The following is a 144,179-nucleotide window of genomic DNA, read 5'->3' on the forward strand; positions in this document are numbered from 1 at the left end:
TCCCAAGAATTTTTCATGAGTTTTGGTTTCGGTTTCGATTATAGCTGATGGCACTTAAGTCATCTATTATTTTTTTATCAAAGGGACTAAAGTTATATATATATATATATATATATATATATATATATATATATATATATATATATATATATATATATATATATACACTTCAGAATAGTTTTTATTTAACAATCAGTTGTTATGGAAACGTGAGATTGTAAGGTTTGCAAAATATTACTGGCAGTAATATTCTATAAGTTATCTCATCTAAACAAGAATTGCTCGATATGCAAGATAGAGCAAATAAATGGACTTCTGATAAATTTATTATTTTGACTTTGACTTTCCATGTCTCATTGAGTTTAGCAAATAGGGTGCATACCTTTATAAGTATTTGCTAATATTTTCTCTCCTCTGATGAGATGGTAGACATCGCAACCCTATAGGTTAAGGAGATTAATTTTCTAAAGCATTCTTTGTCTTGCTTAGAATAATAAAAGTTCTTTGATATGAAATTCATTTCAATGAGAGCTTTTTGAAATTCATTGAATTACAATTTAAAATATATATATTCCTAAGTTTGGGATTCAGTTTCGATTCAAGCTGATTAACCCAGGTCATATATATATATATATATATATATATATATATATATATATATATATATATGTATATTTAAATCGCAACTTTATAATATATAAAAATCAATAGAACATTAACTTTATAATAATATATACAAAATCTGCAAGAATTAAAATATCATATTTAAGCATATTTTATGACCTGGCTATGCAGGGCATCCCTGCTAGCTTGGATTTGGCCAAGATCAAAGTGTAGTATCTGTTCTTTAGATGCTGCATTTCCATTTCTTGTTCTCTTTCGGTGGAGAAGCAGTCCTTCACGCATGAGACAATTTTTATTTTTGTACCTTTTCTCTATGTTAAAAAACGACCCTGGTGTCTAACTCTGTCCCGTGGGGAAGCATTGTAAATAGGTACAATAATATCAGAGCGTCTCCATTTACGCTGAATATTTACAGAATGCCAACATCAATATATTACATATTAATTAGTCCCCTGTGGAATTTCCACAAGTATGCTAGTGATGATGATGATGATGATGATGATGATGATGATTTCGATTTCCTAGTTTAGCATCGTACAAACGAGGCAGCCTCTATTTCGAACCTCCGTTACGTTGCTTGATTAATTACCCTCCTCCTATAATCTTAAAATATGCAGCTTAACCGTAAGAGTACGAAAAAGAATGTTTTGCGAATTGCACTATTGGCCTGCTTTTTTTTAATGTTCAATTCGGCCGATATGCGCTAGAGTACCAACAAAGACTTACCTTTTAAAAGTTGATTTTTAAAGGTATTCGGTTTTGTTTCGAATAAATATCACGTTTAAAAACGTCGCCGACAAGTAGTTTTTATGATATTAAGACCATTATCATTCAATGTATTCCGTAATGTTTTCACTAGTGGCCATGTTGGTTTTCGCGCAAGCGCATTAAATTAACCGGCTAAAACGTGTTTGTCTTTGATTCATGCTATATTGTCATATACTATTATGAGTGTGAGAATTTAGTCCGAGTCACCTACGTAATATAACTTTATTTATTTTTAAACTTAAATTTCGACCGAGGTTTATAATTATAGGCCATCTTGTTTGTACGCGGCGCGTTAACTACAAAATTACAATGATACCATCTTCCCATCATGCATCTAATGCATGTGGGTACAGGTATAGTTTTCTTCCTTTGCATAATTCTTCGGTGAGTCATCGCTCATCGCAAATCATAGAATACAATATTGACTAGCAGTTGTTACTCATTTTTCTCGCTCTCCTTTTCACATACACTTTCTCCTAAACACAAAACGCGCATCCTCTCTCTCTCTCTCTCTCTCTCTCTCTCTCTCTCTCTCTCATGTCTATGTTCCATATCTTTCTACTTCACTGAATTGCGGTTTCCTCACTTCATATTTCACTATTTTTAGCGTTTTAAGAGATTCGTTAAAATAACAAAAAACAAAAAAAAAAAAACAAAAACAAAAAAAAAAAAAAAATACATACAGAAAAAAAAATGTCTACTCTCTTTGTATCGCTCTTGAATATTTACAAACACGAAAGGAAAAAATCCAAATAATTGTAGAATCAGTAATGGTAATGGTCAAATCTCAATTCTTTACTACTCTCGCCCTCCTCACTAACTTTATTTTAGTGTAAATAGGATCACATCCTATTCTACTCACAGGCCATCACTCACTGTTTTTATTTATTTATTTAAAAAAGTTTTTTTTTAACTGTTAGCCAAAAAAAATGAAAGAGCTGTCAGTATTTTTATATAGCAGTTTAGTGACAATCTTCCGGTGTTAGTACGTAAAATAATATACAAAGAAGAACAACAAAAATGTTTGGTTATTTTCCAGTATAGCTAACAAAACGAAAAAGATATGTCATTATGACATTTAATTGGTGGATTTCTACCAGTATTTTTTTTTTTTTTTGACCGATTAGCGAGACTTCAGATAACCATCTAATGTCAGCCATTTTTTTTGTTTTGTTTGAAACCTGAAGTTGAGGAAAAGGCAATTGTGGCCTGGTAGACCAACACACAATATACCTTTAAAAAATTGTTTTCTAAGAGTTTTCGAGTGTGCTTAAAACGAATATTCAAAATGAGGCCAGGCCAGGCATTTAAAATTGGGCGCGGCATTTAAAATTGAGACTTGGCAACTTGTTTTCACACTACTGAAAAGATACTTTTCCGCATGTTTCAGTAATATAACGCGGCGGCCATATTTGTTTAAAACAGAAACGACGTTATGAATTTTCAAGATAATGAAAAATTAATTTCTTTTTATATAAAAAATATATATGCGCATTTGCGCTTACAACAATATCCACCAAACATAAAATATCGCATTTAAAGTTTCCATAAATAAGTAGTTTTCTGGAATTTAAGCAATGTAATTCTTTATGTTATAAGTGGTGGCCATTGTTGAACGCGCAATCGCGAGCATATTTTTGCCGCGCGTGGCGTGGCGTGGCGCAGTGGATTCTCTACGTTGAATCTCTACGATTCCAGGTGAGCATTGTCTGAAGATAGCGGTTTCAATTCTACCCAAAGCAGGCTAGAGGGCTAGTTGGCAGGACAACGTGGTGAGAGGACGACAACTCTGGAAGGCAGTAATTATTGAGGATATAGTTAAGAGACTCAGCATTCCTATCCCGTCGCGGTTAACCAACCACCTGACGAAGGAATAGTTGACTGAAACGTTATTAAAACAACAACTATGAAGATGAGGATAACAGTCCACAAATAAATAAATATAAAAATTACTCATCTCAAAGGATTCCAATAATAAAATAATATAACCTTTTTTTTTCTTAAATTTCGTTTCATAAAATAATCTTAAAAAAAGGGGGGGAGGCTAAACTGGTTTAAAAAGGGCTAAATTCTCGAAATTTGGCTTACAAACATTCGATGTTTGTAAGCCAAGTTTCTGAAAGAAGTTCTTTCAAAGAACGTTGCATGAGAAATTAGGCACCTCTTACAAATATTTAAATATTGACTTTTTTGTTTTTTTACATTTTTTTTTTTTTTGGTAATTTGGTACACTAGTGTCCATTCGATAATAATGCAATAAAAAAATACAAAACAAATTAAAAAAAAAAAAAAGAAAAAGATTCTTCAGATCCGCCGGTCTTCATTTTTTTTTTTTTTACGTATTACGCAATATTTTACTTTACATACTAATACACTAGGATTTCTATCTATCTATCTGTCTATCTATATCTACATCTATATATATACTGGCTACGTCTTCCTTAAGTGTGTTTTACTGTTTTGTATATCTTTGTGCGTAGGTGTGAACGTGCGCACGCTCATACGTAAGTGCAAATATGTAGACGCTGTTAAAGAAAGAGTTACTGCTACCATTTAGTAGTTGTATATTGTATCAACAACAACAACAACAGTTGTCTTATACTTAGTTTTAAACAATTGAGTTTCATATCGCTAATGATTGAAAAGATCTTGTCCATGTCAGTAGGAAACTCAAGCTATTTATGGCTAGTCTCCTATCTACGTTGGTCTTCTTACCGTCTTCCTCCCTTCTGTCATGGTGGTAAGTAAATATTAAATAAAATATGTAAATGAGATTATTGCCCTTCTACTTGCCAATAACTATGGACATGGCTCTTTATAAGGGATAAAATACACGCAAAATGTACGAGAAATAAAACTCCCCTTTTTCTTCCCTTGCGATTTCTTTTACACGTAGAAAAGGTTGCGTAATTAAAATCGATAATGGCCTAGTTGTAAGGAATAGAAAAAAATTACTTATTTATATCACAATTACGCTACCGTGTGTTTGTTGGTGATGGTAAGATAGTCAACCGATCGATTTTTTTTTTTTAATATGTCGTTTTAAGACAAAATAAAATTACGTACTTATTTGTCATGTCGAAAATCGTAACATATCTAAAAATTAACGGTACTTGTGCATGCACTTATTCCGCGCTATTTTTTAAATAGTGTTTTCAAGTTTAATTAAAGTTTTACGATATCTGTTTTTATTAAATTGTAAGTGTACAGAGTATGTACAAAACACTCTCCCCTCCCCATGTTAAGAATGGCTTTCTAAATAATAACGTTATAATTTCAGCACGGAGCCATAAGTGCACTTGCACTAAATTAAGAAAAATTCATCGAGTAGAAAGTTATGTATAGGTAAAAGTAATTGTTGGGGGAAAATTGCATTTTTTCTTAGACATTATAAAGTAGACTAAAGAGGGGACATAACTCGGAACGAAGTCGGAACGAATATTTTAGATTATTTCTCTGAAAAAAAAAAAAAAAAAAAAAATATTTAAAAATAGCCCGGTGGCAAAACCGCACAAGCATCAATATTTGGCCAATTTGGCAAAACACAATTTTCGCTAATTGTCTTAGTTTTCATTAATAATCAATTTTCTACCTGATCGTTTTTCGTGATTTTTGGATATGTTCATTACAGAGATATGGACAATTCAGTAGATACCATTGATTTAATTGAAATTATAATTTTTTCGAATTTCGCTACAATACCGGAGAAGAACCCACAATTTTAAAGTCTCCAGAACACACTTACTTCGCAAGTTAAATCTGGGCATTTATTTATACTTTTCTTTTGAGATCTTGCGTTTTGTCTAAGATAAATAACAGAGAAAACAATCAGACGTATATCACACTTGTATTATGAAGGACTATTGCTAAAATAAATATATCTGTGTTTGAAAAAATGACCTTGTGCCACTTGTTGCCTTCGTTGTAAACACATTAGATTAAATTTCAACTTAGGCTTGCGTCACATTCCTGACCATCCTTTTTTTTGTTGTTCTTTCAATTCGTGATATTCTGTAGTTTAGTAAAAGGAAAATTTTGTCCCCACTCCACGCTAATGGTTGTATATAAACGTTATTTATTTTCAATCATTTTTTTTGTTTTTTTTTAATTTTGTGAATTTAAATAGAACTACCCCTGAAGTAAATGTGGTATTATGGCGATTGATGATTCTAACAAAGAAGGATCGACATTTTTTTTTTTTTTTAGTTATGGTGACAAAGGATGACCAACCACAATCATTTTCACACACTTTCGAATGGCTTTGTGCCTGATTTGTTTAAAGTTTGGCGAACGAATGGAAGCGGCACAGGCCACAGACAGCGGTACCCCTCTCACCTCTGTAATTTTTTTATTTTCGTTTTTTTTTTTTTCAGTTTTTTTTAGCAAATTATTATTATCGAACGGTCACTAATTTACCAGATTATCAAATAATATATTAAAAAAAAAAAAAAAAAAAAAAAATCAATATTTAACATTTTGGTACTTGTACAGTTTTGATTTCCGAAAAAAAAATTTCACTTAATTTGATCGAGTAGTTTTTTTTTGTTTTTTTTTTTACAGCGCAAAACACATTTTTATGACAGCGCGTTGAAGGTAGTCATTTTTGAATTTTTTGAACACGCCCCGAGGAGATAACTCTGTTTAAAGCACGACGCTCCCTCCCCATCTTTAATACTTTAATAATATAATACTTCCTAAAAGTCGAACCTTTTGCTCGGTATCATAACAAATTGTTTTTTCGCTGTAAAAAAAAAAAAAAAAAAAAAAAAAAACTACTTGATGAAATTAAGTGAAATTTTTTTTTTTCGGAGAACTTCATTCCATAATGGATACGTACAATATAACCTTTCTCCGATATTTTCATTTTTTTAATGTCTTGATTAAACTGTACAAATACCAACATTTTTAAAGGGTGCTCCGACTGCTCCGTTTCCAATCAATACCCAACGTTCGTTCTAGAAAATCTATCCCCCCATTTTGAAAGCATCGACTTATTTCGGCTAAATTTCGTGAATTTAGCCTTTTTTTTTTTTTTTTTTTAATTTTTTTTTTTTAAGCATTTATAAAGGCTTATAAAACGGCTAAATGCGCGAAATTTGGCAGAAAAAGGCGATTCTTCCAAAATGAGGGATCGATTTAATAGAACGTTAGGTATTAGAAACGAACACTATTTAAAAGATGTTAAATATAGAATTTTGTTATAATCTAACAGATTAGTGACCGTTCGATAATAATCTGCTGAGAGGAATGTAAAAAAAGATGAAAAAAAAAAATTACGGAGTGGGGTAGCCAAAGTGTTAATTAAAAAATTTTTTTTTGCAAATAAGTGATTAAAAAAGAAACTGGTTATCTTTTATACTAAAATAGCTGTAAATAATCTCAGCTGATTGAGGGGGTTCTGATGCGTTTCCTAATTGAGTAAATCAAAATAGCCATTTTTGGAGAGAACTAAGGGTGGGGGAAATCTTATAATCACGCGCCTTCCTCATCTTTCTCCTAGAACACTAGATGCATTAGTAACACAAAAGGCACTAACCCCCCTCCCCCATAACATGCAATCGGTTATCTTTCAGATGCAAGGTTCATTGTTTACTTGCGGTTTTAACGATGTAAGATTCCGTTGTACGGAAGACCAAATCGGCCAAAATGTCTATGATGTTTTTATTGGCGCTTTTCTTCGTATTTTTAATAACATTTTTTTGCACCAGTTCTTTTTACAAATAATTTTTTTAATACTGTAATAGTAAAATAAAGATACATTTATTAATTATACGGAAAAAGTATCTCGTAATGTTTTCACACGAGATTTTTTTCCTGTTGATTTCTCTTTTTTTTTTTTTTTTAATATTAAAATTGATTTAAAGTGATTTTCAAGCCTTTAACATGACGGAGTTTATAATGAAAACCAAATTACCGTTAAAATTAAAATAATCTTTATTAGAAATTTGTAACAAAATAACAAAATTATAAAACTATTAGATTAAAATTGAGAACTTTTAATTAAACAACGTGAACATTTTATAATGAGTGTTTTCATGAAATGTATTTTTAATAATAAAAAAAGTGAACTTTTTTTACTTAAACTTCATAAAGAAAACGTATCCAATATAGAATTTTACTAAAATAATTTTACTATTACAGTATTAAAAAAAATATTTGTAAAAAAAAAACTTGTAAATGGTGCAAAAAAATGTTATTAAAAAATACGAAGAAAAGCGCCAATAAAAACATCGTAGACGTATATTATCATTTAAACAGTATATCAATTTAAATATTTAAATTCAGTAAATAAATTTAAATATTTAAATTATGGCCGATTTGGTCTTCCGTACAACGGAATCTTACATCGTTACAATCGCAAGTAAACAAGGAACCTTGCATCTGAAAGATAACCCATGCAATCTAATGGAAATTTAGAAAACAAATTATTTTTTTATTTACTAAGAATTTTCATTAAAATTTATAAATTAGTTAGTTTTTGAAATCACAGTAGTCCACTTTCATAATTAACTTCAGAGTTATATGAAGAGCATATGCTCTTTTGGTGCTTATTCAAATTGGCACTTAAAAGTAGAGAAAATGCAAAAAAAAAAAAGTTTGTGAGAGGTACAGAATTAAGATGTCATATTCCAAAAATTATGTAAATCGATCAAGTATTTTTTTTTTTAACAAAGAAAATCCAAATTTACTATTTTGAGTTATTTTACTACTAAACTGTATTGAACATAATGCTGATTTTTTTTTTACTTCGACACTTCGATTTGAGTTTTCCTCCTTATTTATTTCATCGGCTTTCATCATGCCGGACGAAAAGACTATTTGATTTTCTTGAAGAAGAAGAAGAAAAAAAAACGATTAATTTGCGTAATTTTGAAATATGATGTCTTTGTTCTTTAACGAGTACGTACATTTGTATTTTCTTTATTTTCAATTGCCGCCATAAGTGTCAATTTGAATAATAAGGGTAAATTGAATTATATTGTTAAATAGTTTTCATTTCGGTGTTTCTCCATTTATCTTCTATTTTAAAGACTTAAGAACTACAGCTGGAACTCTAAAAAAGAACATACTTTCAATATTTGTAAAATACGGACCTTGCTATTTTTAGTTGGAATTTTCAAACTAAATCCAATTTTTACTGTATTGAATTGTTAAGTGAAAGTACAAAATAGTTACAGGACGCCCTCCTCCACCATGTTAAGAATGGGTTTCTAAATAATCTTATTAGTTCATCAACGTTCTGATCCCCACCTAGCATCAATTGAAATGAATGGCTCTCATCTTGAGGAGGCTCCATGTTTTGACAAGTTCCTGAGCTTGACCGTTACTCCCGATCTGAAATGAAATACTTACATCAAATCAATCACATCAAAGGACACTGGGAAAATGGTAGGATCCTTCTATCAATCCAGTACATATCTCACTCCTAATGCAATTCTCTACCTATATAAGAGCCAGGTACGTCCAAGGATGGAGTACTTTGCCACATTTGGGTAGGAGCTGCTAGAAAGACCTTCTCCTGCCTTGACAGAGTTCAAAACAGACTTCGTAGCCTAGTGGGGGAATCCCTTTTCTCTTCCTTGCAACCTCTTTCTCACAGAAGAGACGTTGCGAGCCTGTCTCTGCTTTATCGCCGAAATTAGAGACATCATTTTATTTCACGCACCTGCTGTCCAAATCCAAGGGAGAAATCAGTATTTTAAACTATATGGCCGAAGTTAGAAATAAATAACAAAAAAATTAAACTTCCGGAAAGAACTATAAAAAAAGTAAAGAAAAAGAAAGAGAACATATATCCATAAGTGTTTAATTGGAAAACGGGAATGTTTTTTATGAAATATATATTTTTTAAATTAAAAACAGAAAATGAAATGACACGAGCGCCATTTGAAAACCAAACCATTTATTGTATAAAAATTTATCAAAATATAATTGTAAAAACATTTATTGAAAAGTTTGCGTAAGAAAATATAATTTTAATAATTTTTTTTTTCCGAACAAATAAATATTTTTAAACATTATAAATAAACATTTTAAACATAAATAAAGTAATAAACGTTAATTTTAGGTTAATTTATTCTTTTCGGAAGCAATCGTTATTCGTTCTCCAGTTTCATTTTTTTGTTATTTATTTCATGCTTCGGCCATAGTTTAAAATAATGATTTCTCCCTTGCATTTAAACTGTAGAGGCATGAAATAAAATGGCGTCTCCAGTTTCAGCGATAAAGTATAGAATTACCTGTTATTTCATGGCAAGTGCTCGTGCTCGTCTGAGCTCCAATCTATGCCCCCCCTCGCTAAACTTTCACGAGAAACACTCGTCTAGCTGAAAACACTAGCAATAATTTCCCCTACTCTTTATCTGTGCCTAAACCTACTTGTAGATTCCATGAACAAAGTTTCTTTCTTAGAACTGTACATACTCTCTTCCTTTTGCCTGCTTTCCAGCTGATTATAATATGGTTGTCTTCAAGTCCAGCGTAAACAAGTTCTTGATGAGCTGTCTGTACCCCTTAAGTAATTCTTTACCAAGTTTCCACTACTAACAATTATTACGACATTGCCCCATTACGACTGTACGCTTTAACCCTTATCCTCGAATGGCTTCTGGGCTTGATAAGTGGTGACTCTTTTGTAAAAAAAAAAAAAAAAGTACGGTCCGTATTCTGCATAAATACCGATTATTTCATTTCAATACTCAAATTTCAAATGGAAATTAATAAGTTTGGTTAGTTGTGTGTGTGTGTGTGTGTATTTCTTTTTTTTTTTTTTTTTTTTTTTTTTTAGTGAATTAAGCAAATTTTGTTGTTTTTTTCCAAACACGTCAGAAATTACTAAAAAAAAAAAAAAAAAAAAAAAAAAAATCTATGAGTTTTCAAGGTGCAGTTTGCCATAAAATTCCGATCCGCAGGTGTTCTCTTCTTCAACATTAAATATTTTACACCGCACACAAGTTGATGCGAGAGGGAGTTGTTTGCATTATCAAAATAAGACTATCTCTAGCGAATGGGAAGTTGGCAACACCGGAACGATAATGATTTTATTTCTCTAAAAATTAAACCTTACAATAAATATTAAGAATAAACTTTATTTAAATATTATACGTTGATTATTATTATACATATTTATTTTTTATTGAAAAAAATAATAACATTCCATGTATTGAAGAGAAAATAAATGAATTGTTATTTTTCTTCTTTTATTTTATTTATTTATTTTTTAATTGCTTGAGTTTTGGTAGAAACCCAAGATCAACGGTTGTCAAGGGTTACCAAATTTCAACGATGAAGGAAAATATCTAAAAAAAAAAAAAAAAATGGGGGGTAAATATACTGTTACGCTACAACGGAACACCGACCAGTCTAATTTGTTTTTTAGGAGTATTCGAGGTCGCTGACAACGAATCTGATAATCAAATACGTCACAAATTTATCTTCTGCATGGTATTAACCCCTGAGCCCAGGAACTATTTTCAGCTTCCGCTTATGCTATTGCTACGCACGTGCTGTTAAATGTGCCTTTGCGTAGCAAACTGCCTTCTCACATGGCGCACAAATTTTCCGCGGTCAATTTAAAATTATATGGAAATGAAATAAAACAAGAAAAAAAGAAAAGCACTCAAGTGCTCTTATTTACTTGCCTCCCCACGAGGGCAGATTGAGTTTGTTAGTCGCTTGATCAATTCATTTCACCATCTGCTCTGAGCCACGATCTGGGTTATGGTCGGCTAACGAACTGCCTAACTACCGGTGTGTCTGCTACCGGAAGCAGTGACAACGAAAATCAGTTCCTTCACTTTTATTGTTCTTCAGTGTTTGTAAGCGATTTATTGAAATATATGGACATTACTGAAAAATATACGATAAAAATCAACAAAATTATACAGATAAAAATAACACAATTAGTCTTTAATAGCAGGTCGCTCGGCATTGCCTGGTCGTAAAATATGCTTAAATATGATATTTTGATTAATGCAGATTTCGTGTTTATTATTATATTATATTGGACTGAATATATAGTAATGATTTAAAGTTAAAAAAAAAAAAATGACTTGTGCTCGTGCGCCACCACGGTGAATCAAAACCAAAACGTTTAGCTTACGATTTACTTTTTCCTTTGACGTTAATGCCTGAGCTATGAAGATCTTTCGCAGATAAATGCAATTCCATGACCCATATGTAACAAAGTTGTATTTTCTTTTTGAATAAATAGAAAAAAGAGCTTTTTATATGAATATCAATACACCCTTCCCCCAATTTATAGGAGTATAGATTTGCACTTTTAATAACAAAATTACAAAAACAAGTTTTTATTTTATTTGAAATTTTATAAAAAATATGTTTATGAAATTATAAAAATAAATTTTCTGTTTTATTTATATAATAAATATATGTTTATCAAAGTATAAAATTAAAATTATTGTTATCAAAATAACAAATGAAATTATGGGTTTGTATTACTGTACACATAGATTTGAAAAAGTTGTCAAAAAACAAATATATAACAAATAAATCAATTCATTATCAAAGGCAAGATAAGTTACTTTTCTACGTAACTGGATATATTTTTCGTGTTTTTATTCAATGTAACATGTTTATTCAGCTCGAAAAACATGCAGTGTTTACCGATGTATTCGAAAATTCAAGATGGCGCCTCACTCCCTCTTTAACTCGGTAAGTTTGGGAAAAGGTGTTATAAATAAAAACTAGAAAAAATACTATTAAAACCCCGCCGAATATATGTCAAGCTATGTCACGGTAACATATATTGAGCGAGTTTTTAACAGTATTTTATCCAGTTATTTATTTATAACATCTTTTCCCAAACTTACCGTGTTAAAGAGGGAGTCAGACGCCATCTTGAATGTTCCAATACATCGGTAAACACTGTATGGTTTTCGAGCTGAATAAACATGTTACATTGAATAAAAACACGAAAAATATATCCAGTTTGGTAGAAAAGTAACTTATCTTGCCTTTGATAACATTTATTTGCTATATATTTGTTTTTTGACAACTTTTTCGAATCTATGTGTACAGTATTACAAACCCGAAATTATTAAAATCAAAATAACGAAATTTCAAACATCATAAAAAAACGTATCCAATGCATAATATTCTCAAAATTTAATTTTACATGGACTGCTTTCAATAATTCTTTGAAAAAAAAGTGCGAAAAGTTTTTTCAATAATTAAAAAAAAATTAATTTCAATAATTCTTAATTAAAATAAAACTGCAAAAACTTTTCAATGTTTATTAAATAAATGAAAACGAATGACCAGAAAAATGTAATAAAAGAAGACTACATGCACAGGGAAGATATAGGCGTGAGAGAAAAAAAAAAAGCAAAGGAACTGATTTGCCTTGTCACTGCTTTCGGTAGCAGACACACCGGATGTTAGGAAGTACCATAGCTGACTGTGTCCAGCTCATGACTGCCATCACGTGTCCAATTGATTTCCTAACGGTTATCAACTGGACAGTCTTCAAATAGACTGTCCTAAAAACATCATAAAACAGACTAGAATTTTCAAACCGCCCCCCCCCTGTCACAAACCTATAACCACTCCCCAACCTGCTCACATACCAGCTCTACATATATTTATATCTATTGTTTGATCGTTTTGTTACAATCATTGCCACACCTTAATCAGGACCTCACCATGGTCCTGGATATGACCTTAAACTATATCTGATGATAAGGCCCCAGCTTGTGGGCTTTGGGGAGTGTGGAGCCACCCTTTAATTACCATTGCTCCCAGGTCCACTCTGACCCGGACTGGTAGTACCTTTTAGGGTCCCAACTATGGATTAAATAGAAACCGACTTAAAAAAAAAAAAAACAAATATACTCTATTAAAAAATTTTTCTTCAAAATCACTGGATTCGGCATTAAATAACCAGAAAAGGGTTGATATGCTGTAAAACAAAAACAACCAACCAACCATAGCTCTCTTTTGTCTACATTAAGGAACAAATTCCGGTCTATTGTCTACTGATAAACCCTATTTCCTATGTCTTTTGTTATATTTCTTTCCTCTGTTTTTTTTTTTTTATACTTTCCAACACTTAGCAGCGGGAGGGGGGGATCGATGTGGATGTTATCACAATTCTATAATCTCTACTGACTGTTTTTTTTTTTCTAAATAAAATACGAGAATTTTTAAAACTGGTTTTTAATCTTCTCTTCTAAAATGAATTATTTCTAGAAATTTTTCATTTTTTTTTTTTTAAATTAAAATTAACACTAAACAGAGTAGAAACTGACAGAAACAACAAAAAACAACTGCTCTGTCACCCTAAGCTATAAGAGATATAAAGTTTTTGATGTGCATTTCTGAATGATATGACAAGCTACGAAAACGTTATCTTTCTATTTTCTACATAAATGTTTTCGAGATATACTGACTTTAACCCTAGGAAGGGCATTAATAGCAACTAGTGTTGGGACGATTAATCAGAATTGGGGACCAGAAAAATCATAATTTTTTGGGTATTAGTATCGAAATTGGAAAATTTTGTGCCTATTTTCCAATGTCAAAAACGATTCTTTTTGCCTTTTTATTAGATTTTGTCTAAAGTAAAGTCTTCTACTGTTGGTTGTAATGCTAAAATGATGAATATTTATTGATTTTAAAATAATGAATATTTATTGATTTTAAGCTATCAGTAAAACTAAAATCTATAGATCATCCCCCACAAGTGTATTTTTACATCTGCGGAAATATCTGCAAATTTAACATGTTTTTATGGTAAACATGAAAAAATAATAATTCTATAGTTAAATATATAAAGATTTATAGGAATCAGAATCTGGAATTTAGTATGGAATCAGAAATTGTATTGGAATCGGAAAAATATTGGAATTGTCCCATCACTAATAGCAGTTTCACATTGATATTTGGGTAAAACTTGCAGAGAACGCTCTGTTTTACGATTGTTTTAAAAATGGAACGGAAATTCAAATTTTGTTCAGTTTTAATCTTTTTTGTAAAAAACATTGCGCACATGCCCAATGTCCAATTCACTGTTCACATGTGACATGTCAACTTTTATAGGTTTTTGGGTATGCTGACAAGGTGTCTATTCCAAAAGCCGTTTTTAACATAGGGAGGTTGGGGGTGTCTATTTCGAAAGCCGTTCTTAACATGGAAAAGTTCCGGGTGTCTATTCCGAGAGCCAATTTAAAAAAAAAAAAGATTAAAATGGAATTTAAATTTCCATTCCATTTTTAAAACAACCGTAAAACAGCGCATTCTCTGCAAGTTTTACCGATATTTGTTTAGCAAATCAAAATAAGTGACCCCTGACCCTAGATCATGATTTCAGCTGAAATAAATTCTATAGTTGTATTAGAACTCACAACTTGTATAGCATGGCCAGAGTATGGAACGCCAGGAATGTCATAAAAAAATTGCCTGCGAGTGTTTGGGTGAATGCCAAGGAAACATTTCTGTCTTAAGTAATGGCTTTACTTTTTATGTATGAAATCCCTCTATGATGAATGACTACTATTTGCTATCTGCTACTCATCACTTGTCTTATGGCTAGACTAATAAAGTTATGAGATAATTTCATGTCTCTTTGCATGATTTTCTTACATCAACGATACTTTGAAAAGTACACATTGAATTATTTCTTATGCTATATCTTTTATTGATTGGAATAAAACAAAGAATAATGTAAAAGAAAATAAACAAAAAATCCACCAGAATGCATTTCGGTTTCTTGTGTGTTTTCTAAAATTAACTTTGTAAAAACTTACCAGAATTTTATAAATTTACGATTTTGCTGAGTAGGAGATGAATGTCGATAATACTGTAACATAGGGTCCAGTGCTGGGTGCAGAAGGACATGATTTTTCATTAATTTCTGGGCAATGCCTGGTATTTCTACTAATATATATATATATATATATATATATATCAGGTGAAAATCTTTGAGATCTTGCTGAGGATAGTCTTTTGGGTGGAAAAAAGACAAAAACAAAATGGTGATAGATACTGAAAATTCTATTAAAATTTAAAAAATTCTACAATCTTTGCTGATTAAAAAGAAGCTAATCCTTTCGTTCATCTACTAAAAGTACTCCTTTTCAACCCCCACTCTCATGTTTATCAGATTTGCAATCTCATAACAGTGACACTGATCAACATTATTGTTGTGACCCTAGGAAAAGATCATAAAGAAAAATTCGTACAACAGGTTTAGATAGAAAAGAATATATTGGACAAAGCTGGGGAGGGCAGAGCAGTAGCTCTAGATATATCTAAGGCTTTTGACAGGGTATGGCATGAGGGTCTCCTCAGGAAAATTAGATCATACGGTATCACTGGTAGAATACTAAACATAATTTAATCCTTCTTAGATTAGAGAAAAATCCAGGTTGTCCTCGACAGTTGTACATCTAAACAATATGATATAAATGCGGGAGTGCCCCAAGGGTCTATCCTTGGACCTCTGTTGTTCCTAATATTCATAAATTACCTCCCCGACAAAATTGCCTCTGAGATGGGTATATATGCTGATGACACCACACTCTATTACAGGCACGACAGGAAAACAAATAAACACATATCTAAAGAAATGGCAGAAACACTAGAGGATGACCTCCAATCTGTAGTGGAATGGGGACAAAAATGGATGGTCACGTTCAATGCTGCCAAGACTAAACTAGTTTCCTTCAATAATTACAAGAAACCCTCTCTATCACCAATAGCAATGGCCAACGACTCTTTATCTGAGAGTACATCTTTCAAACTCCTTGGCCTAATGTTCACAGGAAACATAAGTTGGAACAATTACATTGAAAGCATTGCCAGGGCCGCTGCAAAGAAGGTAGGCTCTCTCTACCATGCTAGAAAATTACTAACACCTGAAAGTATCCTGTACCTCTATAAGACCACCATTCGTCCATGTATGGAGTATTGCTGTCATATTTGGGCTGGTGCATCTGCTACTAGTCTCTCGCTCGTAGACAAAGTTCAAAAGAGAGTCACCAATCTGATAGGCCCTGAACTGGCATCTAAGCTTCAGCCTCTGTCCCATCGACGAAAGGTTGCATCCCTCTGCCTGTTCTAATGGAGAATGCTCTGACGAACTGCAAGCACTTGTGCCCCTACGATGTAAACACCCTCGACAAACCCGACAGGCAGCTAAATCTCACCCCCACACAGTAGAGATCCCTAGATGTAAAAGATATTTCTACTCCAGTAGTTTCTTCCCCAGAACCGCTAGACTTTGGAATTCCATTCCAGGTCCCTGCTTCTCCAACTGTACTGACGTGCTGAAGTTCAAGTGTAACGTGAACAGACATCTTGCTGCCCAAATCCCCACATAGTACCCCAGTAGATGTTACCCCTGATAGTAGCCCCCTACACCAAAGTGGCAATGTGCCTTGTTTGGGGTGAAAATGTAATAAAAAAAAAAGAAAAAAAAAAAAGAAAGTGAATACAAAGAAAGGTTGTTGGTATTTACCGACTGTTAGACAGCCTGTATTCTTGCGTTAGGTTGCAATATTCCCCCCCCCACAAGTGTATTAACTTTCAGGGTGTTTATAATGATTAAAAGAGTTCATTATCTATATATCCATAAAAGTGAGAATGTGTCTGTGTGTGTGTGTGTGTGTGTGTGTGTGTGTGTGTGAGGACACTTCTCAACCTATATACTCAACGAATTTTTGATTTATTGACTTGGAATTTGGTATATAGACATGTAGAAAACTTTTTAATCGATTTTCATCCAGAAAAAAGGGCTGGTAAAGATCAAAATTGAAAAATTGGTACTTGGTTGGGGGTGTTGGGAGGGGGGGGTCATCAGATTTTTATCTGTTTGTCAACTGTTTCATGAATAACATGCACGACCATGAAACATAACAGCGTCTTTGTTAAGAATAAGTAGGTTTGAAAACATTTTGTAAAGATTGTGTCAAGCTGATCTAATGGTCATCATACTTGACTGTATTTAGGTTTTGGTTTCGATCTCAGCTTAAATATTTTTCTTTTTTACTTACAAGAAGTGAACTGTTTAGAAAAAAACAAAACTTTTTCAATTTTCATCCCAAACAAGGCACAGTGCCACTTTGAAGTAGGGGGCTACTATTGGAGACATAATTTGCGGGGGCATTATGAAGGGAGATGAGTAGCAAGATGTTTGTTCACATTACATTTGAACTTCTGCATATCAGTACAGTTGGGAAAGCAGAATCCCAGAAGGGAGTTCCAAAGACTTGCAGCTCTGGGGAAGAAACTATTGGAGTAAAAGGCTTTCTTACACCTAGGGATCTCTACTGTAAAGGGGTGGGACTTAGTTGCTTGTCGGGTTTGTTGGGGGTAGTCACGTTGAGGAGGTACAAGTGTTTGCAGTTTGTCAAAGCATTCACCATTAAAGTATTTGTAGATGTACATGTCTCAGTTCTTTATTAATTAAAATATAATATTTATGCATATTTTCTGACTGGGTAACGCTAAGCGGCCTGCTAATACTTCAAAATTAGATTGAAAGATGTATCCCTATTTTCTAATCTCATTTCCGATGCAATCCTCGACTTGTAAAAGAGCCAGATACATTCTAAGTACTGTTGAGTACTAGATATGGCAACAGTACAGAGTACTGTTTCCATATCTAGGTAGGAGTTGCTTGGAGCACCCTATCTTGCCTTGATAGAATTCAAAATCGCCTTTGAAACGTAAGCGATGCCATTTTCTCTTTCCTGCAATCTCTTTCCCACAACAGATGCAAGCTTGTCCATACTATATCATTATTTTGATGATAAGTGCTCGTCTGAGCTTCAATCTATGGTCCCACTCTATTAAACCTTCACAAAAAAACACTGATCTAGCGACAACCACTACCAACAATTTCTCTTACTCCCTATCTGTGCCTAAATCTAAATGCTAATTCCATGAACAAAGTGTCTTTTCTAGAACTGTCCGCCTGTGGAACTCTGTTTTGCTGGCCTACTTTCCAATTGACTACAATATTGTCTTCAAGTTCAATTTAAACAAGTTCTTGTTAAACTGTCCCCTTAAATAATCAAATTCTACCCAATTTCCGCCACTGAGGATTACTACACTGTTGTCCCAGCAACCCTTATCCTTGAGTGGCCTTTGGGTCTTAATATGTGGTGACTTTCTTGTAAAATAATGAAAATATCTGAGTAAAGAATGTAATGCAGAAGTACATGGATTTGTAGAAATAAGACAAACTTCTATGTACTAGTTGTATGTAAAGAAAAACAAAACCTTTTTTTTATAATCACAGTGAAAGGATTTATTTAATTACCTATACTGTTCAGTATAGGTGGAAAAAAGTTGGACAAGGTCCAAGTGAAGAAAGGAAAGATAGAAAGTTCTTTAAGCTGTCGAAAATCTGCCAGCAGTTATCTTCAGGCAAAGATAGTCAATGCTTGTGTGTCCAGTGGACAGGGACATCAGATCAGAGAGAATAGGGACATCTTTACTCATTGCTTCCAGGATTCTTTTTACTGACTGTATATGATTTGCAAAGGGGCTGAAGTATTTCTTCCAATGTGCACTGCAAGCTGATTGGTCAGAGTGTAACCAAATTGTTAGTGTTGGGATGATGAAACGGATTCAGGAATGGGAAAAATCAGAACTTTTTGGGGTATCGGAATTGGAAAAATTTATGCTTATTTTCTTCTGCCGAAAACGATTCCTTTAATTATCTTTTTTTTTTATTTGAATTTGTTTAAAACAGAATCTTCCATTGTTGATAGTAATAATAAAATAATAAATTAATATCAATAATTTTTCAAATACCAGTAAAACTAAAATGTATAGCCCCACCCCTCACCCCAAGTGTGCTTTTACGTTTGAGAAAATATATGCACATTTATCATGTGTTTTTATGGTAATCATGGAAAAATAATATTAGTTAAATATTTAGAGATTTATAAAGAATCAGAATTGGTTATTTAGTATGGAATCAGTTATTGTATCGGAATTGGGAAAAATATTGGAATCGCCCAATGACTACAAATTGCCTAACAAGAACATTTCTCAGCAAGAGAAAATAAGTCTTTATGATTGCTGCAGATTCTAAATTAAGAAATTACATGTGTCTCCAAATGTAAGTTTTTAAAGAGACAAAAGAAAATGTACATATACTAATGTATATTTCAAATATGGTGACATACCATGAGAATTTATGAACCAGATTTGCTTGGGGGGGGGGGGGCGTTGCCTGTATCACTAAGAATCGTTAATCGAGAATTAAAAAATACAATAAAACAAAACCCACAAAAAATGTATAGCATAATCACATTAACACACTGGTTCTTGTTAGATCACTGAAGATAAGAGATGCAGAGCATGATCAACACCAGATGGGTGACAGGCACTGTATGTGGAAGAACAGCAATACCTTCCAACAAAATCTAGTATCAACATCTGATTTGTTGGGGATATACATGTGATTGGAAACCACTTGTGAATTTAATATTCACTAGAAACTTTCTCCTTCAGAGGAAGTGAGCTCAACGTGCTCAAGGTGAATGCCATATCAGGTCCAGATGGACAAAGTTTGTTAGGATTTAAATGCATGCTAAAAAGCAAACAATATCAATTGGATGTCTGATCAACTCGAAAGCTGATTTTAAATTCAAACAGACATTGAAAAACAGATGAAGCTGCAATTTTCTCCCAGCTATAAACAAAGTATCAACAGTTTAAAGCTCTCCCAAATGTTGAAATACCACGTTTTGTACTGCTGTTAGTTAACAACTCATACCTTGTTTTGACTTCATGATCAAGGGGCTATCTTTTGCTGTGTGTTTCTTGCCTTTTTCCACGTTTGTTCTAGGAATTGTAGAGCTGAGAACTCGGACATTTTTTTCCTTTAAACTAGCCTGGGTGCCCGGCGTTGCCCAGGTCTTTGGATGTGTGTGTTGAGCAAAAAAGAAAAAAAGGAGGAAAAAAAGGTGAAATAAAACCATGATATCTTTGCCGTTGTGATGAAGGTTTAAATTAAAGCTAGTCAATCGAAAAAAAGGGGATGACTTTTGAAAATATCTGCAAAAAAAGCAACCCCTCCTTGTAGAAAAGGGCCTAGTTGAGGGTGAAGGAATTAATGTTTTTAGCCAATTTTTCAATATCTGTTGTCCAAAGGGTCGTGCTTCAAAACGATACCAATCTTGTGAAAATCCGTCACCTCTGTCAAAAGTTTTAGGTGGACATACATGCATACATTTAAACAGACAAGTGAAATTTATATTATAGAAGGCAAACAATTTATATTATAGAAGGCAATTTATATTATAGAAGGCAAACAAAATAACTTGCAAGGATCATGTCGGTAGAACATTAGGGTTATTGAATTACACACCACCTTATTTCATTAAAACTGGTTAATGAAACTGATTAAACGCACCATTACTGGTTAGTTGGATTAGAGCCGTGATTGCAGACAGATTATTAAGCATAAAATCTTTTTAAATTACGTATTTGTTAGTGGATAACTTATGCGTCATTCTTGATCGATATATTTGACCTGTCATACAGAAATTAGTGAGTAAAATGAAGCTGTTGATGAACCCAGTTCAAGTACTTAGACCAGGGTTTCCCAACCTTTTTCGGTAAACGGCTCCATTAAAACACTCGGACACCTACTACCGCCTCCTCTCCCTACATGCATCCTTACATAATAATGTTGTTGTTGTTAGTAGTAGTAGTAGTAGTAGTAGTAGTAGTAGTGGTAATTAAAGTGAAAATAAATAATTGAATATTCATGTAACTTTGGCAAAATTACGATGAATTAATTTTTCCAATTAAAAATAAATGTGATTTTTTTTTTTTTTTTTTTTTTTTACATGGGGGTCACCACTTATCAAGGCCTGGAAGCCACTCAGGGATAAGGGTTATTGCGTGTCAATGAGATAGTATTGTAGTAATCATTAGTATTGGGGGTTTTGATAGATTGTTTTACTTAAGGGGGCGGTTTGTCAGGAGTTTGTTTATGTTGGACTTGAAGACATCCAAGTTGTAGTCAGGTAGGAAACAGGCAAGCGACAGAGAGTTCCACTGGCGTGCAGTTCTAAGAAAGAAGCTTTGCTCATGGAATCTACGTTTGGATTTAGGCACAGATAAAGAGTGGGGAAAATTATTGACAGTAGTTTCAGCCAGACAGGTGTTTCTCGTGAAAGATTGGCGAGGGGGGACGACGGGATTGGAGCTCAGATGAGCACCTGCCATGGAAATAACGATAAAACAAAGACAGGCTCGCAATGTCTCTTCTGTGGGAGAGAAGTTGTAGGGAAGAGAAAAGGGCATCCCCCACTAAACCACAAAGTCTATTTTGTACTCTGTCAAGGCAGGATAGGCTACTTTTAGCAGCTCCTGCCCAGATGTGGCAGCAGTACTCCATCCTTGGACGTACTTGGCTTTTATACAGATAGAGAATTGCATCAGTAGTGAGATATCTTCTGGAGCGGTAGAAGGATCCCACCATTTTCCCAGCGTCCCTGGCAACAGATTTGATGTACGTGTTGCATTTCAGATCAGGAGTAAAGGTCAAGCCCAGAAGCTTGTCAAACCATGGAGCCTCCCCAAGACGAGAGCCATCCATTTCAATTGATGCCAGATGGGGATCAGAGTGTTGATGATGTAAAGATAGAAGCTTGGTTTTGGATGCATTAAAAGTGACCAGCCACCTCTTCCCCCCCATTGTATCACATGCTCAAGATCAGAGGAGAGAGAATTAGAGAGAACTTTGTCATTTACGGCCTTTGATGTGTTGCCATAGATGGTCATGTCATCAGCATAGATGTCAACGAATGATTTAAGTATGTGTTTTGGGAGATCATTGATGTAGATCAGGAAGAGAGTTGGGCCCAGGATGGGCCCCTGGGGGACTCCAGCATTAATACTGTGGGCCTCTGATTTCTGCCTATCAACCACTACTCTTATGAACTTATCAGAGAGAAATGATTTAATGATTGAGAAAACATTTCCAGTAATACCGTAGCTGGAAATCTTGTGAAGTAGGCCCTTATGCCATACCTTATCGAAGGCCTTCGATATGTCAAGAGCAATTGCCCTGGAAAGGAAACCTTTGTCAAGAGATTCACTAATCCTATGTGATATAACCGTTAGCACATCTGCTGTAGATCTTGCAGAGCGGAAACCATATTGCATTTCACTAAGAAGGTTGTTTCTGTTGAGGTGGTTGACTACTTCTTTATTTAATATGGATTCCAACAACTTACTCATGACACACAGGAGACTTATTGGTCTGTACTGAGAGGGAGATGACTTTTCACCTGAATTCTTAAATACAGGGCATACTGATGAGGTTTTCCAGGGTGTTGGAAAGCACTTCTCCTTAAGGCAACACTTAAACAGTTTTGTAAGTATGGGGGCAAGTTCTGGTTAGAGCTTTTTCAGCACTATAACTGGAATGCCGTCAGGGCCAGTTGCTTTACTGGAATCAAGGTTCTTGATTAGCTTGGCAACCTCACGCACAGATATTTGTATGTTGCATAGCGTGTTGTCTGTTATAGGAGGAAATACAGGGAGTTGATGGTCATTGTCACATAGGGTAGAATTAGCTGCAAAGTTCTTGGCAAATAGTCTGGCCTTGTCTGATGCTGACGATGCAATCAATTTCCACATAAATTGTGAATCCCAAAGAAAATGGGCTGAGAAACACCTAGTAATATTACTAGAAGTCCTCAGTCTTTCACCGCCTCCTCTAAAGGATCTCAGGGACTCCCTATACAATAAATTTGGTCACTGCCCACCTGAAGTCTGGTATTACACACTAGTGGAGGATAAGGGACCCCGTTGGGAAACCTCGATTTGGTTGCTCCTTCGCCTTCAGTCATTTTCCACATGTTTTCTTTCTTTCTTTTTTTTCTGCTTTCTGTACTAGTTTATACGTTTTTACTTTTAAATGTTCCTGTTTGAGATGTTTGTTATTTCTTTTTGTAATTTCGCCGATGCAGATGGTACTTTATCTGAATATTAGTGCAAACACTGGCGGAGGATACTATTTTTCATCATTTCTGATCGCGATTGTACATTCGTATTTGAAAAGTTCAATTTTTTTCGTTTTTTTTTTTTTTAATTAACTCTTTTGCATCTCAAACAAGGCACAGTGCCACTTGGATGTAAGGGGGCTACTATTTGGGACTATATCTACAGGGGGAGTAAAGCAGCGAGATGACTGTCCACATTATATTTGAGTTTCTGCATGCCAGTCAGTCAGTCAGGGAAGAGGAATTCCCAAGTCTAACAGTTCCAGGGAAAAAATTATTAAGGTAGAAGACTTTCTGGCATATAGGGGTTCTCTACAGTGAATTAGTAGGATTTTGCTCTTTGTCGGGTTAGTTGGATTAAACTATTCGGCGCTTCTACACTATGAGAACGAAATTTCGGAAATCGTAATACTGAATTTCACATGAAAACAATGGCATCTATGTATTCTTTGTATTTTTAAGATGATTATATCGAAATTTGATAAGGCAGAAAATTATTTATTAAAGAAAACAGAAAATAGAATTTCAAGAAAACGATCATATTTGCTTATGTAAGATGCAGGGAAGCTCAAAAGGGGGCGTAATTTTCCGTTTCAATTTATTTTATAAAAACAAGATGGCTGCAATTTTTCACCTGTTAACATGATTAAAGTTTTTTTTTTTTTTTAACTCAGTGATACTCAATTTTGGCTGTATAATTTGGAAGCTAACATTGTAATTTATTAGAATTGATTAAAAAAAAATCAGTAGAAACCATTTGTTTTTATCTGAAAACTCCAATTTTCGACTACAGCATTTCGTTCTAATTGTGTAGGAGCGCCAACTATTCTATTCCATTTAAAAAAAAGTTTATTCAAATTGACTTTATTTTGTAGATGAATTTATTAAAGCTCTTAATTTAAGGATAGTTTTATACATGTTTATACAACCATAAAAACTTAGGAATTCTATTTGGTCTTAGAGGGTCATCCTTTTAGGTATTACCTCCTCTTTAGCATCAACACAGTAAATTTTGCACCCATCTAGAGTGCCTCCTTTTTAGGGAGCTGGTAGCTCCATTATAAATTGTCCTTGTGTCAAACTTTTCTGCACTGCAAAGAAAAATATTTTTGAAATGTATTTTCAAAAAAAGAAAAGATCCCCCCCCCAACTTTTCGTACTATTTTCCCACTAAAATCAAATCACATATTTACAATCTGACAGTACTATGATTGGTAGAAAAATTCATATTTCAATATTGCGAAAAAATCCAAACAAAAGCATATGTTCTCTTAAATAAATTCAAAGCATCATATTGATTGTCTTTTTGGGGGTCGGGGAGTAAAAAGTTAAAATGGATTAAAAATAAACAAATATTTTTCTTCAAACTTAAGGGACAGTTTCATTTTTGTTTGTTTGACTGGGATCTTTTTTTACTATAAAGCAATTTCGGCTCACAATTTCTTATAATTTTAATAGCTGCATATTGTGAGAAAAACACAAAAAAGGTTTAAAAAAAACTTTAAAAAGAATTAGCTCATTAGCTGAGGTGCTCTTACCAAGGAGTGCCGACGGGGGCAGCCTGGGCACTATTGTAGATAGTGGTTTCTCTTTTGACACATATTTTCTTTTTTAAAAATATTTTCCCACCAAAATCAAATCAAAGCCTTGAAAAGTAAACAAGTTTTTTTGTATTTAAAAAAAAAAAACTTATCTAAAAAAAATTGTTTATTTTTTACAAAAGTTTTTAACTAATTTAAAATAAACTAAATTAAATAAATAAATGAACATCATGCCAGTTCTTCTAAATTAAAATTGATGGATTTTTATGTCAAAATAAGAAGTAAAGAAAACTGATTCTAATTTTATATTAATCAGACTTATTATTATATTTATTGAATTAATTTTTTTTACTTAAAATAAGTCGAGTTTATTTTAAAGATTTTGGTAAATATCAATTAATTAAAAAAGAATAGGTATTTACTTGCCTCCCCACGAGGGCAGAGTTAAACACAAGGTCGGTTTTAAATGTGGGGAAAATCCAATTCTCATAAAAATGACCCACTGGAGTGTAAAAAAAAAAAAAATGTCTGACCTGAAGGAGCTTGACCTCCTCTCTATTTTTTCGTCTTTTTTTTTCAAATTTTTTCAGCAGATTGTTATCGAATGGACATGAGTCTACGATATTATCAAAAATAAAATTTTTTTTTTAAGTCAATATTTAAATATTTGTAGGAGTGCTCAGTTTCTAATGCAACATTCTAGTAAATCGATCACCCATTTTAGAACCACTCGATGTTTTAAGGCCGAATTTCTCGAATTTAGCCTTTTTTAGCAGTTTAGACTTTTTGAATTTAGCTATTTTTCCCAAATAATCTATAAAAAAAGGCTAATTTCGCGAAATTTGGCCTAAAAACGTCAAGTGATTCTAAAATTGGTGATCGATTTACTAAAACGTTGTATTAGAAACTAAACACCCCCTACAAATATTTAAATATTGATTTTTTTTTTCATTATGTATTTATTTATTTTTTTGATAATCTGGTAGACTATTGTCCATTCGTCGAATTTTATGTCAGCGGATTATTATCGAATGGCATCCAATAATAATCTGCTGAAATAAATTGAAAATAAGACGAAAATTTAGAAAAAAAGAATAAAAAAATAAGCCTGCCAAAATTTCCATAGTCTTTAAGGATTTCATAAATAAATACTTGTGATTTTATTTACTTTGTTTACTTGCAGGCTTATTTGCCAAATAAAAACTATCAACTGAAAGTTGTGATTCAATTCGTTAATAAGCAATAATAACGAATTTACTCATAACTTTAGGCGAGAGGTAATATCGCAAAATATTTTTACGATATTTTGCGATGATGGAGCCAGGAGATCGGTGAAGTCGAAGTTGTTTGAAAAGCGATTCTTCATCATCAAAAACAATTAGTTGTGACTAATTTAGTCGCACATAAATAGTAAAACCGATTTGATTTACTTATTTTTTAACCTAAACAGGAAGTCTGTAATACCAGGAACCAAATCTGACCATACACCGTTTACGACGGACTTTGAATCAGGTGTTCTTCTGGCTTGCCATTTCAATATTAAAAATTTTAGCTTTCATTACTTAACAGTAGTTAATTGCACAGTTCTGTTTTTTTTTCTCGGTACTCATGCAGTCATTGATCCGTGTTGAAATAATAACGTTATTATTTAAAAAGCCATTCTTAACATAGGGAGGGGAGGGTGTATTGTACTTATTCTGTACTTTAACCTTACAATTGAATATAAAAAAAATATAATAAAACTTTAATTAAACTTGGAAATACGATTTAAAAAATAGCGCAGATCAGTAAGTGCATTATCACTTTTTTTCTGACAAAATATTTAAAAAAAAAAAAAAAAAAATGGTGCTAATGCACTGCAGAGAGTGATTCCATTCCGATCCGCGCTATTTTTTAAATCGTATTTCCACGTTTAATTAAAGTTTTATGATACGTTTTTTTTATTCAATTGTAAGGTTAAAGTACAGAATAGGTACAAAACACCCTCCCCTCCCATGTTAAGAATGTTTTTTTTTTTTTTTTTTTTAATAATAACGTTATTATTTCAGCACGGATCACTCTGCATGAGTACCAAAAATTATCTCAATTTTCAATAAGACGCAGATGTTAATACCTCCTCCAACCCTCACTCTTTAACGATAAAGGAAAATTCCGCCCTCACTAAAAGCGGAATTTACATTTAAAAAAAAATCAAATGTTTAAGATTTAATTGCTACAGATCATTTATTTTCTTAAAAAAGCAACAAAAAACTCTCTAGAAGAGACAATGTTAGTTGCAGTAGTCTAAGTAGAATTACAGTTTCCATTGGAAGGGGGCTCTTTTATCTTGATCTTCTTTCTTTTAAGATGCGTGGGAGGAGGGTCTGAACATCTTCCTTTTGACGAAGTGGACTTTAATGTCGGCATTACTTCGAATAGATAAATAAAATAATAATAATATAAATTTATTTTATTTTGTTACCCCGAAAGAAGGCAAATTAAGGTTTACTTAGACTTTAAGGCACCCTCTTCCAAAGGATACTGCTTATTGCCAAAACACCAACGTCACCCAGAAGCCTTGAAAAGTAAATTCTGTATTCTGAATATACTACAAAAGTAAAACAAACAAAAACAAAATGCAAACTAATAATGAAAGAGGTTCACAATCACGTGTTCAGACTGTTCAGTTCGTTGCCAAGGACGGGACATCGGACATAACCATTTATAGAGTTATTCAATTGCGTTGTTGAATTTTATTTTTCAATTTTATAAATTAAAAAAAAAATAGATTAATTTTGCGAAAATGCTAATAGAATAAAAATAAATAAGCGTAAATAATTGTTATATTTCTGTAAAAAAAAAAAAAAAAAAAAAATAGTCGTGGTCTAAAGACCACGTGACTTTACTTCTCGTCCTTATTGCGTCAATAATATCCAAATTACAAGAAGAAATGTTATTCTCATTCAATGCTTACTAGCTAGTTGCCTGCACTTTGCTAGCATTAAAAGTACACGATGCGGTCTTTATAACACGTGTTTAGACAACACGCAAAAAAAAAAAAAATAATAAATAAATAAAAATAACTCGCACGAAAAACACACTAAAAGAATTGGGATGGTAACTGTGGCCGCAAGGTTTTTGTTTTGAATGTTTTGATAATAATTCATAAACAATAGGAACCTATTTTACAGGGGGGAAAAAACAGCAATAAACGAAAAAAAAAAAAAAAAAAAAGAACAATTAACTTAATTGGATAGGTTTTTAGCTGCTAAGTAATTAAGTAAATTATGAAACACAGGATATTACATTTTTATTAAAAAAAAAAAAAAGAAAGATATAACTTTGCAAGACTTGCATTACTGTTTGCTTCACATATATTATAAACATAAACCTTGTAGAATAAAAACAAAACAATAACCTTACTGGGAGTTTATTGCTAGTAATGTGCCAATGTTAGTAGCAGCAGTCGTTACAATTGACAAGCTGCAACTGCTAAATGTAGCTACTGTCCCAGCATAAAATCAATGGAAAATTAAACAGCGCGCGTTATTGTCAGAAAAAAAGTAGGTCAGGCACAATAGCCTGTAGAAAATACGCTATAATTTTAACCATCATAACCAACAATTTTATGAATATTTATTTTAAGTCTATGAGAATAACATTTATATTTGATTTTAACTAAAAATGTACTTTCCTTTGACATTGTTTTTTTTTTTTTTTTAATATAAAGTTGTTTTTTTTTTAAATAATTGGATGAAACCTGGAAAAGAGAAATACGACTCACTTTTTTATTTGAATTATAATTGTTTTTAGGTAATATTTTTTTCTGGGAGAAAGAAATTGGAATTACCAACTTTTTTGTTTATTTGCAAATAACTTTTATCTACAAATTAGACATATGAGCTCATAAAAAGTATGGGGGATGTAGGTTTTTTGTTTGTTTCTTTTTACCGTTCTTTTTACTGAACATTGAACAATTATACCCTTTCGTGTGAATGTTTCGACTTTTTATTTTTTTTTATATATAGAACTTAGCTTCAACTGCGTTTTCTCATATATTTTTTTCTCTAATTTTACAAGTTTGAATTGATGGAAATGACATTTAAAAATATATGTACATAAACGGGGTGAGGGCCACCTGTAAATCAACCAATTAAAAGCGAACCGTGCGCAACTCGTGATTTCATTGGTTGACTGTAAGCAAAAAGTAAAAATGGTGGCGAGGTGCACTTATAATACAACCTTGGTTGAAGGGGGGGCACATTGGTTAAGCTGTTGAATATACTGCAAGGGAGGGGGATGTAATATTAAATAGCAAAAAAAAAAAAAAAAAAGAAGGAAAATAAATAAGAGTGTGTCAAAATTAATGCACTTGGAGAAATAAATAAATAAAATATAGAGAGAAAGAAAGTAATAATTATTTATCATCATCATCATCATCATCATCAATAAGTAAAGAAAACAACGCGTTTTCTCAACGGAAATAATCACCGTTTTCGTGTGTCAACATTTTAACGATGATACGAATATACCGAAAGGATTTCGATGATAGCTAATTTGAAATATTTACACCGTTCGTTAAGAAAATACTCTTCTGTGTTAAAAAATCAAACCAAGGGCTTTAATATTATTTTCTGCGGCAGATGCCATGAAGTGTTCCTGGTTTCCATCCGTATTATTCCCATCTCTCGCGTTATTCCCCCTTTTTACCTCACCATCCTCGTAGTCCCCGCCATAATGATGGCGCCAACAAACGATCCCGGTTCTCGGATTAAATCTCTCCAGTTAAACTGACTTTCATTTTTCATATTTTTATGGCAATTTTAAAAATTAACATGCCACGATAAGAAAGAGGACATCGTTTAATGTACACTATATTGAGACATTCTTTCATTATATATTTTTAACAGACAATCGGTAAGTTAAACTTTATCCTTTTTAAACATGCCTTTAATTAGCCTTGACCATAATCATTTCAGTTTCTTTACGTTTAATTTTTCAGTTTTTCGGTTTTATTTAAAATGGGTGGATTCATCATATATTTATATAGGAAATAATCAATAAATAATATTTAAACATTTCTTTTTTCTTTAACATTTTTTCTTTTATCGTTCATGTCCGTTCCTTGCGTGTGTGTGTGTGTTTTTTAATTATCGTTTACTTGTTTTCAAAGTGGACCCATGAATGATTAAATGCTAACAATAATTTAAATATCCTTCTACTTGTCTTTCCTATGTATATTTACATTTTATGTTGAAATTTTCATTTAATAATTTAGGTTTTCAATGTTTGTTTATTTGTTTTATAGTAAATCGGCTGCGTGTTCAAATTAAACCCGACTTTGTGTCCACGCGTTGAAGCCGCCGAGAATATTAGTTTTGCTTAATTTTTAATTTTTATACGTTTTTTAAATTGGATATTTCATTCATCTAATCGATATTGATAATTATGTTGCCTATTTATGTTGCTGTGTTGATCTTTTGAATGTGCTTTTTGCACATTTTTCATTTGGAGGGAAATCGGAAATTTATGGCGCGATTCCCCCCCCCCCCAAGAAACAAACAAGATAAACTTTATTCGTGGCCGCACGCACGTGTGCAATCATATCAACTTTTATTTATAACCACTTTATTGAATTAGATATTGCATAATTCGTGGTTCAATCGTGGTATATGGACATTTGGAATATCTCACCGATTTAGCTTACTTTTCATCGAAATTTTAGAAAAATTAAGAAATGGTTCTTTCTTAGATTGTGCATCTTGTCCTGAAATAACATTCTAGTTGACTTTCTTGTAATAATAAAGTTTACTTTCTTTATAATAAATTTAAACTTTTATTCTAAACTACTACTAATTATTATTATTATTATCATCATCATCATGATCGACTTGCATGTTTTTAACCCCTTCGTTGTTTTTAAATTCCGTTGAAACTTATCTATATATTGTTTTTGTCCAGAAGTTTTTGTTTATAATATCAATATTAAACGTGAACACATTTTTGGTGTAAAGTAAAATATATATACTCTGGCCGCCAACGATTATAACGGTGGATACTTACGCAGAATACGGACGGTGCTAAAATAGGGAACATTTTGTAACTATTCTGTACTTTCACCTAACAATTTAATTAAAAATGAAAAAAAAAAAACAAAAAAAAAAACTGAATTTACTTGAAAATCATATCTTAAAAAAAAATAGTTCGGTTCATATTCTGCATAAAAATACATAACTGAATTAAATTGACATTGGTATTTATCTACACTTTAAAAAAATAAATTAAAATTTATTCTATAACCAGAATTGCAATTTAGATAAATTTCTTTCTTGGTCTTCGGGCCAAGATCAAAGTGTAGTATCTGTTCTGATGCTGCTGCAGTGCTGCTGCACTGCACTATTTTTTGTCTCGGTTAATGGAGAAATCCTCCATGACTGATGATACATGTTTTATTTTCGTTACTAACCAGAGTGCCCCTTTATTGGGGAGCTGGTTTCCTCCCACATTAAAAACCGACCTTGTGTCTAACTCTGCCCTCGTGGGGAGGTTAGTAAACAAACAAAAATTACTTGGGTTTGTATTACTATACACAAAGGCGAAAAAGTTGTCCAAAAACAAATATATAACAAATGTTAAAATAAATGGCATAATAAGTTACTTTTCTTTTATCTAACTTGATAATTTTTGTTTCGTGTTTTTATTTAATGTAACGTGTTTATTTGGCTCGAAAAACATACAATAATGTTGAATACGTAACTTAGGGAAAATGAGTTAAAACTAAAAGACTAGACAGAATACTGTTAGAAACCCACCGACTATATAGTCAACCCATGTTTGTTACACTAACATACATTGAGTGGTTTTCAAACAGTATTTTCTAACAGTATTTTAGTTAACTCATTTTTCCAAACTTACGTATTCAACACAGAGTCCGCAGCCATTTGCATTTTTCAAATACATCGGTAAACACTTGTTTTTCGAGCCGAATAAACATGTTACATTAAATAAAAACACTAAAAAAATTACCCAGTTAGGTGGAAAAGTAACTTATCTTGCCCTTGAATCATAAAATTTATTTGGGTTTGTATTACTATACAAACAGATTCGAAAAAGTTGTCAAAAAACAAATATTTGTTTTTTGACAACTTTTTCGAATCTGTTTGTATAGTAATACAAACCCAAATAATTTTATTCAAAAGTTGGGGAGGGGGAACAAATTAAATGGGCGAGATATTACATTGTAGGGGTTTGTATTACTGTACACATAGATTCGAAAAAGTTGTCAAAATACAAATATATAACAAATAAATATATCAAAGGCAAGATAAGTTAATTTTCTACCAAACTGGATACATTTTTTTTGTTTTTATTCAGTGTAACATGTTTATTCAGCTCGAAAAACATGCAGTGTTTACCGATGTATTGAAAAATTCAAAATGGCGCCCGACACTCTCTTTAACATGGTAAGTTTGAGAAAAGGTTTTATAAATAATAAACTAGACAAAATACTATTAAAAACACCGAATATATGTCAACTTATGTCACGGTAACATATAATGAGCTAATTTCTAACAGTATTTTGTCTAGTTTATTATTTATAACATCTTTTCCTGAACTTACCGTATTAAAGAGAGTGTCGGGCGCTATTTTGAATTTTCCAATACATCGGTAAACACTGTATGCTTTTCGAGCTGAATAAACATTGTTACATTGAATAAAAACACGAAAAATATATCCAGTTAGGTAGAAAAGTAACTTATCTTGCCTTTGATAACATTTATTTGTTATATATTTGTTTTTTGACAGCTTTTTCGAATCTGTGTACGTACAGTAATACAAACCCCGAAGCGGATATGTCTAACTCTGTCCTGTGGGGATGCATTGTAAATAGGAACTCTGAATCGGCTGCAATATTAATTATGAAAACCATTTAAATTCTTCACTAGCCAGTTTTCTATTTAATTAGTTCGTTACGTTTAAAGGGGACGAATCTTGAATATTATTGTTAATTTTTTTTTTTTTTTTTTTTTTTTCCTTTTCGTTTTCACTTTCGGTTTGTATTTACTTTTTCAATTTTCCATTCTGAACTCCCAAAAAATGACGGCTTTGTTTTACAATCCACAGAGGTACGAAATACTTGTCAAAAATAATAAATAAATGTTATCAAAGGCAAGATAAGTTACCTTTTTACCTAAGTTTTTAGTGTTTTTATTTAATGTAAAATGTTTAATCTGTTCGAAAAGCAAATAGTGCGAGCAAGAAAAAAATGGTCGCGATATCTCTTTACGTCTTTTGAAGTTTTGACAATCACATAAAAAAATAAAGCAAAACGGTGCTAGAAACCTGTCTAGTAAATGTAACCGTGGACATTTATTGGGTGGGTTTCTACCACCATTTTGCTTTATTTTTACGTCATTGTCGAAACTGCAAAGATGTAAAGAGACATCGCGGCCGTTTTTCTTATTCTCACATAGCGCTCCTCCTCCTCCTCCGCTCCGCGCTTCTCCGCTCAACACGGTTTAATATTTTACATTACATGAAAGCACTAAAAACTTATTCAATTAGGTAGAAAAGTAACTTATCTTGCCTTTAATAACATTTATTTGTTATATATATATATATATATATATATATATATATATATGTTTTTTTTATTTTTTTTACACCTTTTTCGTACCTCTGTGGATTATAAAACAAACCTCAAAAGACATACGATCAATCTTTTTCGACTAATATTTTAAGAGTAGCGAAAATATTGTTACAAAAATGTATACATCTACAGAATTTAAAGTTAATTTTTTTTTTAACCAAACCCAATTAAGTTCGGTTTGGCAAAAGTCGGTTTAGTTCATTTCAAATTCTATGGAAGCACCTGAAAATTTGATTAATATTACATGTTTGTTCTTTTGTACGTGTGTGTGTTGATAGTAAGAAAGTTTATCTGCCAAAATAGTCCACATTTATTTCCTTTTCCACGAAGGCAGTTCAACAAAAGATCGATTTTTAATGTAGGGGAAATCCAGCTTTCCCAAAAAGGGTACCACAGATTTGCAAAAATAAAAGTTGCTTCAGTGCAAGCAAAGTAGGATGATCACTGACCGAGATCAATTAAAAATAAAAATAAATAATTTCTTGTTGGCAATAAAAAAAAAAAAAAAAAAAAAAAAAGTTGACCTGTACGAGGATGACCCCCTATTTTTCCGATGATTATCATTGATTGCAGACTTAAATATCATATTAGCAGAAAAAAAAAATAAATAAATAAAATAATGACTTTTAAGAAGGGAGTTGATTTTCTCATAACGTTCTAATCACGTGACACATCGGTAAAGAAATGGACAGTAACAATGTAGTAGAACGTTATAACGAAAAGGTGAACCTCCTTCAATTTTTTCTCTTATGATACTTAATTAAGTCTGGAATCTATGATAATAATCGAAAAAAGAAAAAAAAGTGGAATAAAATACACATTTTAGGGGTGGGCACTCTCGTACAGCCCTCCCCCAAAATATATAAAATCGTGAACTCCGTTCACGATTTTATATATTTTTTTCTTTTTTTTTCTTTTTTCTTTTCTTTTTCTTTCTTTCTTTCTTTTTCTTTCTTTCTTTTTTTTTCTTTTTTTTTCTTTTTCTTTTTTCTTTTTTTTTCTTTCTTTTTTCTTTTTTCTTTTTCTTTTTCTTTTTCTTTTTCTTTTTCTTTTTTTCTTTTTTTCTTTTTTCTTTTTTTCTTTTTTCTTTTTTTCTTTTTTTCTTTTTTTCTTTTTTTCTTTTTTCTTTTTTTCTTTTTTTCTTTTTTTCTTTTTTTCTTTTTTTTCTTTTTTTTCTTTTTTTTCTTTTTTTCTTTTTTTCTTTTTTTCTTTTTTTCTTTTTTTTCTTTTTTTCTTTTTTTCTTTTTTTCTTTTTTTCTTTTTTTCTTTTTTTCTTTTTTTCTTTTTTTCTTTTTTTTCTTTTTTTTCTTTTTTTTCTTTTTTTCTTTTTTCTTTTTTTCTTTTTTCTTTTTTTCTTTTTTCTCCAAAATTTTTTTTTTGGTTTCTAAATCTTCAGATCTTACCCACTGAATTATTTAAAAATTGAATTATTTAAAAAATATATCATTGAAGATTTTAATTCGTTAACATTTCTAAACTCAACTTCAACTATTTGATTATTTAATAATGACTAGATTTTTATTTTTCATTTTTAGTTTAGGATGACTCGTACAATATAATTTTTGTTTTTAGAGGCGACTAACTTTAAAATAAATCACAGAAAAATATGTGGCTTGTTCCAAAGATTAATTTTTGGCATAAATATAATTCCGGGCATATGGGTCCCCCGACTTGCGCGTATATGGTCAAATTTTCACAAACTCTACGAATTAAATTAGACTATTTCGGCAATAACGTAGCGAATATTGTCTTAAGTGTCTATTGTGTCTAGTTTTATCAGTGTAAACTGGACACACAAACGAGGTGACCAGTTGACAGGTGCATTTCATTAAATGTAAATAAAATAAATTTGTACAATTTGCAAACGCTGCTCGCATGTCGTCTCTTCATGGTAAATTGCCAAACCAAGCTGAACTCAAAATGACCAATAGTTGCCAAAGTTGCAGTTCATGAAAATAGTTGTCGATTTGAAGATCGCAACCCCTAAAAAAAAACAAACAAATAAACAAAAACCACTATCACTAGTTTTGTTAATGTTCTTAAATAGCCTTCACCTTGTAGTGTACCAAATTATTCAATCGAAGTAGAAATTACTCACAAAAATAAACCACGAATCATACAATGTCATTGTTACTTTTATTGATTAAAAACGTCACAAGTTATTAAACAACTATTGAACCAACAATAATTTATCTTTTGTTTTGCTCCAAATAGGAATGTTAATCATTTGGTTGACATTGATTGCCAAAAGGGAGAAGTGAGATGTAGTCATAGCAGCCAGCTACTACATTTGACTAAACTTCAAGTGTCAGATGTTTTGTGTTGCAAATAATTCCACGCATAGTTTGAATGAATGAAATTCTTTTAAAAGTAACCGTCATGCATTGTTAGTTATTTTTGGCAATGTTCAATTTCTTTTTAGTTATTTAATTGATTGGCTTACAGATCAACTTTTAATTAGTTGTGAAAGTCGAGAAGTCATCTTCATTGCCGACAAATAACCAGCAGATGTAAAAAGAAAAAAAATGTTGACATATTTCTTCGTTGGAAAATCATTTGTTTTCCTTCCGTATGACTTGTAATAATAAAAAAGATGAGTAATTAAAAAAAAAAAATGTCGATAAAAGCTATATATCGTAGGCAGGTTGTTGTTATTATTATTATTATTATTATTATTTATTTTCTGATTAATTTTTAAACATTTGAAAAAAATAATAATCAAGTTCTCATTACCATTTGCGATGAATTTTAATTTTAAAGTCTTATAAAACTAATTAAAAGAAAGTATTTCTACAGAATTTGAACCGAATCAAACACTTTTCCCGACACCTCTCCCAATCTCTAAAACTATCAAGCAAGATATCGGTGTATATCTGTGCTTCTAGTTTATATTGTAACTTTTGGTAAATAATAAATACACATAGAATTATCTTTATTTACTATTTAATCGAATATGAATTGTAATCAATTGAGAGGGAAAAACAAATAAAAACTAAATTGTAAGCATAGTTATATTTTAAATTATTTTCTCTTTAGACCTATCAATGATAGGTCCTATCATTCTTCAGAAACGTTAGTGGTTAAAAAATAAACAAAAAACCAACTATCTCTGAAATCATTTTATTAACGATTATTAATCGTTAATAAAATTATATCGTCGATTAGAATTCGTTTTTAAATCCGCATTTTTATACAAAACGTTCACAAGACTTGGAGAACGTAACAACTAATTTTTTGCTTATTTGCTTCACCGACCGGTAAAATTATTTGTTAAAATGTGGTTTATTTATAACTTCAGCGGAAACAATAATAGTTCGTTTACATGTTAAACAAAAAAGGTTTAAGCTTGAAATATTAATAGTATCCCCCCCCCAAAAAAAAAACTAAACTAATTTGCTTTAAATAACGTTTATATTTTGAATTATTTTTCTCGACGGTAAATACATTTAACGGGTTGTACTTCAAGCTTAAACCCTTTTTTTTTTGACATGTAAACGAACTATTATTGTTTCCGCTGAAGTTATAAATAAACCCATTTACATATGTTTACAGAGAGGGAGAGAAAGTAGATAAATACGTTTGGTTTTCGTCTCATGACCCACCCTCATTTGAATAACGTAACCTCCATGAATGTTTTTATAACTGACCAATGTTTAACGCCATTTGACGCGTGGTCACGGTGACCTGCTTACAAGTGGGAGCAGCAACTATGTAGATTTCTTTAGAAGACATTATTATAACTAAGGTTAGTATTTCTTGTGTGAAGAGTTGAATTATTCAAATTCTTTTTAATGTTTTACTATTACAGCTATATAGCTGACCCTATTTTTATGGGAACACGTTGCTGTTCATACAAACTTATTACGATTGCATTAATATTTTACTGAAAGTATTTATTCAACCCGTATGTGGTTGTAAATATTGTTTTAATAAAATCAAAACCGTTTGTTCCATATTTAGCAATTCTATTAAAACTTGAGTCAATATAAATCATTTTTTAATTAAATATTTAAAATGTTGGAAAGTGATGATACGTTTGTGTAATTTTATGTTTGTTTTCCTGCATGATAAAAAATAAGGAAACTGCATAAAGTGTTTATCATTTGGTGTAAATATGTTTGAATTAACACTATAGCAACATGAAACGTGGGAAAATATCTTCAAAATATTAGTTTAAAAATAGGATTAAAAAAAAATTAAATTGTTATATATTGCATAAATGGGTATTGACACTTGTGTATTTACTGTTAGTTTTTTTATTTTGGATGTTTTCATTTTTTGAAGAATTTTTTTGGACGCAACTTTTAGTTAAAAGTAAAATAAATACACTAAATTAATGCACTAAAATTAAGAAAATTTTCATAACACAAAAATATTATCTGAATATTTATTGAATCAAAATAAAATAAGGAAAAAGAATCCTCAAAAAGAAAAAAACAATAACAAAAAGTCACATTCTAATAAGAATTTATAAATTTAAAAGTTGTACATTTTTATTTAATTTTATTTTAATTCAATAAATGTTCAGATAATTAATGTTTTTATATTGTATTATTTTTATGTATTTGTTTTATTTTTGACTTAAGTTACACAAAATTTCACGTAGGGTCTTGAATTGTCTCCACCTCAAATACATTCTTCAAAAATAAAAACATAACTTGTCCAAAATACAGTAACGTGCAAGTGCTGCTTGAAAAATATAAATCCGAATTTGAGGAAGAATTTTCACCAATATATACATATTTAATTTCCTAACCATGTACTCTCCTGTTCTTTTTTTTCCCCTTTTTTTCCGTAATATAGTTCTGGTAAATGAGGGGGGAGGGCGGTCAAACTTCAGCATGGAATGAGTCCAGTGTTTATGGCTGAACAAATTTTTTTTTTTTCTGTGAATCCTTCAATGCCAACATGATATGACCCATGTAATCCTTTAATCATCCTAAATATTTAACTGTCAGAGCCATTGAGAGTAGTTACCAGGATGTTTTTCGGTAGTTATGTCACAGACATTGTACATTTGAACAGAAAGGAACAACACATTTTCAAAAAAAAAAAAAAAAAAAAAAAAATACACCTCCACAAGGATTAGTTTAATGGGGTATGTTGAGTTAGTCATATTAGATCCATTGTGATAATTTATAGAAAAGATAGGAGTCTGCAATTTCCTTCTAAAGCAACTTATCTTCAATAAATCGTTTCCAACATTATAGTGTTTCTATACTAATTAACCCTATAAAAATTTATGCTGTAAAAGTCACTCTCAAGGATTGGTTATCAAGATGCATAATCTTATGCTAGTCAGTGTCCACCCAAATCTTGTGTATACTTTAGAAAATCTCTGTTATTACTTTCAACGTGGACCCAGTCGTAAAATATGCTTAAATATATTTTAATTCATGCATATTTCATATTTACTATTACACAGCTAATTCTCTATTTAATGTTATCTTGTACCTAATATATAGTATTGATTTCACATTTGGAAAAAAAAAAAAAAAAAAATTGGGTGCCATCAGCTAGAATCGAAAAACAAAACATTTAGTGCTCCAGCCAAGTTCCCTACCTATTACTACCTAATGTTGACAGATAGTTAAGACAGATTTAAAATTAAACTACTTCAAGCTATGAATGAATTTGCACATGCATAAATGTAAGAGAAATGTCGGTAAGTGGAAATGAACATTTTGCATTTCAACTTGCCGACATTTTGGTATGCGTTATTCCTCCATCCAAACAAAGATTTTGCCTGCAATGAATCATCCTTGGTATTTGATTACTATTTCCTGTTAATTTCATTGTTATATGATCAGTAGTTTTAGAATTTCTTGGTTAAGTATTTTTGCACACATACACACATCTACTGTTTTATTTATATAGATTACATGATATCAACAACAACGCTAGATTTCATTTCATATATAGGAGGGGGGGGGTTCAGTGTCTGGCACAAATAATGAAGTTGCAGAACCACCGTCCAAACAATTATGTTCAATTTCAAGCTACGGCTCTTCCCCCCCCCCCCACATTCTTTTAAATTATGAGTTAAATAGCATTACTAACATAACATGGGGAAAAGTGGATGTCATGAAGTAGAATTATTAACTGCATGTGGTATGTTAGGACTTCTACATATATACATATATACATATTAAAATAATTATACCCAATATTTAAACCAGAAAGAAAAACAATAAAAAAGAAACAAGAGTAACTCATTAGTACATAAGAGAAAAAAATGAAATAAAACACCTGCTCAGTAGCTAGGTCAAAATCCGGTCAGAAGAGAGGGAGGAAAGATCAAAGAGCTAGATTAAACAAACACACACATACAAGGAGAGAGAGAGAGAGAAATAAGAAAATGTGAACAGTAAAATAATTTCATGGTATCATAAATTTTATGTAGCTATTGTAGCAAATCAATAAAAGACATGGTTAAGTATCTATACTGTTGACAACTCTGTTCCCATGTCCCTATAACTTGGTCAATACTTTCACTAATTAATAAAAAGAATAGAAACATAAATTTCAGTCATGTCAGTAGTAAAATGAACATCCATATTTGTCCTGGATTGGATCAGGATTATTCCGATCATTTTTTATGCTTCCTCAGCTTGCTCTCTGATCCTCACGATTCCGGCGAATCAACCATCTCCAAATTACATTCTGTACAGTCTTGTCTAATCACTTGCTTCTACGTTGTTCTTGGTTGGCTAACCTTCCTGCAATTGAAGATCTCCATACTTCTGTGATGATTCATCCTAGAAGGTGAACCCCCACACATGACCATAACTGATTTGTATGCTGGACAAGAGTAGTGTTTTCAAAAAAAAAATCCTCCCACCTCATCTGTAGGTTTAGATTACATTTCACATTGCGGATCAGTTGAATCCTGGATCTGTCATTGTACTGTAGGCAAACGAGAGAGGACAGAGTGAAGCCCCATCATTCACTGCTATATAACATAATACTTCTGACACGGCTGTTATACAACTTTAGATTGTGATGCTATCAGAGGCAACAACTTTCAAAATGTCGTGTGATATTATGTTCAAATCCACCACTTGTGCTCAACATATCTCTTAGCAGAAAGCATCTATACTGCGACCGGCATGCACGAAAGTGCTCAAGAATGGTGCGTAGATACATACTTTCACTGAGCACCCTTTAAAGTACAAGAATGCACTCGTCCAGGAGTAATATAAGGACGACACTTGAGTCGTTCATCAGTGACTTAATCTGTGTTTACATAATTGTTTGAATTTGTATTGACACTACTGGTCGAGTCCCTGTCAAAATTATTAAGTCTGTATCAGCATTACTGGTTGAGTCTGTGTCAGTGATCATTCAATGTTGAGTTCTTCTCCATTTTTTTTTTTTTTTTGACATCTATTCTCAGACATATCTAGTACCATCTCTGTGAGAACTACTGTCAATAGGGCATACCTGTCATAAAAGAAAAACTGGTTCTAACTAATAAGTAATTATTGTAATAGTTGTGTGTTAAGAAAAATCACGCTTATCTTTTCTTTTTTTTTCCCCAAATAAAGAATAGTTTTGAACAATCTTATTTTAGTTATTATTATTATTATTATTATTAATACGTTTTGTCCACTGACAAATCTTGTGAATTTTAAATTGGGTAATGAAACAAGGATGGTCTGTCCCTGCAGACTTTGATTAGGGTTTACAGTGTCAGCTTGTTTACTGCTTTCAGTGTCAACAATGTTAGAATATTTTTTTCTATTTAAATTTTGCCTATTTGCTCGAGTTAATGCAGTTGTAAATAGGCTTCCCTTCTCCCGCCTCCTTCTTAGTGTAGAACGACCTATTCTGGTTCTCAAGTCTTAAATAGTTTTTTACCAAGCCTGAATGCAACAGATTTTGGTAGGACTGATTTTTAGTTGGTGAAGGCCACTTTTATTTTCACTACGCACTTGAAAACAAATCATGGCTGCTGAAACATTGAAAATGAGGTTACATGTCAGACTATAAATTTTAAACTCAGCAGGAGTAAATAAATCAATGCTATCAAACAGATCAATTGCATATATATATAAAGAAAATCGAAAATTGTTCATTAAATTGATATTTCATTTTCTTCATTTTCCATTAGGTTGTATTATTTCCATAATTATCACACACACACACACACACATTATTTTAATCTACAGACACTAGTGTATCATGCTTATGCAATTATTAGTGCCAGAGATGATCAATATTGGTCGAAGGATTTAAACCCGACCATGAAGCCACCTTTTTGATTCCTTTAGCGAGGGACACAGCAACGAAATTAAGGGAAATTTTAACCTTAATGAAGCTTAATGTTTAATACAGACGATCTTTGAGTGATCAAATATCAGGAAGTCACAATCATATATATAAGAAATTTATTACTGTGAGTCCAGAATGAGTTTACATATTGTTTCAACTAGAGGAAGATCCTCAAAGAGAGGAAATATCCAACTAGCATCGTCAGAATTCATAGTCCATCTATGAATTCTGACGATGCTAGTTGGATATTTCCTCTCTTTGAGGCTCTTCCTCTAGTTGAAACAATATGTAAACTCATTCTGGACTCACAGTAATAAATTTCTTATATACTGCTCTGGCTACACATTGAGCACTCTAGTCCGTTTTTTTTCACCACTCCCGGTATTGCCTAGTCGTAAGATACATTAAAAATATATTTTAATTCATGTAGATTACATATTTATTATTATATAGACAATTCTCTATTGATTATTATATTAAACCTCATGTATAGTAGTGAGATCAAAACTAAAAATAATATATATTAGATTGACAAGGACGTTCTTGCAGAATTTTTAATTTTAATTTCAAATGATGCATTTTCAAAAAAGTTTTCATTACAATACCTTTACTTTATATATCATTTTAAAGAACGTTTTCCGCTCTATTTAATTATTTAAATTACAATCGTTTTAAAACAATTGTCTTTTTGGAACATTGAATACAAGATTGGAAAACAAAAAAAGGCAAATTCACACAATTTTCTCATTTCAATTCAAGCTAGGCCAAAAAGCTGCTGAAACGGCTCGCAATAGCAACAAAACGTTTGTCCTAAGAATCACTACTGAACACAGAGCACAGGTGGTTTAAGAAATTTTGTGGTGGTGACGAAAGCCGTGAAGATGATGAGCATAATGGTTGGCCATTGGATGTTGACAACAATCAAGAGCCTTAATCGAAGCCAATCCACACACAACTGTTTGAGAATTTCTAAATTAGACGTATACAATTTCCAGCCACTTGAGAGATTGGAAAGACCAAAAAACTTGATAAATTGGTGACGCATGAATTGAACAACAAACAAAAGAAATGCCATTCTGAAGTGTCATTTCTTTTATGCAACAAGAATGATTCGTTTCTCAATTAGGTTGTGACTTGTAACGAAAAGTGGGTTCTTTACGACAACTGGCGACACTCGGCTCACTGGTTAGACGTTGACAAAGCTCCACAACACTTTCCGAAGCTGCACTAAAAGAAGGTTACGCTGACTAGTGATCTGCAATCGGTCTCATTCATTAGTTTTTTTTAAATGCAAGCGAAACCATTACAGTGCAAAAAGTACTGCCAACAAATGGATGAAATCCATTACAAACTTCAACGACATTACGCATTGGTCAACAGAAAAAAGCCCAATTCTCCACAATGATGCCCGGTCACACGTTGCTAAACTGACCCTGCAGAAATTGAACGAATTGGACTATGAAACTCTGCCTCATACATTCCAAACCTCTATCACTTCTTTCAATGCTTCGACTACCGACTTTTTCAAGCATCCTGACAATTTTCTGCATAAGAAATGCTTCAGAAACCTAAGCAATATAAAAAAAAAAAACGCCTTCAGCAACTTCATCGTCACGAGAATGCAAGATTTTTACGTTACTGGCATAAACACACTTGTTTTGTGTTGGCAAAACAAGTGTGTTTATTCTGATGGTACTTATTTTGATCGATAAACTTTTGTTTGAGCCAAGTTATGTTTATCTGAATTTAAAAGTTAAAAACCACAAGAACTTTCTTGTCAACCTGATATATGACTTGGGTGCCATCAGCTAGAATCGAAACCAAAACATATAGCTCTCCACCCTCATTCCTTAACCTCTGAGCCATGCCCATATATATATATATATATATATATATATATAAAATTCACTTGTTCCTTTTTTAAAAGATGGAATTGCCTGATCATCGAAGGAAAGAAGGTCCAGAGAGTTATATATAAAATGATTGTATTGCTGTGGTTTCCTAGATGTTAATCCAATGAAACTTCAATGTATATAAGTAAAGCAGTATTCTGGTATAAATTTCTTTATTTCAAAATCCAACATCCTTAGGTCATAATTTTGACTAAACTCAGAATAAAGCTGTTGGATTCTGAAAGAAATCACAATTGAAACATGTATTCACATACGTAGCCAATAATGTTTATATAAATAAATTTAAACTAGTATGTGTATATGTCCTTTTTTCAGTCAGTGGATACTTTCTCTAAGTCTATAGTGAGGCAAGTGCTGCACAATCACTATTGCACATCTGAATCCAGGAGAAGTTCTGCTCTACTGGAAAGAATGCTTTGATAAGCAAAAAAAGACTGATATTATTTCAGTTTTTCTTTCTGTTATCCCTTAATTACACGATTATGGCTTCAGTCTAATTAATCGTCGCCACTATTTAATCCATAGCTGAAGGATGGATATGGATTCATACCTTTTCCAAGGGTAATAAAGAAAGTGGTGCAAAACTTGGACCAGGTATACCGATCTCACAGTCCTTGCCTGTAACCATTATAACCCCCCCCCCACACACACACAACTAAATTATTTGCAAACATAAATAAAAAAAAATCTGTTTTTAGGAGATTTAGGAAAGTTCATCTCCATTTAATAATTATAATAATTTAAAACTGGAATGTAATCTGGAATCAAATCTAATAGGTTATCAGCCAAGCTCCAACCTCTGTCCCATCGCCACAGTGTTGCATTCCTGGGCCTGTTTTACAAGTAATTTAATGGAATGTGCTCTGTTGAATTCATGACACTCATAGATAGCCACTCTCGACTAGCACCAAAATCCCACCCCTTCACTAGTCCCTAGATACTGGAAAGCTTTCTACTCTAATAATTTCTTCCCTTGGACTGCTAGCTTTTGGAATTCTCTTTGTTTCCTATTTCCTTGATTGTACTAACCTGCAGAAGTTTAAATGTAATGTAAACAGACATCTTGCTGCTCAACTTCTCACAGTCCCCTGTTGGACATTATCCTAAATAGTATTCCCTTATGGTCCAAGTGACAATATACCTTGTTTGGGATGAAAAAGAGTTTTAAAAAAAAAAAAAATGCATTTTAACATTAAACATAAAAAAAATTCCATCAATCAATTTCAATCTTAAAAACTTTACCCAATTTATCAAGTATTAATGTTTTTCGGTTATATTTTGAAAAACTTCCAAACTCAGAAGTTTTTTTTTTTTTTTACAGGATTTAAATAAATTCTACTACAAAATTCATGTTTTCTTGCTGCAACTTTCTAAAAACGTGGGAATCTGATTTTTTAAAGAAGTTAGTTGGTTGAAAAAGAATATGACCGTTGCAAGCCATGCCTAAAAGACCTGTTTCAAATGTTTAATTATCAAATTTCTACAATTACAGTTTTAATTTTGCAGTTGAATGTTTATAAACTAATTTCTACAATGCAGTACTTCCTTTGAGAGAGGCAGGTTTATTGTCTGACATGATTGGCTGAGAATACAGACAAAATATTTTATAGACTGTATTCGTGGATCCCCAACCTTGTCACAACCAACTTTTCGTGGGGAAGTAGTTTCACAAGTCTCTATTTACTTGCTTGAGGACAAAATTAAACACAAGGCTTTTTTCTATATGGGGCACTTTAACAGCACAAAAATAAAAATTGCCCTGATCAAGAACACCACTCCTTCCCTGACGGAGGACAACAGATGTTTTTTGATCATAGGCTGAAAATTCTAAAATGATTTTTGACCAGGTGTTAATGTTTATAAGAAACACTGAAGAATTTAGCAATTTGATGACGAAACAAAAACAATATTTTCAAATTCTAGTGTATAATGAATAACAAGTTTACAATTGAAAAAAAAAAAATTAAAGGTCAACAGTTATAAATTTGAATAAGCTGTTATCAATGAAGTAATCCAATGAACGTTAAGGATAAAGACAGTTGATGTATGATTTAGATTGATTTATGGATCAAACTGAAGAGTGATAACTCTTACCAGGACGTTTTAACAATTTTTGAAAAGTGAAGTGTTTTATTTAATTTTGCATGAGCATATTCAGACTTGGTAAATAGCAAACAATATAGTTTGCTTTTTCATTCTTTTCTTTCATTAAACTTGAGCTCATAATGTAATAATAAAAAAAAAAAACTAGGGATTCTTATGCTCATCAAAAATGCAATATTTATTTATACATGTAAAAATAAAGTGTGTAAAAAAAAAAAAAAAAAAAAACACAGACTGAATTATAGTGGTGACTTATTTTTGAACATAGTATTCTGAATGGAGATATAAGCCAGTAAAAATCAATGAATATTAGAACTGACATTTTTGCAGTAGAAAATTAAGTGGGTTAAAATTTTACAAAATTTAAGTAATTTTTATGATTCAAATCCATTTTCTTTCATGTTTATTGCTGCTTAATTAGTGTGTGTGTGTGAATTTAATATCAATATAAAAAAAAAAACCTAAAACAGTCTAGAACTTTCCTGATACTTCTGTAGGTTTTTGGTATTAAAGCTGTGTTTTAGGAAATCCACCTTCAACAAGTAGAGATTCTAACTGGAGACCTGAAGGCATAATAAAGGATAGGTGCAATGGAGAATACTGCTGAATTTGTTTGACTTTATGCACTATTGTGCAAAACGGAAAGGGGCATATACCCTTCAAGATATTGCATTCTTAACACATAAAAATTAGAAAGGACACAAACTTCCTGTTTACCAGGAATATACTTCAATTTTCAAATGAAAAATAATTATACATTAGTTTCCTTGTTAAATTTTATGTTAAAAAAAAAAAAAAGCAAATGGACATTACTTTTCAAAATAAGGAAATTTCTAATTTTTAATGATGGACTGCATTCATTATTAATTAGAATTTATTTTCTTCCTATCCTATTATCAAGCTAGTTTATTACTTGCACACAGTATTCTGAACGAATATTAAACCGGTTTGAATAAAGATAAGCCAGTAAAAATCATAGTGGTTGTTGAACCTTGACATTTTTGCAGTAGAAAATTCAGTGAGTTAAATTTGCAAAAATGTTGGCAAATTGGATGATTTTTATTTTAAATTTACATCAAATTATAATGATTAAAAAATTTAAACCCTCATGTTCAATTTTAACAGACTGGTACAAGAATTATCAGAAACAAGAGTTTTATATATATCTAAATAAATGCAAGAATTTTTTTTTTTTACCTATCCTAACTATATTAACATCCAAACAAGTCATGCTTATTTAATTCTATGGTGCAATATAAAACTTTGAAACGCATTGAAACCCACAGACACTTTTTAGGTCTTCATAATTTGCATATTCATTTTATAAACAACTTATAATAAATATCTCTTTACATCTTTGAGATACTTTATCTGTCTGTTGGTGCTTAGTGATGAAATAGCATTTTGATCTAAAGGTGTAGATTGGATGGGTACAACACCATCCACTATGACCATGCACTTTCTACAGCTACATAACATACCTAGAAAATGGAGCTGAAAACCTGACATGGTGATATCGGACGAGGAGAACAAAGAAGCAACCTTAGTAATTAGTGTCCCCCAATGATGCTGAGTACAACAGAGCCGAGGGGGGGGGATAATAAAATATCAAGGTCTTATGTATGACATAATAAGAAACTGAAATCTTTGAAAGATCTTCATCATTCCAGTAATTATAGGAGCAACTGAGTTCATGGAAAAGAATTTCAAAAACTACCTGACAAGTATACCCGGTATAAATGAATTTCTCTATAATAAATGGCAACAAACATGGAACAACACCTGTGTAATGATTTAGAACACAGAAGTTGAATGATAACCAGTTAATAAGGTCTTTTTCATCTAGAATCACAGGTATGCATGTTGAAATAGAAGAATGAAAAATTGCCAAGATTTTACAGAAACTAACAATGCTAATATGACATTCACTCTGAATGGAAAACTTTCAGGGAGGGTTTATGAAATGATATACAAAGGTTCAAGTTCAAGCATCTCTGTTTTTTAGATGATAGGTATGGAAACATTGTTGTCTAAGGATGAGTTCTGATAGGTTTTTATTGAGCGCTGTATCAGCCTGTGAGGTTTCATGAGGTTCTTTGCATACACCTGATTTAAATGAGGCATCTGGTTGTAGAGATGGAGTCGCCGATGAGATAACAAGAGTCATTAGTATTAGGTGCTACATTTTGTAGTTTTGGGGCAAGTTGACGCAGCAATAATGTTTCCTCCCTTCCAGTTGGAAGTCTAACATGGGCATATTGAAGGTTGTATTCTAGCAATTTAACTTTGTCCACAAAAAGGTTCATACTTGGTTGACCCTACATTACGTTTCATCAGGACTGGACCTGGCTTCAAAGCCAACTGAGAAGATATGTTGATTTCCGATTATACTGGAATATTCACTTGTGAGGTGTAGTGTTAGTTGCAGTACACAATAACAAACGAATGCAATGCATCGCGCAAAACTGATTCCCAATGAGAAATCCGCAGTCTTTGTGACTCCAATGCTAGCGATATTGTTTTCTGTAACGTGGTATTTAGTTGTTCTACCTGGCCATTTCTCTGAGGGTTATAGGGAGTTGTACAGCTTGTTGCTATTCTCTTTCTATATAAAAAAAATCTGTTCTATTGAAAAGAATGATAGGCTTCTGTCAGTGAATAAAGGGAGGCATGCCAAACAGTGAAAATAGTTAACGGAAACAATTTATGACTGTTTTTGAGGACATATCTTGACAATGAAAGGTAAAGGGAGATGTATATTCATCGATAATTGTTAATAGATATTTGTTTTGACTATTAGATAGCAGAAGACCTTTAAAATCAACACTTAGGCGTTCAAATGGTTGTGTCACTTTGACAAACTTCAAATTAGTGGAATAAAAACAAAATGGTGATTTTAATTCTGCACAAATGAAACAGTTCCCAATAGTTCGTCGAACATCCTTAGAGTAAAGGGAGATTACGCAGACATACAAAATGAGACCTTTGTGTGATGCCTGGATGATACAATAAAACGTGTAGGTCTCATAGGCTAGTTAAATTAGTTGAGGAACAAATCACTTGATAAAGTATGTTTGCGGCTGCATTATATTTCCCTGGACAGTATATTATATCAAATATAAGGGTTGATAGTTTAATTCTCCAGCGTTCTACCATCTCATTCTTTATTTTGCTTGAGTGTTTCAGGTCATACATGAAAGCTACGGAGTGTTGGGCTGTAATGAGTTTAAAGGCGAAACCGATAAGGTAGTGACATCTTTTACGCACTGCTCCGATGATGGCATGTGTTTCTTTTTCAACTGAAGAGTAATGTTACTCGCGGACTGAAAGAGATCAAGAAAAGAAAGCAACTGGGCAACCGTTCTGATTGGGAATGGAAGCCTGGCCGACGTACAAAGCATTTGTTTCTATGGTAAGGGGTATATCTGGATCAATTGTCGTAAGGGTTCTCGAGTTCTTCTTTGAGGTTGGTGGAATCCAAGCAGGATTCAGGTAGAAGGAAGATTTGGTTCTGTTCTAGCCGTCAAATTTTATCTGAGAAACGAGGAATTCATTGAGCATAATATGAAAATATTCTGACAACCCGCAGTTGTGATTTGGCATCTTGTGGTGGGGGTAGATATCTCAAAGCATGGAAGCGTTCAGGATCTGGTTTTACAACTCCAAATGACACTTCATACCCTAAAAGGGTGACGCTCTCATTTTGCATAATGCTCTTGTTCTCACTGAAACTTATGCCATACTTCCTGACAACATCTAAGAAACAATTAAATTTTCATCATATTCCATCATGGCCGCATATAGTGATGTTATCAACATATGCGAAAGTATTGGCAACCTTCTCACGTTTTATTAGATTGTCTGTCGATCGTTTGAAACATGATACACTATTTGTTACGCCAAACCGAATATGGCAGAATTGATATAGATTTTCACAAACTTTGAAAGTTGTGAATTTCTTCTTGTATTGGTATTTGATGATACACATTCTGCAAGTCCAGGATAGTAAAAACGGAAGAGCGAGCAATTTTTTTTTTTCTTGTCTTCTTTTTTTTTTTTTTTTTTTTAAATCAATTCTTGGTAAAGGATAAGCATCAAGGTACATGAACCGATTGATGGTCTGACTATAGTCGATGACAAGACTGTTCTTGTGTCCATCATTAGTAATTACTAGAACCTGTGCTCGTCTTTTAGAAGATCATGAATTTTGGATTGTATAAACAGCTGATGAATCAATGAGTGTCTTCTGAATTTTGTAGCAATAGGCTTGCAACCAGGCAATAAATGTTCGAAAGATACTATTATGGTGCATACAGAGAAGAGATCTTTGTAGTTCCCAAAGGGTATCTCTACCTTTTAGCAGTGACCTAATGTACTGCTTGATAAGTAGATGAGTAGCACACCTTTCCCTAGTCGACGAGGAATGGGCGAAGAGACTGACGATCTTGATGTAGTCTGAGTGCGTCCTCCAAGTTCCACTAAAGAATACTGAGCATTCTTTTTCACAACATGAGCATGGACAATCAAAATTCTGATGTTGAACTTAATTCAGCCGCTGACAGTTTCTTCCATTTATATCACAATGTGCGCTGTTAAGACTATTCTCAACTGCGCAAAAACTGAAAGGTCCCATTTCAAAAAGTATTTGCTCATAAACAACTGCAATTTAAACCTGCTCGACATGCATTCCTCTCCCTCACAAGTTCACAAGGAATTTCGGGTGAGTGACGTGAAAAAGAATGCTGTTCACTCTACACTCTGAAACAATAGAGAAGAGGGTTGGTTAGCTTATGTCCTAGGTGATGAGAGGAGATATTTACATTAGCTATCTCCCCCACCCACGGTGAGTTTTTTGCGGGCACGACAAAAAAATCCTGTACAAAAGTTCTCTGAAGCTATATACACTGTGATAGAATCACTAGTCTTGGTTTCGTCGGGGCCGCAACCTACTCGTTGGTGCAGTCTCTGAAGCACCAGGAGCGTTGTGTGGCATCAGTCGGCCCAAGGCCCTGGGGGCCTTCTTGACAATTGTATGCATGTTCTTGGGGGTGGTGTCGTTTCCAGTTCCAGCGTTCTTGGGAGTGGCAGAATCTCTAGCTGGGTTAGAAGCATGAGGGGTAGTTGGAAGGATCTCAGAAGGGCTCAATGGCACGTCATAAAAATCTTTATTGCTGGACTTATGTATGGGACTATCCGTTGGATTACTAGCATGGACTTCTGGCAGGGTGGCAGGAGAGTCCTCTGACGCCCCTGGTATGGTGCTGACAGAGGTGTCTTCCGGCAGCCTGGTGACTGGTAGGAAGGACTCTATCATGTCCTCATTAGTTGTGGTTCTGAAAGGCTTGAATTTCCGAAGGTGTTGTCGGTTTCTGAGCATGTCTCCCAGAGCCATCTATCTTGACGACATATTGGTGAAATTGTCTCACCTCCACAACGGTGCCAGTTCGTTCCCAGCGTTTAGGGTGATTTCCAGTTAGGTTTTGAATATACACGTGATCCCCCACGCTTAGAGGGGGCAAAGATCTTGTATGCTCGCTCCACTTTTCATGCTCAAGGGAATGACGTTTTGCTAGTGCCTTCTCCCTGTTTACAAGCGTTTCAGACCATGTGGGGTGGGGGCAGTACCGACCCATTGGAATCGGGATTGGATCTCTAATGGGTTGTCCGAAAACTATAAGAGCAGGAGATGCTTTCGTCTCTGGGTCGATGGAGTTGTGGTATATTAGCATCGCCCGTTGAAACTTGTCCACATTGATGGACCCTCCTGCTGAGGTGTTATCCATCAGCATTCGTTTGACAGTTTTGACTGCAATTTCTGCTCTGCAGTTGGCATGAGGGTTGGCAACAGAGGTAAGGCCGTGGTAGACTCCCCATGATAGGAGGAAATCCTGAGTCTTCCCAGCAGTGAATTGGGGTCCCCCGTCAGTTGTCAGCTCCTCAGGCACTCCGAAAGTCACAAAGACTTCTCTTAGGCGCTTGATGAGGCCATCTGCGCCGTTCTCCGCTTGGAATATCATTGGCCAGTTAGAGTACCGGTCGACCACCACAACATAATCATGGTTGTTGTGTGTGAAGTAGTCGCTGGCGATCTTGTGAAACGCGTTAAAAGGTGGCTGCATAGCATTAGACATTGCAATCCGATGGCAGTAGGTGCAATTGTCCCTGACACGTTGGATGTCGATGCTGATATTGGGCCAGTAAACCAAGTCAGCCGCGCGGGCACACATGAAGCTGATTCCCTGGTGGGCCGCATGCAGGGCTTCTAATATCTCTTGGCGTAATGTTGCCAGCACAATGATGCGGTTGCCGGCAAGGATCACGCCATCAACGGTGCAAAGGCTGCTGGAGATGCGGTGGTACGGCTGGAGTGCGGTCCTTAGCTGTCGGCAGTCCAAAGGAAATCTGTCATGAATCAGTCGGTGTAATTCCATTAGGTCTGCGTCCGAAGATGTAGCTTCCCGCACCATGTCCCAGGAAACCACATTAGTGACTGCATAAAGAGTGTTAGACATGGATGCGTGTATCCCATCATCCTCTCCAATATCTGCAGTGTCATCTGTGTTAGAAGCATCATCTGCGTGGCCGGCGGCGGCAGGTGGGTACCTGGAGGCAGCGTCAGGTCCCAGGTTCTTCTTTCCAGAGATGTGGATGACTTCAAAGTTGTAGGAGAGAGTCTTTTCCTTTAGATTCAACAGATGGCGATTGTCTATCTCCGTCAAGGAGCGGTCATTGAGTATCCCAATCAGCGGCTTGTGGTCGGTAGCCACAGTCAAGTTAGCATCCGAGGATGTAATACCGTGTTTGGTGCAAGGCGTAGACAACAGCGAGGGCTTCTCCTTCAATCGGTGCATACCTAGATTCTGCCGCGTGCGTGAAGCGGCTACCCACCAGGCAGAGCTTCCAGCCCTCCTTGCAGCACACAGGCGTCCTGGTGGCGCAGTCACAGTACTTCTGCATCATGAAGTATCCGATGCCAGTGACCGACCAATTGGTTAACAGACAGGTTGGGCGGGATGGCTGGAACAACCTCACTCCTTCCTTTATTTCCTCTATGATCTTGTGCTTGGATTCAGTGAATATCTCATTCAATTCCTCCGTCCACTTAAATTTGGTGGATGGTTTCAGGAGATGCCGGAAAGGCTGCATGCACTTGGCCATGGAGAATGCATATGCTCCTTGATTGACCAATCCAAACCAAGCCCGTGCGCCAGTGATGTCCTTCGGGGTAGGGAAATTCCGAATTGATTCCAAGAACTTGTCAGACGGGGTGACGTTAGTGGGCGTGATCTGGAGGCCCGCAAAAACAAAAGTCTCTTCGGCGAACTGGAACTTTTTTGGGTTGAGGGTAATCCCATTTCTGGCGCAGAGGTCCAACCACACGCACGCCTGAAAGAATGATGCCTCAACTAAGTCAGCCCACATGCACGTGTCATCCACACACTTAACCTTGTTTTTGAAGTTGGCGATAATAGCATCAAATCGCTGGTTGTAGGCGTCGCCACTGGCGAGGAAGCCCTGTGGTGCCACCTTGTAACGATAGCGACCCCATGGTGTTATGAAGGTTGTAATGTGGCGATCTTCCACTCGGATGGGAACAGAATGGTAACCATTCCAAGCGTCCGTGACAGTCTTCCGCGTGTGTTGGGGGACACGATCTGCCAGATGGAATGGACTCTCCACATGGTGAGTCTGCCTCACGGACCATCGATTCTGTGGCTGCAGATCCACTGTTCTTCTAGGGGAGCCGTCAGCATTTGCGGTCCCCACTATGTGGGAACACCAGGTGGTCGGCATGTTGGGGCTGACCTTCTCTAGGACGCCGATAGTGACGTCTCTCAAGGTCATTATAGACCTTATCCTGCCAGTGTAGGGGGACCAATGCAGGCTTATGAATGGCGACTGGCTTTGCGTTGGGGTCGATATGGAGATCCAGCGGTTCACACTTCATCATGGGAAGTGGCTGGTGCTCGCATGTATTAAACGTTGTTGATGAATAGAAGTCAAGCAGCCATTTCTTCAGAATTGGCACATTTTCATCGGTGGGCGCAATACCTGTTGGAAGCTTTGTTCGTATAGGTGATGGTAAATCTGTGCGTTTTGGGCACGAACACTGCTTATATTCATCTTCCACTGTAGTCAGGGAGTCTTGAGGCCAACTTACTGGCACAGTTGGGAAACTGGCAGGTATGGCCCCTAATGCCACTAGTGCTTCACGACAAAGGAAAGCTTTGCCGATTTTCCTAGACACATATAACAACTGCTTTGTTGTTTTTGGTGTGCCAGATACATCAGCTGTGGATACCTCCATGAAGATACCTCCTTCAACCCCTAGGTCCTCCTCGATAGCTCCTCACATGGACAATTTGACAGGGAATATGTCAGTCTTGGTGATGCTCATCGCAAGTGCTGATCTGATGGGTATGATGGAACTCTGACAACCAGAATCCGCCACCATAGGTATTTCGATTGATGTGAGGCTGGAGGATTTTAGTGGGCAGCCAAGCTTCTTGTGGTCATCTGGTAACGGGGTGAGCTTCACCGTCATCATTGGGTGGGGCTTAGAAGGTCTAGCGACCCATTTGCCTCGTATACATGATGTTCGATTGGCTTGCAGCTGCTAGTTAAGGGTTGATGAGTCTGGATGGTACAAAACTGGTCAAATAGTGTGCCAGCTTCGTCATCCCCCATGTGCAAGGTGTCATTACTGTACTTGGGCTTAGCCTTACGGCGAGGGTTCTGAGGGCACCACCTGGAAGATCTGTCTCGGTGGCCCCATAACCCGCAGTTTGAGCACTTACTGCAATTGGTCGCAAAATGGCCTTTTACAGAGCACTTGCTGCATGTTACAGACCAAGCACTGCAGGACTTGGCTCTGGAATTCCGGTCGTTTGACTTACCATGCTGTAGTTCTCCGCAGGCCCAGCACTTGCTCTGTTTGTTGCTGCAAGATGGTTGTGACTGGTGGGGTTTGTCGTTGCCATGGCTCATGGCCGCGGTAGTTTCTCCAACAGCTGCCCTGGTGGATTTACTCTGTTCCTTCTGGGCTATATAGGCTACAGTTTCCTCCAGGGTTCGGTCTGTTTTGGAATCACCCAACAGATCAGAAAGAATCTCTGGATCAGCAATACCACGAATGAGATTATCCCTAATAATCTCACTGCTATAATAAGTGTGGCCACAGCCCGGTTCCTTACACTTTGCTGTGTACTGGCATAAAGCGGACTGACCCCTGAGAGCGGCAAGGAAGGTTCTGATAGGGGTACCAGGGGCCTGTGTCATCCTACTGAGTCTGATGCGGTGGACCAGAGTGCTCTCCTCCCTGACTGCCAGGCGCCTTATAGCAGCAAAGAGGTCTGCCTCGGTCATTGATGACACATCTTCCTGCAAGTCTCTCAAGAGGTCATTCATGAGGTCCTCATCACAGCAGTGAAAGAGAGCCGTGGCATACATAGCATCAGTGATAGCCATGCCGGTCTTATACATAGACCATTGTCGCTTGAAGGATGACCATTGATCGGGGGTGCTTTCAGCACCAATAGATGGGGACTTGAGCTTAAGCCTGGGAGCTGCTGGTTGTTGGGGGTTGGCCATCAGGGCTGGATGGGCAGTTTGGGCATGAAGGTTCATGGAGGTAATGAGCACGTTACTGAGGGATTCAGGGAGTTTCTGGGATTTCCGGCCACATCCAGTAACTGGGCAGGTGACTTCAATTTTGTCGCTCATTATATATTCAGGTGTAATGAGTTGCTTTCAGAAGCAGTGAGATCCGGACGATGTGTAGTCGTAGAACAGCATAGAATCTTCGTTCTTGTTTCCCGAAATATGCTACTCTGAGTAGAGGAATAGTAGATTGGAAATGAATACGAGAATGGGAAGACAGTTCAGCCCGTCCAGGGCAAATATTTATACCAGCAATTTCGCGGACTAACAGTATTTGTGGAAGTCATTGCTCAGATTCCCATTATGAAGAAGGAAGAGAGGAAAAAAGACAAGAAAGTAGCTAGTAATATGGACCATACGTCGAAAAACTAAATAAAGCCATTAAAACTTTCAGAGTGTAGTGTGAACAGCATAGATGAGTACCTATTTACTATGCCTCCCCACGGGACAGAGTTAGACACCAGGGTCGTTAGTAGCACACCTTTCCCTAGTCGATGAGGAATGGGCGAAGAGACTGACGATCTTAATGTAGTACTAAAGAATGCTGTTCACTCTACACTCTGAAACAATAGAGAAGAGGGTTGGTTAGCTTATGTCCTAGGTGATGAGAGGAGACATTTACATTAGCTAATTAGGGTGTGGACGCCATTGATATCTTCCTGCGAAAAGTTTGTGTCGGCCAGTTGTATTTATGAATGATGTTCGATATATAGCTTTCTGAGCAACCAGTATCTACCAGAGCCTCCAGGATTATTCCATTCACTGAAAGTTTAGTTATGGCTTTTGACAGACAATCAGGTGAAGCAGTTACAACAGATGCGATTGATGATTCACAAGCAGAAGTTATTTTCTTCAGGAAGCGATTTGATCAGCAGACGTTGGAAATGTCCCCTCTTGCTGCAGCTTCTACGGATCGCATCACAGGCGGAGCATTTAATTCATGGTTTCGATTATCACAGAAGAAACATTTTTCCTCACTGCAGCCGAAACATTTTTGGACGTACAAGAAACCTCACAAGTCACTGATGATTTGGTGGTGGCGCCACATGGTGTGAAGTTGATATAAAATTCGGCTTCTTTCTGGGCTGTTTCTTGAGAACGAGCCAAGTTGGAAGCGTCTTTCAAATTGAGTGTCCATTCTAAGAGTCGTTAAATTGTATAAGAGCAAATGCCTGTTATGAGGGCATCACAAACTGCTTATCACGGTGTTCTTAGACCGTTACTGCCTCAGAGCGAATCTAGCTTCTAAAAAGAAAATCATAAACCGTTTCACCAGGTTCATTTAGAGGCTGTCAAAAGATGTCTAGAATGAACAATGTTAGAGGGCTTTACAAAAAGAGATTGGAGTTCAGCGATGACTGATTCATACGAGCCAAAATTTGTTATCAATTTGTGTACTGGATGGAAGATGTAATTGATAAGAAAGTCTAGTTTGCTAGTTGGACAGTCGATTGACCTCAGGAAGTTGTTGAATGTACACAGCCAATGTGTCCAGTGGTCTGTGAAATCAGGCGCTGAACGGTTACCACCGAAACACTGTGGCTTCAGAAATTGGTCCATTTTAGATTAAATTCTAGATAAATAAATTTTAATAATTCGGAACACGGAAGACAAATGATCACCAGATAATAAGGCTTTATTCAACTAGTATGACAGGTATGCATGTCGAAATAGAAGAATGAAAAATTAAGATTTTACACAAAGTAACAATGCTAATATGACAACTCCAAACAAATTATTTCAACTAAAACCCACAATAGATAAATATATCCCTGCCCTCTCAAAATCCAGGAAAGAACAAGTTATCCTATCTAGGCCCCACATGGGGCACACAAATCTCTCACACTCCTTTATATTGAGCAAAGAATTACAACCAAAATGTAGCGTATGCTAAATGTCTATCACAGTCAAACACATCCTTATGAAATTTGAAACACTAAAGAACCTCAGAAAGTCTTTCTTCAAAAATATGAAAAATTTATTTGAATATATTATTATAGAAAATATCTTTAAATTCCTATAAGAGCTAAAAGTATATCAGAAGATCTGAATCAAGAAAAATAAAGAATCTCAACAAAAAAACATAACTGATCTTAAATAACTCATGGAGGTTGATAGATTCAAAAAAAAAAAAAAAAAAAAATACCCGGTGAATCAAGTGCAAGAGATACAAACATGCACTTGAAGGGACAGTTAGAATCTTAAAAAGATCTCTCTGTTGGAATGTATGAGATAGCAGGTGAATGTCTGGCCTTCGATAAAAACAAAATTAAAAAGAAACTGAAAACCTGTCTGTGGTTGGTCAGTTATGCTTTAAGTTTAAAATAAACATTTTCATTGCTAAACAATTAAAAAAATCTTAAGATATCTCGTCTCTTTAACATCTAAAATATGCAAATCTGAAATCTTCTAGAACCGCTTCAGATAGAGAGGCCCAGTTTGTCTAGGTCAGATGTACACATCCAATACTATTATTAATACTGGTTCAGAGAAAGAAACCTATCACTACTTGAAGTGTTGAAATTGAAGTTTGCCTTTGAATTGCCGAATATCGTTAAATGTTTGTGCAAAAAAAAAAAAAAAAAGGTTTTCTTCAGTTTGCAATGTTTCTCAGCACATGCAAAAACAACCATCTTTTTTTTTTTTGTTTTGACGTTCGTAGAAAATCTGTATTACTTTCTTCCTACTGACATACGAATTAACCGAACATTCAAACGACTCGGCCAAAAAAAAAAAAAAATGTTCTCACAAATGAAAGAAATACTGGCTTTTTATATGCTCAAATTAGACCATCTTAATGTGCATATGTCACCTTTTTGTTTCCTCTCGGTCAGGTTTCCAGTTCAAGTGTCTTTTTGCAATATGCACATATTTCCATGACCGTTGTCACACTACTGTAATGCATCTACAGTTTACAAATATAAAGAATTCAGTCTCTAGTGTTGGTTAAATAAAGTGTAAACTAATAGAAGAATTAACTACATCAGTCAATGTCAGAATTACATATGGTCATGGTTACTTTGCCCAAAATAATTAAAAAAAAAAAAAAAAAAAAATCTAACGTATCAATCAAGGATACTGTATAAGTAGGGAAGAATGGTTTATCAGTGAAAAAGTAATCTTCTATAATATAAATCTCCCCTGTCTGTTTAAATGTATGTATGTATGTATGTATGTATGTTTGCCTAAAACTTTCGACAGAGGTGGCGGATTTTCATGAGATCAATATGGTTTCGGACTACAAATATCGAAAAATTAGATAAGAACATTGATTCCTTCATCCTCAACTGAGCCCGTTTCTACAGGGAGGGTCAGATTTTTTTTTTTTTTTTTTTTGCATCGCCATTTTTGCAAGTCATCGTATCGGTTGGAATGACTTTGCTTAATTTCAACGTTCCAAACTTCCGGTCGCGTCATGGAGTAGTGGTAAGACGTCAGGGTTTTTTTTTCTCACTTTCTCTTCTGCTTTTGTGTCACGGGTTCGAGCCTGCCTGCCAACTACCAGTTGTTTTTTTTTTTTGCTCAACACACACCTCCAAACACCCGGGCAATGCCAGGCACCCAGGCTAGTGTAACAATAGAAGTGAAATTTATATATTTTACTTTTTAATATTTGCAAAGAATTATTTCATGTTCATTCCTGTTTTTTAATAGTTTTTTTCTTATCAATTAGTTCGAGCTGCGGATGAGGCCTACCAGATTTCAGACATTCACTTGCTCTATCTCATACATTCAAACCGAGAGGTCTTGTGCAATTGCTTTTATCTCTCTTGCACTTGGTTAACCAGGTATATTTGGCAGGTAGTTTTTAAAATTATTTTTTACGGGTCTGCTTGCTCTTGCAATTACTGGAATAACAGATCTTTCTAAGATTCCAGTTTCTTTTCATGTCATACATAAGAAACTTGGTATTGTATTATCTTTTTTTATTTCAGCTCTGTTTAATCAGCATCATTGTGGACATTAACTTCTAAGCTTGCATCTTTCCCCTGGTTTCGAATCACTATGTCAGGTCTAAGTTTAAGAACTCCATGGTGTAAATTTGACGACCCCCCCCCCTCCAAAAATGTTCCAAACCATTCTTGAATCTTCCTGATGCTTCTGTGGGTTGTTGGCTCCAAAGCTGTGACTTGGGAAACCCACCTCCACAAAATAGAAGTTGTAGCTGGAGACATGATGGTATGACTAGGTGCAAGAGGAGAATACTGTTGGGGGACATAATATTCCGTACGAGGCGACCGTCAGATAAGACGAGATACAAAATTGGAGCAAATTCTAATAAATTTATTATATATCGGTTGTATAAGATGACTGCTAAATCACGAAACCATGTTTAGCCTAGGCTGGAGATTCCAACACCCTGATTCTTATGAAATATTGAGTTTTACAGATGATTTTTTTAACCCTAAGGGTCGTCTTATACGTCAAAATATAGGGTACACTTTGAGATACTGCATCCCTGACACATCAAAACCAGAAAAGACAGTAAACTTCTATCTGTGCACTCCTGGGACGCACTTCATTTTTCAAAATAAAAGATAATACATCTATTGCAATCAGCTGTTACAGTTTCATTGTTAAATTTGATGTTAAAAAGAACACACACACACACACACACACATTAAGTTTTATTAGTGATGGAACGATTCTAATGTTTTTCCAGATTCCAATACAATTATAGATTCCGTTCCGATTCTTTTAAACTCTGTAAATATTTAACTGTAGGGTTATTTTTTTAATCATTTTTCAGATTACTGTCATAGAAAAAAATACACAATATATGTATATATTTTCACAAATGTAAAAATGCACTTATAAACTGATCTATAGATTTTAATTTTATTGGGAGTTTAAAATCAATAAATATGTATCTTTTTTTTTTTCATTAGTGCCAGCAATGGAAGATTAAGTTATATACAAAAACAAAAGAATTGTTTTTGGCATTTGAAAAAACAGCACAAACTTTTAAGATTACAATACCCCCCGAAAGTTCTGATTTTTACGATTACGATTAATCGTCTCAACACGGGTGTGTGCATGCATATATATATATATATATATATATATATATATATATATATATATATATTAGTGTTGGGTCAATTAGTCGGTAATCGAAAAAATCAGAAATTTTTGGGAAATCAGAATCAGAAGAATTTGTGCCTATTTTCTGATGCCAACAACGATTCTTTTAATTGTCTTTTTTATTTGATTTTCTTAAAAGAAAAATATTCTACCGCTGATAGTAATACTAAAACAGCGAATATCTGATTTTAACCTATCAGTAAAACTAAAATCAATAGTATCTAGTGTATCCTTACGTTTAAGAAAATATCTGCACATTTAACATGTGTTTTTACGATAATTGTAAAAAATAACAACTTCGTAGTTAAATATGTAGAGATTTAGAAAGAATCTAAATCGGGAATTTAATACGGAATCTGTAAAAATACTGGAATCGTCCTATCCCCAATATATACATAACATTTTTAATAAATGTTATACATTGAATTGTTCTGTAATCAAGGCACCTTCCAGCCTATTATGTCACCGATGCACCAAAACGAAAACAAAACATTCTTTCATTTTCTATTACTTTAATTACATTGTATATAAGTTGATAGTGTGGTATAGTCACTCTCCTAGCTAATGGTTGTTGGGGAAACTTTAGATGTGGTCATGAGTGTTTAATTAGACAACATTGCATTTTCTATGCGTATCTTTTCTCTAGGTTAATTTGAGATCTTAGCCGCTTTCTCTCGGGACTGCTTTTCCAAATCAGGTTTTACCCAGGCAGCAGAGTTTGAAAATAATGGTTCAGGAGTCTGCAATTTTTTTTTTTTTTTTTTTTTTTTTTTTCAAATAAGGTAGGAGTTGAAATTTACACAATTTTTTCAGGGTTGAGATTAGAATATTTTTGCAGACGTATGTGTGATAGGAGATATGTGGTTTTACTTTTTGTAAAAAAAATGCGTTTTATGCTTCACTTATAAGTTGGAAAATGCAAGAAAATTTTTTTCTAAGCGATTCAATATAATGCTATTACCAAACCAATTCCAAATAACCATATTTAAAGCAACGCAGACCCCCCCCCCCCAGATTTTTATGAAATTAAATTTATAGAGTAAATTTTATCAACACATTACATACATTTGATTTTAAATGGGTCTTCAAGCTTTAGTACGATTGGGGTATGGTTCCTGATTAAATCCTCCCAGTTATTACCTCCCCCTTTGGTAGGGAGCCATTGGTTTATTGTCAATTATTTGGAAATTACCAATGGGTCCAATCACAGCAAATTTTGCACTCCTCCAGAGTGCCATCTTTTGTGTGGAATTAGATTCCTCACTGTCATCAAGTCTTAACTTTACTGCAGTAGAAGGCAGGTAATTATACTCAGATTGGTTCTCTCAAAAGGGGGGGGGGCAACTACGTTTTAAAAGTCAGGAATCAGTTTGATGTTGTATTTATATACACTAACGAGTTTACATTTACATGAAACTAAGAAAATACTTATGATACTATTCAACTACTCCAGCCAGAAAATAGAAGTATTTAAAGCAGTATTAGCAAAACTATGGCAGAAGATAGGAGTATCTGTTGATTTCAGTGTGTCAAATTATTAATAAAGTAAAGAAAAAACACAATATACCCATGACTTGTTTATTGAAGTAATTTTCAAACATTAAATGAACTAGGAAGAATTCTTAGAGCACAATAACTACAATAATTTCTACGTTGACATAATTAGTAGGGGATATGTGATTCTTTTTTATGAATGACTTGTAAAAGACGTTGGTCTACAGAATTAGTCAAATTTGTGATTTTGTCAAGTTATTCCTCGCGATACCTCTTGGAGAGCATCCCACAACTCATCTTTGCTCTTAAATGGGCGTCCACTTGCATAGAGGCGTCGCTTCATGGTATTCCAAAGGTTCTCAGTTGGGTTCAAATCTGGTGAACTCGCAAGGTTACATTGACCAAAATGTTCTGAAAATAAGTCAAGATGAGAACAGTAGTCCGAAGTATCCAAATAATATAATGGTCCTGAATATGACCTTAAACTATATCCGATTGTGAGGCCCCGGCTTGCGGGTTTTGGGGAGTGTGGAGCAACCCTTTAATTGCCATTGCTCCCAGGGCCACTCTGACCCGGAGTGGTAGTATCTGTTAGGGTCTCAACTATGGGTTAAATAGAAACCAACTTGAAAAAAAACTATATTCTATTAAAAAAATTTTCTTCTGGATTAAATAACCTGAAAAGGGTTGATATCTTGTAAAACAAAAACAACCAACCAAGTGATATGAATTTTTTAAACATGGAATTTTTTCTACTGCATTTCTTTGGGTATTTGTTATCAGGTTGCAGATTGCTTTTCAGGAAATGATTGAACAAAACTATCCTATGAATAGGAGATCAATTCATAATAATTTGGATTAATCCGAAGCTTTTGACAGGATTGACTCAGGTTTTTGTCATCTGTTTTAGTGACTGCTGGTTTTAATCTGGATTTCTACAAGTGGATTTCCATTCTTTATTGCTAACCAAGGCTCTACGGACAAACTTATCTATAGTTGACCTTTGACAACTAAATATTTTCGTTCACTAGCCAAATAGAAAAGTTACTAGTCAAATCCACATGATTTTTAGAATATGACATCTTTGTTCTGTGACGAGTATGTACATCATAAAGATTTTTCTGTGTTTTTTTTTAAGTGTAATTCTAAATATACAACAAATTTTATGTTGATACTTGAAGGTATAAACATTCTAATTTCTTATTTTTTAAACAGCCTTCGTTAAAAAAAAAAGTATATTCTATTAAACTCTTATTGTTTAAATAATTTAATTAAATAGAATTGTAGAAGGCGGTACAATGTACAATGCAGAGGTAATGGAAAGATAAGCTGAAGCAGGTGAGAAAGTTTTATTAATGCAACTTAACTTGGCCTTCGGGACAAGATCAAAGTGTAGTATCTGTTCTTCAGATGCTGCACTTCTATTTCTTGTTCTCTTTCGGTGGAGGAGAAATCCTTCACGACTGAGACAATTTTTATTTTTGTACCTTTTCTCCACGTTAAAAAACGACCCTGGTGTCTAACTCTGTCTCGTGGGGAGGCATAGTAAATAGGTACAAATATGTGTACATATTCATATATTTTTATACACATTATATTTATATTTGCACAGTGGTTACCTAGGAAAGTCGGTCTGGTGGTATATCTGTGTTATGTAATATTTCGAGAAAGATCTCTTCGTCAGATATTTATTTGACTTTGGTTCAAACGTGCTGTTGTAAATAGTAACAGTATCATCCACCTCTTAAATAATTTAACCTTGTCTTATAAAAAAAAATTTTTTTTTTTTTTTAAGTTGAAAAGGTATTTTTCACTCGGTAGTGAGCCTTTGAAAATTGTCAGTGAAAGCAATACAATCGCCAAAAGATAAGTGTTTCATTATTTCTAGTCGCAACTTTAAAAAATCACTCGCAAATGCGACTGCTTCACTCGCAATGTAGAGCCCTGCTAACAAATGGCAGTGGTGCAGGTAAATGCAAAGTTGTTTGTTGTCTCTTGGTCATTATGTCAATATTGTCAGCTGTTATTCCTACTTTATACTCTTGCGTTGGAGTTGCTACTTCACACGCTGAGGAATAGGCCGACATGTTCTATTTTATGCAAAGTTGCTTTACCTAGAGGGGTACAAAAAAAAGGATTTCTGCATTTATCAATTATGTCAAGGTAGTGACCGAAACACTTGCATATTACGAAAAGATTACAATATCACGTGCATCAAGTCAATTGTTTTACGGTTGGATGTGTAGAATAACTCTTTGTTTTCAGATTCTTTTTACTGGATGGGTGGATGGTCCTGTTCGATTCCTTGGAATCCAGTTCATATCCAATTTCCTATTTGAAGAATTGGTTGGTGGTAGTCAAAGATCAAAGCATCATTTCAGACTTGGCTTTGAAAGAAACTTTCCTTTAAGACTAAAGCTGAGACATGCACCGTGAACGTCTTTTCGTTCTTTACAAACTTACTTTACTGTCTTTGCATGTGAGTTGTGTAACAGTATTGCAATATCTTCTGTCTTTCCTCTTTGAATTAGAGAAAGACTCTGGGTATGCAAAAAAGCTTGTATCCAGTGTCCATATGAGAGGAACCTGGATATGTCTAATTGGGCAAGTCATTGACATACTGGGAGACTAGCTTTCCTAGAGTCAAACTTTGAAAGAGGAGTCTGTGTAGGTTCTGCCGATCAAGAATGTCTTCTTAGGCCATATTTTCAGTCCTTCAGTTGAGGACTGCCATAAACTGAGAGGTGAATGACAGTTTTATTTAAATAATTTCATTAGATTTTTTTTTAATTATGGTACACCCCCTCCCCTCCTCAAATAAAATACAAATGAGAAACAAGATAACATGAATAAATTTAAACTTGTGCGTTTGTACAATATAATTTTCGATGCTTTGGATAGTATTTTTGTTTTCGCTTTTGGAGAACTCTAGAGTGTAACATAGCACGGACAGCTATATTCAAATCCCGAGTCGTGTGCAAAATGACTTCATAGTAAGAAGAAAAAAAGACTAAAAAAAAGAGGACTTTCTTTTTTTTTTTTTTTTTTTTTTTAAACAAAGGAGTCACCACTTATCAAGACTCGGGGGCCACTCGAGGATGAGGGTTAATAAGCGTACAGTGGTCAATGGGACAATGTCATAATAATTGTTAGGAGTGGAAATTTGGTAAATTGGTTTAAGGGGAACGGCTCATAAAGAACTTGTTTATGTTGGACTTGAAGACTACCATATTATAGTCAGCTGGAAAGCACACAAAAGGAAGAGAGTTCCAGATGTGCTGTTCTAAGAAAGAAACTTTGTTCATGGAATCTACGATTAGGTTTAGGTACAGATAAAGAGTGGGGGAAATTATTGATAGTGTTTTCAGTTAGACGAGTGTTTCTCATGAAAGTTTGGCAAGGGGGGACCATAGATTGGAGCTCAGACGAGCACTTGCCATGAAAATAACGATACAGCAGAGACAGGCTCGCAACGTCTTTTCTGTGAGAAAAGGGATTCCCCCACTAGGCTACAAACTCTGTTTTGAACTCTGTCAAGGCAGGATAAGTCCTTTCTAGCAGCTCCTCCCCATATGTAGCAGCAGTACTCAATCCTTGGACATACCTGACTCTTATATAGGTAGAGAATTGCATCAGCAGTGAAATATCTACTGGATCGATAGAAGGATCCCACCATTTTCCCAGCGACCTTGGCAACAGATTTGATGTACGTGTTCCATTTCAGATCAGAAGTAACGGTCAAGCCCAGGAACTTGTCAAAACATGGAGCCTCCTCAAGATGAGAGCTATCCATTACAATTGATGTAAGATGGGGATCAGAACGTTGATGATGTAAAGACAAGTTTGGTTTTAGATGCATTAAAAGTAACCAGACCGCATGCTCAAGATCAGAGGAGAGAGAATCAGAGAGAACTTGGTCATTAATGGTCTTTGATGTACTGCCATAGATGGTGGTGTCATCAGCATAAATGTCTACGAATCATATAAGGATGTGATTTGGAAGATCATTGATGTAGATTAGGAAGAGAGTTGGGCCCAGGATAGACCCCTGAGGGACTCCAGCACGTAAGAGATGGCACAGCCATAACGAAAAATCATGTGTGGCGGGAGAAAGGAAATGTCATTGTTACAAAAATAGGAGTCGAGATTTGTCTTATGTTCCTTGCAACGTAAAATGTGTAGGTTCCATGTGTAAACATGTATACTACTGTACAAGAATAGGGGGAGACAGATCAAAAAGACCCTATCCGAAAATAAAGTTTTGCATTTTCATTTTTTTTTTTTTTTTTTTTTTTTTTTTTTTTACAAAGGTAATACAGTTTCTTTTTTCTAAAGAAAGAATTATATCGTTGAAGAGAAAAATTTAAATTTTGCTTACATCTAAATTTTGTCAAAATAAACGGCACTTATTTACATAATTGATCTTTTAGATCAACACATTTCAGGTGAAAACATTATTACGTACTTGCGTGTCATGTCAAAATTAGTATAGATTTAAAAAATTATGAAAAAAATGATCCTATAAAAAAAACATAATTACGAGTAAAAATAGAATTTATTGAATTAGCGAGTTTTATCGTATTGTCTTTTAATGTGATATAGTTGTGCTATCGATTTGGTGTGACAAACTGATTTATCTCCCTTGACTTGAATTAAGAGTTCACCATTTTTAAGCAGAATGCAATTGTAGATAATTTTTTTGTTAAAAATGCATTTAACACATTTTCTGCTGGATCATTTTTTTTGTAATTTTTGGAAATTATACAAATTTCTTCATGGCACATATGTAATAATAATCAATGTAAACAAAAAAACTCCAATTAATACAAAGAAAATAGTGAGATTTTCACTACATTTACTTATTTTTTTTACAGTTTACACTTGGTTGATTTGCATAATTTAACGAGATATGGAATAATTGTCACAAGAGAATGAATGGCTTCCTGAAACAAATCGGACAGGGTCGGGGAGAAGACTAAAATTTAAATTGTTATACTCTCCAACTATAATTTACAAAATTAAATTATCCAGAATGCATTTCCGTTTCTTTGTAAAGAAAGCAGTCATTTTAATTTTTTTGTTAATAGTTGAAAAACAAAAAAATATTTCTTTGTGGTCTTCTAAACTTGAAAGGAATTTGGATGCATTTAAACTGTTGAGTAGAAAGTCATTTCTGGCATCAAAATATTTATCAAATCCTTATTAAAAGGTTTAAAGTTTTTGAAGCTACACCCAATCATTTTATAAATAGATTATAACAATATTACTATAATAAACTGAATTATGATTTAATAATTAAATTTAACTTTCAAAACCCTATTCTCTCTCTCCCTCATACATATATAAAATCTACTTATATATAAAAGACACTGTGCGTGTGTTCGCTATGGATTTTGAAACGGCTGGGCTGATTTTTTTTTTTTTTTTTTTTTTTTTCATACAAATGTACTTTATGTGTCTGGGAGTGTTGTTAGATAGGTTTTGTTTGTTGTTGAATGCTGCTGATAAGTATCTAAAATCTGATTAAAGAAGAAAGAGTCTGATTTTGATTAAAGTTAACACCCTGAGTCGGCGTAAGAATACAAGCACATTTGGAAAGTTTTATCACTGCACGAACAGAAGGGATCGGCATATAAAATCAGTAGTAGCTTCTGTGATAAAACATGCATGTTCGAAATGAATGTTTCTGTTCAGAACACAATTGGACCATGATACTTGACTTTTGTATTTTAAACTTTAATTCCAGCTATTATATAAAATAATTTTATAAAATTGATAGGATGTGTAGACTACAATATATTGTGGACCAAGTCACTGCAGGGCGGCATGTGAAGCTTCCTTCCAGTGCACCATGGTGGGTTCCTGACTACAGAAGGCAATCAATTGATTTGATTAAAAATGGGCGATTTCACTAATTTCAATGACAATAAAAGTATTGGAAGTGTGAAACATACTTTGATCCTTGTTTAATCCAGGGCAAAGTCAAGTCTCCCTGCTAGTATAATGAAGAAATAAAAATGGTCAAACAAAAAAGGAAGTGAAAATGACTTTTGAACACAGCTAGTTTAGGACTTTTGATTTGATTCATTTTTATTTTTTACCATTTTAGCTGAAACAATTTAGAAAGATTTTCAATGAATTTATAAAGGTATAAGTTCCATTTATGAAACCACTAAATGAAATACACTTCTAAGATACTAAGAGTACTGTTGCCACATCTGGGGTGGAGCTCTTAAGAGTACTCTTTCCTGCCTTGATAGGGTACAAAACCATTTTTGAAATTTAGTAGGTAAGACACCCCACTCCTCTTTTTCACAGAAGAGACATTGCCAGTCTGTCTCTGCTTTATCATTATTTTGATGGTAGGTGCTCAACTGAGCTCCAATCTATAGTCCCTCACTGTAAAACATTCACAACATACTTGTCTTGCTACAATGATCAATTCTTCCCTTATTCTCTATCTATGCCTATCTGACGAAAATACCATGAGCGGAGTTTCTTTCCTAGAACTATCCGTCTTTGAGGCTGCGTCCTGCCTTACTATATAACATGGTTATTTTCAAATTTAATGTGAATAAGTTCTTGTTGAGTCGTCCTCTAAAATAATCATGCCCTTTTCAAGCGACACGATTACTGACTATCTACCTAACACTTAACCCTTATCCTAGAGTGACTGCTTGGCTTTGATAAGTGATGACACTTCCCCTCCTCTGCCCAAGTAAAAGAAAAAAAATGTTTATCATCACTATTGGCCTATGAACTCTGATTTTCAAAACTTAAAATCATTTTCATTACTGCAATCCAATAAATACAGCTCCTTATCGGATTTGTATGGTTTATCATGAAAACAATTTGGACCAAAATTTGGAGAGGTCTGGCTCATTTTTAGTTATTATTTAGAATTAAACCTATTTTAAAAAATACGGAAAAATCTTTTAAGAAAAATTTTTTTGACGTACGTACTCTTCATGGAATGAAGATCTCGTATTTAAGAAATCATGTAAATTGATCAAGTATTTTTTAAAACTTTTTTTTTATGACCAAGATGTTGTTTTAAATAAGAGGGAGACAACTCCATTCAAACTACCAAGATCAAAATCAGCTTTGTAATGGCTACAACTTTCTATATAAAAAGCTACTAGATCAATTTACGTGATTTTTGGAAGATGACATTTTTGTTCTGTGACGGATATATATAAGTATTTTTCTACAACTTAGTTTTTTAATATAGGTTTAATCTTAAACAATATCCTTTTTTGTTTAAATTTTTAAAAAAATTTAAATTCAATTTAATTTAACAAAAAAGTGATATATAATGAAACATGTTCCAAACGAAATATATGAAGTGGTGATCACCATTAAACACAAGCATCACTTAAATTTTTTTTTTTTTTTTTTCCGATTTGGACATGTTTTATCATGTATCACTTGATAATAGCATAAGTTTTTATGCTTTTGTTTGTTTTTGTGGAATTTTTCATAGCATATCCCAAGTTACCCAGTAGCAAATCTTGGGAACATATTAGAACAGTAAGAATTATGACAGCAATTCCTACAGCTATGTGCCTAGTAAACAGAGCTATTAAATCTGACATAGTAATACGAGACAAGGTTGAAGCAGCAACCTCAGAAGCTGAGTTAAAAAGGGAAGAGATAACAAAATGTCAAAGTTTTATGTACAACATGAAAAGGAACTGAAATCTTAGGAATATCTCCATCATTTCACTAATAATTATATAGGAGCAAACATATTCATGAAAAAAAAAAAAGAGAAAAATGATCAAGTGGATATGTAAAATAAAGTCTGACCAAATCTAAAACATTTGTTCAGACACTCTCTACTTGAGAAACTGACCATTCCAAAACTTGATGGCCTAGTAAGGGTAAACCGGTTTTGTTGGTTAGAGCATGTTGAAAGATGCAAGACCTAAAACTGGACAGCAAAAAGAAAACCAAGCTCCCGACAAAGCTTTGGAAAGGAACCATCAGACAAGATCGTAAACAAAAGGACACGGTCAATCCTCACAATTATGATTACTGGAGATTAGCATAAGGACAACCAGAAAATGTCAAACCTCTTGTCGGAGGGAACGTAGACAATAAACTTGGATAGTGTGTGAGTGATTTAAATTTACAAAATTTTTCTTTTTATGTTAAAGTTGTCAAATTTTAATCAACTCTGCAATATCTGAAATTGAAAAGGGTTTACTGCGATCACTGCTTGTAACTGACCTAAATACGAGAAACTAATTTGCTCAGCCGTCATTAATTTTTGGAACATGCTCTATAAGTGTACCTCAGTGTTGACTGGTATTTCGATCACTGTATTATCTGACTGGTGGCCCATCATGTAGACAGCTTGAAGCTTGTCTAGCATGCAACATTGATTTGTTTTTCCTCTTTGCGTCATCTTTTTCGATTACAATTGATTGTATACGTTATTAAAGAACAACAAAGAATGAGTCGACTATACAATATACATGGAGGAATGAGGACACAATTATGAAAATGATCACTCGCTCTCTTTTGCTTATTTATTAAATAAAATTACTAAATTTAAATTTCTAACAAATTACCTAACAATTTAATAAACAAAAATCTAAAAATATATTTACTTATAAAAAAGTTTTTTTTTTTTTTTTCAGTTAAAAAAAATAAATAAATAAAAAGTTTGCTTATTTCACTGCAAAATTATAAAGATGAGACAAAGATGGAAGTTTTTATTTATTTTTTTTGTGTTCTTTGTATACTTTAATTTATAAAACTCACTATGTATGTCTGTCTGTCTCCATATTTTGAAACTCTATCTCTTCTAAAACTAAGTCCCACAGCGGCGATAGGGATCTCAAATGATTGAATTTTTTATGGACCGTTCATTTATGGGTCTTTAGCCGGTTAAAATAGTTTTTAACGGGTCAGAAAAGGGTAAAAATTGAAAAAAAAATCGTTATACATTTTGTACATTCATCTTAGTTTATTTTTAATCAGTTCATATGTGTGTTACGTTGGTACAGTGGTAACGTCACCAGTTTTGAATTCTAGTTTTGCATTCAGTTTCGATTCTAGCTGATGGCGCTCAAATACATTTTTTAATTTTGAAATCACGACTCTATAATAATATATATGAAATCTGGATAAATTAAAATATCATATTGCAGCATATTTTACGTATTTTACGACTGAGTAAAGCTTACCCCCCTCTCTCCAGTAAAAAAAAAAAAAAAAAAAATGGCATGTAAAACAATCTCCATTTTTACTCATAACAAAAGTTAAATAAAATGTGTTTACGTCTTCCTACAACCAAGTGCGAGAATCCTATTAACAACTGTTAACGTATTGTCTGAACATTATTAACGTTGTTCCTATTTACTTGCCTCCCCATGAGGGCAGAGTTAGACGCAAGGTCGGTTTTTAATGTGGAAAAAATCCAGCTCCTCCAAAAAGGGTCAATGTGGATGGAAACAAAAATAAAGATATAATATGCATTAATATTATCTTTTAATTAATGCATATTTCTTATTTATTATAAACAGAAATACCCTAGGTTTTAAACGTAACGTTAAATTTCGTAAAAAAAAAAAAGATGAAGTAAAAAAAAAAAAAAAAAAAAAAAAACGAAGGAACTGAGACATTTGCATGCGAGTATTACGTTTTTTTTTTTTCTAAACGGTTCACTTCCTGTAAGTAGAAAAAAAAAGCTGAGATCGAAACCAAAACTTAAAGTGAGTCAAGTACGGTAACCATTAGGCAAGCTTTACACAACAGTATTTACAAAATGTATTTAAGCCTTATTCTTTACATAAAGAATCTGTCATGTGAACCATTCACGCATGTGCATTTGTGAAACAGTTAACAAATAGATAAAAAAAAATTCTCCCCCCCCCCCCCCCGTACCAATTTTCCAATTTTGACCCCGTAGCCCCCCCCCCCCATGAAAACCGATTAAAATGTTTCCCACACGTCTGAATAACCTATACATGAAATTTCAAGTTTGTAGATTAAAAGGTTGAGAGTGTCCTTACACACATTCCCGCTTATATCTATTGTGAGATTTCTTTCACAAGGTTTTTGCCCCTGGCAGAATGGAAGAAAACCAAACAGAAATTACAACAAGCTCACCTTAAGACTTCAACGTAAATTTTATTCAAAGTAAAAAAGGTCCATGTTACAAAAGATGCGTCATCTTCAGCTATCTGCCACTATGGGCTGGTAACATTCTCGACAGGAATAATAGTTCGCCTTTGATAAAGGCTGGGTAGAATTCCCGCTGATGAAGAGTACACAGGTTGGAGATGTAGAGGTGTCTTCCAAGATGAATGCTGCTAGCTGGGCATACACGAGGAGTCCTTCGCTGTTAGTCCAATGGTGAACAAGGCAGGTAAAACTGTAGACCTTAATTTCTTCCTGACAGACATCAAATTGTAGCACTAGCATGCAAATATAATTCACCCTACTTAAGGGCATTTGTATCTGCTCCACGTTTGGGCATTAAAACGTCTCGAAGCAGCAAAGTATTTTGGCTACCTTGATTCGAGTGAGAAATCCACGTATGTCCAACACTGCGTCTTTTTAGATTCTGATCTGGAAAGGGAATTTGGCGCTGAGAACATATTCGGCAGTTAGTTATAACATGAAATTTGATTGGTTAAAATAAATCTGTGGGTGGAGAAACCGTTCAATAAAAAGCTTGCTTATTTCTGCAGAATTTCTTACACTATGCATATAAAAGGCAAAATGTGTGTTGGTGTGTGTGCATTTTTGTGTATGTCCACCAAAGGCTTTTTTCGCCGGGCTTCTCGGTCGTCTCACTCCTTAAAACTTTTTATATGCTGTCTAAATCATAACATCTATGACTTAAGAACGAGGGTTGTGGCTATCTTTAATTTGCTCGACTTTTACGCACTATTTTTGAGATATTTTTCGTTACGCTTTTCAGTATGAAAAAAATAGCGAATGGTGGGTCGGGGGAAACAGAAACTGGCTGGCAGCGCAAAACTAGGTCAAACATCACATGACTTAACTTTCTTGCACCTGTCAATTTCACTTTCTTTATATACGTTAACTTAGGACACTTATCACTTCTCCCCTCGTGGCCGAGATGGTTAGGTGTCATTTTTTTTTTTTTTTTTTTTTCGTTTCATTTCCACCTTCGTGTCAAGGCTTCGGGGTTCAAGCCTACCTTCCTACTAAAACTTTTTTTTTTTTTTTTTTTTTAACAGGGTTGTTTTGACCCCCCCCCCAAAAAAAAAAAAAAAAAAAAACGCATATACCTCCAAACACCCGGGCAAATAAAACATCTGAAAATTAATGCTTTGTAATATAAAGATAAGTAAAGATAGAAACTGTTCAAATGTTAATTAAAAAGTGAAAATATTAATTTTTGTCCTAAAATTTGAAAAATATTGGATAAAAACTTTTTATGCTAAAGTCATTAGAAATACTGACAAATAAACATGAGAATTTTTGTGCGTCGTCGGTGCACACACAAAAAAAAATCTGTAAACACACATTTGTCAACTAACTTATGGACAAAGTATTCATTTTATTTTTATTATTTAGAAAACTAGTTTTTAATTATGGACAGGAAAAGAATATTTAAAAAGAAAAAAGAAAATTTGAAAAAGAATAACCAACAATGAACATTGTTGTTCTTTGTTTTCGAGTCGCAAATAAAACATCTGAAAGTTAACGTTTTGTAAAACAAAGATAAGTAAAGATAGAAACTGTTCAAACGCTATTTAAAAGCGAAAATATTAATTTCTTTTGTCCTAAAATTTGAAAAGAATTAGAGAAAAACTTTTTATGCTAGAGTCGTTAGAAATACTGGCAAGCGCTTATAAACATGAGAATTTTTATGCTTTGTTGCGCACACACACACAAAAAAAACGTGTTCGTCAACTAACGTACAAAGTATTCATTTTATTTTTATTATTTATAAAACAAAAGTTTTTAATCATGGAAAGCAAAAGAATATTTTTTAAAAAATAAATTATTTTAAAAAGAATGACCGACAAATACCACACTTTTAAATTAGTTAAAACACACAAACAACTCATTCAGTTAAGTAAAAGAATAACTCTTATTGGGTTTGTTTTATAATCCACAGAGGTATGAAAAAGTGGCCAAAACACAAATATATAATAAATAAATGTTACCAAAGGCAAGTACTCTTCTACCTACCTCGATAAATGTTTGGTGTTTGTAAATCTTTTTTCTGTTCCAAAAACAAGTAGTGTTGAGCGTTACATGAGAACAAGAAAAAAATGGCAGTGATGTCTCTTGAAGTTTCGACAATGACTTAAAAATAAAAAATTATACAAAATAGTGGTAGAAACTCACCTGATAATTGTCACAGTAACTTGAAGCTATTAAAATGAAATTTAGTTATCCTAATTAGTTTAATGAACTTGAAAACATAATTGTAATCTGTACAAAATTTCCTTCCATTTGATATACTGCAAGCCATATTTTGTTAATAATTTCTTTCAATTGTGTCATGGTGGCAATCTTGGATTTCCTGGTTGACATCTTGGATTTTTCATGGTGTAATGATGACAAATGATAAAGTCCATCAGAATAACATTTCGCATGATGATAAAGTCTTACCTCACATTTTTTAAACTTTTTTTATGATGCTTCTACTTGAAGTTGTTAAAATTAAATTTAATTATGCTAATTAGTTTAATGTACTTGAAAACAATTCTGATCTGTACAAATTTTCCTTGAATTTGATATAATACAAGTCATATTGTTTATAATTTCTTTGAATCATGTCATGGTGGCATCTTGGATTTTTCATGATGTTATAATGGGAAATGAAAATGTCCATGAGAATAATATTTCCTATGATGATAAAGCCTTACTTACCATTTTTCTTAGCTGTTTTTATGATTTTTCTACTTAAAGCTGTTAAAATAAAACTGAAATATGCTAATTAGTTCATGTTACCAAGTGAGATGGTCGTAAATAATGCTAACTGAACCTTCATGGTATTATGATATGTTCAAAATTTCATAATATCTTAAGATCTGAAGATACAACTTTTTAAAGATGGGTTAGTCTGTAATTTGTGCAAATTTCCTACCATTTTCAGCCACAAGCTGATATGCATTTGAATAGGACTGATTAAGGCAAAATGTACGGTGAACTACAGTTTTTTCATACTTTGAATGGTCATAACTCCAGTTCTAATGGACTTATTTATAAAAACTGAAGATATTATTTCTTTGTTTTTTATGCTCTTTTCAATAATGCTTGATTTGAATTTATTCAATCCAAAGAAAAAGATGATGTGGTATTGCTAATACATACATATATTTAAACAGACAGGTGATATTTATATTATAGATGACAATCTCAACCAAATGAAAAATCTCAATATTCAAGATAGAGCATTAGCATGAGAACAATTGGATTTAAATTATGTGAAGTAAATTTTACAGCAATTTATTATTTTTAAGGTCAATTGACAATAAAACTTTTTCTCTGTATTATTCTTCAAGCCTGGACCTCTTTTAGAATATCCTTTCAACCTTTTGACATTTTGTCAAATTTTCATGCATTTATGATTTCTCTAAAAATTTTAGTATTCAATTAATGTGCAAAATTTATAGATAAAATTTATATATAGACAAAATTTATAGATAAGTTTCATTTTTGCTAAATACATTTCCTGAGGATATGAACCATTCATTGAAACTCCATGGAATGAGGAAAAAATTTTATTTTCTTTGTACTTGTTGAAAAATAAGTTGCTGTAAAATTTAATTTACAGAATTGAAATCCAAATTTATACGCACACACACACACACACACACACACACACACACACACACACACACACACACACACACACACACACACACATTTTATTTAAATATTTTTATATGCATAAAATATATCCATGGACATGTTTCTGGGTATCATCTGTAATCATCAGCATGGATCAACTATCAACAAGGATCGAACTCACAACTGCATTCAGTAGTTTAGCGTCTCACCAATGAGCCACAAAGCTTTGTCAGATTTCATATATGGTCTGTATGACTTTTAAATGTAATATCAGTTATTTTTTAGTGATCTATAAGCAGTTTTGAACTGGTTGCTTATTTTTGTATTAAATTATATATATTTATTTATAGAGAAAGGTAGTTTGCTTGAAGCATTGCTGGTAAATAGATATTAAATAGTGTAAGAAGGCTATAGCAATCCAGGGAACTGGCTATTGGTGTGATGTATGAACAAAAATGGACAAATGAAAGACGGTCTTGTTTTTCAAAACAATAACAATACAAATCAATAAATATGAACTTATTGTTACAGTTTCATCAAACAGTTCATATTTACTGATTTGAATTGTGATTATCTTGAAAAATAAATGGATATACACAGTTAAATAAAATAACAAAATAAATAAAAATCTTTTGTCCATTTTTGTTCAGATGTCACACCAATACAACAGCTGGTTCCCTGGATTGCTATAGCCTTCTTATACTCTTTCATATCTATATTGATTTATAAATTATATTTATTTATAAATTAATATATCTAATAATTTCTTTTATTGTAATAATAGTGCAATGATTATGATTACACAATTTAATTTGCATTTTTCCGTGTTTTTTTTTTTTTTTTTTTTTTTTTAAGCTGGTTTGTATTAAGATTTAGTTCTAAGAAATAAGTTTTTTTTTTTTTTTTTTTTTCATTTTTTTTTTTTATTGGGAAAATGCTTTTCTTTTTAATTTCTTCATTTTTAAAATTTATTTTATTTTCAGTGAACCATGTCAGTTCGTAGCAAGAAATCCTTAGTAAGAGAACAAAGCCCAGGTGAGTGTTTCAAACTCTTGTTTTTTCTTTATCATTGTTAACTTAGATGTGTTGAAAGTATATCTGGAATGAGACGCTATGAGATTTTTTTTTAACAACATTATTATCATATTATAAAATATGATTGATTGCTCAGGTTTTCTTAAATGACCAAATCCTTTAACATCTAATTTAAATTAAGATGGAAGAAAGACTCCATCAACTTAAATAAGTTACCAACAAATATTGCAAAAGACTGGAAAATTAGTACTGTTATGAATTGTTAGAAGAATAAAAATGAACCACTAGATAAGAGGTATTGGCGCAGTAACTAAGTTTGGGGCAAGGGCATTTTACTTTTTTCTACCTACCTGGAGGAGTTTTTTGTGTTTTAAACTATTATAAAGCGTTTATTCGGTTCGAAAAACTAGTGTTATGTAAGAACAAGAAAAAATGGCTTACATGTGCCTGTCAAATTACTGAAGTCTTGATAATGGCTGAAAAATAGAAAATTAAACAAAATACTGATAGAAACCTACCCAATAAATGTTACCTTGACATTTATTGGGTGGATTTCTACCAGTTTGTTTGTTATATGACCACTTTTTCGTTCTGTTTATTGTAAAAAAAAAAAAAAAACTAAAAAAAAAAAAAAAAAAAAAAAAAAAAAGAAGTCCCTGGTGCTATATTTTATCCTGCGAAAAAATGAAAGGGAAATGCTCAGAAAGACCTGTATTTTTCTTCTGTGGACCTGGTGAAACCTTTTGACAGTGCCAGAAGAGATTGTTTGATGGACTTTGCATGAACTAGAGGCCAATGAGTGGTTGGTGAAGGTTGTTTAAGCAATGTTCATAAATGTTCAAAGTCATGTTAGAATTAACAGCACATTTCGCGACAGCGTTAATGTGCAAGAAGTGTAAGACACTGGAGAGGGATGAAAACTCAGATGTGGTGGAAGTATATCTGGATTGAGACACTATTGATATTTTTGGAAAGTTTCGTTAACTTGGTGATACCTTTTAGAGCAGCCATTCTCAACCTTTCCTCCATCATTGACCTCCTCGGCTTTATGTATTTCTCCATTTACCCCCTATTCCCATTCAAAAAAAACCAAAAAAAAAAAACCATAGTCATCATAAAGTGACAGAAAAGCAAAAAAATCATAAACGTTTTTTTTTTTTTCTTGTTTAGGATTTTAAGTTTTGTATAAAACTAGTATTATACATTCTTATCACAAAAAATAAAGATACTCAAACTTTTTCTAAATAGAAAATTATGAAGTTAATTTCTATGTACGTTTCTTAAACATGACACTATCCGAAAAGACATAATTCTTTTTAAATTATCAGGTACTTCAATTATTTACCTCCAACTATATTTTTTACCCCCTAGGGGTAAATTTAGCCCTGGTTGAGAATCTCTGCACTAGAACAAGGTTGGGCATGAAATCAGTTTAATAGTGCATTGGTTAGGGAATCCAGCTCCCCTGAAGAGGCACGCTGGAAGTTTATGAAAATAGTTGTAACCACACTTGTTGGCATTAAGTTAATTTCTATGTACGTTTCTTAGACATGACACAATCTGAAAAGAAATAACTATTTTTAAATTATCAGATACTTCAATCATTTACCCCAACTATATAACCCCCCCCCCCCAATAAATGTTATCAAAGGCAAGATAGATTACTCTTCTACCTACCTATAGGAGCCCAAAACAAATGTTGAGGGGTCAAAATTGGGGTCAAAGTAAAAAAAAAAAAAATTTAACCTCCGTGATCCTTATGAACTTTTCTCTATATTAGTTAAGGAAGCCTATTATATAGAAAGGCATTACCGTACATATTCAAACTTTTTAATATATACATATGCACATAAAGTTATGAACAGTACATAGGGCCCGAGCAAAGGGGGGCTGAACTGCTAAATAACAAATAAATGTTATAAAAAGCAAGAAAAATTACTCTTCTACTCCCAAGGGGTAAATTTACATCTGGTTGAGAATCTCTACCTTAGAGCATAGGTAGAGTAAGTGCTAGTGTAATTGTAAGAGTTATAATTGGATGAAGTAAGTTCATGGAACTTCTGTTAATACTAATTAGCAGAGCGTTATCACCGTCGGCCAAGGGAAGAGTCTATCAGGCACAGTGAAGATTGAGGCCAAGCAGAAGAAATGATATTAGAATTATAGAATGAAAATGTGATTCTTAACAATAGGCTTGTTTCTGATGACCTTAAAGGAAGATTAAATCTAGATTGTACATAGGGAGATGCTAGCAGCTTTGCATGATGAGAGAAAATTAATTTGATAAACCCTAACCTTGTTCTAAAGATTTAAATAGAACAAAAATGGAAAGCCGTTAATACCAAGTTTTACAAAGTAAAATGATTACAAAAATCTAAAAGTCCTATCTCTATAAAAATTTAAATATAAAGTAAAATGATTATTTTTAGGAACCTTTTTGTTTTTATGCTGCGTTAATATGGATCTTTATTTGCTATATATAATCAAATTAAAGAAGTACAAAAAAAAGAAAAATTGACTAAAAATATAAAACCATTTTCTTTCTAAAAATTATGGTTCACCTAAATCTAACTTGTACTTGTGATGGCATTCACTCGGAGGGTGTTGAGTTGGTTCCAAGTAAATTCACCGCATCACGAGTCAAGGCAGTCCATCCAGGTTTGTCTGCTGCTGACGCTTCAGCATACTTCAGCCATTTGCGATTCTATCATTACATACTGAAGGCGCAAGGGCTGGTTATAGCGTCTTAGTAAGTTTCAACCATTGCCAGCTACATTGACTATCACTCTTCTTGTGCCATCCCAGTGGTGGTGCTGAACTCAAATTTAAATATGATAAGGCCTTGGGGACTTTGGGACTAAATGGGGGTGGGGGGGCTTAGTCATTTCTTTTTTTGCATGGTGCAGAACTCAAATTTACATATATTAAGGCCTAAAACTGCACCATTTCTTAATTTTCACCAGGATTTGACATTCCCTGGGGACTTTGTGGGCTAAATGGTGGGGGGTGGGCAATACTGAACTTAGTCATTTTTTTTATACCTCATTCACTGTGCACTCACGTGGGAAGGGGGGGGGACCACGCATGCTTCACTTGTTCATATTTTTGTATCATAGCTAAAAATGTTAACACAGATTTCAGAGATTTTTAATATTACTTATTCTATAATCATTAAATGTTCATATTTTCGTTAAATTTTTTCCTTTTTATCTAATTGAATAAATGCAAAAGTTTTTTTATTTTTCATATGCCACTCCTAAATTATCATCAAAACGGTTTACTGTTATTTAATAAATAACACATTTTTAAATATTCTATATATAGTATTGACGAAAGACACTAGAAATTTGAATCCTAATTTGCATAGTTAGTTTATAAATGGTATATAATAAATTTATGTTTGGTTTTAAAATTTTTATAATCTTGTTTCTGATGTATGCAATAGCATTGACAATACTTAAAGTGAGTTAATGAAGAAAGAAAGGATAAATTATGCAAACCTTTCTTTAAATAATCCTCATTAATTTTCTAGAAAGAGTGTCATGCCAACCCTGTATTAACAAGGTCATTTTAAATGAAACCAATGTCTTACAGAGCTCTATGGACAAATTTATCTTTAGTTGACCTTTGACAACTAAATATTTTCATTTACTAGCCAATTAGAAAAGTTACCAGCTAAACTCACGTCATTTTTGGAATATGACATCTTCGTTCCGTGACAATATGTACATAAAGTTTTTTCTGCATTTTTTTTTTTAAATAAGTAATTTTAAATAGGCATTGAATTTTATGCTTAGATTTGAAGGTATAAACATTCAAATTTCTTCAGATGTTTTTTAAACAGCCTTCGTTTGAAAAAAAAAAAAATGTGTTCTATTAAACTGTTATTGTTTAATAATTTGACTTTTCTCATTTTATTAAAAAAAATTAAGCTTTTCATTCAGTAGTGAGCTTCTGGAGATTGTCGGTAAAACAAAACACAATCGCCAAAAAAAGTTATCATTTTTAGTCGTCACTTTGAAAAATCACTCGCAAACACGCTTGTTTCACTCGCAATGTAAAGCCCTGTATTAACAAATAGAGATGTAGTAAATGACTGCTGTGACATCAAATTTTCAATTTCTTTTAAACAAGCTCTCTGCATCATCACTCAGTCAATTGATTCCTATCTTTAAATTTGTATCAAAATTACCAAAATAATAATATTGATATGAATAAATGTTAATGTTTATTTTATATAAATTTTATATAAATAAATATCTTTACTTTATTTGTCTTTACAAAAAAAAAAAAACGTATGAATGAAAGTACTTTTTTGTTTTAAATTTTGGTTTCAAGTGGCAAATTTTGCAAAGCAAGATAGCTCGTAAAGGCAGATAATGAATAAAATAAATGAATTTTTAATTTTTATTAAAATCTGAATGCCTCTTTTTTTTTTTCTTTTTTTTTTAGTTGGTTTAGATATGACTATTTGATAGTAATTGTACTATACTGAATTGTTTGAAAAACCATACATCATGTTTCTTTTCTGTAAAACTGTCTATTTTTAAATTAATACATATTTTAGCAGTTCACATTAATAAATAAATAAAATCGTGTATATATATGTATGCATATGAGTTTAACACTTTGAATTACATTATAGTAACAGCAATATTATAGCAATTTTATAGAATCACTCTTGACTCCAATTGGGTGTTTTATGTTTTTTTTGTGTCCTGAGAACGATTTTGGCATTGAAAAAAAAAAAAAGAAGATGTATGATTATGCCATAAGAAATCCCTTGATAACTAAACTTAACTGGAGATGGGAGTGATTCTATATTTAAAAAAAAAAAAAAAAAAAAGTCAAAGTGCCAGTACATATCAACTAAACATTCACCTTTCAAAAGTTAATTTTTAGGAGTATTTGGGTTTGCTTTGAACAAATATCACATTTAAATTTCTCCAACAAGTAGTTTTTATGATATTAAGACCTTTAGTATCCAATGTATTCTGTAAGTTTTCAGTGGTCACCATTTTATTTTTACTGCAGACAATACAAATCAAAGCAAAATAGTGAGCATGTGCATTAAGTTTTTATTGCAGACGATAGAAAACGAACAAAAAAAAAATCAATTTTGCTAAACATTCTTTGAGTATTTAATAATTGGTCCACCAACTTATTCGGATTTCGACCTTAAAATTCCGTTCGTCCGTTTGTTTCCAAAAAGCTCAACAACTACTCATTACATTTTTCTGAAATTTTGCATGAGTAGGAAATGTAATATTCTCGGATTTTTGATAAAAATTCTGGTTGCGTCAAAAGGGTCAAGATGGCCAAAAATAGCACTTTTCGGGACATAGAATCTTTTCCGACCATTAGATTTTGTTGAAAATTACTTAAAAGCAAGACCACATGAATATACATCTGGAAACGTAATATTTGACCCTGGGAACATTCCGGGGCTTGAGTCCCAGTGTGTTTTAGGGGGTGAAAAACAGTTTTTGGGGCTAATTTTTATTTTCCTTCTAAAAATTCAAGACCTCAATTGGGGACCATATAGTTTTTGGCTTGTTTTCTATTTGATAATTTAACGTCCCTTCCAGAGTTTTCGATTTAATTCTTTTGTTGTTACTTCCTTTTCATTACCCTAACCTATTTTTCGTTAGGCAAGTGAAAACAAAATGGCGACCATTGAAAATCGTTAGGAGAAAACATTGGATAATAAAGGTCTTAATATCCTAAAAACTACTTGTCAGCGACAATTCTAAATGTTATTCGTTCAAAACCACTAAAAACCAACTTTAGAAAGGGGAGTGCTTAGTTGGTACATATTAACATTTTCATTTAAAAAATACTATTGTATTACTATAATTATATTTTTTTTTATTTTTATTTAAAAAACATTTTTTTAAATCTTGTGTGTACCTGGAACACACATTTGGTAATTGTAATAGGCTTCAACTATTTTTATTTATTTATTTTTTAATTCTAGTGTTAAACTACGCAAACGCGCGTACACACACACACACACACACACACACACACACACACACACACATTTAGTTTATTTTTATTTTTTTTAATTTCCTTTTTAATTAAATTAATGAATTAAAAACAAAAGCTGTATTTACATTTAGCCAGAATTCAAGTAAGTTTTTTTTTTTTTTTAAAGAAATTTGTTTTAAAGTATTAGAAAAGATTTATTTACATTGTCACTTTGTATATTCAAACTGAGTCTGTACTTCATAAAATTGCAGATGTCATTCAAAGATATTTTATCAGAGCTAAATAAAAAAAAATTAAAAAAATAATAACAATGGTGAGCACAATTAAAGAAAATCAATGCAAATAAATTCTCATTCCATAAATTCTGCTAAGACTTTATTTTGATATAGAACTCTTTCATTCTCTTGTTCATAAGATAGCGTTCTGCAGTTATCTAGAATTCTCTCATATTAAAAAAAAAAAAAAAAATCTGTATGATGTACATATCTGTAATGAAACAAAAATATCATTCTAAAAATAATATAAATCGATCAAGTATTTTTTTATATAGGAAAATCGAATTTTATGTGTATCTAAGAAGTGACTGTCTCGTACATTATTTTGGAAGACTGAAGAGAGATAATTCATACTTGCTAGATTTATGTTGTGATGCCTACAAATTCACATGAATTGCTTAAAATGATTTTCTTTATAAAAATAAAATTATTTGGTCAATTTACATAACTTTTGGAATATATTTTAATTTCATCACAAATTTCATCACAAGATCAGATTTTTCTTTTAGATTTTTTTTAATATGGGTGAATTCTGGACAAAAACCTGTTTTTCTTTTTTTATATATACATATAATTTTAATAAAAGCATGTATATTTAAATTGTTGTGATATATGTATGATTTTGAAAATGTTTTTTATCAATGTATTTTAACAAATTGAGAAAAACATTGTTTTTACAGAAAATATATTTTTTCATCCACCAGAAACTGAATGTTTACGAGAAAAAAGGGCTCGGCTTAGCAGTGATGATGAAGAAGAACGCAGAGGTAAAAGAATGTCTTTAATGATGAGTCTATTATACGTAATTATATGTATAAGACCCATGTGTGACCATTGACATATTTCCGTATATTTCCTCGGCTAGTGTTGACTATATTAAGAAGCATGGCTGTAACTGTGTGGAACCTGGTTTAAATCGTATTGCACATATTGAGTTCAATTATACACAAATACTGTTGGGAAAGTTATAAACACACATCTATTTGTAAAGTAGCAACTTGTGTTCAATCATTTGTATTTCCCTGCCTCATCACCATACAAGGTCAAGCTTAATGTGGGGTGTGACCTTTATCAAACACTACAGAGATGCTCATGGAAGATTAACTTTTATCTCAGAATACAATTGCACATGAGAGTATCTCATTGGGCTAAACACATAATCCCATCATTTTTAAATAATTTTTTTTTTAATGGATTATCTACAATAGGCATTGTTTAGATATTGAATAACCAAAAAGGTAAGAAATTTAATTTTATAGAAGGCAGAACAATGCAAATGTGTGATGGATAGACTCAAACTGATGCAACTTAAGATATGATGGTGAAACTAGCCATGCAGTTTCACTGATCCAATTATCACATCTTCCAAATACTATGTCATTCAGAGTCGCCGCAATGTTGCATCTCTGTGCCTGTTTTACAAATATTTTCATGGAATGTGCTCTGATGAATTCATTGCACTTGTGCTCCCTCAATGTACATATCCTTGACAAACCTGCTTAGCAACAAAATCTCACCCCTTCACTGTTGAGGTCCCTAAATGCCAAAAAGCATTCTATTCTAACAGCTAGACTTTGGAATTTGCTTCCTGCTACCTGCTTCCCTGACTGTACTGATATGTAGAAGTTTAAATGTAATGTAAACCAACATCTCAATCTTTCCTAGGCATGGTTCCAATAGTAGCTTCTTACATCCAAGTGGCGATATGCCTTGTTAGGGGTGAACTTGAGTGTAAAAAAACAAATGATTTTCAATACTGTTTTTGTTTTTTAATTTTTGAGAGGATTGTTAATTTGCATTATTTCGACTACTGTTCGTATCTTGAATGTTATTAGCACGTTTCAGCTAATGTCCCTTCTGATTGTCTTTGATAGGATTCACCTGAAGAAAGTTGGAAGTTACGTTGTGCAAATAACACTCAAAATGAGACCGGAAGTCTGAATAATACAAATTAGTCCTCAATGTGTTTATACGTAGTTTGCCCTTCAACCCACATCAGCTTAATATGTTATTAGCATAAGACAGATCCAACATCCTCAATTTCCTGTATAATTGCCACTCCCTGATAATCCTACAGAGCGTGATCAAGAAATGAGGACTCTCTCCTCAAATGTATGCTAACATTTTTTTGTTTTTATAGACAGATGCAATGTATCATTGTTGCAAACCTTTTATTTATTTATTTATTTTTTTATTCAGTTTAATTTGATGGTTGTCCAAAAATTTTGTCCTTTTTAAAATAATTTTTTGTTTTCACTTACAAAAGCTTTTTGAATTTCTTTTTAGCCAGCAAATTAAGTCCTAATGGAATGCGAAGTCCAAGTTTTGGGTCAAACCATAATAAACCTGCTGAGGTAACAAAAATCTTGTTTCTATGTAAACATTGGTGCTTACCATTTTCCTTTTTCCACATAACTGGTTACATTATATTACTTAAATTATTAAAGGGGGAAGCGGTATAATGGTTGATGGTAATTGGCAAGTTGAGTCATGTAAGAGAGCATTATGTTCCTTTATGATGAAAGATTTGAGTCTACATCTCTAAGAGAAAATCGTGTTCAACTGATCTTTTCTGATGCTATTGTATTTAGGCATTAAATAACCCATAAAAGTTGATATGTAATAAAACGAAGAGAAGTAATGATTTATTACCTACTTGATTCTGGTTTTATTGGCTTGAACATGTCTTGTCAGATTTAATGCGAATAATTCTCTGCATTTTTTTATGGGCAAAAATCTATATGAAAATGTTGGTTGAGGAAACATTAACACTGGGAGAATATCCATTGTTAATATTGCTTGTAGGAAAAGATAAGATGGCGGCCATAACTTAGAAAATCCATAAGAAAATTTACAATTAGTGTGTGTGTTTTTTTTTTTTTTTGTTTTTTTTTTTTTACATTGGTTTTATTTATTGTTGCATTACTAGCCTGGGTCCCGGTGTTGCCCGGGTGTTTGGAGGTGTGTATTGAGCAAAAAAAAAAAAAAAAAAAAAATTGTAGTATGTAGGATGTTTGAACCCATACCGTGAAGAAGGAAAAGAGCATGAAAAAAAAAGTGACATCTTTGCTGTTGCGTTCGTTGCCAAACCGGAAGTGGCGAAAGTTTAAAATAAGGCTAGTCAATCAAAAAGAGGGTATGACTTTTGAAAATATCAGCAAAAAAAAAAAAAAAAAGAAAAAAAGCCCCCCCCCCTCCTTGTAGAAAAGTGCCCGACTTTCGACTGTATAATTTAAAGCTACCATTGTAACTTATTAGAATTGACAAAAAAAAATCCGTTGAAACCATTATTTTTTTATCTCCAAACTCTACAAAATCTTGTCTCAATTCTGTAGAACCGCCGACTTGTTTTTATATATATTTCAATAATAGAAAATATGAAAATAGCTTATATCATCTGTGCCCAAGTATAGAATCTCCACCATAAATCTCATCAGAATCTGACCAGTGTTTCTGGAATGCATACAACAATACATTATTTTAGCATTACTAGCAGAACTGGCTGACATTATCCTGGATGTCCATCAAGTAGATTGCGAGAAATCTATAATATAAACTGACCTGTCTGTTTAAATGTATGATTGTATGTCTGCTTAAAACTTTTGACAAAGGTGACTGATTTTCACGAGATCAGTATTATTCTGAAGCTCAACCCTTCGGACGGCAAATATTGAAAAATTAGCAAAACCTTAATTCCTTCGCTCTCAACTGAGCACTTTTCTACCGAGAGGGGGTCGATTTTTGCAGCTATTTTTGAAAGTCATCCCCTCTTTTCGATTGTCTAACCTTTAAACCTACGTCACCTTCGGTTTGGTGATAGGTGCAACAGCAAAGACGTCACTTTTTTTTGTTTTGCTTTTTTTTTTTTTTTTTTTCCACATTCTTTTCCTCCTTCGCGGTGCGGGTTCAAGACTGCCTGCCTATTACCACTTTTTTTTTTTTTTTTTTTTTTTTTTTTGTGCTATCAGCTAGAATTGAAACCAAAAGCAAAACTATAGCATTCAAAGCTGGTAACGTTACCACTGTACCAACGTGACATGCATATGAACTGATTAAAGTTAAACTAAGATAAATGTACAAAATGTATAACGATTTTTTTCAATTTTGACCCCTTCTTGTCCCCTTAAAAACTGTTTTAACCAGCTAAAGACCAATAAAATAACGGTCCATTAAAAGTCCAATTATTTGAGGCTCTTAACGTCGCTCTATGAGTTTCGGAAGAGATAGTTTGAAAATATACAGACAGATATAGTGAATTTTATAAATTAAATTTATTCTAACTTTGTTTTTTTCTCCAGTTATTCCGGAAGGACCTAATTAGTGCAATGAAGCTTGCTGATTCTGACCCTCTTCAACCGGAGGAATACTTTCAGATAGCTGATCCTTGGCGTCAAGAATGGGAAAAAGGGGTGCAGGTGCCAGTCAACCCTGGAAGCATCCCAGAAATCCATGTTCGGTAAGTTGAATATTGAATCATGATTGAGTCAAAGAACCTATAGTTAACCTCATTTTGAAATTGTCTATCTTTTTTCTCTCATTATTTTGATCAATTTTATTCTAATCAAAATTTAAAATTGCAACTTTGAAATAAAATATATTTCAAATGTAATTTCCTTGATAAGTTTTTATTCCTATACATTTTGCCTGTGTATTCATTTCAAAATGTATAAAGTTTATAACTTTTACATATTTTTATAAAATCCTTCTGTTCAGCTGAATTCATTAGAAAAATATTTTTCTTTTCAGAGTTCTCCGTGAAAAATCTAAAAATGGGGACTTTAAAACGTATGCATAAGTAATTTAAATATTTTACTTTTCCTAAATTTCCTCCTTTTTAAGTTTTTCCTTTTCCCTTCTAATTTTATATTTCAATTTTTTGATTTCTATTACAAATTTGTGCTTTTTTTAGAATTAAACCTATTTTACAAAATTAAATTGCAGAAAAATCTTTGATGTACATACCCATCACAGAACAAAGATGTTATCTTTCAAAAGTCACAAAAACTGATCAAGTATCTTTTTTTATACATAGGAAATCATTATTTTTATTTTTTTATGATTTTTAGTGATTTTAATCTGAAATTGTAGCCATTATTACAAGGCAGATTTTGATCTTGATAGTTCAAATTAAGTTGCCTCCGCTTATTTACTAAACATGGCAGATCCAAACAATACCTATTTCATCATAAAAATTGATTTTCTTAGTTAAAAAAAAATACTTGATCAATTTCTATGATTTTTGGAATATGAAATCTTTGTTCTATAATGAGTACATACATCATAAAGATTTTTTTTATTTTGAAAAATAGATTTAATTTTAAATAACACCCCAAATTTCTAATATAATTATTTTTTAAACTTGCGTTTTCCTTAGTTTTTCACTTCATAATGTTTTTTTTTTTTTTTTACTCTTGTACTCTTTGACCTTCTTCAGATGCATTTTGTTGTAGTTGGTAATATTTTAAACTCTTTTGTATCGATGAAATTTTTTTCTTTGCTAAGGATTGAAACATTGTAAACCTACAAACAACCCAGACAAGAATAATAGTTTGAAAATGTAAATGATTTTGGAGAAACTCTTTTTGTCTACAATATTTAACTCGAGTTTCTTCATTAATAAGGATAGTTTATTTTCTGTATTTGTTTAGAATTTCAAACAAACGGTATTTAAATAAACTTGTTCATCGCGAAAGTTATTAATGGATGAATATGTACTAAAAAATAATTTAAATCTGATAATTCCCTGAATATTTTATTTATTTGCAGATTATTATCCTCATCCTCATAGTTGTTTCATGACATTTTGGCCAACTTTTCCTCTGACCTTCGTCAGGTGGTTAACCGCGACAGGAAAGAAATGCTGAATCTCTTAACTCCAGTAATTACTGCCTTCCATAGTTGTTGCCGTCTCACCACGTTTTGACCCAATAATCTTCTGGCCGGCTTTGGGTAGGATTGAAACCGCTATCTTCAGACAATGCTCACCTGGAACTGTAGCGATTCAACATCTCTATCCACTACACCAGAAATAGTTTGCCGAAACGTTATGAAACTTGAACTATAAAGATGAGGATAATAGTCAGCCAATAAATAAATAAAACATACAAATTACTCAAAGAATTCCAATAACTAAACAATTCCTTGAATGTTGGTATTTTTTAACTGATGCTGCATGTCACATATCTACTCTTTGTTGTTCAGTTAGGTACTAATAATTGGGTGTGACTACACTATAATAGTGAAATTCGGAAAACGACAATCTATTTAAAAAAAAAAAATACAAAATAAACAATGGTAGCTACTGACTTTTTTTCAATTTTGACTAAAAGCAATGATATATACTTAATTGGCATGTCAAAAGTATCTAAATATTACCGCATTTAAAAAAAAAAAAACCAGGAGTTTTTGATCTTTATCATAAAAACCATTGCCATATTTCTTTGGGAATACATGATATAATAACAAGGGAAGTAACTCAGTTATGCAAAAAACAAGGCAACTAACTCGTATTCATAATTAACACGCAATTTATTACAAAATTGACAATAGTTACACACTATTTACCTTCCCTTAGAAAGAACTCACGAGGGTTATTATTTTTTTTTTTTAGCTAATTTTTGTCAAAGAAGGTTTTCTTTTAAAAAAAATTTCTACCCGTCATTTTTGTAATTTTTGGATATATTCATTACTGTAATCTGACAATAAAGTACACCATTGGTTTACCTTGAAATTCAATATTAAAAATTTTTAATTTCACTAATATAATGTAGCTGTACTGATAATTGTAAAAGTTTACCTGTATGCACCATATGAAATTTATTTATAGAATCACAAAATTTACAACAAATGAGAGCTTTTTTACTATAATTAAAAACTAGCAATAAAAAATTTCTGTTATGTGATTATAATTAGAAAGCAATTAAGCTGTTCAAAAAAGAAAAAAAAAGTCATCACGCACTGCAAGAATATATTATATTGAATGTTTGTTTTTGGTTTCAGTTTACGTAATTCTCGCAAGTTATTGCATGCTACAGCAGATGAAAGTTATCGGCAAGGCATGCATGAGTTGACGGGAATGCAGCAGCTGGCAGAACAAGTTGTACGTTATGATCTTGACGACATTGATGTATGCTGGCTCACACAAGTCAATGAAGAAAGAGAAGAAATGGGTAAGTAGTAATAATGATAAATAAAAAACATTCCTCTTTTATATTTGGCCGATCCTAGTAATTTCAAGTACAGTCTTATTATCTAACATTAGGAATTATGAAAACAAAAAAAATTGGCCGCATATTTTTCTGTTATATCTGGCAGGGTGTTCCTATAGACCAGTCGTTCCCAAGCTGCTTTTTTTTTCTTTTTTCTTTTTTTATGGTGGCATACTACTGAACAATTTGAATTTTTGCAGCGTACTTACCAGGAAGAAAAAAAAAATTTAAAAAAATGAACATTTAACAATGCTTATTAATATCTATTCTTGTGAAAAATTCAAAATATCAAAAAATCTAAACTTATACATTTCATTTCTTTCTTTTTTTTTTTTTTTTTTTTTTTTTGTACATGTACAGTTTAATGAAGACATTAAAAAATGAAAATATCAAAAAGACAAGTTTAAATTGCACGTATCCGTTATGGAACAAAGTTCTCCAGAAAAAAATTTCACTTAATTTCAAGTAGTTTTTTTTTTTTTTTTACAGCAAAAAAACAATTTGTTATGATACCGAGCAAAAGGTTTGATTTTTAGGAAGAAAAGCTAGTATTAAAGATGGGGAGGGAGTGTTGGCGCTTTACATAGACTTATCTCCCCGTGCCGTTCCTAACATCCAAACAAAAAATTTTTAAAAGTCCAAGATGTCTGCCTTCAACGTGCTGTCATAGAAACGTGTTTTTCAGCTGTAAAACAAAAACTACTCGATCAAATTAAGTCATTTTTTTTTTTTTTTTCCGGAGATCTTCAGTTCAAAACGGATACATACAATATAACTATTTTCGATATGTTCATTTTTTAATGTCTTGATTAAACTGTACAAGTGCCTTTTTTTTTTATTATTTAGATGAAAATATAATGTGTGAGTTGGTATTTAGGTAATTATTAATACAAACATCTGGATGTGACGATATCAAAGGTGTTTTCCACTTATAACCTATTCGCAGCACACCAATGTGCCACTACATTGTGGATGGAAACCACTGCTATAGACGTTGCTTTTAACTCCTAAAAGAGGATTTTAATCACCATTCTACAATCCTCTCTTTCTAACAATGACTTTAACCATTACTGATTTGTGTCTTTAACACTATTATATTTATTTTATTCATAAGTTATTATACCGATCAAAAGGTTCGATTTAAATTTACCTTCCTTAGGATTGATCTTTTTTTTTTCTTTGTTTTTTATTAAATTTCGATATGATCATTCGTATGCTAAGATGCTATAGGCGAGACTGCTTCTTCAAAGTGTATTTTTAATGCCTTCTCTCCTACACATGCACTGAAAGTCTTCAGTGCTTTTCATGTCCAAGAAATCATAGCTTTGAAACTACAATAAATTTAACATAAAAATGCAAGAAATATCAATAAAAATAAATTTTAAAAAAAATCTTTTACAGATCTTTACTATTAAATGATCCATTAATGTGTGGATGAGTTGTTAAAGAATATCTCATCTATTGACATCGTTCAGACTGTTGTCATTTTCACAGTGTTTCAGCTCTTGAACTCGCTAGCTTCCTTCTGGTGATCTTCTTGTGAGTTTAATCTCTAATGAAGGAATAAAAGAAAACATCTAAAAAGCATGGAGCAAAGTGAAACCATTAATCTATATATCTATAAAAGTGAAATTGTCTGTGCGCATGTGTACATTTCCCTACCAAACTACTCTGTCGATTTTCAGTCTACAGACTTGAGATTCAACATAAGGAGTACTGACATTTGGGAAAATGTTTTTAATCAATTTTCGGCCAGAAATTTGGCTGTCAAGGGATCAAAGTTTAACAATTTGACTGTTGAAAACTCTATCAAACTCTTTCGCCAGTTTTGGGTGAAAACACTTGAAATTTTAGATGTAGGTTACTTGGACATGGATCAAACTTTTTAATTTGATTTGAGCCCAAAACAATAAATGTTAAGGGGTTAAAATTGGGGTCAAAGTTTAAAAAAAAAAAAAAAAAAACTGATCTCTTTTTTTTTTTTGGTGTGAACATTTGAAATTTTACATAAAGTGTATTCAGACATAGGGCAAACTTTTTAATTGGTTTTTGACCAAAACTTTGGCTGCCAAGGGGTCAAAGTTCAAAAGATTTCACCTTTACGGTATCTAGCAAACTATTCAGCCAATTTTGGGTTTAAACACTTGAAATTTCACAGAAAGGGTATTCAGACATGCAGCAAGCTTTTTAATCAGTTTTTGGGCAAAAATTTGGCTGCTGAAAGGTCCAAGTTGAAAGAGTTGACCGTTGCAGAAACTCCTCCACCAATTTTGGGTCTAAAGACTTGAAATTTTTGATGTAGATCATTTGGACAAGAGTCAAACTTATATACTTATCTATATATATATATATATATATATATATATACACACACACACACACACACATAAAGGTATGAACAGTACATAAAGCCCGAGCAAAGCCGGGCTGAACTGCTAGTGGGTTAAATAAAGCAATTGGTTCAAAATTCTCATAAGATTGCTATGGAGAAGGGATAAGAGTAAAATAAATAAAACGTTGTTAACCTAGCAGTAGGTAAGATAATGACGTTGCTTGAAGCATTAATTATATTTTTAGCTCCTTACATCCTATGGCTTCATGCCTCATCTGGAGCAATTTCTAAAAAAAAAAAAAAAAGCAGATCTCAGAAATAATGTCAATATCTAATTTCATTTAATGTATTCTGGAGTTTTTCAGAATATTTGCTAAATCTGGTAAAACAAATTTAATGACAAATGTTGATTTTCTTTCAAGGTGCATTTTTGCTTTTATCATAAAATGTTGGAGCTGTTTAATCTGTATCGGAAAAATTTGAACTTAATTTCCAATTCCAAAAAGCTATTTTTGTTTTTTAATTTTTTCTTGACAATAAAAACGTAAAAGAAACACAATGTATTCATTTATTGGGAGATTGTATATTTACAACATACGTCTAAGGGCCAAAGATTGCATATTATAAATCTTATTCTCATATATAGCATTGATTCTCCAAGTTCAATTTACTATTGGAAAATTACGGTAAACAAAGTAAATATTCTAGAGTTCACTTATCCTGTTCCCTTAGTAAATCTTTTGAAATGTTCAAATATCTTTTCACATTTATTTGCTAAACGGCTATATACCACCTCTCAAGAAGTTTGGTTGATTATTAAGATTTAAAATGCTCTAACCATTTCTTTAGTGTTAGTTGATTCTGTCATTGTCTAGTCATCGTCTTCTGAATTAATTGATGTTTTTTCGCTTTGAGCACAAGTGAAAAATATAATCGAAAATTTCAATAGGTTGTTCAAAACTTTCGATAAGATATATTAAAGTGAAAAGATTTAGAAGTTTGTGGAATTAAAAAATTCATTCCTCTCAGCCCACTTATAAATATTGCCCCATATGTCACATTCTTGGTGAGAAGTAGTTTTAACATTTTTACATAATAACATTCCTATAATAAACTATGTGATTTTTCTTTTTATTAGGTGAAAGTTTAATAGATGAATGGATTATGGAAAGAATCATTGAGGAATTAGAGAACCAGGTAATATATTAATTATTTTGTCAAAAATTGTTTGAACTACTTTCTGTAAAATGACAGAACTAATTCACATTGGAATCGTATATCAAATCATGATCCAATTTTTTTTTCTTAGAGCCATTACAGCATGCAGAAAACTATCAAAACTGCAGAAGGACTTGGAATAGAGTATGATGAAGATGTTATCTGTGATGTTTGTCGTTCGGTAAGTACCATTTTTACTTTCTCGTTAAAAATCTACGAAACAAAAACTATTAAAATTGTTTTTTAAAGCATCAAATAAATTTGGTCTTTTAAAAAGTAAATTATCTACTGGACCTGTCAGTGGGTTATTAGAATACGCCGACTGCCCCCCTGCAGAGGGTAAAAGTCCCTCAATGGGGGTCCTGGATATGACCTTAAACTATATCCGATGGTGAGGCCCCAGCTTGCGGGTTCTGGGGAGTGTGGAGCCACCCTTTAATTGCTATTGCTTCCAGGTCCACTCTGACCCCGAGTAGTAGTACCTGTTAGGGTCCCAACTATGGATTAAATAGAAACCGACTTGAAAAAAACAAATATATTCTATTAAAAAAAAATTTTCTTCAAAATCACCGGATTCGGCATTAAATAACCTGAAAAGGATTGATATGCGATAAAACAAAACCAACCAACCAATCAAATTAGCTACTGAAATCAAAGTGATTGTTTGGATATATTTAAAAAAAAAGAAAAAGTCACCTTGACATTTCTCGTTCATTCCGTTAAAAAGATATAAAACCTGATTGCCTTATTCATGTCAAATTTATACGTTTCCATAGTAATGTAGACCCCCCCCCCCCCAGCATCACCATCACAAAGCAACAGAATTGCAAACATTGGTATAATTGGATTATTCATCATTTCTACATGGACGGCGGCCATTTTTTGGGACATGTTTCACTAAACTGTCACCAGGTGGCATTTCTCTGTTAAAGAACAGGGGACGATGTTATTAAATTGTTGTTGATCCTTCACTGTTGTTTTAATTGGAAAAATGTTTCATTTAAATTATTTGTTTGAGAAAAAAAAATGTTTTTATAAAAATCTAATGTTTCTTTAATTAAAATTGTTTTAAAATTATATTTTCTTATGCAGACTTTTCAGTAAATGTTTTTACAATTATCTATGAATACATTTTTATACAATGTTTGGGTTTTCAAATATTTTTTTGTGTTGGGGGGGGGGATCTTGTTTCTTACTTATTGTGGTATTTGATCAAGAAGAAATTGGAGTTATCACACCCTAAGATTGTCGCCGTCCGTATACTGCAGAAGTGCCGATTATTAGATTACTATTCAAATTTTGATTGTTGTATTCATAACGTTTCAGCCAATATAACCTCTAGAAATTAAGGATTTAACTGAAAGACCAGACGAATGCAAAATTGATTTTAATAAACATTTCTATTTATTAAAATTAAATTGAAATTTTTCATTTACAAATTTTTGAATAATAAAATATCCTTGTTTAGGAAATACAGACATTTTTTTTTTTTTTTTTTTTTCTTACATGTCATGGTGGAGGCAACACTCTGCACACCCTCAGATGTTGAAATTAAGTTTGAATGATGTTTAAATGTCCGATAACAGTGTGAACATTCGTTGAACGTACAGGTCAATAATAATAAACTCTAAACTTTTTTGGGTGAATATTTTCGGACTTGGGAATAAAACTTTCTATTTGAACTTGGCAATCTTTGTTTAAAAGGATCTATTTGCAAAAGGTCAGAAGTTACATAGCCAAAAACAGTGTGAATAAAACAACTAAGATGAGAATAGTAAGTTGAATAATAGGAATTATTGATCCTTATCTAAAAAAAAAAAAAAGTGTTTACTCTTTCTATGTAGCATGTTTTATATCGATGTCATTTTGATTTGTATGATATAATTTTACTATGTGGTTATTCATTTTTTATCTAAATAAAAATATGTTTATATTGTACCATGGTTAGCTGCATTCCTTTGCTAGGGGCCACATTATATAAGCCTGGGTGCCCTGCGTTGCCCGGGTGTTTGAAGGTGCGTATTGAGCAAAAAATAATAAAAAATAAGTAGGCAAGCAGGCAGGCTCGAACCAGTACCGCGACGGAAGAAAAGAACATGAAAAAAAAATCATGCCATCTTTGCTGTTATGTCCATTACTAAACCGGAAGTGACAAATGTTTAAATTAAGGCTAGTCAATTAAAAATAGGGATGACTTTCGAAAATATCGGCAAAAAAGTGAAACCCCCCCCCCTCCCCGTAGAAAAGTGCCCAGTTAAAGGTGAAGGAATTCATGTTTTCAGCCAATTTTTCGATATTTGTCGCCCAAAGGGTAGAGCTCCAAAACGATACCGATCTCGTGACAATCCATCGCCTCTGTCGAAAGTTTTAGGAAGACACATATATATAGAAACATACATACATTTAAACAGACAGGTGAGATTTATATAATTCTCTTTAAGTAATATTGTATGGTTATTATACTATTAGGATAACTTACAGTTTAATGCATTTATTAATTCTTATATTCTCTTATTGCAGCCCGACACTGAAGATAATAATGAAATGGTGTTCTGTGATGGCTGTGATATTTGTGTCCATCAGGTAAGTCATAGATTATAGGCTGGTCACAATATGAGAATTTTAACTTTGACAAGATAGTAATGGCAGAAGTTACACCTTGTACTTCAGTCACCAAACTTCTAAACAACCTCAACACTACAAGCACTAATCATTACTTTGGTCTTGGTAACATTCACTCTCAGACCCTTACTTTCCATAGCATTCCTTCAACATGTAGATCTATTGTTTCACCGGCAATGACTATGTCAGCACAGAGAGAACCCATGCAAAACACTAGTCACTAAACTTCTGAATGTGCGTGTGAAATGGCACTAACCCTATTTGGGTTTAAACTGGCTTCCTCCGAAGGGAGAAGTTCCATGGGAGTATGAAATTTACAAGCAGTCCCCAGTCGCATGTATATCCCTGTTAGGAGAGATGATGCCATTAGGTTTTTGCAACTCTTACAGGGAGGTATCAACATCCTCCTATATACAGCGCCTGGTATTCCCAAATTGGTCACCCATTTTAATAATGACCAGGTTCAACAAAACCTCAATAAATAGCCTTTTCTGCCCTCAGTCAGTGGAAAGAAAATCTTCCATGATTGAGGCAATTTTTATTTTTTTGTTCTTATGCAAAATCCCCTTCCCTTTTCTTTTTTTTTTTTTTTTTTTTTTTTTTTTGTGTGGAACCGAATTTTCCCCACATTAAAATCCGACCTTATGTCTAACTCTGCCCTCATGGGGAGGCAAGTAAATAGGAACCTCAATAAATAGCCTCACTATCCAAATATACTTTCTCTGTATCCAAGTTCTCATTTGTGACCATCGTCTTATCACCTCAACTTACCAGTAATTCTACTGCACTTCTTACATACTCAACCTTACGAGTACCACAAAAATGGGGGTCGCATTCAACTCCTTTTCCACAGCAGAGGAACTTTACTTTCTCTGCGAACACTGCAACTGTTGATCATCTTTATTGGTCTTTGTAGCATTCGCTGAAGCATCTCTTCCAGGCAAAGTGTATAAAACTCCCTGGACGTAATAATTCTTTTATATATTTTATTTATAAGAATTTAGTTTTTAACTGCTTTTCTTCCTGTTAATGCAGAAATTACATCTCTGTTACTCGCTATGCTGATTTCATCTTACTTTACCGTTATCTATAACTTTTTTGTTTTGTTTTGAAAGTTGTCAAGTTTTGCTTTTTATCTTTCCTTAAAGTGAAAAACAAATATGACTGAATTTAGAAATGTTAAAATTATTTTGGTTTACTGTAGGATGTGTGTACCCGTGATGGAAGGAAAATATACACCAAAAATCACAAACTGATCCGGTAGTTTTAGTGATGATATCTTGAAAACAAGGGAAATAACTCCAGATAAATCAAACTTGCGAGATTTTAGGAAGCCATTTTTAATGTGAGGACATTGCAAAAACTCAACTATGCTTAAAATTTGATTTTCTGATTTCCAAAATAACAGTGCTTGATCAATTTACAGGATTTTTTAAATACAATTTCTTTCCATTATGGACACATGCAGCATACAGATTTTTTTTTTTTATGGGTGACTTCTGTATAAGGACCAGAATTTTTTAGATGCTTGTTAAGATAATTGACGGGTTGATTTTTTTTTTAATGTGATTTTAGGCAAAAACAACAGTACTTAATTGTTATGCCGACAATATTAATATATACGAAAATTGATGAAGATGAGTGGAACAACTGCTATTGTGTTTTTAGTTTTAAAAAAAAGTCTATTTATTTAGGTAAAATGTAATTTCCCTCAATTTTCTATGAAATTACTTTTAACTATAAATAATTTTCTACTCAATAAATTTTCATAATTTTTGGACATATTACTATTTTCGACATAAGTACTGTTGTTTTTGCTTAAAATCACATTTTTTAAAAATCGATCCGTCAACTCTCTCTTAGCAAACAACATTTTTTTTGTTTTTATTCATACATTTTTTTTTATTCAGTTTTCTAAATGGACGAATCTTTCAGCTTTTCAAATTTGTCATCATAAAATATAATTAGTACTGCACGTTTTTGTTCATAATTGTCTTCATGGCTGTCTGCAATTTCTTTTCCTTCAGGGTCAATCACTGTTCATTGCCACGAAATAAGAATATGTTGGGTATTTATTTTTTTACTTGTTGCAGCTCATTTTTCCTCAACATGTGGTCGATGTTAAATACATTATAATATCCTTCTCCTTACTACTGAATAATAATAAAATTGTTTATCGCGTTTGAATCTTAACCTTCTTCATTAGTATTGATTTAAATTCCTATACAAGTATTTGCATTTTTTTTTTTTTTTTTTCCGACTCAAATCCTAGACTTTGTAGTGCTGCTGGCCTTTGCATTTTGTGTTAACTCCTGCAATAGCATTCTAAGAACAAAATGTTCACCTTTGCTAATGTATATTAACATTTCTATAATACAGTTGAAATTAACATTTATATAAATGTCAAACCACACCAAGTAAATACCCTTTCACTGTTGATTCAACATTGCTAATAAAGAATATAAACATTAGCAATGAAGAGTTGGTCCTCTTTGTTTAACAGGACCAGCATGTTAGCAGCTGTTACATGTATTCTTTCATGATGGTTTCCTCTCTATGGTTAGAATTTGCATGTGATATATTACAGTATAAATTTCCTTATGTATATTAATATTATTGGCTATACATATGAATACATATTTCAGCTACGATCTCTTTCGAGGTCTAATTTCCTCAAGCCTTGGATATCGCCTCTTGACATCTGAAACCAGAGGGAGTTGGATTTTCAAAGAGATCGTAGCTGAAATATGCATGTATATGTTTGTATAAAGAAATTTATAATATCATACAGCTCTGTCTTATTATTGGTGGTCAACTGAGGATGTGGCTCGCAACGGTTAAAGCTGACTTGGAAGCTATGATTAGCCCTCGCGTCTTTGGTGTGCAAACGATGGAATTGTGAATGGCTGAAGTATGCTGAGGAGTTGGCAGCGGACAGACTTGGATGGACTACCTTGACTTGTGATGCGGCGGATTCACTTGGAGCCAGCTCAACCCACCTCGGGTGACTGCCATCAGAAGTACAAGTAGTACTTGTTATTGAGCATTATTTTATAAATGCTGGAGTTTCATTGGATTAACATCTAGGAAACAATACAATCATTGATAAATTACTATGAAAAATGGGAATATTAACTTATTTACCTCAAATTAACGGCAGCCAAGTGGTTGCTTCATAATTTTTCTAGTATTCATTTCATATCATCTGTTCAGCTAAGCATCATTTACTATTCAACACTTTTACCTATAAATCTACCCACAGTTTTATTTATTTATTTATTGATTTTTAATTTGTAGTGCTGTACTAGATAGTACGAGTTACTGCAATTTTTAACTATGAATAATTATTTCTTCTATAATTCGTATTCATTGGTTAATTTTTATATCTTTATCTTTTAGGCTTGTTATGGTATTCAAACAATTCCTGAAGGAAGCTGGCTATGTAGACCATGTGGTTTAAATGTAAAACCTGTTTGTATATTGTGCCCAAATACAGATGGAGCCATGAAAAGTACACGGTATGTGATATTCACGACTATCAATACTCTCTTATATACATTGTGATTTTTTATTTTTTATTTTTTTTTCTTCGAAATGCTGAGCATTATTTTGTATTAAAATGTATTTACGCTTTAAATTATATTTTAAAAATCTTTGCTGGACATTAGAAAATATCACCGTTGAAGAACAACACACGGATTGTCTAAATTCTTTCAATTACCATCATGGCAAGAATATATATATATATATATATATATATATATATATTGATGATGGCATATTATGTCAAAATATTAATTTTAAACAGATTTTTATTTAATTTATAAAATATTGCATTTTAATTTGACTTATAAGCATCTAGCGTACATATTTAATGTTTAATATATATATATATATATATATATATATATATATATATATATATAGCCAGTAGAGTTTAGTTTCCTAGAAGTACATCCAATGAAACAACATGTCTACCAAAATTGTGCTCAATTAGTGGAGTGAACAGAGCAGGTATATTAATTTTATTTATACAAACATTAATGGCTATATATTTGCATACATGTTTCTGTAATCACCCACGTTGGGGGATTACGTCTTCAGGCCAAGAATTACCGTCGAAAGAAATACAGTTGAAATTAACATTTATATAAATGTCAAGATGGCTGTTGGTGATCCAACATTGCATATAAAATAAAGCAATTAGTATGGCAGATTTTCGACGGTAATTCTTGGCCTGAAGACGTAATCCCCCAACGTGGGTAATTACAGAAACATGTATGCACATATGTAGCCATTAATGTTTGTATAAATAAAATTAATATATATATATATATATATATATATATATATATATATGATGAACCCGCCCATCAATTTGTACAGATCAGCCTCGCCACAACAACTTTTGGGAATCATCAGTGCAGGGAGTTATGATTACAATCGGTTGGGAGATTCTAACCCAGCCACCAAAACATCTGTGACTCCATTAACAAGGAACAAACCACACAGTCAACGTTAACTGCGAGAAATACAGTTGAAATTAACATTTATATAAATGTCAAGATGACTGTAGGTGATCCAACATTACATATAAAATAAAGCAATTAGTATGGCAGAGTTGTTGTTTTACTGTAAAACAATTGTGATGTCTATTTAAAATGTTTATTAATGTGTATCTATTTTTATTTTTTATTGTTGATCTTTGCATTTGAAAACAAACCATTACAGGGAGATGAATTCCTAGAATCTTTCCAGTTTAGTAAATTTCATAAAAAGAGATGAATTCGAGAAATATTTCCAAAGCGAGATCTTTTTTATGTATCAGACCAGTTTGCTCATATATATATATATATATATATATATATATATACACATATATATACATATATATATATATATATATGCAGTTTACAGGGAAATCAAGGGACGCAACTCCTGCCAAACTAAAAAGGACGCAAACAGAATCACCGGGGGGCACCTGTTTAAATTTTTCTTTTTCTTGTTAATTTAAATGAACTGTTTGAATAAGTTATTTTTTAACAAAGGAAGAACATAGAACTTTATAAAACAGTTATAAATTATTTTAAGAAAGAATTATTTTAATAACAAAGAATTATTTGAAGAACATAGAATTTTATTAAACAGTTAATTTTTAAAACGAAAAACAGTTATGAATTATTTTAAGAAAGAATTATTTGAAGAACATAGAATTATTTGAAGAACATAGAACTTTATTAAACAGTTAATTTTTAAAACGAATACTGTTCGCGGATGCATCTGATGATTCGTGGAAAACATTCACCCTTCTCTCTTTTTCGCCATAAAAATTCCATCAGATGCAAGCCGAACATATTTTGTCGATTCCCGAACTTTCGTATATGTTTTTTGGCGTGTGACCATAGTCCTTCAATAGTCTGTGTGTGCACTGAAGGGTCCAACGGATCAACAAAGTTGTCTTCGTGGACGACAGTGTCGTGCTCATAAATTCCTTGAGCGAGTCGATCAAGTCCTTGGTAAGCCGCCCAACCGTCAGAAATAATTCTTGTTCCTGGCAGGCACCATGAATTTATGATTGGAAACAGGGTATCTCGATCCCTATTTTCCACTATTGCGAAATTGCACAAATTCGAGCCTCTTTCCACTGCGCCAAAAAGCCAAACGCCCTTCCTCACACGTCCCCTATTATACTTTCGTCGGAAAAAATATGACTCATCCACCTCCACTTCTTTAGGTGTCGAATGTTCGTCTCTCCCACCTAACATGATGGGATGGTCCAGCATGTGCTGTTCACAGACTTCTCTTATGAATGACATCCAATCTACGATTGTATGGTTACACTTGCTTCTTGTTTAATTTTAATCTGCGGCATCTCCATGTTCCAACTGAGCAAAATAACTAAAATCTGCTTTATTGTCAGATGACTTCTCTGTAAGAAGGAACCCATCCTTGGCAAACCACCCTTCTTACAGACAGGACACTTCCACGCAAAACCATCCCCTTTGGCTCCGTTTTTATAGAGAATTCGATCTCTCTCACACGAGCTGCAGAAACTCCTATTCGGTATGAGTCCCAATGAGGCCGCTGTTTGTAACTGAACCTCGTTATTTGGTGGCAGCAAATTATACAAATGCTCATAGGTCCACTTCTGCTCTTCCACTTCAGTCGTAGATATAACGTGGTCAACGATAGTAGTTCTCATTTTGGTAAAAAAAATAAAAACGTAAAGAATAAAAGTATAATAAAAGATTGTAAAAACCAAAAAATTAAAGAAGAAAATAATTTAGAAGTAAAACGAATAAAAAACAAAGGAATTAGAAAGAAATGAACTATTCAAAAGAAATCTTAAAACTTGTTATATTATTTCACGTGTAGTAGGTTCGGTTAAAATTCGTAATTTAAAAATTGAAACAGGTGCCCCCCGGTGATTCTGTTTGCGTCCTTTTTAGTTTGGCAGGAGTTGCGTCCCTTGATTTCCCTGTAAACTGCAATCCTGCCTATATATATATATATATACTAGCATTTCAGTCCAGTGTTGCCCGGGTGTTTGGAGGTATATGTTGAGCAAAAAAAAAAAAAAGCAGTCAATTTTTTTTAAACTTCGACCCCTATTATGACCCCTTAACATTTATTGTTTTGGACTCAAATCAAGTTTATTAAGTTAGATCCATGTCTAAGGAACCTATATCTAAAATTTCAAGTGTTTAGACCCAAAATTGCCGGAGGAGTTTGGTAGAGTTCTCAAAGGTCAAATCGTTGAACTTTGACCCCTTAGCAGCCAAATTTCTGACCAAAAACCAATTACAAAGATTTTCCCAAATCTCAATACCCTGTGTATCAAATTTCGAGTCTGTAGATTAAAAATTGACAGTTATTGCATAGGGAAATGTACACAGACAGACACACACAGACACTTTCACTTATATACTAGCAAAAGTACCCATCGTTGACTGGGTTCAAAAACAGCCTACAAAAAATGGACTCTGATTTATGAAAGTATGATAGGTTATGAAAAGGAAGGGTTGTAAAGAGATAGCTTCGAATTTGAAGATATCAAAACCAAAGCAAAATATGAGGAAAGTAAAAATAAAATAAGTAAACCCCATAATTTATTATACCATACCTATTCACGCTGAAACACTTATCACAATATTCTGTGGATCTATATTAAAAAACCTTGTTAAACTTTGTGACATATTTCCATTTTATAGAGGTCAGGCGCGAACGAACACCCCATAATTTTATTATGCCATATTTGTTCAAACTGAAACATAATTATCAAAGTATACTTATGCAGATAGATATGAAAAGTCTTTATTAAAGTTTATGCCTATTTCCATTCTATGGAGGCCAGGTGTGAACGCAGACCCCAAAATTTTATTATACCATCCCTATTTAAGTTAAAACATAAATATCAAAGTATTATTATGTACATCTATATCAAAAATCCTTGTAAACTTTTTTTTTTTTTTTTTCCATTTTTAAATTTTTTATTTCCATACTTTGTGGACCAGGCGCGAACGCAGACCCAACAATTTTAATGAACCACCGTTCTGCCAGATCAAACATACCCATTCCTGTGTCTCGATACATCTATCATGTGATCAGTTTTCTATAATAGTCAACCATATAGGAGCCTATTCGTGACCAGACACACACACACACGCGTTCAGCTTTATATTATAGATATATGTATGAGAGAGAGAGTCGAAATAAACCCTAAAGAATCAACACAAACAGCGAACCCATACCCCCTTTCATATCTTGTAGCAATGTTTTCCTTTTTTCATCTTGTATAGCAGTTTGTGTTGCTTTGATTTTAGCCCATTCGACCATTATCCTAACACGTTGAGTATTGTATTGAATTTCAGCGATATTATTAGAATATTCATGTAAATAAAGTCCCCTTTTGTACATCTTAATGTGTTCTGTCATTCTTGCCTTTTGTTCAATTCGCTAAAGGTTGAGCGAAGAATATCCATGAACCAAGATCAGGTGTCATTTAATATTGTAACGTAGTGTCCAATGCTTTTTTTACTTTTGTGTTACGGGCAGTGCAGGAGGAAGGCGTCAATCACAGAATCAATGATTCTGACCAGGGGACAATTACCTCCGAACTTAGTCTCTCTCTCAGTTTGTAACAATAGTTCAAGAATTAACTAAAAATATTAACACTTGAAAATATTAATTTTAATAAAATTATATTTAACATTGTAAAAATGATCATTTATTTTTTATTAAATAATGCTTGTTTTGTTTTTTTACTCCTAGAAATAATATTTTCTTGAGTTTATATATTTTTGTGTTATTTTTACTTAACATCTTATTTGATTGATTATATATATATATATATACTCGGTTTTTTTTTTATATATTCAAAAGTAATGGACTAATGAATTCAACGAGGTTGTTAGATAGTGCTCAATAAAAAGAGCTGATAATACTTGTTTATTGTTATATAAACATGCTCACATCCCGCTGCTACAAATAGCCACTTGTTTCAATCAAACAACAGATATCATCAGGCAGTGACTTGACTATTCAAAAGTTCAATGAATAACGTTATTCATTGAACTTTTGAATAGTCAAGTAGCTGCCTGATGATATCTGTTGTTTGATTGAAACAAGTGGCTATTTATAGCAGCGGGATGTGAGCATGTTTATATAACGATAAACAAGTATATATATATATATAGGTTTCCTTCAGTCTTGACAGACTATGGATAACCACTGTAAGTGTGCTTGTGCATGAATTTTTTTGTGGCAAGAGTTGCGTAATCTCCAACCACACCTCTTCTGAGTCGACATTGTTGAATACCAGTAGTAAGTTGAGGTTCAGGACGATGGAAACAATGCTGAGATAAGCAGAAAGCACATACAGCACCTAGAATTCCCAAATGGTCACCCATCTGGTTCTAGCCAGGCTCAACGTTGCTTAACTTCGGTAATCTGACGAGAACCGGTGTGTCGTGATTATGCCGTGTATGTATGTATATATATATGTACACACACACATACATACATATTTTAATTACATCTGACTTTAATTTACTTAAGGATGTAAAACTGCACAAGTGACACTTATATACTAGCAGGACCTGTGCACCTACGTTGCCCAGTGGAAAGATGGCACTAAGCCAGAACAGATTCGTTGAAAGACTTTCACTCCCTCCAGAACAAATGAAACTATAGTTATGTGGTGCTTTATTGTAGGCTGAGTTAATTTTGTTTTGTTTTCTGAGGTTGTAATTAAAGCCCCCTACAAGAAAAAGTTAAAAAGCACCGACAAATTTATGTTTGTTGGTTGACACGATCTTGTTTAGTTTTTTAACTGTATGAAAAAATACTGTAAACTGATATTCCCATAATTCGAGAAACACAAGCAAACAGCCAAAGAAATTAGCTGAAGTTTGTGGAGTGAGTAATCATTATTTTAAGAAATAAAAATGAAAGAACTAGCGTCAAATGTATTTGCAGAAGAAGCAAACACTGACAGTACTGTTGGGAAAAGATGTGGCAAATGTATTAACATTCCCAGTTGCATTGAGGAGAGGAATAGGAGTAAATAATAAGTAATTGTGCTACCACCAGATGACATGTGCATGAAAAGTGACTCTCCTAGGAATTAATATAATTTGTGATGACAAATTAAAGCGACTGGCAATGACATTAGATAATGGCTAATAGTAGAACCATATTGAATTTATGTGGCGCCTACATTTTCAAAGTTATGTCTTTTTTGTAGAGAGGAATAAATTGTTACTTTATTATATATATATATATATATATATATATATTCTTTTTTTCTGGAAGCTTAAATTTACCCTGGACATCTATAATTCTGTTTTCCCATTTCTTATGGGTTACGAATGGATTTTCAATGGACACATTTTGGATTTTTCCTGTTCTGGATTTTACTGTGTTATTCGTTGGATTTTTACCATATCCTTTTTCTCCCTTTTTTCCCCGTTTTCTTAATCTCTTTGAACCCCTATAAACTGTCACTGTTTAATTTTTTTTAGGCAAGTATAATTAATTTCATATTTGTAGTTTCCTTCGATGCATTAACCTGCAAAATTTATTGTATGATTTGCAAACCTCTTTCCTCCGATGTGAAGCATTGTATTTTTCGAAACTTCACAAAATCAGGTTTTTTTGTTTATTTATACTCCTTGTTGGATAATTAAAATTTTGTATGCCTTCCTTACAGGTTTATAGCGTTTTTTTTTTTTTTTTTTTTTTAAATTTGAGTAATTTTCAGTAAGATTTTTCTATTATATGCTATTCTTAATTACCACTGGCTCTCTGATAATATTTTAACAGAAGTGGCATGAAATGGGCTCATGTAAGCTGTTCCTTATGGATCCCAGAAGTTGGCATCGGCTGTGTAGAGAAAATGGAGCCAATTACTAAAATTTCACAAATTCCTGTAAGTAAATTCTTTAAAAAAAAAACCCAAAAAACTATACAAATGTGTGTGTGTACATCTATTTTAGTGGAATTAGCAGCAGAGATTTTGGTAAGGAAATTCTGAAATTAAAAAAAAAAAATTTAGGATGCATTGATTCAATTTGCATTTTTAGCGATAAAAATGATATTTTAAACTTCAAGTGTAATTGAATGAATAAATGAAGAGAGAGTCTGTTATTGAAATGTGCAGATGCAGCTAAAATTGCTGGTGCTCGTGCATTATACTTGAATAGAAAAAAAAATGCATTTTAAGTAAAAACTATTACCTAAATTACATGCCAAGTCAAGATTAATGAAAATTACGAAAAATGACTGAGTAGAAAATTAATTATAAGAAAAAATAAAATTTATCGAATAATACTGTTTTATGCTTCTTCTATTACAGTTAATTCCGCATGATAAACTTTTTTTTTTTTTCACATAACTTTTGCTATTTCAAATTAGAAAATGGCAGCTTGAGAATAATTTTATTATTTTATACTTGTAGCAAATTTTTGTGTTTTGGAATTTTACTAATTTCCACATGACACAATTATGTAATAGTGGTTTTACTTAAAGGGCATTTAAAAAAAAAACATTTTTTAGATATTAAATCAAAATGCTTTTCAAATACTCTTGATGTTTCATATAATCACCTCTTTAATACCAGTACAAAATATTGGTGTGTGTTAAGATAGTCGACAGATCGATTTAAAAAAAAAAAAAATTTATGTCGTTTTAAGCTAAAACAATGTTACGTATTTAATTATCATGTTGAAAGTAGTAATATATCCAAAAATTATAAAAATTTATCAAGTAGAAGTTTTTTTATAGTTAGAAGTAATTTTTACTGAAAATTGGGTAACAGTGCATTTTTCTTAAAGTAGACGATGACAACTTTATACACGCAGGCATAACTCGGAACACATATTTTGGATTACATCTTATTAATGTTGAACTTTTGTAGCCTATAGTGATAGGCATTTTTTTTTTTAATTTTTTAAATTTTTTTTTTATTTCTACTAAAAACACAATAGAAGTTGTTCTACTTGAGGAATTTTCGTAATGTTTTAATATATTACTATTTTCAACATGACAATTAAGTACGTAATATTGTCTTTGTTGGAAGCAACATATTTAAAAAAATCGATCTCTTGACTATCTCGACAAGCACCAATATATTTTCAGGGTTTGTTGAATATTTTCACTATCATCTACGTATAAGAATATAGCACATAATATTACGACATATCTTATCACATGTTTTTCGTCCATTATAGTACCCATTTATTGTGTAGCTTAACATTTTGAGGTTATTTTTATGAGCGCATTCTCTGGTGTTTTTCATCTCTTGTTTTGTAGTTCTTTTATCAAAACTAAAGTATAGGATGTGACTTACAATTGATACCTCCTACTACACATCTAAAAATAAGTAACAATTTTTCACTTTATATAATTTCTTGCTAGCATAAAATTAGATTAGATCAATTTGCTTAGTTTGAAATGCATGTTTGAAATGCAAAAACATTTCTTTTTTAATTATTACTTTCTATACACACTTTGTCTATCAAATTATTGATTTGAACTTTCTTGAAGATTTTAAATGTAACATTTAGTAAAGTGAACTTTGAAAGGTTGATTTTTAATAATATATATTTTTCCTTTGCAGCCAAGCCGATGGGCGTTGATATGTTGTCTTTGTAAAGAGCGTATTGGTGCATGCATTCAGTGTTCTGTAAAGACATGTAAAACGGCTTTTCATGTGACGTGTGCATTTAAAAATAATCTTGAAATGAAAACCATACTTGAAACGGAAGAGGAGGGTGGTCTGAAATTGAAGGTATGTAAGAAATATATCTGATCTTTGATTTTAGATGTATTCATCCTAGACTTGACATGAAGTCGTTACAGATTATCTTAACTCAGCATCTGTTAAATAGTTTTAGAACTTTAAATCTCTGTATTAATAACTTGTCTGTTTTCCTCATCTATGCATAACTTTAATGAGTACATTTTTTCTTTTTTTGCGTATTCAGATAGGCATTTATGGCAGAATTTTAAATTAAAGAAAATACAGAAATGTCTGTTTGATGTATGTACAAGTCACAAGACTAAGATGAAAAATTCCAAAAATCACAATTCGATTAAGTAGTGTTTTTTTTTTTTTTTTTATTAAAAAAAAAAAATCAAATTTTACTGTTTTGATAAGGGTGAAAATCAACAAATTAGTCGACAAGGACAAGGGCAGACAACCCTTATATATATATATATATATATATATACTTTCTAAATAATCACCCATTACCTCCCCCTATTATAATCTACAGGGTGGTCAAAAAGTCAGGTAACATGTTAAAGGTAGAAAAAACAATATGATCCATTATAATCTCTATTCGTTTAATATTATTTCTTGGATGAAATTTTTCCACAACGATGGATTGGTCGCCGTGGCCCAGTTGAATGGCCAGCCAGATCTCCGGATCTTACCCCTCCTGATTTCTGGCTTTGGGGCTATGTAAAGGATAGCATTTATAGCAAGAAGCCTGATACAATAGCGTCTTTAAAGTTATTTATTGAAGAGGAGATTGCGCGGATATCAGCTGACATGATTACACGTGTTACACAATCAGTGGTTAATCGCTTCCAGCGATTGATAGAGAGAAATGGACGACAATTAACAAAATAAACATATTTCATGTTTGTTTCATTTTATATTTCAATGTATGGTACTTAAATATACGTGTATTGCTAATATCGTTTTTCTTTAAAATGTTACCTGACTTTTTGACCACCCTGTATATAGAAAAATGGCCTTGGCTGTCACTTTAAAAAAAATGTCAACTTTGTTTTAAAAAAAATATATATATAAAACAAAAAAAAAAACTACTTGATCAATTTTTGTGATTTTTAGAATATACAATCTTCATTCTGTAACAAATAGGTGCAATATAATAGTTTTTCTTCATTTTTTTTTTGTTTTGTTTATCGTTATAAGTGCCAATCTGAATAAGCACCCTATTTTTTAAATTTAATCTACTAATTAATCAAATATTTGTCAAAAAATAAAATAATGGGAAATAATAAGCATGATGTTTTCAATTATTTTTCTTTAAGCTATCCATCCAGCGATATGTCTTGACCCAGGCAAAACTGGTGTGATGGTGGGGGGAATAAAGTTAGTTGAGAAAAAAAAAATGACTAGGATCAAATGGATATGTTAAATAAATTTAATTTTAGTGAGGATAGGTTTGAAGTTTTGATAAGGGTTTCTTATACATGAATTGAGAATGTTTCTTTACATTTCAGGCCTATTGTCCCAAACACAGTAAAAAACGTGAATTATACCAAAATGATTCTGAGATTGACTCTCCAAAGAAAGATCAGCTTTTGAGTGGGCCTGAAGAATTGTCAAATGAAGATAAAGCAAGCATGCGTGGATCAAGGTAACCGTTTTCTTTTGTTCTTTATACTTTATACAAAAAGGATACACAAGTACTTGGAAGAGAGACGCCAGATATATTTAAATCTTGTTATTCTTGTATGAATGTCTTGTCTTTTATTTATACTTCATATATGGATTTTGTAGCAATCTTAAAATTCATTTTGTCACTAAAAAAATTGTTTGTTGAAGAAAAGCAAAGTATTCTAACGTTTCAACTTGTTGGTTTCCTCGTGTTAGCTATAGAGACATGGTAACGCACATTTGGAAGCAGAGGTGTGCACACGTACTCATTCCAGATGGATTTGATCTACATTATTGTGTCCCATAAAAATGACCAGAATTTTACTCATCACGAAAACAAAAAACTTTATAGTCCAAGGTCAAAAGTTATGAATTACAATTACGCAATGTAAAATGGGAAAGAAGAATGTTTTATCTCGATAATTAGAATTCCAGGAATGTTGATTTATGACTATAAAAAACAAGAGAAGAGAGCAAACAAAGCAGCGAGTGTGATTGGCATCTTGACACCTTTCTGTCGTTGAGCCACACACCAACCAACCTCTTACAACTAACGTCTCTCTCGCTCTCTCCCTTTGTCAATGAACAAGAAGTTTAATTGTAAATAAAATTTGTACATCGATAAATTTGTCTGTTGATTTTGAGAATAGCAACAAAAGAATTGCCAGTGTGTATGATTTTAGAAAGCATTTGAAGTGCAGCTCGAAAATTAAATATACATTCAACAATGCAACACTCTGAATCAAGTGTCATAACTAAGAATTTATGACACAAAAATATTTTTGTGCTTTTTTGTTATTTGGGGCGAAATTCGAAAAATTGAATTTCAGCTAAAATCAGTGGTATCTACTTGTCATGTCGTAATAATGAACATATCCAAAAAAACATTATGAAAAACAGTAAGGTAGAAAATTGATTATCAATGAAAATAGTTTGTGAAGACAATTAGCAAAAATTGGTTTTTGCTAAATTGGCCTAGTATTACAGAAAATACTTACCTACTTTGTTTTTTGTTTTTTTTTTCTTTTAGCAAATCTCAATTTTCACTCGTTTTTAAAAACTATCTTTTCATTAATAATTAATTTTCTACCTTATCATTTTTTTGTACTTTTTGGATATGTTCATTACTGTGAAATTTCAGTCTCTTTAAAATATTTCAAGATGCTTTTAGAGGGAATATTATTATTTTTTGATGACACCATGCCACAAGGGAATAAGAAAAAACTGTTTCTGTCCTAATGAGGATGCTATGACACCATAAAGTTTGATTTATAAACAAACTAGCAGGGATACCTGTTGTTGCCCGGGTGTTTGTAGGTGTGTGTGTTTTTTGGGTAAATAAAAAGAGAAATCGTTGGTTGTTTTAAAAAATAAAATGAAGCCTTGACACACAGTTGGAAAATAGTAAAGTGTGGAAAAAAAACATGCGACTTGGCAGGTGCCCATTTTTGATGAGTTTATGACGTGAACTTTGTTTTATTTACCGCGAGTCTTTTTTTTTTTTTTTTATATGAAAAAGCTTAATAATGCACATGCGGCGATCGTAAGTAATAGCTATTCAGCAGTTAACATTTTCTGTGGGACAGTTTTTAATGAGATCAATAACCAGGTTTGTTTGTTTTTACCTAACTTTGGGGAAAACCAGCTCCCTGTTTATTAGGGAGAGTGTCTCGTTTCAAAATGAAAGCAACCATCTGATATGACGAAGCCGACATTGACCAAACGTTACATTGCTTTTTATAGACCACTGGCCATGGGCCAGTGATTCGAATTGAGTTTCGCTTTTTTATACCAAAAAATCAAAGCAACACGTGCCGAACCGAAAATGCCGAATATTTAACGTTTCAAAGTTGGGAAAATTAAATAGAGAGGCGACCCCCACCCCCCACCCCACCCTGTTAAGTCGTAGATATTATCATTTTGACGTGATATAAAAAGTTTTAAAAATGAGCAACATCCTCGAAAATCCGCCGGAAAAAAGCCTTTTGAAGACATACACAAAAAGCGAACATACATACATACTTTTTCAGTTTTATATATATCGACTAGCGAGGGGTACCCGGCGTTGCCCGGGTGTTTGGAGGTGTGGGGGAGGGGTAAAAAAAAAAAAAGTAAGTATGAGGATCGAACCCGAACCGTTAAGGCAATGTTGTAAATTAAAGTGTGAAAAAAAAAACAAAAAAACCTGTGATGTTAACCATTGCCCCACCGCGAGATGCTAACGGAAACACATTTGAATTTATTTAATTACTTGGATTTAGCAGGTGCCCGTTTTAATGAGTTAATGAGCTCAAGTTTGACTGCGAGATAGTATTCATTTACTGCTGAACGCATTTTTTTCCCACCCCCAAGATCTTGTAGGAAAAAGACTAACCCACATGCAGCGAGCGACAAATATTGAATATTTATCTTCCCGAAATTGACCAAATTAAATAGACAGGCAAGCTTCGTTGTTAACTGTGAGATATTACAATTTATATGTGATATAAAAAGTTTTAAAAAGTTGTGAACCGACCGACCGCTTCTCTGAAAGAAGCCTTTTGTAGACACACAGAAAAAGCGAACACACATACATACATTTTCGCTTTTATATTTATAGATGTTGGTTTATTTATTTTAAATATCTGCATTGAATTGGCTTCTTGAACTTAAATTTTCAATTTAAATTTAAACAAGACTTTTTATTAAGGAGAAAAAAAAAATTTTTTTTCATGATTCATTTCATGCAGATCTCTTGACTTGGACATATAATAGAAGATAGTATTTCGAATGAGATATCTGTCAAAATTGTAATCTATTTTCACCAAGTGTACATTATATTAAAATATTATAAAAAAATAAATTCAAATGTTTCAATAAATTCCACAATAAATTCAAAATCAACTTTTTCTTTATATTATTATTTATAAATTTATATTTTACAATTATTAACTTACATTTTATTCTGTTGTTTTCCCAGGATTGCTGCATTGGAAGGAGATTTTTACTCTTCAGTAAATTTGAAAGAAGTTTCCAAAGTTCTAAATGTTGATTGTGATGTTGTTGATATTGTATTTGTTTATTGGAAATTAAAGCGAAAGGTAAATATTTTAATAATTTTTTTTTTTTTTTTTTTTTTAAATGTTTATTTTCATTAATGAAAATATTTAAATGTTTTCTGTTTTTGCTACATAATATGATATATCCTGTATTAACTGTCTCCAAACTATGTTAATTGTGCCAATGATTCATCTCCTTTTTTAACCTTCCATCATTCTTTCTACACAAATATTAATCCTTATCCTTAAGTGGCCTTTGGCCCTAGATAAATGGTGACTTCCCCTGTATAAAAAAAAAAAAAAAAAAATTAAAAACACACCCATACACAAGAAGACCATATGCATATATCATTTAGTTTGCCATTCATTTTAAATGCTGGCATGCATAATACAGCTTTAAAAATTGACTTAAAAACTAACCTATCTCTGGTCGGGTTGTTACTTATCCTTTTTTTTTATCATTTAAGTTTTCCTTAGTCTTCCACTGTGAACTGGACTTGCTTTCTTAACTGTTCTATATATACTGACTCGAGAACTTTTATCCATTGCTTCAATGTGGCCATACCATCAAAGTCTCCTTGTCTACACACATCTCCCTATACTGGACAGAAGTCTTTACACACATTATTCATTCCATCATATCATTCTCACATAACATTTCACATTCTGCAACCCTCACTGGCCAGGTTTCACTTTCATATATCATCACACTGTGTATCATATGCCCGATAGATTCTTCTCTTGGTTGTGATTTCTAAATATAGTGTTTTGTCTCTTTTAAACTATTAAGACTGTTCATGTTGTAGAATTGCATTGAAAAGATTATGCATTGCCTTGATTAGAACCATAACCCCCATTCTCAAATGTTCAAAATAAATGTTGTCAATCTGTGAGCTTTTACTCTATTTTTTAATTTTGCTAATTGCATTTATTTCATTTGTTAATATTGGATGAAATTCTTCAGATGCAGAGCTGTCTGTCATGCAATCATTAATATTTTTGCTCTTCAACTTTTTCATTAAAAATTCACTTAATGTTGGAGATTTATTTGAAATTATTGTTGCATAAATTAGACTGAATACCATAATTTATATGTTTGTGTTTTGCATTTAACTATCTGAATGCAGCATGAAAAATTACTTTCAATATTTGACTTCATTTCTTTTAGTTTATTTTTCTTGATTAATTTCTTAGATCCTCTTTGCCAGTGGTTAAGAGCAAATAGTTAATAAAACATTTTAAAAACACTTTTTAAAAAAGTTAAAAACATATTTAATCTTAAAAGGAAACACTGGATAGTCCTTAATCCGTGGAGTTTCGAAGAAATACTTTCCTTCTCATCAGGGGGTAGAAATTAGCAAAATGCGGGATCGGATTTTGCATACAAAAGTATTTGATGAAACTGCAAGTAAGTCAAAGATCTTGATAACAAAAAGTGAAGCAGAGGGAATATGGTGAAGAAAAATGTGATTTCACGTGAATGGATAGTCTGATGAAAGATAAATTATCCAATGACAGTAAAATCCAAAAATGTAAATCCAAGAAAGTTAATTAAATTTCCATTCGCACAAGTAAAATCCAAGGAAATCACTTAATTGGAAGATGGTCCAAAATAATCCAAAAGGCCGAAATCCATGGAATAATTCACAAATATGTACAAGGAAAAGAGGAAAAAATTCTAATAATATTAATAAAATAAAAATAAGATATGTGTTTGACATGGCTGCTGAGACAAAAAGTTTTTATTTTATATATATATATATATATATATATATATATATATATATATATATACACACACACACACACACACACACACTGAAATATTGGGTAAATGTAAATTACACCTCTTTTGAAATTGTCTTAAGGGAAATTTTTTCTAGCAATTGAAATCTTAAATCAAAAGATGTTTTTATTTTTAAATTGAATTAAAGTGAATTGTGCTTTTTTTTATAACCACCATGAAATCTTTTTTTAAATTCATGTTGTGTGCACTTTAACAGTCATGAACTGCTGCAAACAAATAATTTTTCTGTAGATTTCACTATGTATTAGGTGCTTTGTTAGCCATATTTCCAATTCTTGCTGAACCCAAATATCTTTGATTGCTATAGTTTAATACACAGCAAATAAAATGGCGAGACCTGTAGTTGCATGATGCCATAAATAAAATTTTGGGTAAAAAAAAAAATAAACCTACAAAAATTACTTTGTTATTTTATGACCCACAATTAAAATTCAACTTAAAAAAAAAGATTTTTCATGATAATAGTGTTGTGTACTCATCTGCTGTGGTCGTCTGTCAATCTAGTTAGCATTGCAAGGAAGAGTATTTGTACCAAGCAAAAATCAGATAGCCAATTTATAATCAAATAATAGATATTTATTTATTTTTTTTTTTTAAATGGTACTATCTACTTAGGTGAATGACAGACTTTTAGCATGAATCTTTGCTTGACTAGACCAAAGCACAAGCCCCATTTAACAAAATTCCTCACTGAGAGTTTCAAGGGGCCCAACCGGCCAGAGAGATGCAATCGCCTGAACTGCCTTGGTAGCTCTCTCGAGAGCCAACTGCTCACTTTCCACTGTTCAACTCCAACTCTTGCTTATCCTCCTCCTGGATCTCGTTACACCTGCCTGGTTCTGGTCTTTTCTTGGTGGTTGTTGTTCAGTTGCCCAGAAGCGACGATCATTGGAAAGAACATCCAACCAGTCTCTGTATATTATTTCTCTCGCAAAGATGATCTCAGCAAGATTCTTTCCTTAAATGAGGTATTTACTTAAAACAAAAGAAATGTTCTTTTGGTGGTCTGACTGGTCAGTTATTTTCATCTCTGCACTTCTCTTCCTCAGGCCAAGCATTTATTATTGCAACGTCTGCCATTCACATGTGCTGCATAGAATATGTTTACAAAAAAGTATTCAAATGTTTGCAATTTCTTTTGTAATTTTAAAAGTATTATATCTCTTTTGGAGAATGTTATTTAATCTCAATGAAAAGATTAAAAACAAAACAAAAAAAAACAATTATGGTTTTGATCTTTGTCCTATGTATAATTTTCTCTATTTTCTATTTTCTTAGTCTAATTTTGACCGTCCGTTATTGACTCCCAAACAAGACGAAGCTTGTCTTTTAGAGAAGCAACAAGAAGACACCTTAGCAGCACGAATGAAAATGTTTGTCCATTTACGCCAAGATCTTGAGAGGGTAAGCTTTTAGTAATTTTTAAAAAATATATAATAATCTGTAGAAATTTCATTTATTAATTAGTAACTGCTGGAAATGTATAGTAACTCCTGATTTGGAGAGAAATAATTAAAAATTGGAAGTAATGTTTTTTAGCGATTATTTCAAAACCTGCGCATGTAATTGATGATTTCTAAGATCTTTACATCTCTCACAGATGCTAATCCTATTATCATTATGTTAAGATTTTTTATTTTAAGAACATTTATTAACAGGATTTTATAGTTTTAATTAATACTCGTTTTTGTGTTAACTGGAGATATAGTGTTTTTTGTTGTTGTTTTTTTTAATACTATATTTTAAATGTTCTGTTTACAATATGTGTTAGTCGGATTAATATATCTTGTAAGAATTTGTAACTTATACAAGTGATGAGCTTAGAAATTCTTTTGTATGGTTTGATAGAAGAAAAAAAAATGTAATTATGTATGTCTGTACATTGTGAGATAGTGGGTAAAGTACTTGGTAAAATTCAGTTATGTTACTCTTCTAGAGGTTGAAGGTTCAATCCTCAGTGCGGGTGACACTCAAAATACAATTGTGAATCACTTACTGAACAAAAGCATGCTACCCGGTAGATTGAATAAAGGGCTTCGTTCAAAATTCTGTGCAGATTCCAGAGTTAAATAGAAAAATTTTAGAGTTCAATAAAATGCACCTTAAGATGATCGGAGAAGGTGCATTGAACTGAGACAATGAAAATAACTCCAAAGATGATAACGATGGTCTAAAGAATCCTAATGATCGAGAAACTTAATTTCTTAATTCACCATAAGGTTCTCATCAACATTAAGCTTCACCATCAACTTGAATTTTTGAAGTAGCAGCCATGAGATAGTCACATCACATATATATACATACACATACGTTAGCAGGCCACCCGGCATTGCCTGGTCACAAAATACACTTGAATATATTTTAATTTTTTGCAGATTTCATATTTATTATAGAGCAAATTCTCTTGATTATTATTCAGTACCCAATGTACATAGTAATGATTTTAAAAGTTTTAAATAAAAATGAGGTTAGTGCCATATGTATATATGAAAATTATGGAAATAACATTCCGACGTGATGGAGAGATGAAAAAGGAACAAATCAAATTATATGTTCATCAACGTTTCATCTTTATTTCACGACTTCTTCAGAACAAATAATTTGAGGAAAATAAAATACTTGTACCATATTTGAAGATATATTTGTATCTTCAAATATTGTACTGGTATTTTAATTTTTTTCAAAGTATTAATTGATATCATACAACTAAAGGTCATGAGAATAGTATTGCATGGCTTCAGATAATATTTTGTTATTAGGATAAATTCTGCCTTAAAAATGGTAAAAACCTGTTTTTGTGCAGCCTGTAGTGTCCAGTGCAGACAAAAAGAATAAAGAAAAAAATGGCTGCTGCTTCTCTTTATATGCTTGCGATCTTGTCACCTAATATGCAAATGAGATACTTCTGGTGTAAATAAAAAAAAACTTGATTTTTTATTTATTTATTTATTTTTTTTTTTTTCAGATACTTGGTTTGGATGTTAGAGTAGTGAGTTTTGACAGTAGTATTGTGTTTAACCCCAGAAACTGTTAGTTGTAAGTGCAGCATAGTTAACAATCCATCAGGGCAAGTGTAGAATAGTTAACACTTGATTATTTAACCATATTCATAGCTTGACAACCCTGTGATTGGAAGTCTTTGGTGTAGGCCCTCCCAACATGTATAGTTTGTTTTTTCCAGTTCTAATTAATGTGAATCCATCACTGGTGAAATTGTTTGCTTTTTAATTACCCTAAAACAAATTTTGTTTTAAGCATCATAATGTTTTAAAACAGTGCATTTTAAATAATTTACTGATGCTAAACTAAACATTTTGTGCTCGGAAAGAAAATGTAAATTATCCGTGTTTCCTTATCCATAATTCTGGAACCTAAAGTATCTCTTTCTACAGAACCCAGGTTACATGAGAATATAATAATGGTCAGGATTGTCTAAATGCCCACATCTCAAAATTAGAAAAGGAGACGGATTAGGGTTATCAGTACTTGACTTTATAGTTTAAGATCTTGACAATTTGAATTATTTATTTGAATTATTTAGACTATTGTTCTCATCTTTAGTTTTTATTCAAACATAATTTCAGATTATTTAATCTCTGACTTTCTTCAGGTGTATCTTGCCGAACTCTAGAATCTTTCTGTTGAACTGGAGGTTGAAGGTTCAATCCGTACACTTGTGAATTACTTAAAAACTTCTACCCATTCATGTCTGATTGAATGAAAGCGTGCTACTCCCGTAGATTAAATAAAGGATTTCATTTGAAATTCTGTGCAGATTTCAGTTTAACAAGATACACTTGAGGAAGGTCGGAGATTACATAATCTGAAACGTTGATGAGAACAGGAGTCTGAATAATTTAAATAAAAAAATTCAGAAGTATTATTCAATTTAATTATTACATGCTACACTATCAATCCCATTCCAGTGAATGAAATCAATTTGCAATGTTTTATTTTATTTTTTGCTAAATCTCAATTGTAATTTTTGTTTTCCTTTTCTTTAGGTACGCAATCTGTGCTATATGGTAAGTCGACGAGAGAAGATCAAGCGACAGTACTATCGAATCAAGGAAAGAGTGTTCCAAGCTCACGTGGATCTACTTACTGATGAAAGCCTTCAAATGAGTCCGCGGGAGGTTGAAAAACTCCTCAAGAAGTACCAGGATGACAGTATTTATAACGAGCTTTTGTTTCAGGATCGAGAACCTGACACAACTGCTCTTTCTGACTGGGGCATCTCTCGAGCTGGCTATGAGGATTTCATTAAACGCCACTTGACGTTTCCTTTTGGAAACAAACACACGCTTTTTGGTGCACAGCAAAAGCCGGCCGTGAGCAAAGGTAGCGTCCGTAAAAAAGCGCGGAAAACCATTAGTTCTGATGACCAATGCGAAAAGTCTCCCCAATATAGTATCAAGAAGCTGGTTCCTCGAAAGAACAAAGAAAATAACCAATGCGACGAAAGTGTTTTATCAGATGATGATGACGATGAATCCCCTGTAGAAATACGTAGAAAAAGAAGCTTACCAAAAAAGGCAAGGAAATCCCGAAAACGTTCTCGAAATATTTTAAAACGTACAAACTTATCATTGGCAGAAAACGAAAACCAACCGTCTATAGACGGTGTCGACGCAAATGTTACTCTTTCACCTAGTACGGATATTGTGTCGGTACAACACCAAAAGCTGTCTCGTCGGAAAATGATGAAGATCAAAGTTTTAGATAAGTCTTTATCGAAAAATTCCGAACCTTTAGATGACAGTTTTTCAAAAGATTATTCTTCATCGGTGAGAAAAGTGAAAGAGGAAGAAGATGAAAACGAAGATAAATCGAACGTTATTGTCAATAACAACAACAACAATAGCCGAAAAAGGAACAGAATTTTTGCTTTCAAGAAAAGGAAAAACGCAAAACAGAAACAGGAAGCGTCGCAGACAGATGAGCGTGTTGGCCAGGAATCAGACGACGAACTCCATCGTTATTCTGTTTCGCCACTCAAACTCAATGGACATATACCGGAAAATGTCAAGGTCGAATTAAACGGCCTCCTGAGGACATCAAAATTACTTGTAGATGAAAAACTGCGTGAAAATGTGCAGATGAAACTTCTGCATTCCAAAAAGGTTCAATCTTTGATGAACGGTTTGAAACGAACGCCTGAGCAGTCCATTTTTCTTCGACTTTCAAAAAACTCCCGGAAACTTTCACCTTGTTTGAGTGAGAATCGTCTAGAAAGCAAGGATGATTCAATCATAAGTCGACTATCTTCAGACATTTATGAGTCGTGCGTGCAAGAGAATTGGTACAACAACCATTCTTCTACGCATAGTGATAAACCGATTCCTTTAACTAGTGGCGGTCTTTTGCATACTGAAGCTTCTGACAAAAATATCCGTAAACTTTCTTGTTCAAGGACTTCGTCGGATCGCCGGGTTCGGCGGAAGCTTGATAGCGACATGGACTCATGTCAGGTGAATGATGCTTTAAGTGACTCTTCTTCGCCTGCGCTTCGAGACAGTGCAAAATCTCATGTGTCAGCTGTAAATAGTGTAGACAATTACAAAGATGTGTCAAGAGCAGTGTTACAATCTCGCCTTTCTGTCTATGATGACGACTCTGAAAACATTGACCATGGCATATGTATTGACTCTATTAATCGTCTTGCAGACATTCCAAGGCGGATTACACGCAGCCATACAACAGACTGGAATGACGAAGACATCTCAGACCAAAAACAATCCCAGAAACATTTTTCTAAAGGCAAGACAAGTGAACTATCTAAAATGAGTTATGTTTTATCAGCAAGCTGATAGCAGTTTAATATTGCTTTTAATATGTCTATCATTGTTTACTGCTGATGCTGATTTTATTATATATACATATTCAATTTAGATAAACAAAATTACCATAAGTCACTACAATAAATCTACTGTTTCAGTCTAAAAAGACATCGTCAGGCGGCAATGAACCTAATCTTACTCGAGTCATTAAAAGACTGGCCTCGAGTAAAACTAGGCAGCTATTGTCGCCTGGCGATGTCTTTTTAAACTGAAACAGTAGCTTTATTGTAGTCACTTATGGTAATTTTGTTTACCTGAATTCAATAAAATAATATCCTGCTCTTTTTATTGAGCACTATCAACAACCTCGTTAAAATTCAATGGTTTTTACTTTTGGATATTTTAACTTGGAATATATATATATATATATAAATGACATCATCATAGGTCAAATCATTTTCGTACAAATTTTCAGATTATGATGATGAAAAGGTTAAAAATAAATGTAAACCGATTGTTTATTAAAAAAAAAATATTGTCATGAACCAAAGCGGTTGGATTTTCATGGTTAAAATTTATCTTGTTTAAAAAACAGAAATGAGTAAATATGAATTATTTAAGTTAAAAAAAGAACCTAGAAGGGGGGGGGGCAAAGGGGAAAGAAAAAAACCTTGAACCTAAAAATAAACAAATAATTTTGCCTATTTTCCCCGTTGTTGAAAACTTATTCCATTCTTTTTTTCTTTTCTTTTTCCATCTTTTTTTTTTTTACATTTTTCATCCCACCCTCCACAATTAAAAAAAAATTAACACATCTTAAATTTTTAATTTTATTTTAAAAATATTTCCTAATACTTTCATAAATATAATAGAAAAACTGCTGGTTTTTTTTTTTTTTTTTTTTTTTTTTTTTTTTTTTCTTTATTACATTGATTAATAAAAATGGTAATATTAGTTTCAATTAAAAGTTCCATTTTAAGTAAAAGATGTTGAAATAAGTATCCTCACAAAAAAGAAAAAAATGACTGGAAGATCGCCTAGAGCTTTATATGAAAAAAAAAATAAACCTCAGTCTTATATTTTTTGGACACAACATTGATAAGAAGCAGAAGTACTATAAGATGCTGTGAAACAAGGGAGATAATTCATTAAAGGAAGTAAAAATAGCATGATAAAACTGCAATGTACAATAAAATTGATTTTTTTTTTTTTTTTTTTTTTTTTTTTCGTGTACTCATCATTTTTTTCTCATTTTTTGGCGAGGGACATGAAAGTTTATCAAAGTGTTTTTACTTAAAATGTGATTTGCAGTTGTGATTAATATTATAGAAGCACTAAAAAATTAAAAAAAAAAAAAAAATGTAATATGCTGATAGTGAATGAAACTGTCCAGAATTTTTTTTTTTTTTCCCCTCACTGTTACAAAAGTGATACACAAAGATACAAATTAGAAATAATTTTTTGATTTTCAAAACTCTAAAAAAAAAAAAAATTAAAAAAAAGAAACTGAAGTAAACAATCATAATTATTTTACCAGTAGGAAATCTACCCAACATACCCTGGGTGTTAAATATGCTAAATATAACTAATAAAAACTTGAAGCTATGAAGTCTCCCATTCTACCACCAACTTATGGTTTAAATAAATGCAGCAGCTGTTTTTTTAACAATTCATTTATAAAAAATAAAACATTTGTTTAGAAAAATGGTTACCAGTATTAAATGAGTTATATTTTATTAAACTAAATTAACACAATCTTTTTATTATACACTCGCGACTGCGCCACACACAACGTGGAGTCAAACACAAAATCAAGTATACTCAACATCGTCTTACCATCAACACTTGTGAAATTCCCATATGCACAAAATAAAAAGAAAAAACACAAATACCCTAACGGTAAGGATCACAAGTAAACGTTGGATAAAATGATGGTTAAAATTATTACGAACTTGCCAGGATTCGAACTTGGAATCTTCTGATCCATAGTCAGACACGTTATCCATTGCGCCACAAGTCCTGTCTGTATGCCGAAAGATGTTACTGCGAGTGTATACAAACAGTGCTTAATTCTGTTTACATGGGCAGGTAACTTTTTCGACTATGCACTAAACGGTGCGCAAAAACCCTTATTTGTGTGACTCGGCGTTGTTCGTTACGAACTTATAAAGATAAGGACAATCTAGGGACTTGCACCTTTCAGGGAAGAAAAAGAATTTTTTAATTTGGTGCATCCGTTCAAAAGTTTTATTCGTATATATATATATATATATATACACATAAATAAATAAATATTTAGAATTTTGTTAATAGTATAGATTATTATAATAGGGAAAAATATAATCATTTAAAACCATACTAAAACATGTACAGGAACTCTTTTTTGTAAGAACAACCTGGCATGAAGATACTTCTACAAGTAAACCCTCATTAAATATTAAAAAAATATTTGAAGCTAAATAAAATCCCCTTGATATGTCTACTCTGCACTAGCTTATATGAGGATTAGTGCACTGTCTCTGAGTGATGTTGCCTATAGTAACAACACCAGTCTGGATACTCCATCAGACTAGGTGAATTCTTGTTGTGGAATCCAGTAAGACCAAGAGACTAAAAGAAAGATATACGATAATGCAGTTAACTGGTCAGTAAGTAAGAGGAAAATTAATATTCCTAACTTCTTTACTAGCTCAACGTTTTGTAAGGGAATATTTGAATATCTGTGCATCTTATATAGAGATCAAGTGTTAGCCCAAGGAAGAATCACCCTGATTGCCGAGAATATCAACTGAAGTAAAATGAAACAAAATAAAAATTAAAAAAAAGAAATGCTATAATACTGTTGCCCCCTCCTAGATTAACCATTTATAACAAATATGTGGACATAAACATGTTTGCTTTATATATATTATATAAATTATATAACTTTTTTTTTTTTTTTTTTAAGAAAAAGTATTTTTGATTTTATCTTGTGGCTTTTTAAAAAGAAAAAAATGGATATCTTAAATGATTGTGACAGACATTTATTGGAAATAAGAAACTTATGTTTTATTTATTTATTTTTTGTTTTGGTTGTTAATTTGAGAAACAATAATTGACTGCTATTAACTTTATTTTGTATTTAAGACTCTATTTTAAAAAATGGAGGAATTATGGGCTCATTTTATATAGCAGTGGGGACCTCTGAAAATATTTTGTTTAGTAGCATAAAGAATTATAAAACCTGACTGGCCTTTTTGAATTAACAAAAAATTATTCTAATCAGCATTTCAACATTATTCAAATTTGAAAGGGTCATGAAGTAAACATTATCTGTCCTCTTTTAATTTATGAAAGGTAATGAGTTGTTTACTATTCCTTCATAATTTTAGTGATTTTAGTTTTTAAAATGTCAGTAATTTCTGGTTTTTAAAGTTTAAAACAAAAGTCGAGTATTTATCTCGTGCTCATAAACTACTTAATGCTACTATCATATATAAAAGAAAACAATTTATGAATTTCAATTTGAAATTTATAAGAATGAATTAAATTTCAAACATTAAAATACTGAAAAGAATTATTAACTAAATATTTTATTTTAATTTAAAATTAATTATTCCAATAATTTTTAGTTTAGTTTAACTCATAATTTTTTCAGTTCACTGGTGCTGTTTCTTTCATTCTATGTTTTTTTTTTTCCTCTCTCCCAAAACATGTCATGTTTTAACAAACAAAAAAAAAATCACATAACATAACCTGCATTTGACAATGGATTCTAAAACATTGTCTCATGCTCTACTGACCAAATGACCATCTAATATCATATATTTAAGATTGAAATTGAAACAAATGAATTATCATTCTCATTTCATTTTATAGAAAAAAAAACAAAGCTTTTTTAAAACATCTTCCTTCTTCTGAATGTACAGTTTATATATATTGATTGTAAATTGATGTAAAAATAACTATTTTCATTTATGCCTGTAGATAAAAAGAATGAATGAAATCATTGTTTATATCTTTATCCAAAGTATTAGATGTTTGCAAAATTATTTAAAATAAATTCATACTTTATTTTTTATTATCTTTTTGTGTTTCACTTTATCCCGTTTTTCGTTGTGCGTAACTTTGTTGCTTTTCATGATGTAAATATCTTAGGGATATATTTAATTATAATTTCATTGAAGCAAAAAAAAAGAATTATACTATGTTCTAGTTCATTCTAAAAGGAGAAAATGGCTTATATTTATAATGAATATTTCTGAAGTTTCTAGATTATAAATAAAGCCCAAACAAAGAGAGTTATTCTTTTAATGAAATAACTATCAGTATTATTTCCTTTTAAAGTGTTCAAATATTTCCCAGTTGCTTTATTTTTATTTTATTTTATTTTTTAAATTAAGCATAAACACAAAAAAAATTATTAATCTTAATCAGGTTTTATTTTTTTTTTTTTATAAATGCACCAAAGTATAAATGGGATAAATTATCAGAAGGGGAGAAAAGGGAGAAAATTATATTTAAAAAAAAAAATTAAATTGAAAAGATTATATTCCCTTTGAAACATAACACGATTGAACCCTTATTATAATTATTATTATTGTTGTTTGATCTCCTTAAACAGCTTGTACAGTTCTAACTTCAACATGTTGAAATTGTTATTTTCAAGTGCATATTAGTTTAATTTCAGATGATATTTTTGATAAGCATATTTCTTGAAGAGCAGAATGCCATTTGTAAATAATTGGTTATCTGAAACTGCTTACATCTTTACATTGTAGATTATTCATAAAAACATCAAATTTGGAATTACAAATTAAAATATATAAAACAAAATTAATTTCAACAATTAAAATTTTGTTTTAAAAAAAAGTTATTTAATATTTTAGTTTAATTTAGAATAAATTGTCCTTTTTTTTTTTTTTTTTTTTTTCCAAGTTTTGTGTTCAAACTGCAATTATTGTCTGTTGCTTTATTTGCCAAATAATAAATTGTTACTTTTTTTAGTTTAATCAAAGCATTAAAAAATGAAAATATTGGAAAAAGTTATATTGTACGTACGTGTTATGGAAGTAAGTTCTCAAAAAAAACAAAAACATTTCACTTAATTTGATCAAGTATTTTTTTTTTTTCTTTTACAGCAGAAAAACAGTTTATAACAGCAAGCAAAAGGTAGCTATGTTTGGATTTTTAGACCATGAGGAAGGGAGGGGGAATGCCATGGGGAGTTAACTCTGTCTAAAGTGCTGCCACTCCCTCCCTATATTAAATATTTTCTCTCCTTTCCTTGTGGTCTAAAAATCCAAACATGGCTACCTTTTGCTTGCTGTCGTAACAAATTGTTTTTCTACTGTAAAAAAAATGAACTAAAATTTTCTACTTAATATTATCAGGAATTGAATTGTTTAAAGATTTTAAATAAATAAAAAAAATGCTTTTGAGCAATTAATAACAGCTTGCCATGTTTTCTGTGACTATCACTTGAAAACTTTCTGGTGCTGAAAACATCAGCTAAAGTTTCATAAAATTAAAAAATGGTTATTGCTTTAGTATTTTGTGTTATAAGATTGAAGTATAATTGCATACATTAATGATTTCTTTATCTTTTATAATTGTTTGCAATATGATATTTACTTTTCAAAGATCAAGTTTTTTTTTGTTTTTGTTTTAAAGGTAAGGCAAGCTAGCAATTTAACAATTGTTTGACCTGATCATTTTTATAACAGTCCAAAACTTAAATAATTCTCAATAATAATCAGTTTGTTTTGAAATTAACTCAAATAATTTTTTTTAAATTGAAATGAATGTTTAATTCATAGGATTTTGTTAAAGGTTAAATAAAAATTGTATGATTTGGTTTTCTTTTTTGCTTTCAAAAATGTTTAATGAAAGGTTGGGAATATAGAATTTGAAAAAGCTGTTTTGAATGAAAAATTAGATATCGGAAACAAAAAGTTATATTGTACATATCCGTTTTTGACTGAATTTCTCAGAAAAAAAAAATCGCTTAATTTGATTTAGTAATAGTCGTCGTCCCCCCCCCCCAAGTGCGCTGGAGGCAGCCATGTTTGGATTTTTAGAACGCGCCATGGGGCGATAACTCGGTCAAAAGCACCGACATCCTTCTCCCCATCTTAACGAATAGCTTTTCTTCCTAAAAATCGAAACACGGCTACCTTTTGATCAGTATCATAACAAATTTTTTTTTTTTTTTTTTTTTTTGCTGTTAAAAAAAAAAAAAAAAAAATACTTGATCAAATTAAGTGATTTTTAAAAAAAAATTTTATTTTAAACTTCTTTCCATAACGGATATGTACAATATAACTTTTTTTTCCAATATTTTCATTTTTTTAAAGTCTTGATTCAAACTGTACAAGTACTAGAATTTCTTGTAATTGAGACTGGATGGAAACAAAGTATTTTTATTGGAATCCTTTGAGATGAGTAATTTGTGTATTTATTTGTGGACTGTTATCTTCACCACATTTCAGCCAACTTTTCTCCAGGTTAATCATCTGAACAAGGCTAAAAGACGAGTTGACCAATACGCGGTGAAACAACAACTATTAAGATGAGGGTAATAGTCTGCAAATAACTAAATACGGAAATAAACTAGTTTGATGATAACTATAATTTTTTTAGTTGTACATTAAAAAAAAATAATTTATTCGCCCCAAATAAGGCCACTGAAGCATAGTTACATTTCTTTTAACTGTATTTGTGCTTATGCATTTACCAAATACAATCTTTCCATGTATTATTTAAAGCTCAAATACCTTTTGAAGACTAATATTTAATTGTCTCATGACTTATTGGAGCAATAATGATGCATAAGTAATGAATTGGATGGTCTGACAGGATTTCAATTATCCACTGATATATTTTACGACATAAAATTCTGTCAATTTCTCTTTTTATTATTTTATTGAATAGTTGGGGGAGATGTGTGCTCAAAAAAAACGGCCCGAAAAAAAGGAACAATTGGATTTTAAGCTTTTTCATTTAGCTGCCTCAGATTTGCATCTGGTATTATAACTGCTCCAAACATTTACTCCCGGTGTATTAGAATCTTGAATTTTAGCATTTTCATATGCTTTACGATATATCAGAAATAATGAAGCTTTCATAAATTCTTTGCCATAGAATCTCTCAGGTCACACTTTCAACTCATTAGCAAAAACTGTTTATCACCTTTCTGCAGACTTTAATAATTGATCATTGAATCACGCTGACATTCAGGTACCAAAGTTGTATTTATGCAACTTCAATATTTGCAAAATAAATTGAAAAAAAAAAAAATACTATTTCTTTGAGTTTATTTATGTTTTAATTTGTTTATACTTTTCTTTTTTTTTTATGTTGTATTTTTTTTTTTTTTTTCTGACTACTTTTTACTATTTTCCATAATCATTTCTATTCTTCCTAATGCATTATTTATTTCATGTTTCATAATTATTGTTGAATATTATTTATATCATATTTTATTAGATAATAATACCTGTCCCAGGATGAGTGAAATTAATTCAAATATTAAGTTGGTGCAAAAATAATCTTGTTTTTTAACGTATATATATCTGATAAAAAAAAAAAAGAAAAGAACATTTTTGCACCAACCTAATATTTTAATCCTACTTAAAAAAAATTGTTTGCTACTATTTATTAAGTTTAGATAAGTAAGCAATATATCTTAATATATTTTTTATTTTTTTACTAATTATTTACTTATATTTGATTAAACTATATTAAAAATAATTAGTTGGTAGTAATTTAGTCTGTTATAACTATTTGGAATGACAGACAATGGGGCCTCCCATACAAATAAACTCTGATTTAAAATATTTAAAACCACATAGTATTAGTAATCCAAATAAGATCTTCTCGGTATGGAAACCCACACTGGCTTTTACGAAGAATGGTACACCTTCTACTAGTGATGTTACCTTATTTCTGTTCTTCTTGAGATAACAAGGCTTATCCTAGGATGGGTAAGATTCCCTGAACAATGTTTTTACATTATTTTATGTCTCTTTGCAGAAATTAAAATCAATATAGAATAATACTAGATCTTATGTCTAAAATCCTTTTTTCAATTGTGATCAAAATCTATAACATGATTTTGATCAAAATCTATAACATGATTTTGATTCTAGGAAATATTTAAAATTTGAAGCTTAAGTGGTCTTAAGAAGAAATTAAAATTTAGGGAATCTTGTTTAATTGGTGTCATTAATGATTTAAAGATTAGCTTCGATGCAAATTTAAATTTTCAAATGGGAGGTTGTGCCCTATATTATGCCCCCCCTCCCTCCTTAAAATACATGTAAGAAACTGAGATTTGAGGAATGCTTATTGATTTCTGATATTAGCATTTCACAAAAATCAGCCGTATCTGAATTATTATTAAAGGTTTCCAACTTCGTTTTCAGCCCCATTGCATAAAACTAAGTTAAACTAAATATAGCCCAACTTACAATCTCTTGGATATGTTTGTTACGGCGGTATAATAATTAAGTAGGTACCATTTGGTTTTATTTGAAATTCAATATTTCGAATTTCGCTCTTAGCACCTAAATCTAATTTATAAAACTCACTATGTCTGTCTGTCTGTCTCTATATTTTTAAACTCTATCTCTTTCGAAACTAAAAGTCGCAGAGTGTGTGTGGGGGGGGGGGCTCAAATGATTGGATTTTTTTATGAACTGTTCTTTTATGGGTATTTAGCCAGTTAAAATAAATTTTAAGAGGTCAAAATTGAAAAAAAATCGTTATACATTTTGTACATTCATCTTAGTTTATTTTTAATCATTTCATATGTGTGTCACGTTGGTACAGTGGTAACGTCACCAGCTTTGAATGCTGATTTTGCTTTTAGTTTCTAGCTGATGGCCCTCAAATACTTTTTTGTTTGTTACTTTTGAAATCGTGACGCTCTATGCGAAATCTGGACAAATTAAAATATATTTAAGCATATTTTATGACCGGGCCAATACTTGTGGCATTCTTATCCTTCAAAATAAGGTCATTAGTTATCACATGAATTCATTACAAACATCATATTCCAATGGAATTAAAAAGCTTGCATAGATTCTTAACTTTAGTAGATGATTGTTAAATTAATTTTCGCTCAAACACTTTCATTTTCTATCAATAACTCTTTATTACACATTTATGTTTAATTTTTTTTTTTTTTGTTGTTACATTTTCACCCCAAACAAGGCATATTGCCACTTTGTTGTAGGGGCTACTATCAGGGACATAGGCATCAGGGATACTGTGTAGGGAGTTGGGCAGCAAGATGTCGGTTCACGTTGCACTTGAACTTCTGCATTTCAGTACAGTTAGGGAAGCAGGGACCCGTCAAGGAATTCCAAAGTCTATCTGTCCTGGGGAAAAAACTACTGGAGTAGAAGGCTCTCTTACATCTAGGGATCTCTACTGTGAAGGGGTGGGATTTAGCTGCTTGTCGGGGTTATTTACGTCGAGGGGGCACAAGTGCTTGCAGTTTGTCAGCGCATTCACCGTTAAGGTACTTGTAGAAAAGGCAGAGGGATGCAACATTTCATCAATGGGACAGGGGCTGAAGTTTAGATGACAGTTCAGGGCCTATCAGATTGGCGACTCTCTTTTGAACCTTGTCTAGGAGCGAGAGACTAGTGGTAGATGCACCAGCCCAAATATGACAAGAATACTCCATACATGGGCGAATGGTGGCTTTATAGAGGTATAGGATACTTTCAGGCGTTGGTATCTTTCTAGCACGGTAGAGAGAACCTACCTTCTTTGCAACGGTCCTGATGATACTCTCGATGTAATTGTTCCAACTCCTGTTTCCTGAGAGCGTTAGGCCGAGGAGTTTAAAGGATGTACTTTCAGATAAAGAGTCATTGGCCATTGCTATTGGTGGTAGAGAAGTTTTCTTGTAATTATTGAAGGAAACGAGTTTAGTCTTGGCAGCATTGAATATGACCATCCATTTATGTCCCCATTCCACTACAGATCGGAGGTCATCCTCTAGTGCTTCAATTAATTAATTATCAAATAGAAAGAAAGAAAGCGAATGTATGTGTGTGTGTGTGTGTATGTATGTATGTATGTATGTGTGCTTATCTACTGTTTTATTATTGTTACTACTATTACTATTAGGTTGACAAGAAAGTTCTTGTGATTTTCAAATTTTAAGTTCAGATGAACATATTGCAGCTCAAACAAATTTATTGATCAAAATAAGCACCATCAGAATCAACACACTTTTGCTGAAGCAAAACAAATGTATTTATGCCAGTAATGTAAAAATCTCATGTTTCGGTGGTGATGAAGTTATGTTGTGGGTTCATATTAGAAGGGATGATGTATGTTATATATTTGTTGTTGCGTGTTTGTCTTAGAGTGTTCATATTAGTGAGATAGAGACGGTACATTTTAATACACAATGAAAGGGGGATAGATATATAGATAGAAGAGAGATTGACATTTATACAGTTCTGACAGTCTTTCTATAAACATTATATTTCTTTAACACATTTTTGAGATGAGGATTATCAGTTCTTTTATCATAAAGAAGGCACAGTCATTACGTATCATAGCTGAGGGGGGGGGGAAACATTCTTAAGATGATGAAGACATTATTTATATGCGTTCATACACAAAGTTCTTATACAGATGAGTGGAACACAAGTTCTTATAATACAAATTCACAATACCTTTGTTGAATGACACAACACAAGACAGCTGTTACAAAATATGATGACGTCCTTGATTTCTTGACCGGTCAATGTTTTTGCATCAAGGAGTTTCTAATGTATTTCATCCATTTGTTGACTACTTTTTCTTTTTTTTTTACATGGGGGTCATCACGAAGGCCTGGTGGCCACTCAGGGATAAGGGTTATTGCGTGTACAGTAATCAATGAGATAGTATTGTAGTAATCATTAGTATTGGGGGTTTTGATAGTGTCTTACTTAAGGGGGCGGTTTGTCAGGAGTTTGTTTATGTTGGACTTGAAGACTTCCAAGTTGTAGTCAGGTGGGAAACAGGCAAGCGGCAGGCCATAATGGTTTCGCCTGCATTCAAAAACTAATTGATGAGACTGGTCGCAGACCACCAAACAGTCAGCCTGACCTTTTTTTTCGATGCAATTTTAGCTTTGGGAAGTGTTGCGTTAAAGAAGAGATGACACTTGATAGCAGCAATTTCTTTTGGTTTTCTTTCAAGTTGTGAGGCACCGGAGTTTCTTTTTTTTTTTTTTTTTTGTCTTTCCAATCTGGTTGGAAATCATTTATGTTTAATTCAAAAGCAAGTTCTCAAACAGTTGTGTGGATTGGCTTCAACTAAGTCTCCTAATTGATTGTTAACATTCAATGACCGACCACTACCCTTATCATAGTCAAGATTCGTCACCACCACGAAATTTCTTAAACCACCATTGTGCTGTGCATTCACTAGTGGCCAAATGCTTTGTTGATATTGCGAGTTGTTTAGCAGCTTTTTGGCCTAGCTTGAGTTTAAATAAGAAAATTGTGCGAATTCGCTTTTTTTCATCTTAGATTCAACTTTCTGAAAAGAAGACAATTGTTTTAAAAATATTGTAATTTAAACGATTAAATAGAGTGAAAAACTCTTCTTTAAAATGATATATAAAGTAAAGCTATTATAATGAAAACTTTTTTGAAGATACATCATTTGAAATCAAAATTAAAAATTCCGTGAGAATTTTTGTTTCAAGCTAATGTAATACTACTACTAATTTTTTTCATCATGACATGGGCTACCGAGAAGGGGTGCACAATTATTTTTTTTCTTTTTTTTTTTTTGCTGTTAAGAATTCTGTTTATTAGTGGTGCTCTCATTTCTTAACTTACCAAGCATATCTTAAAAACATTTACCTCAATCTAGAAGGATTTTTCACTTTAAAGAAATAGTGTATGTGTGTTTTCCTACCGCGTTTATCTTTCCCTCCATTATTGGTGTTACTACTAGTATCATCATTATTGTTGTAATATATATATATATATAGATATATAAGTGAACGTGTTTGTCTGTGTACATTTCCCTACACAATATCTCTGTCAATTTTCAGTCTACAGACTCGAAATTTGATATGCAGGGTACTGAGATTTGGGAAAATCTTTGTAATCGGTTTTCGGACAGAAATTTGGCAATTAAGGGGTCAAGATTCAACGATATGACCTTTGAGGACTCTACCGAAGTCCTCCGCCAATTTTGGGTCTAAACAATTTTAGATATAGGTTCCTTAGATATGGATCTAACTTAATAACTTGATTTGAGCCCAAAACAAATGTTAAGGGTCATAATAGGGGTCAAAGTTTTTTAAAAAATTGACCGCTGCAGTCTCTACCAAATTACTCAATTTCTGGTCTAAACATTTGAAATTTTACATAAAGGGTATTCAGAGATAGGCAAACTTTAATTGGTTTGGGTTGAAATTTGAGCTACCAATATATAAATGTATACATTTGGTCAAGGAAAAACATGTTTATGAGATTTCTGTCCACCGGAGAGAAATAGTATATGTTTCAATGAAAGGAAAATATAAAATCTGATAATAGGATTCGTTGAAACAAGAGATTGTTTTTCTAGTTGGGTTTGATAAAAATGAATTTAAACTACTAATTGAGTGAGACAGGTACAATGACTTGGGTTCAAAATGTCTTCTTTGGTGTCTGGGAGATGTCATTTGGGTCCACCTGTTGCATTTAACTACCAGGCCACCAAGCCAGTGATAAGTTAGTTGGACAGATAAATAAATAAAATTGAACCTAGGGAGAGATATGGTTACGAAAGAGAAAGAAGAGGTTCACAACAAAAGAGAAAATAAAAAGAATATAAAATAAGGGGATAGAGAAAGGGGTTCACGAGAGAAGAAAAAGAATATAAAATACTGGGAAAAAGACAGAAGAGGTTCAAAGGCAAAAAAGAAAAGTAATCTTCAGATGACAGAGGGAGAAGAGACCAATTTAATAAAAAACGATTGTCTTTTTAGAAATAGTCGTCTTTTACTGACTGGCATCGAAACGTGCACATCGCCCTCGCCCCACCTGGGGTGAGGGGCAGAAACCCCCATAAGAGCTAAGTTAAAAAGTTCTTGTTCTTAGCTGGGGAATTAGCCAGATGAACTTAAGTTATACAACCTGCATCACGAAGCTTGGATCAAAGAACTCGACTTTAAACAAGTCTAAAATGATTTATAAATATTTTTTTTTGTTTAGTTTATATAAAAATGACCAAGTTTTTCTTTGTTTCTTGATTGCCGGCTTGAATGAGGATACAGTTTATTTCAGGTATGTCCTGACGCCAGATGATGAAATATAGACCGGATCCAGCACGAAGCCAGAGTGACGGCCAAAGTGGACAATGTTATCACACGGACTTAAGGTCATGCACATTACGCATGCCCTGAGCAGCAGAGATATTTTCCAGTGAGAGTCTGATCACCCTTGAGGGGTCCACCACTAGACAAGTAAGAATGTTGCATCTATGGTCCTGTGAGCCGGGAGCGACGAACATGGCCAGGGATACATCACAAGTATGCTCCCGTAAACCAGGATAGCGACGGATGCGGCTCGGCCCCGAACAAAGAGAGGGGGTTAGGGTTATACTTCAGTCTAGGAGGATTTTGTTGCGGAAAGACTTGAAAAATTTTATCAAATTATTTATTCATAAACGTTTTTAATTCATTATTTTCCTTTTTATTGGTGGGATTTCATCTCATAAAAACAAAATTGCCTCAGGCTAGAAGGATTTCTCTTACGTGGGAAAACCTTAGATTCTGATTCAACAATAATTGCATGTGTTTTTTTTTTTTTTTTTTGTTTTTTTTTACTTTTTATGTTCTTTTAGGAGAGATGCACATTTTCTTTAAATTTGTTAGCCATAATTTTTTTTTTTTAAAACGGTAACTAATGTTTTTAAAAATTTCTTTTTATGAACGGGGGCCTAAACGAAATGAACTACACAAAAAGGTTTGATTCCTTGGATACAATGAAATGCCCATTTTTATGGGCTCACTTGTTATATTTTTATACCAATAAGCTCTATTCATGTACTGAGCACTGTTGAACTCGATACTGAAACAAAAAGTACATATATGATTTTTAATGTGTGCTTTAGTTTAATTAATTATAAAAATAACAAATCAAGTGAAGCATGCATGGTCTCCGGTGAGTGCACAGTGAATAAGGCATAAAAAAATGACTAAGTTCATCCCCCCCCTCCCCCATTAAGCCCCAAAAGACCCCAGTGGATGTCAAATCCTGGTAAAAATGAACAAACGGTGCAGGTCTTAACATATGTAAATTTGAGTTCTGCACCATGCAAAAAAAAAAAGAAATGACTAAGTCCATCATTTGCCCCTCACCCCATTTAGCCCCCAAAGTCCCCAAGGCCTTAACATATTTAAATTTGAGTTTCAGCTCCTGCAAAACTGCTAAATAGACCTACACAGAAAATTTTGGACAAATATAGTAAAATAGTCCCAAAATGGGAGTGTTTTTTTTATTAGCCCTAAAAGAGCCCCTGGGGCATACTCAAGAGTTATCATGAAATATAGACAAACAAAATTATATAGAAATCAGTTAGTTACAACTTTTCAGAAAGTTATATAGAAATCCAAGGAATCAAATTTTTAAATTTTCCCGGAAAATCCGTTCTGTTACTTTTTTACTCATATCATGTTTAATGTTTGTGTAAAATTTCAAAAAATTCGAAGGTGTAGTTATTGAAAAAAGTGTGAACAAACAAGGGTGAATTTAAAGGTTCACCTTCCTTTTGCCAGGGGACCAAAAAAAGTCACCTGGTATCCAATAAATACCCACAAAAATCACATATGGACTATTGAATCTAGATAATATGGATTCAAAACCTGTGTGTTTGAACACATAATAATTTGTCCAGCTCAATATACTGTTTGGTAGTCTTTCTAAGTAATCCAGAATGCAATTAAAAACTTGTCTGTCATTAATATTCTCTTGCTGTAGTAGCTGAACATGGATTGATATCCAAACATTTAGGAGAATTTCCAGTAACTTCCATTATTATTCTTATTTTGGTGAGCTGAATGAATTGTAATAGAGAAGACAATGTTTCCTTTTAAATAAGGTTTTATTTCAACTTAGAAAATGAAATTTCAATCCATACAATAAAATCCTTCCTAGATAGTCAAGCTCATAGATCAAACGTAATATTATGGTGAAAGTTTTTAGTTTATATTAGAGACCAACCGACCACTATCCCAAAATTTATTGGCCTTGTACTTGTATTTAATCTATATAATTATAAAACTGAACCGTGCATCCTTGCTTGAATCTTGTCTTTGATCAGGCAATTCCATCTTTTAAAAAAGAGATGACAGGTGAATTATATTAGGAATGCAAGGTTGAAAATATGTTGCCAGGCGGGCAGAGAGGTTTAGTCACATATTAAGATGCACCGAATATTCTAACTTCTTACCATTTTCTTGAAAGTGGATCACATGTTGGATTTAATGAAGCATAAGACACATCCATCTTTCCTTATGAAAATTAAAGGGGAACTAACTGCCATAGCTTAAATAAATAAACTTGCTTCCGGTTTAAATGCAACTGGTGTCAATTAATGATAAATGAAAATAAATTAAGTAAATTAATTTTAAATAATATTTCTAAATAGAGCAGTTAAAACAATTTAATTGTATCAAATGATTAATAACATGTAGCTAATTATTAAAATAGATTTTCTTTAATGTAATATGCAAATGAGGTTACTTATTGAATGTAGACTTCCTTTGAATAAAAATGATGTTGAAATAAAAGTCCGTATGAAAATTAATTTGTGAAACTACGTTTTGTACATATTTATCAAATTGTGAACAAATAAACAGAAATACGACTTTATTATAATAGGATATATATATATATATATATATATATATATATATATATATATATATATATATATATATATATATATATATATCCCATTATAATAAAGTTTATTTAAAAAGTCCACATCATGCCTCCTCATTTTTTTTTTCCACAGGGCCTTAGAGAATACATATGTTTATGTCGAGGCCCTTTCAAACCATTGTTAAGCCTTGACAGATAACATAGTTAATGGAAGGGTCTGTTTTCCAACAAAATTCAACAATATTCCTCAAAGCTCGCAAAGCCCAAGATAGGATAGCCGTGAATTTTCATGATCATGTCACACCAAATTTATGGCCTCTTAACTCACCAGACCCTATGGATGGCACCATTGAAAAGGAAGTTAATAAGCATCCTTATAACACCAAGTCCTTTCAGATGGAAACAATAACTCGAGCAATGGAGAACACGAATAAAGACCACTTGACCAAAGCTTGCAGTCGTTTTTGAACTCAAACTGAGTCGGTGATAGAAGTTGGAGAATATACACAATGAAACGTAGATTAATATTATATTTATTTGTTTTGTTACAAGAAATTGTAAATTTCAACGATTTAACAGTTTCATTTTCTGGTTTTCTAAAAATATTTAAGGTATCCTCAGATAGCTTACGCACCCTGTATGTATGTATGTATATGTAATATATATATATATAGAGAGAGAGAGAGAGAAATAAAAAGGAACAAACCGAGTTGTGTTCATCAACGTTTCGTCTTTATTCCGAGACTTCCTCTGTATGTATATATATATATATATATATATATATATATATATATATATATATATACATACAGAGGAAGTCTCGGAATAAAGACGAAACGTTCATGAACACAATACAGTTTGTTCCTTTTTATTTCTCTATTTTGTCAGAATACTATTTCCATTATTTTCATCATATATATATATATATGAGTTGGGATCACTTGTGAATTTGATATTCCCATGAAACTTCTTCTTTCGGGAGGAGCTGATTCCACCCGCCTAGGGTGAATGCTGTTTTTAAAATAAACAAAAAAAGCAATTGAAGCAATGACGAATGAACACATTTCTAAAGAAATGGCAGAAACACTAGAGGAAGACCTCCAATCTGTAGTGGAATGGGGACAAAAGTGGTTGGTCGCATTCAATGCTGCCAAGACTAAACTAGTTTCATTCAATAATTACAAGAAACCCTCTCTACCACCAATAGCAATGGCCAACGACTCTTTATCTGAGAGTCCATCTTTCAAACTCCTTGGCCTAACGTTCACAGGAAACATGAGTTGGAACAATTACATTGAAGGCATTGCCAGGGCCGCTGCAAGAAAGGTAGGCTCTCTCTACCGTGCTAGAAAACTACTAACACCCGAAAGTATCCTGTACCTCTATAAGGCCACCATTCGCCCATGTATGGAGTATTGCTGCCACATCTGGGCTGGTGCATCTGCTACTAGTCTCTCGCTCCTTGACAAGGTTCAAAAGAGAGTCGCAAATCTGATAGGCCCTGAACTGGCATCTAAGCTTCAGCCTCTGTCCCATCGACGAAATGTTGCATCCCTCTGCCTGTTCTACAAGTATTTTAGTGGTGAATGCTCTGATGAACTGCAATCACTTGTGCCCCCACGACGCGAGCACCCTCGACAAACCCGACAGGCTACTAGATCCCACCTCCACACTGTAGAGGTCCCTAGATGTAAAAGATCTTTTTACTCCAATAGTTTCTTCCCCAGAACCACAAGACTCTGGAATTCCATTCCAGGTCCCTGCTTCCCCAACAGTACTGACGTGCAGAAGTTCAAGTGTAACGTGAACCGACACCTTGCTGCCCAAATCCCTACATAGTACCCCAGTAGTTGTTGCCCCTGATAGTAGCCCCCTACACCAAAGTGGCAATTTGCCTTGTTTGGGGTGAAAATGTAATAAAAAAAAAAAAAAAAAAAAAAAATAAGTCCAGTTGACAGTGAAAGGCTAAGGAAAACATGGGAGGAAGTGATGGACTTGAAAGAAAGAGGTATAATTAAATATCTGGCCAGAGATAGGTTGGTTTGGAAGTCAATTTCTACAAACTGTCTACCATGTAAAATGGACGTTAAACTGAATATGATCATGGTGATAATTAAATATTTGGAAGAAAAAAATACATGTGGAAAGGAAGTTAAAATATTAATGAACCTTTTTCTTTACAATTTAAAAACAATGTACATTCTTGAGATGCATCACATTTATTTTACAAGTTCAGTGATTAAAGTGCTATATCAAACCTGACAGAATTGACCAAAGGACTTATCGATAAACATGGTCATGATGGGATTACAAAAAAATGCATTTTAGGTGACAAAAAAAAAAAAAAAAAAATTTACTATGTACTTATCTGTCATGTCAAAATTAGTAAAAATTACGAAAAATGATTGAGTAGAATAATAATTGCAGATAAAAATAAATTTTTTTGAATTATAAAGTTTTATCTTATTGGTTAATATTAAAAGAAAAAAAAAAAGCAGTGTGCCTCTTTTCTGTTGTCCTTGGCCTTCGGGCCAGGATCAAAGTGTAGTATCTGTTCCAGCAGATACTGCAAGCAAAGACCAGATGTGGGGGAAACCCCACATACCTGACCTTTAACCAGCTCCCATTTCCCACCTCTCGGGAGCTGGTCCCCCTTTTTCCCTTCCCCCTCCCTTCACTCCTCAAATTAAAAATTGGCCTTGTGCCTAATTTTCTCGGTGGGGGAGCAAATAAATACCATCTGTTCCAGCAGATACTGCAAGCAAAAGCCATATGTGGGGGAAACCCCACATATAAGACCTTGGTCAATGTAGGGGAAACCTTTCATACCAATTGTCACTATCCAGCTCCCCTACTCCCCGGGGAGTTAGTCCCCATTTCCCCTTCACTCTTCACATTAAAAATCGGCCTTGTGCCTAATTTGCTCGGTGGGGGAACAAATAAATACCAACCTCACATATAAGATCTTGGTCAATCCCACATATAAGTTATTGGTCAATGTAGGGGAAACCCTTCATACCAATTGTCACTATCCAGCTCCCCTACTCCCCAGGGAGTTGGTCTCCATTTCCCCTTCACTCTCCACATTAAAAAACGTCCTTGTGCCTAATTTGCTCAGTGGGGAAGCAAATAAATACCCTTTTTTCTGTTGTTCTTGGCCTTCGGGCCGGGATCAAAGTAGTATCTGTTCTGCAGATGCTGCACTTAAGGTAATTTGTCCCGATCAATGGAGGGGAAACCCTCTATACTGGGACAATTACTATTTTGGGACCCAACCAGAGTGCCCTTTTGCCTTTTTTTCGGGGAGCTGGTTTAACCCGACATTAAAAACGACCTTGTGTCACATTTTGCTTTGGTGGGAAAGCAAATAAATACTAATAGAAAAAAGAGTTTTTAATATGAATATCAATAGACACAAAAGCTCAAATTTATAGGATTATAAATAGTAATGGCTATATTTTTTTTTTTTTTTCATGAGGAAATGACAGGTTTCTAAGGTTAATTTAAAAATATCAACACTTTTAATGTTTCTGTTTGCTAATGTCGTTGTCTGCTATTTAATTTTTAAACGTTCATTCATTTTATAGTCTTCAACCTCTTTTTATTCTCCTGAACATGAGTTTCAACATAATGAAAATTTCTCATATTTCTTCTTATTTTGTTGGCTCTGTAATTAATTTCAGTTACTTATTAAGATACAGTTGACAGATCGATTTTTTAAAAAACATGTCGTTTTAAGGAAAAACTATTACGTACTTAATTGTCATGCTAAAAATAGTAATATGTCCAAAAATTACAAAAAAAAATCGAGTAGAAATTTATTTCTAGTTAAAAGTAATTTTTACAGAAAACTGGGTAAGCTTACATTTTTCTTAAACGTTATAAAGTAAGCAGTAAAAGGTTAAATGCAGGGGGCATAACTTCGAAATGAATATTTTAGCTGCAATATTTGTTGTCTATAGCGATAGACTTTTTTTTTTTTTTTACTAAAAGTGCAATATAATAAAAAATACAATTTTTACTTAAAGTACCATAGCAGTTGTTGTTCTACTCAATGAATTTTCAACATTTTTTGGATATTTTCGACATGACAATTAAGTACGTAATATTGTTCTTGCTTAAAACAATGTATTTAAAAAATCAATTTGTTGATTTTATCTTAACAAGGATCTTAATTTCTTTACAAAAATATTCAACATTTAAAACCCTTGAATGCTAATTTAGAATGTTTGTATATTTTCTTGCATTATTCATGCAGACTCCATTATCAAACTTATGTTGCTGCTGTTTTTTTTTGTTTTTTTTTATTATAATTTCTGCAAGAAATGTTGCTTTATTTTCTTTTACTAAAGTTCTTTTCTATTTTTTTAAAATATATTCAAAAGACGTTTTTTTTTTTCTAATCTGTTCATCAATTCAGTCTTCCCCATATAAAGATCTATACCTGTGAATCCACCCTTTCCTCTCCAAATATGAGCAAAAACTTGTTGATACTAGTTTTGTGACCTGGTCACTAAAAGAATTACAATTTAAGAGTAAATCCTTAAATTACTTATAAAATTCAAGTTTTTCCTTGTCCTTTTACAATGCTTTGTTTTAATTAGAATTTCAAGTTAAATTATTATTATTTTTTTTTTTTTTTTTAAGAAAAAAATCTTTTGTCTGTCTGTTCATTTCACTTTTTCTCGGAAACTACTGGGCTGATCTGGCTGAAATTTTATGTGTACCTTTGTTATAAGTTGCAGTGAACTAAGTATTATGTTATCTGTTTGATGCACAGTTAAAGATTAATAATGATTAGTATTTAATGCAAAAATGAGCACAAATTTAACCATGTACAGGATGGAATGATAAAATTATCGCCCTATAAAAGATGACATGATTCCATTTCCATTTAATGAAAATCAGTTTTTTTTGGGTTTTTCTTTTTCAGACCATCTACTAGTTGGCCAGTTGTGTACAAATCCCATGAGCGATAGTAGCCTTCTGTAGTGGACTGGTGGATATATTATACATCCACCAGTCGTACAAAATATGAAAAATGATTTGAATTGGGAAAGGAAAAATGAATTGCTTTGAGGAAGGAACGAACAATGCGTTTACTTGAATTAAATGAACTAGAATTTATTTTGTGAAGAAATAAATGAAAGAAAAGGGTACAACACGTGTTCATGTCCGCGTTTGTCTCTCGCTGTTTACTGTTGAGAAGGAAAGTCTATTGTAGTATAGAGAAAATGAGAAAAAGTCAATCTAGTTTGGTGTGCATCTCTCACTATTAGCTGGTGAGAAGGAAAGTCTATTGTAGTATAGCGAGAGAGAGAGAGAAAATGAGAAAAAGTCAATCCAGTTTAGGGAGATAGAAAGTGTATAAAGTGTATGTACTGTTTGTTAGCTCTTTGTCCCACATAGTAGCAAGTGGCGTGAGGCACGCCCGTGACCGTGCCTACCGAAAAGGCATGCTGGCGGTCCGTAGACGACCCAGCTCGGAAGCTGAGCCGAAAAAAGGTCTGGAAACAGCTTGTCTCTTGCTTTTATAGTTGTTTCCAGTGGTCTTTTGCGCATGTGTGGATTTCCTTTGAAAGAGGAAGTGACGTTGCCCTTGTGTGCGTATGTGAGTACATGTGTGTACGTTAGCATGCGTGTGTACATGTGATTGTGAGTGTATGTACGCGAACGTAAATATATCTCCTTTTGTGTACATGTGCGCGTATGTTTGTGTGTGCGTATGTATATGACAAGAAATATGGCTTGAGATGTGAACGCATGTTTTTATGTGAAACTAGGAAAGGCTCCCACAATACTCTCCTTCCTAGGAAAGAAAAAATATGCAGTGTATATATATATTTTTTTTTAAGTAATGTTTTCGGCAATTGACTTTTCGTCCTGTTTTTTTTTCTGTTGGTGTGGTTTAAAAAAACGTCAAAAACGGAGCGTGTTCGTAAAAAAAGTATTTACTTACGCATGGAAAAGGTGCTTACTCTTTTTTTTTTTTTAGGCTGACATTTGTTTTGTTTGTTATATGCTGACATGCGTAACGAGTTGCTTGGACAATGAAGTGAATTGTTCGTTTGGAAGGACAATTTTTGTTTCGTGTTGACGTTGTGTGTCAAGTTGACAGTGTTTTCGCAAATGACTCCACGGTAGTGTGCGTACAGCCGTGTCTGTACGGCCGTTTGTTGTGCATTCGTTCGTGTTGAACATGTTTCCAGTTGCCGTTGTCTTCGCATGTGAGTCTGCGGTAGTGTGTGTACATTGTCTGTACGGGCGTTTGTTGTGCATTCGTTCGTGTTGAACGAGTTTCCAGTTGCCGGTGTCAATGAAACTTCCAGTTGTGAGTTTATCCGTGTGCGTGGTGCATCTCAACTCATTGTTAATTCAGCTTCTTCCTATGTGTTGATAGGGATGTCCTGTAATTGTTTCTTTGTTGTTGCGTCTGCTGTGCGGGAGAAAATTGCATAGGCCTATGTGATTTTGCTCCTTGCGTCTGTTGCGGGGTAATCTCAGGAAACCATGAAAATGTTTGTCGAGCTCGAATTTTTCTTTATTTTCGGTATGAAGTAGACAGCTCCGTGTTTATTTTTATGCCGAGTGTGATGAGGGGTTACGTCATTGTTGTTTGTAGTTCGTTGAGGTTCTTGTCGATAGTAGTTCACTTATTTTTTTTTTTTGTTGAAATGTTCGTTTTTGTTTTTTTGTTTTTTTTTAACAAACAAAACGCGCGTCTTGCTCAAAACAATTCCTTTCAAAAAAAGTAGGGTCACCATGCGTGTTCGTTTCACATCAGTCGGGCGCCAGTTTGTTGTGGGATTTGTGGTTTAGAAGGAAATGCGTGTTCATTTCACGTCCGGGTGTCACCAATTTGTGGTGGACTGGTGCAAATTAGGACTAATGAATTGAATTGAGAAAGAGACGAACGAAGTGTTAAATTGAAATAAATGAACAAGGATTTATTTTGTGAAGAAACAAATGAAAGAAAAGGGTACAACACGTGTTCATGTCCGCGTTTGTCTCTCGCTGTTTACTGGTGAGAAGGAAAGTCTATTGTAGTATAGAGAGAGAGAAAATGAGAAAAAGTCAATCCAGTTTGGTGTGTGTCTCTCGCTATTAGTTGGTGAGAAGGAAAGTCTATTGTAGTATAGCGAGAGAGAGAGAAAATGAGAAAAAGTCAATCCAGTTTAGGGAGATAGAAAGTGTATAAAGTGTATG

At 32.7% G+C, this 144,179-nt stretch overlaps 2 protein-coding genes and 1 non-coding gene across 11 annotated transcripts; 1 reads left to right on the forward strand and 2 right to left on the reverse strand.

Moving 5' to 3' along the window:
- Positions 1-1,675: 1,675 nt before the first annotated feature.
- Positions 1,676-121,251, forward strand: LOC145277398 (E3 ubiquitin-protein ligase Jade-2-like). 9 transcript variants are annotated; one of them, XM_080128797.1, is made up of 17 exons: positions 1,676-1,745; positions 76,861-76,912; positions 83,859-83,945; positions 85,465-85,532; positions 87,477-87,634; positions 87,925-87,963; positions 90,178-90,347; positions 93,857-93,915; positions 94,028-94,117; positions 96,457-96,519; positions 99,958-100,076; positions 106,882-106,987; positions 108,677-108,847; positions 110,314-110,450; positions 113,430-113,550; positions 116,594-116,719; positions 119,320-121,251. In XM_080128797.1, exons 2-17 carry the CDS (start codon positions 76,867-76,869, stop codon positions 121,123-121,125), a joined length of 3,366 nt encoding a protein of 1,121 aa, XP_079984923.1. In that variant the 5' UTR covers positions 1,676-1,745; positions 76,861-76,866; the 3' UTR covers positions 121,126-121,251. The 9 variants fall into 9 exon arrangements, with proteins under 9 accessions (XP_079984923.1, XP_079984939.1, XP_079984920.1 ...); XM_080128813.1 differs by having other exon boundaries at positions 1,678-1,745; positions 83,883-83,945; XM_080128794.1 differs by lacking the exon at positions 1,676-1,745 and adding an exon at positions 3,840-4,132.
- Positions 51,169-52,359, reverse strand: LOC145282256 (uncharacterized). The gene has a single exon (XM_080132245.1). The coding sequence runs from the start codon at positions 52,357-52,359 to the stop codon at positions 51,169-51,171; it is 1,191 nt and encodes a 396-aa protein (XP_079988371.1).
- A 1,791-nt stretch (positions 121,252-123,042) lies between the features above and the next one.
- On the reverse strand, positions 123,043-123,115 carry Trnah-aug (transfer RNA histidin (anticodon AUG)). Its single transcript has one exon. It is a non-coding gene; the product is annotated as a tRNA-His (tRNA).
- Between the last annotated feature and the right edge of the window lie 21,064 nt (positions 123,116-144,179).

The sequence above is a fragment of the Euprymna scolopes genome, chromosome 1 (genome assembly GCF_053919585.1).
Source record: "Euprymna scolopes isolate OS-2025 chromosome 1, ASM5391958v1, whole genome shotgun sequence".
NCBI lineage: Eukaryota > Metazoa > Mollusca > Cephalopoda > Sepiida > Sepiolidae > Euprymna > Euprymna scolopes.

Bases quoted from the DNA above. Each gene is read 5' to 3' on its own strand.
- LOC145282256 (XM_080132245.1), bottom strand. From the start codon at position 52,359: ATGTCTAACACTCTTTATGCAGTCACTAATGTGGTTTCCTGGGACATG.
- LOC145277398 (XM_080128797.1), top strand. From the start codon at position 76,867: ATGTCAGTTCGTAGCAAGAAATCCTTAGTAAGAGAACAAAGCCCAG. The intron at 85,533-87,476 runs GTAACAAAAATC...TTTTTTCTCCAG, and splicing joins ACCATAATAAACCTGCTGAG to TTATTCCGGAAGGACCTAAT. The intron at 108,848-110,313 runs GTATGTAAGAAA...TTTACATTTCAG, and splicing joins AGGGTGGTCTGAAATTGAAG to GCCTATTGTCCCAAACACAG.